At 42.0% G+C, this 121896-nt stretch overlaps 1 protein-coding gene, 1 long non-coding RNA gene and 1 pseudogene across 8 annotated transcripts; 2 read left to right on the forward strand and 1 right to left on the reverse strand.

Annotated features, from left to right (window-relative positions):
- Positions 1-1966: 1966 nt before the first annotated feature.
- On the reverse strand, positions 1967-49940 carry DENND3 (DENN domain containing 3). 2 transcript variants are annotated; one of them, XM_075141083.1, is made up of 24 exons: positions 49785-49940; positions 44464-44737; positions 43603-43718; positions 42977-43104; positions 36749-36860; positions 35016-35135; positions 33329-33547; positions 31774-31895; positions 31144-31299; positions 28296-28392; positions 23456-23559; positions 22972-23153; positions 22166-22325; positions 21804-22048; positions 20239-20501; positions 19527-19697; positions 18446-18575; positions 17886-17993; positions 16500-16639; positions 15115-15275; positions 13344-13477; positions 12185-12300; positions 11918-12055; positions 1967-3510 (listed from the first exon to the last, which is right to left on the reverse strand). In XM_075141083.1, the coding sequence occupies exons 1-24, from the start codon at positions 49866-49868 to the stop codon at positions 3310-3312; spliced, it is 3681 nt and encodes a 1226-aa protein (XP_074997184.1). In that variant the 5' UTR covers positions 49869-49940; the 3' UTR covers positions 1967-3309. The 2 variants fall into 2 exon arrangements, with proteins under 2 accessions (XP_074997184.1, XP_074997183.1); XM_075141082.1 differs by having other exon boundaries at positions 21804-22325.
- Positions 10319-11336, forward strand: LOC142079756 (uncharacterized; annotated as a pseudogene).
- Positions 49941-50172: 232 nt separating the features above from the next.
- LOC142078497 (uncharacterized) lies at positions 50173-109530 on the forward strand. Of its 6 annotated transcripts, none has more exons than XR_012672242.1 (5): positions 50173-50430; positions 66941-67758; positions 68594-68714; positions 68811-68898; positions 109411-109530. It is a non-coding gene; the product is annotated as an uncharacterized LOC142078497 (long non-coding RNA). The 6 variants fall into 6 exon arrangements; XR_012672241.1 differs by lacking the exon at positions 109411-109530 and adding an exon at positions 79122-79348; XR_012672243.1 differs by lacking the exon at positions 109411-109530 and adding an exon at positions 75532-75591.
- The last annotated feature ends 12366 nt before the right edge of the window (positions 109531-121896 follow it).

A 121896-nucleotide genomic window follows, 5' to 3' on the forward strand; every position in this document is an offset into this window, starting at 1 on the left:
GATCGTGCCGGCACTGCAGCCGCTCGCCTCGGCGACTGAGGACTAATTTCGGTTACACCGCGTTTAAATTTCCCGCCGTTGCTCCTGGCCCCGCCCAGGTCTCCTGAGCCGCTGTGGCGCGAGCTGCGGGCTCCTGGCGAGTCTGTCCGCTCCTTTCAGGTTCCCCCGGTTCAGGAAACCGGGGAAAAATCAATGGCAAAAAGGAGTTAAAGAAACATTAGCCTTGAACTTCAGCTGGCTTCCAAGAAATGGGCAACACTTCACCGAGGCAGAGGAGAAGGGGATGGTGGCACAGCCGGACTGGCCAGAGGCTCAGTGGAGGCTGAGTAACCCCAACAGCAGCTCAGCGTTAGGGCAAGAGAGGGATTGAGTGTGCTCAAACCGGTCACTTAACTGCGTCTCTTCTGCAGTGGGTGTCTTACTTAGAGGGACTTCGTCCCTTCTCTGGGAGGCAATTACTTGGAGACAGGCAGAGAGGAGCCAAAATCTCTCTGAGCAAGGGAAAAGAGAACAGACTGGCAGGATGCAGGGGCTCTGTCTGGTCAATCAATAAATTTAGAAATATTTATAAAACTTCTGTCTTCTATTCACGTAGCAACCTCTAAACACTGTTTGAGCTTGAGACAATTTCAAGTAGAGCATAAAGCTTTCCCACTGTTTGTCAGCCTGTTTTCAGCCCTGACAATCTGCTTTTTAACTGAAAGGCTCAACAAATGGTTTACAAAATCCAAGCCATCAAGCACTAGTATTTATAGTGTCAAGATTTGCAGGAGTCCTTGCTATGGGCCAACACAGCGTCATGCTAAGCGTTACATGAGCACAACCAGAAGAATGGTCTCTGCCTCAAACAGCTTACCCCAGCATGAAACAACAGCCGGACAGAGAGACCAATACACAGAAGCCACGAGCCAGTATCAGTTAGCAGGATCAGTGCGGGCTGCACACTGGCAACTAGACCTGGCAAGCTCTTAGAAGGTATTGTGGCAAAGAGGAGCTCTGAGGACCACGAGGGATCTGAGGATCACTGCCCCTGTGCCTTCCCACCACCAAGGGGCCCATGGGAAGTAACTGAAAATCCACTGAAAACTGAACAAAACCCCACAGCACTGCTCCTGCAGGTTTGTTTCCACAGCTGTAATGCTAGAGCAAAGCTGAAATGGTAAGAGAATACATACCTGAGCTTTCTCGTCACATTCTCGTCACACCAGGTGAGACAAATCAACATGCCATTGTTGGCTCCTCAAGTCAGTTGAATTGGTATTGCTGGTCCTCCTGCTCTTGGGGATGGGTTATTTTTCTTGAAGGATCTTTGTATCTCGTGGTTTTGTCTGTTGTGGTTAAACTCTTCTCCTATATACTGGTGTTCAACAGCTGGTAATAAAGCAAGCAATGTTTTTGAAAAAGAGACATCTACTCAATAAATTGTGTTCCTATTCAATAAATTACTTTAGAGTCTTTTATCAATAAATGAATTTACAAGTATGAAAATGGACATTTGCTAGTTTTGTCATCTGACATTTTCACAAGCTGGGCACGAACTAGTTGAGAAGGCAAAACCAGGTTTAAAAAGTCTGGCAGGAATGAAAATCAATGAATGCAGTGACAGGCAGATGGCAGTGTGGTGTAGCCGGGTTCATCTCTGCAGCAAATGAAATTTCTTTAGTAGCACTTGTGTGTCTCTGTACAGAGAAATCTTTTAATTCAGTAAGTAATTCATTTCACTTACCACCACCAGCCAGACAGCTGCCAGGGAAGGAAATAAGCAACATGAAAGTTACAGATGAGGGGCTCAAAGGAGGACCCATTACCAGCAGAAGCTGGTTTTAGAAAGGAGAATATAAAGAGAGAAAAACCCAGGCAATTACTCTCTGTAGAACACAGGTAAGATGGGAGTCACTGCTAAAACCCATCATTCTTATATAGTGTATTGAGTTAGACAGGAAAAAGAACAAGATACAAAGAGACACCAGAGTATCAATATAGTGTTTAATATTCTTAAATTGAAAACAAAAACCCAAAAAACTAAAAAGGTAAAATTTCAGTTACCATCATATGATAAAACCTTTCATCAGCACATTGAAAGAATTAGAAATATTACATTGAGTGTATTTCCAGTAGTTTACACTTCTATTAGGCCTACGCTGTTTCATATTTATTAACAAAAGTAGCAGCCCATTTTTTCCTTCTATTTACAATATTTTAAATACTGTATTCTACTTTACTCAGCACTGATACAGATAAAACTATTCTGCATAAATGTGTTGTTTTACTTGTAGATAATGGTCATCAATGGAAAAAACAATGTACATCAGGAAATGATTAGGGAACGCCGCTCAAAAGAACCCTCTAGACTGCAATCTGATGATGCTCTCTTCAGTAATTAAGGAGCAGCTTGATGATTCTGCAGTAAAAAATTAAGCAGGCTCTACACAAAATAACAGCAGTTCCTCTGATTACAGAAACGATAACTGAAGGGAGGAATGGCAGAGGTTTGTTTGCACAGTAACTGAAAGGTTGCTTCCAAAAGCAAGTACAATATATATGGAAATTAAATAAATTACATGCTTCAGAAGAAAAAAATAATCAGTTTCACAAACTGTTACAAATGCCAAGTGCTGGCATTGCTTTTAAAGGAAAAACAAGTTTAAAAAGTAAAACAGTCATTAAGAATATCCAAGTATCTTGTTTCATCAGCAGGGAGCTTTCAGTGCTATCAGGGAGAGTCCGTCTGTGTCTACATTTTAAATAATACAGCACCATAAATATACATACAGGGGTAATGGACAGTCTTCCCAGCTAATCTAGCTGCTAGTTCAGAAAGATACTCAGTATTTAAAGTAACTCCATAAATCCAACAAATGTACTTAATTTTTTCTTTTCGTTGACCATTTCCAGCTGTAATAGGCTGTAAAGACAGTATCGAATCCCATTTTTCAGGCAACTCATGCACTGCCCAAAAAGAGCTCCCGTGGAATTATTGAGCTGGCTTCGGCTCTCTCAATGCAATCTGCACCAGAGAGTCTGGCCTATAATCCTAGCCCTTCACAACACCACATGTGAAGTTTAAAGCCAGTGACCTCTCTATTCACATTTCTGTTTCTTTATCAAATGTGCAGGAGCAGTACAAGGTGCAAGGAGAGATTCACTTCTATTTCGATTTTCTACAACAATGTAGGGACTAATATAACTAAATAAATACAAAATAGTAACACTGACAGGTGGTTGAAATATATTCAAAATGCTGGAGTAAACACAGCCTGAGGTCTTCACTTTTTTCCAGCACAGGTACACAGATTTTGAATAGCTTAACTATTCAGCTTTCCAAATGGCAATCTTCCCTTCTTCCTTTCCAGAGCCGCTGAGGACATATCTGTCCTCTGCTGAGCACAGCGCCTTTACTGTATCAGCATGACCAACCAACTCTTTCTCCACAGTCTTCTTCTCAGCACTGACCACATAGATCTTCCCTTTACTTTTGCCTTGCGATCTTCCGCTGCTGCCAACCCAAATCTGGAGGAAAGACAAAACAAAACCAAACCACAATAATTTTCACTACTTTACATTTCAGTCTAGGACACAGTCGAGGAGTTTTACATGCCACATTTATACAGTGAGGGTTCTCTCTTGCTAGGCTGGGAAAGGGAAACACTGAAAATTTCCTATATATATGTATCTGTTGGAGTTCATGTCTCTCTCTCTCTCGCTCTCCCTGATACTCCTCAACCTACTCACCTCCTCCCAGAGTTTTGTCACTAAGCAGAGGAGTTCGGCTACCAGGGCCACCTCCCTCAGGTGTGCTCACTGCTGCCAGCCGGTACTAGCATAAGAGCAGGGCACAACCTGCAGCCTGGCACCTGGGTGGCTGCGTGTTCCCGCCGGAGCTCTGTCTGGGAAGCTGCGTCAGTCGTGGTGGGTGCAGAGCTTAGAGAGGACATGGCCTTCTGCCGGGTGGATACCGTTGATACCTGGTCGAGCTGCAGAGCTACAGCGCCCTTCCTGTGCGCCCTGCCGCACGAACTGCCGCGCCGCGCTCCGCCCCGCCTTGTTTGCCCGCCCTGGCCGCTAGCGCTCTTTTTACGGGAGGCTTGGGCGCCTTTGCCCCTGGTCCCGCCCCGGTCTCCTCAGCCGCTGTGACGCGAGCTGCGGGCTCCTGGCGGGTGTCTCTGCTCCCCCGAGCTTTCCCCGGTTCAGGAACGCCCCCTATGCACCATGCTAGAGCGCTCTACTGCCGATTGTGCCGGCACTGCCATGGCGACTCGACTTGCCTTTGGTTCCACAGACCCAATGCAAAGAATAAGACAGAAGGTGTCACTTTACCACTGCATAAACCACAGCATGCCCTTATCTTGAGTGCTGTGTGCAGTTCTGCAGTTCTACTCTCTGCACTGCAAGAGCAGAGAAAATCCAGGGAAGAGTAACTAAAACTATCAAGAGAAAGGAACAGCTGTCCTATGACCGAAGATGGAAAAAGCCAGGACTCCTTAGGCTGGAGAGAAGGCAGCTAAGGAGCGATCACATTAAGGTTTACAAAATCACAAAAGTGCAGATAAGCAGAATGTAGAACCATTGCTCAACATATCCCGCAATTAGAGAAGTAAGGGACATGTGGAAACCAGTAAGGGTTCAGTTTCACTTAGAAGAAAGTACTTCTCTGTACATGGCTGGCAGTGAACTTCTGGAACCTGCTGCTATAGGAAACTGTGGCACCAGAAAGTTCAAAATGAAGTCAGATCCACAGAGATTGGGTCCAAAAACAGATAATAAAAGACTGAGACAGAGGTGTACACTTTAGTACCCCTAAACAAGAACCATGGACAGTGAGGGAGCTCAAGGGGAATGGACTGCAGATACAGGCAGTATGTTCTCCCTACACAGCATTGCTATTGCCACCGTTAGAGGCAGAATAGGGGGTCAGCTGCACCTGGTCCAGCCCAGCAGAAAACAGCTGTGGTCTTCTTGTGCATAGTTTTGTACCAGGTAAGTACTCACCGTTGTGTATTAGTAATGCTTACCAGCCAGAAAGCATCCAATTTCAGATAGACACATTATGCAATTGGTTTTGTCTCAGGTTTCTTAAAGACAAACAATGGCTTGTTTTTAATTAAAGCGCCTAAAAGCAAGCCTGTGGCAGACAACCCTACCAATGTTGTTGTTAGCCTTTACCAGGCTGCAAGTTTATTCTCAGTAATTGTCATGCTGTGTAGAAGAGTATGGGTGCTCCAGCTACTACAACAGACTCCAGACTCCCCCTTGGACAACCGAGGCTGCCAAGCTGTTGGCAGGCTGAAAGATGGCACATTGAACACTCAGGTTCAGGAGATGGATCACACAGGGATATTTTCCAGTTGTTCCTTCTGTATCAATGAGTTGGACTACAATGTTAGTTACGGTGGAGCTGAGTGAGAAGTAAGTGGAAGAGAAAAGGAGCAAAGTTCTTAAGTAGAATAAAAGAGAGCTTAATGCCTTGGCGTTTTTAAACAATCCTCTAACTCCCTTAAAACAGGGGTTAAATATATCCATGTCCATTTGGGGGAAGGATATCTCAAAAGGTTTTTCCATTTCAGTTCACAAATCTAACCAAGGGCTGAATACACAGAAAGCTTCCCTATTTTATGAGGCACTTCATGAAAAAGTGGGGGTTGTGATGGCTGCATCCAGCTTATGCTGGACTTTGGGGACGGATGGCAACACAGTAGCCAAGGGCTGTCTGGAGCAGTGATCCAAACGTCTTGCTGGTATGCAAATATGACTATAAGTCAATCATCTCACTCTATAAATAGTGGACAGCCCAGGGCTTGTTGAGCTGTTCTGCACGGCAGGGGCACAGCAGGGTCTCCCCTTGAGTAGGAACACCTCTCAGGGTTACTCCTCAAGGTTGAGAGGTTCCTTGCCGCAACAGATCCTCAGTAAGCGACTAATAGCATGCTAAACTTTGAAATCTTAGCTAAGTGATACAAAGGATTGATTGCGCATATATAATCCTTTAGACATAAACTGTTGACCAAGTCTGGGACTAGGATTGGATCCAGCTGCACCTAGACTCCTCTCTGAGAAGGAGTTTAGAAAGCAAGGGGGTCCTTTCTGAACCTCATGACTCAACGGGAGGGTCTCCCTCACAGTTTTGTTCTGACCCTGTCCTCTATGCAGTAAATAATCAAGTGTACCTTGCCATCGAATCTTGTTAAACCACGGTCACATTTACCATTGAACTTTGTTAATTCACTGTTTTATATCAAGTGTATTTTTGCTTCTCTCTTACAAGTGAAGTGCACTCTCACTCCATCCACGACAAACTGGTATAGTCAGCAAGATGGCAAGTAGTATCACTGATTATTTACTGAGGCATGGAGTGAATCCAAGTCCCAAATTCTCAGAAGAATGGGCTCGTGACAATTGGCATAATTGGGAAGCCGCTGAAGAGCACTAAAAGTAACTAGGGGCCGCACAAAGGATGAAAAGGGGAAAGGAGTTATCTGCAAGATGCTAGGTTCCTGTTTAGAAGCTGCATATCGAGAAACGGAGAATAGAAATAGGAAGGAGCAGGACCTACAGAAAGAAATAGAAGGTGGGAAGGCAACTGAGTTGTTACTGTCTTTAAAAATTGAACATCTGCAGAAACAGTTACAGGAAGAAAAGAAAAAAAGACAAAAGTTGGGACAAAAGATGGTGCTTATGCACGCTCCCCGCCCCCTTGGCATCATACAGATTAGAAAACTGATAGTATCCGCTGAAGATGGGGATGGCGATACCTGGGGTGATCCCAATGATAGCTAGCCAGAAGATGACGATCCTTTGTTCCCCACAAATCGTCCTGAATATGAAGCCAGACCCATTGTTAAAACAAAGAACTGTGGGACCTCGGGGTGGTCATCCATGACATACTACGCAAACCATCCCCTGGGATCTGTTGCAATTGACAAATTTGCAAGAGAGAGCAGAAAACCAGGTGAAACTGAAACTGAATACTTGTGGCAAGTATGCCCAAGTGGTGGCGGCCGAATAATGTTGAGTGAGGACAAAGCAAATGGCTGTTGGGGTCTGGGAATTTTCTTAAATTTAGGACCCGACCTGGCAAATACACCCTATTCTATCACCAGCCAAGTAGCTTATTGGACTGGAGGAATAGACACCATGGAGCGACTTGAACCCTCCATAATCCCCATTAAGTCTCTAAGTGGGCTCTCTACCACCCTCACAAAAGCCGCTTGCATACAAGCCATGGGCAAAAAAGGACCCCATGATGTTCCACTATCTGCTACAGTCGATTTTGCAATGCTAAAACCACTGATTAGGGGAGCCCCGGCAATTCTTAAATCCCATCTAGTTGCAAAACGAGATAAGATCAAGAAAGACACAGAACACAATGAAGGACTAGGTGATAACACTCAAAATGCCCGCAAGCAACTCCCTACATGGGCAGAATTAATGTACGGCTTTGTTAACTACAGCCGTGAAATGGGCTGGGACCATGCACCAGCTGAAAAACAAAACCTGAAGCCCCGGGGAGGAGATCACAAAGTAAGACCCGTGAAACAGGGAAGAGAAACTAGATCACACGGACAAGTGAAGAAGTAAAATTTTTAAGTACTTGGTGGATAGCAGGCAGTGCAGTGATTCCTCCAGATACCTTAAGAAAAATTGAAGAGCTGCAAATGCCCCAATCAAGGAAGGAGTTACAACAATTAGTGGGAACTTTAGGATATTGGAGGATCATTTCCCATCCATTGTACTCTTATGGAAAGGTAAACCCTGGGAGTAGAAATTAGAACATAAAGAGGCAGTCAAAACTCTAACTGAAGAATTAAAAACATATCAGTCACTGGGACCAGTACACCCCCGCGACCAATGGGGTTTCGTCAAACACGCTACAGTGTAACCTGTTCCAAACTGGCCCCGATGGGCCAAAAAGACCTTTATTGTTTAGCTCAACTGCATTTAAAGAAACAGAACAACAATATTCTGAATGGGAAAGAGACTTTTGTCTTCAGTCCGAGCAGTTAAACAAGTTGAGAAAATACATCAGGGACAACCTGTGCAAACTAGAGGACCACTTAATTTACTAGAAACAATCCTAAATGGGTCTGCTTCTCCAGAAGGAGTTGCACAAAATCCCACTATCAGAAAATGGTATGCCTACCTCACAGGAGTTGCAGAAAATATGCAATTAACTGAAGGACACAGTAAGGTTTTCAAATTGCAGATGCCCATAAACACAGACCCTTTAGCGTTACAACAACCTTTTAAACCTTCACCCATTCTGGATGCACTGCCCCTCACTGAGGGTACACCAACAAAAAACATTTGGCTTACGGATGCTTCAGCAAAAAGTGTAAAATAGTAAATGGCAATATACATCCGTCGCATTAGATGCTACCACCAGCAAACGAGTAATAGAGGAAGGTGAAGGCAGTGCACAAGTAGGAGAAATAAGAGCAGTTGTTTTGGCAGCACAGAATGGAGCAAAAATCATATATATATGATATATACATATCTCTTATGCTCTGTGGGCTGGTGCCACACAGTGGCTCTGTCAATGGGAAACCTTGACTTGGGAAGTAAACAGATCCCCAGTTTGGAGAAACACAGATTGGCAATTATTACTAGATATAGCCAGGAAAACACCTTTCAAGATGGGATGGGTAAAAGCTCATGCTAAGGATAATCAACAAGCCACAAAGTGGAATCAAAAGGTAGATGAGCTAACTAAAATTAGGAAAATCACCTTAAATCCTGAGTGATTTTGATTGGGAGAATGGTTACATCAAAACCTAGGCCACACAGGTAAAGAAGCACTTTACTTTGCTGTACAGAGTAAAGGCTGGCCTATAAACAGAAAAACTTGTGGAACTATTCTTACAGAATGTCCCCAGTGTAGACTGAAATTACAAGCAGATCATCCTGCTAAAGCACCACCTCTATGTATCAATGAAGGGAAAAATTTATGGTCTACATGGCAAATTGATTATATTGGACCATTCATATCCTCAGCAGGATATCGATACATCTTCACAGGAGCGGCAGTAGCCTCCAGCTTGCTTTTGGCAACTAAATGTCGGAAAACCGATGGGCAAAATATAGTGCGAGGGCTATCGTTCTGGTTCTCAAATCTGCCTACTCCTGATGTTATCCAAAGTGGATAAATATCCAAAATGGCTCACATTTTTTGTGTAGGGAAGTACAAGATTGGGCAAAACAAGAGGGAATTAAATGGGTATTCCACACCCCATACTACCCTCAATCAAATGGGATGGTAGAAGGAGCTAATGGCTTATTGAAAAGGAATCTCAAACCACTTGAGGCTCAATTGGATATGAGACTTTCCAAAGTACTCCATCAATTAAATAAATCGCTATGGGCCTACTGGAAGTCTTGTAAGCCAAGCATTCTTTGAAAAAAACGAGTTTAGCACTCCACCTACTGGGAAAAGAGAGTATCCAACAACATTACAGCTAGGACGGCCTGTGATGGTTAATCTACCATCTATCAGTATTGTGCCTATGACTTTAGCTAAACCTCGTGGCCCACTTGCCTGGGAAGCTACTGATAGCAGTGGTGCAAAACATGGAATTAGTGCATGATAGATTTTTTCTTCTTTTTAACGGGGTAACCTGTTTGGACTCTCCCCACAGAACAAGTCCCTATTTTTCTCTTACTGCACCCCACATGATGGCAAATGGAAATACTGTGTTCATGCTACTATTCCAAACCCTAACAATGCTGCTTCTCCTAACCTGTGGTCAAAGAACCCTAGAGTGGCCATGGTCTCAAGCTCGTGTTAAGTATACTGGGAGTATGGGAATACACTCTAGTAAGGGAGATTTACATCTTTCCACCGTGGTCATGCACGGAACTGAACTATACTTAGAAAACGAACAGAGCTGGGATAAAGATGAAGCCGACGATAAAGTCCCCCGACTTTGGGGAATGGCAGGAAAAGAAGTTAAAATAGGATGCCGGATGATCAATGGGTGTATCCATGAGAAGGCATCTCAGATTTCTGTGTACAACATTACCTCAAACCCAATAGCTAAAGATACGAAACTTTGTGCCTCAAAGATTGGACTGTTGGTACGATTCTACCTTACTACAACCTGTTTTTGTAGTCTGCTTCCGGGCTCACCATAGCATGGAACTATCAGAATTTAAATTTAAAATAGACATTACTGAGCCTAGTACAACAACATCCACCCCTATTGTAAAGGATAAGAAAACTCTATCCCCACAAATTTCTGAAATTGAACTGTATGTGATCAAAAATACAGGCCAACAAGAAGTGTTATTTAATCTATCATGATCTCTTAAATGAGTAGAACTATTGATGCAAATTAATATCTCTACAATCAAATCGACCTGTTCACCATTCCTGAGTTTGTCCTATGCAGGATGGTTAGCATGGTTACATGGGCGAACCCTTACCTCTCCAAGACGAACAAGGAGAGATGTGACTGGTATAGAGACAGGACTGGGAGTCTTAAATAGTATAAATGCTGAAGTACTTGTAAATAAACTGAGCGCAACAACAAGTGATTTAAACTAATTAAAACACCCATTACAGTCTTCTCTATTAGCATTGGGAACTAACCAATGGCTCTCATCTGATACACTGCCTCAGTGGGAAAGAATTAATGAAAGGGACCACCAATTGATTGTGGATGCATTTGGTGCAGCCCAAAACAATGTTTCTCTAGCTCTTAGTTGTATCCAGGCTCAACTGTGGATCCAATCTATGGTAGCAGTAATTATAAGAGAAGGTGAAGAGGGCACCTTACCCACTGAAATTCGAAAGGTGATTTGGGATAACGCAACTAAATTTGAGAAAGAATTCCAATCCTGGTGGTATTTAGTCAATTTCACTTATGACCCCATCAACAATAAGGCCACAGCTTTTGTCTTAACCATATGCAATGCTTGGGTATACACCATGTCACAAATCATTGCGTTAGGATTAAATTACAATGGAGCTATACTCTATCCATTAGAATATAAAGTGTGGGCTCAACGAAATGGAAACAAATGGCAACTATTGATGTTAACGCATCCATTGTATGGGAACAACAAGGATTTATTTGTGAGAGTAGCACCATGAAAGCCCAAGACGTGTCATTTTGAAATACATCCCAATGAAGCCCCTGAAACTGTACTTGTATATATTGAAAAAGGATTTACCATTGAACTTTGTTAACTCACTGTTTTATATCAATAAAGTATATTTTTGCTTCTATCTTCCGAGTGAAGTGCACTCTTACTCCAGCCGTGATAGGAACAAAGGAAAATTTGAGAAAAATTCAGAATGTCGCTTTCCCAATAGCTATATATTAGCTATTTATTTGCAAATTAACTCCAAACCTGTCCATGTGGTATCACAACTACAGTCATTTGCACAGCTACTGATACTATGCAGAAAGAGCAGGTATACAGCGCGAGGCCAATAATGACAGGGACACAAGACTTCTAAGGTAGGAAGCCGTGGGCTCCTTTGGTTTCTGTTGAGTTAGGAATGTGGTAACTAAACAAGAAAAAGGTCATCTACAAAAATAGGCCAGCTAATTGGCATTTATTGTTTGTCTATTAACCTTTTCCAAGGCTTAGTCTTAGGAGCCCTGAGATTAAATATCAAGGGACCTAAACTTTCAGTTTCTGTGGTTGCCTGAAAATGTCAATGGCTAATAAAAGTCATCACACATTTAATTACTGATGAGGCTTTTGGCTTAACATGCATTTTGGGGTATACCTTTAACAGCCAGTTGTGTTGGGCAGTCATTAGCTTCTCTGATTTCAAAGAGGAATCAACGTTTCAAACTAGTACATATGCAAACACCCAGTAAGAAAGCTAACCAGTGACAGCCCACGAGAGCTGCAAACAAACAAAAATTCAGTAAAGAATTCCACAAGTAAAAACAGTCCAAATGTTTCTCACCTGATTTTTAACTCTTATCATACAAGTAATCTCAGAGCAATCTTGAAGATGAATCTTTTGAGGGGTACTTGGTAAGTCTTTGGTGTTCCAAATATACAGGTCACTACTCCCTGAATAAGACGCCCACACTTCGTCTCTCTAAAGCACAGAAAGATATGTTTAACATGAGCACTGCTGACAGGAAGTACATTGTGATAAGTAACTATGGCTTGTAATGCCTCATAGTCATGCTTCATTTAAACTCTATTAACAGTTTAAATATACTACCTCAGGAAAGAGCTGGAAGGAGAGAAAATAGGAACACACATCCTTCAGGTGATGCTCAATTTTCATCCGTAGTCGAAATTCGTATGTAGACATTACAAGTATACAACTTCCAGTACCTTCAATATTAAAGATGAAGGGTTAGTAACAGAAGTGCCTACTTCCTCCATTTCTATAAACCATGGAGAAAAAAGGCAAAATAAAATGGATGCATCTAACAACTGTCTTGTTTCTCAATCAGTAGTGAAATCTTTGAGGCATTTCTTTCTGTTTTTCACAGTATCTATTTTTAGATCTGTTCTTTCTCCAAAGGCTAGTCGCATTCTGCAGTGCATACACCTGTTAGTTTAGAGTCCAAAAATGATGAGAGGAGAGGAAACAAACTCCTTAAAATTAGGAGATCTCATACTTAGGTTCTCAAGTACGCCATTATTTTCATCTACAGAACTGAGACCAAGTGGCTGTGCTACAAAGCTGTCAGGGCTGAATCCTTATCCACCACGGCAATGGCAGCATTGCTACTGCCCACAGCAAGACCAGGAATTTTGCAAGGCTTTTTTTTCCGCAAGCTGCTGTTCTGTGGAGATAGGTTTGGATCTAGGCTCTTGTGTATGGCAGTACTGAGAATCAGTGCAAAATTCTTGAATCGGTCACCATTTCTGAAACAACTTCAAGATGATCCTTTACCTTAGCACAAAGCTTTACTTTATTCATCTAAACTCCTACAGAGGGGATGACAAATTTCTAGAAGTGGCCAAAATGCAGATCTGGGGATTACCAAGTCAGACCAATACCATAAAGTCTAGCTGAAATACCAAACACAATTTGCAACCACTATTGCCACTCTAGACTTTAAAAGGACTTTCTCAAAGTTTTCCATTCCAATTTACAGGCATCACCAGGGGAGATCAGACAAATACAGTGTAGCCAGAAGTCACATCCTGCAGCAGGGGCAATACCTCCAGGAGCAATCCAAGCTAGCCATCTATAAAGTGTTTTGGAGGTCTTACCTGCAGAAGGCTGCTTAAACAGACTAAGTGGAGAATGAGGGAAGAACATCATGTACACATAAATCTGAGTTTGAGATTAATATATTGTTAAAACAGCGTATTATGTGAAGATGTAATTTTTTTTTTTTTAATTATTTGAGGAATGAACTTACAGCACCACAGCTGGTCATTATGAAGCTTTATAGAAGTGAGATTTTGGCAGGGCAGCTGAAAGACACGGTTAACTTTCAGAGTGCTGATGTTCCAAACAATCACTGTTCCATCTAAACTGCTTGAGTATGCTTCACTGTTGGCACAGATTAAAAAAATCGTAACAATAGAATAGAGTACATTCATGTTCAGAACAGAGTGCATACACAGAAGAGACTTAATTGCAAAATAACCAATTTTACAGTAAGCCAAATTAATGTTCTTCATTTCAGAAACTGGAAGAGTAAAGCACAGTAACTATTTCCAACAGAGAATGGACTGAAGTCCAAAAGCCTTCAAGGCCAGATACTATAATTATTTTAATAGCAAACAATTAGACTGGTTCAATTCTTTTAAACAAGGTGACTAGAGTCTTGAGTGGAGAGGAACATGTCCATCCTGTGCCCACCAACATGCCTAGGGAAGGATCTAAACCTTTTTTCTTCCCTCACTATATTCTGGGTAGCTGGCTCTAGACAGCTGAAAGTGCATTTAAGCAACCAACAGCTCTGGGTTACAGCCAGGCATCCACCTTTCAAGCTGCTTATGTCTCCTATTGGAACAAAAGTTTTCTAGTATAGATATTTTTTTCTTCTTCTTAAGATTATACTTTACAAACTCTGTATCACTGAAAACACTGCAGGCTAATTCAGAGCTCTAAATGAACGAGAGCACACATTACATCGTGAGGAGTTAAGTACAACAAAAACTTTCCTTATAATTCTCCTGAACATTCTTGCCTGTTGGATTTTGCCTCTTTTTTTCTCTCTCAAGTTAGGACAAAAATACCTCAAAACTGTTTTTCTTTGCTACTGCACCTGAGAAAACAAGTTCTACTATCCCTTTGTTTTTTTTTTTACCTTTAACATCTGTTGTCTTCAGATGAGAAAATCTTTTTCTCATTCCAACAATACCTAAGCAAATTCTCCCTGAAATCCAGTTACGCCTGCTGCACCACTGGCAGAGCTATGGCTGATGTCTGGTCTGGCCTGGGAGTTGCCGCCCCCATGGGAAGACAGCAGGTTAAGGCCTCCAGCCAACAGTCTTCCCAGTGCTACCAAAAGATCAAAAGCATTTTGCCTGAACAAAACAATAAATGTATTATTTCTTTTACAAACAGGCAGAAAAAAATCCAGAAGCATGCTGTAAACATCTAGTTGATGATGTGCTCAAAGTAATAATGAAGTGGTCTTTAAACTGCATCTGTATTGATTCATCGCTGGATGCTGCCAATTCCTGGCTGCTCTCATCCTCGTCCAAAAAAGCATTCCTTTATCCTCTTTTTTACAAAGTACATTATGCTCTTTCTTTAAAAAGGAAATTCTTAGTTTACCATATACAATATGGGAGTGACAAAAATGGGCTAAATGAAGGCTTATGTTAGCAGGATAAGCCCCCTCCATTTAAAACAATCAATTCTTTCCAACATCTAGGAAAATCAGTCACTGGTTTCCTGTATGGGCTCCTTTTCCTTGAGCACAAGTTAACTTTTTGCCTTTGTTTCAGTCAAATAATTAAAGCACAATACTATATCATTTGGATCTTTAACTAGTCCTCTAGTCACTGTGGGCCAAATTCTCTAGGCTAGTGAATACTGCTCTAGCTACATAAAATAGCTTTCTATTTAACCACAGAAAGATTCTCCGCATGTCCATGACTCTTCCAGTGTACAGACGTCCTTCATATTTGCTTGTATATGTATTTTTAAGAAGAAAACATTGTAATTAAATATACCTGGGTATTCCATTCTTATTCTCCACAATGATGTCTGTAACATCAGAACGATGATCATTTAGTTGCTTATTACAAGACATACTGTGGGTGTTGATTATATAAATAATGGAGTCTTGAGATCCAATCCACACTTGACTCTGTTCTACCATGATCATACAAGTCTGGGGAGAAAAAGCAGGATTAAATAAAATCTAGAAGAAGAATCACTCTTTAATGTAACATGGAAAAAGGCTATACTAAGATGCTACAGTTTTCTGGTGATTACAATAAGAGATCAAGACTTGGCGCTCCAGTATTCTATCCTTTGCTCTGCTCTATAAATAATGAGAGAGGATAGATCTCTTTGCTGAGTTTATCCTTCAGTAAATAGGATTAATGATGTATCTTGGTAACTGACTCAAAGCTGTGTTTCCTGGCCCAAACAAAGTAAAAGTTACAAAGGACATCAGGGGAAACCACAGAAGTTAGTGTATTTCTCTCTTCCGGATTGGAAGCCATCCTAACCATCTGATATAAACATACTTCCTACTTCAGTTAGAAGTGGTGTCTAAGAAAATACTGTCTGCTCCTCTGCTGTCTCTGGAACGTCCTTCCCCCATTCAGAAGCTCTTCATTTCTCTCCCTCCCGAGTCCCATCAGTTCCAATCTCTCGTCCTCTTTTCTTTCTCTTCTTTAGAATAGGTCGGTATCCGACTCTTCTCCTGGATTTCCATCTTCCCTCCACCCAGCCCTTCACTATCAGCTTTACTTCTCCTTTTTTGACTCTCTCCTACACTCATCCACAGTGATGTTTCTCAGCTTTTACACAAGTGACCTATGCAATCCCTTTTCCTGCGTGTTCTCAGTCTGCAGCTCTGGTTCAGCTTCCCCTTTCATTGAGAGAGTTATTCTTTTCAGGTGGTCTTTCACAAGCAACTCTCTTTAACCTGCTGGTTAGTCATGTTCTTTCAGAGTGCCGTCTCTCTTTCAATATAATCCACCTGGTTTCCTTACATCTTTCCCCAATTTCCAGTTCTTCAGCACAAGTGACTTTTCATCCATTCTTAGGGCTCGTCTCATCTTCTCTTTATATTGATTGTCTCCCTTATTCTTTCTCCTCAACTGTTTCAAACCCACCTTCCTGCCCCAAGAAGCCATGCAGTCAGGCCAGCAGGCCCTTCTGACATCCAATCCATCACTTCCCATCAGTTGACTTGTTTCTTTGTGAATCCATTTTCTCTCCTTTCTATTTTTCTCAAAAATCTCCATTTCTCCAAGTTAACTGAAGTCCAGACAACTCAACTGTCTTTCACTTCTAAGGAACGGCAGTGATTCAGGGTCATACAGGCTACAACAACAAAAACACCAAGCTAAAACAGCAGTTGTGGTACGTGTGTCAGTCTTACCAGTTTAGAGCGGCCCATTTTGAAACAGTGTTGTTGAATAGACCAGGTAGATGCATCAAAGACCACCACTTTCCCCTCATTTAAAGCACACCATAGTTTTGGATGAGCATTGCCAGGTCTTTCTGAAGGGTCAAGATGCCCTAGAAATGAAGCAGAGAAGATGAGAGAAGTAAAAGAAAAGAAACCACTTTTGGAGACGTGTGAGAAAACCATTATTAGGCAGAGCAGCTTTCTAACAAAACGCATCTGTGTTCTGGAACTTGCATCACCAGTTAACAGATGACAGTTTTCACAATGAATTTGTGCTTGTCTCATCTATTTGTTGAGCTCACCTTATGGTTTAATCTTACACTTCAAAGTTATTCAGAGCAGAGATAATCTTTTTCGTTGATGACTAAGTATTTAGCTAACTGGGATTGCAGGAAGGCTTTTAAGCCCTATGAAATACAACTAATAAATCCACTCATTCTATCTGCTCCATTAGAGCTCCACTTAGAAGCCTCATACTACAAAGAAAGAAAAGCACCACTGAACCCACCACCACCCACCCACCCACCCACATACAATGGCTCCTGCCCACTCTTAACTTCGGAATTCCACTAACTTTCCCCTTTCGTCTCAAATTGCCCAAATGCTAGGAATTACATACAAACTTACATCAGAAGACTAGTAAGGTTATGAAGTTAAGAGTTAGGAATTTCCAGAATTAACGTATCTGCTACCTAAATTAATACCCATCGCATACAGTCCTTAACTTTTCCTTTTTTTTTTCTTTTTTTTTTTCCCTCTCCAGTGCTTTTTGAATTAGTCAGATATAAATGTGCCAAGTACCACACAAAAGCTCACAAGGAAATTGATAATGCTTTCTTCAGGGATGGACTTAAATTACATGCAGTGAATAGTACATTAGATCACATTCTATCCAGTGAGAGTTACAAGCGTATAGGTCTGGCTGGGATTTCAAGAGGTGGCACACTATTCTCTGCACTGTGGTTCAACGAAACACCCCCATATGACTCTACTGAAAAATAAAAAAATAACAATGAATCTTGATCAATGGTGGAGCATCATTCATCCACCTTGCTCAATAAATGAAGCAGAAATCTTAAAGGGAAATGGGCACATTAAACATAATTGAAGTCTATTATAAGGCATATACACACAGGAAGACAAATTAAGACTGTGAAAGCTATGCCTTGGAGTATCTTAATATGCAATATTGCTGTTCTTTTTTAATGACTTTCTGTTTTAGTATTCAACACACAACCAAAGCATGTCAGAATGTGAACAAAATCAGGCAGACACAATACCAGGTGTTATGAGATAACATGCTTTATAAGCTAATTAAAGCTGGGCTAACATAAAGAAAGCAATACATCATCTTACCTGGCGTATAAAGCAAGACATCTATTGCCTGTGGAAATGTCTCACCAGCTGAGGGGTTGATCTTGTGCTTTAATGTCTCTGAAGTTGTTTTGGGGACCATCATAGGCACTAAAATAGATTTTTAAAAGGTCATGAAGTGCACACTTAAGCCTGAAATAGATCTATAATTCTTATGAAATAATAATTCTACACCATTTATTCACATTTCTCACTCTTCTTTCCCTCTGGCCTTAGCTGACTAGGAGAGCCCGAAAACCATTTGTCTGAATTCTGGTAGCAGAAGCATGCATACAACACCCAAGCAATCTAAACAATCAAAACAAAAACGCAGCAGCCAACACCGAGACAGACATGCCAACTAAGGTTCTGATGCACAGAAGCAGAAAAAAAAACACCAACCTCTAAGCTTTCTATTAATACTACGTCTGTGAAAGTGCAATTAGACAAGTATCTTTTTATACTTCTACAGATAATGACTTTGAAAACTGGAATATAAACAGAAAGAGCTGAGACAGAGGATGCAACAACAGCAGGCTTTGTGGCATTGCCATGTGACTGACCTTCATTTTTCATCCTGTCAAAATAAGACAGTTTAGAGGCTGCATATATGGTTTTGGAGGACTGCAGGGCACCAACCACAGCATCCATCAGGAGAACATTTGTCAGTGCTTGCTGAATATACTGAGGATCCTAAAGACAAAGGTCTTACTGTAGATTATCTATTGCTCGTTATTCTTACAAGTCTCCATGTTTAACAATCACAACGCATGTCGTGCTTAGCGCAAGCACTAGCCAGTTGCTGCCCTGCAGCATAATTCATACTTCTTGCAGTCAAACCCCTCTCCCACATCACATGTTCCACTCCCAGCAAGGTCATGGAGCAGGGAACCAGGAGCCTGCATTAATTCATTACATTGAAAGAAGTATTTCAGATCTGGCACAATCTTGATACAGGATGTGCAAATGAAACCACATGAATGGCACTGATGGAAAACAAACAGCGGACACAGGATGGATACCCATTTTCAGGCTGGATCTTTCCTCACGGGAGGGAAGTACACATTATGCTTCATCTTGGCTAAAATGATTCAAATCCTTCCTGAAGAACCACCAAGCTACATTTTACATTTTCACTATTAAATTCAGCAGTCATGAAGAATTATGTGGTTTAAATGGAAACCCTGCTTGTATGATCTTTTTTCTCAAGGTTTCTATGCAGAAGAATACATCTTGCTCTATTCATTGAAAGGATCTATAGCCACCAGGGTTCCAGCATGGCAAAACTCTTTCTACGCATTATATTTTGAAGCAAGGTAGAGAAAATTTTCTGTTAGTTAGGAACACTATTCTCATACATTGTGAAATTAAGAAAGTATTTCACAGAACTAGTGAATAAATTAAAAGTTCCATGCCAACGGATGAGAAAAAATATCCTATATTTTTAAATGTAATCACTATTTTTTTCTTTTTTCGTATTATTCCATAAGTATTATATTTAGAAGTAACAACAAAAAAAAGTTTATTACTTACCTATTGTTTGCTGAAACCTAAAAATTCTAAGATTGATGCATGAATTATTTAGAACAGAGTCAGAAAGCACATACTTCGTACTTATTTGATTAGAAATTCCCATATTTATACCTTGTGATCATCTGCCATTTTCTTTCCAGCCCACATTTCTTTCACTATCAGGTACCAGAGATCACACTCAGTTTTAAGGTTAGCTTCAAAGACTTCTTTTTTAGATAATGTTTTAATCCTCAGAGTTGGTATTCTCAAAAGAAGGAAAGCTACAGTCGTGCTCTTAACATCCTAGAAATAGGGAAACAAAGGAAGCAAAGAAGATACACCATGCAATCACAGATAAGGTGCAGTACTCATCCTATAGGGCAACTTTCTCTATTAATAACTACAGATAATGATTTTAATTGTCCATACACACTGTTAAGCAGAAATGGTTTTATGAAAATGTAAATTTCAAACAACATCATACAGACTTCACTACACAGTGGGTACAAGCTGGCTCGCTGACACCACAGTCAAATAAGCACACTTAATGCTCATGTTATTAACCTTCTCTAGCTCTATATCCCATCTTTGCACCTTTCTGTACATCTAGAGTTTATGACCTCTAGATTTTTATTCTATGTCATCTAGCATCTAGCAAACCATACTACATCAGCCCTGAAATTCTTGGTCCAAAGACCCTGAATTTTATCTATCACTCATAAGCTACTGACTTCAGAGGTGTTTCCTACATTCCTTACGGAAACTTTAAGTTGAGAGACAGATCTCTGCAGAATAGCCTATATCCTTAGGCATGCAAGAGAACAAGAACTTACTTGATGCTCACCTCTATATCCCTGAAAGCAGCAATCTGGATATAGCCAGGACGTCCTCCTTCAGTCAAAAGGAACAAGCGCTTTTGGGTCAGAGCTATTTTTCCTACACCATAGTTAGTTTTAACTGAGCAAGATAACTTGTAGACACATTCATTTTTATCTAGATGCTCTATTACTGTTGGTGGCAGATTCACCTCTTGAGCTTCTGCTTCAGTTTCTTTCCAGTAGTTGTAGAAATCTCTGAATGTTTCAGGATCGATTTGTTTCTGATGTCCTACAAATATTTTAAAACTTGTTTACTGTGAGAAACAGTTATACAGATTTGCACAGAAAGACAGCTTTAAAAGATACCAACTTTCAAATTGTGTCCCTAACAGCATAATGGGTAAGCGAGGTGCAAAAACTACAAAAAAATAGGCCTGGAAAACAGTTAAGAGACAAAATTCTTCTCTTGAGGTAGAAAGATTCCTCTGTAGTTAGCTTAGGCCATAGGTCCCATGCATCTGGCATCCTCCCTTCCACCCTACTGTAGGGAGGGAGGAAGCAAACACTGTGCCAGATTGCTTTTTTAAATTCATGCCAAAAATCCAGTCAGACAATGGGAAAGGATTTATACTTCCCTACTGAACGGAATATTTTTCATTATGACTTTCCAGTTCTTCATCCTATTGAATGCTACTATATCACATACTTACCAACCTGGGATAAAAGCTAAACTTGTAACAGTTAAAGACTTCAGCAATAGGTATTCCAAGTAATTAATTAATCTAAAAATTCAAGTGTTTGGACAGCAGAATCTGTCACAAATTCTTGTGAGATTTATGCTACCTCTGGCTTCAGAAAGTCTTGCTATAGTCTTGCTATTTTGACCAATGTTTAATCCTTTGTGGCCACAAAATATAACAGTTACCAGAGAACCAGGCACAGAAAGAGAACTGAATAGTATTTTATAAAAGCACTCTCAAATTATGTTTTTAGAAATCAATCACAAGATTCAGATCTCATTCAGGAGAGAAGAAAGTTCTCTCAAATATAAACATAACCTCTCCTTTTGTTATGATGACCTGACCATCCAAGGGGAATGTAACTGTAGCTACTTGACTTCTGGATTTTGTTAGTTTATTTTTAACAGACTGCCACCTTGCTTTGTTACTTAGCGGTTTTACAACACACAGGTATTTTCCATGAGCAACTACGACAGTCTTGTACTTGTACTTTACTCATAATCTAAGCCAAAGCAGAACTGCACATCATCAGATCACGAAACTACCTCACCTACACAACCTGAAAAATTGTAAATTGTGTGCCCAAATATAAGTAGATTCCTCGTCTATATTTGCATCCACAATAAAGACATTCTTGTATACATTAAATCTATTCTCCATAATTATCCTAATTAAATAAAATTGTCCATAAAGCTCACATACTGTGAGTTTTTAGAGGCCCAGAAAATGCTGAATAATAATTAAAAAGAAAAACAACTGGAAACAAAAATTTCATTTTTGGCATAAAAAAACAGTTTGAAATTGTCACTGCACCAATGTAGATGGTCATTAAAAATGTATCTTATACTCACCTACTGTTAGGGCATCAAATAACCGATGTATAGTGTCTATATCTTTGATAATCCCAGATTCTTGGATTCGCTTGACAAAATCATCCAGTTGCATGTGTGTTTTTGGCAATTCAAAATTTTTTACATGGTCATCTATTTTCATAACTTCTCTTTGTTTTTCCATCACTCGACTTATCAGCTTCTTCAGCTCAGGTTTGCGGTCTGCTTGAGAACGCTCAGAAGGAGACAAGGTTTCCACTATTTTTCTTACAAGATCAGTAGGGAAAATTCTTAAGTCTGTTTTATCTAGGTTCTGAAAGTCAGAAAGTGCATTTAGTAGTTTCCCTTGCATCAAGCTAATAAGCCCCCGGAGGTAGAAGTACCTTGCCAGCAATGCTGAGTTATCAGGTGGTAAGGTATTTATAGCTTTGCTGAGATGGTTGAAGAAGTCTGTATAGTAGGAATGAACACACTGGAACATCAGAGGAAAGTGAATTTCTGGGATTTTGAACATACTAACTGATTTGGAGGGCATTTTTACAGCTAAAACCAAAACAAAACAAAAGTACATTGATTAGTGTAAGTAGTGAATAAAAGTGCAAGTATCTTCACAACCAGCCATACTACAAACAACAAAAAGAATCCCCATCACAGCAACAAGCAATTACATTACATGAAATTCAAGTAAGATTACAGTTGTGCTAGGGACACAAATATATTTCTATGTCCATCATCCTTATTATCAGAATATTCCCTAATCTGATAATATCAATTCTGGGAAAGAAAAAAAAAAAAAAAACAAAAAGAAAAAAGGGAAAAAACCCAAACCCATGCAATTTCTATAGGACTTGCTTTGTTAAACGGTGATAAGCCTAAGCCTACATTTAAAGGTAGTGGAGAACTGGACATAAGGTGGGTGACGACTGAACGTGGTTACTGACCCAGGAAGCAATTCTACAGTATCAATCCTATTGTGACCAATCACTTTTCTGTGGTACAGCAAAACTTACAGCAGGCTACAGACTGATTTAACACACAAGGAGAAGCACAGACAGGCCTTAGCTCAAAATGACGCAGCTCACCATTTCTTTCCAGCATCTGACGCTGTTTCTGTGGAAATTATTCAGCGATGTCACCCATAAAGACAACAGAAAAGACACTGTATTTGTTCAACACATTCTTCCCTTACCAATGCCTGTTTCTATTCTTCGAAGTGAAGAATTCCTAGTAGGGCCCTCTGGCAGCTTGATATCTTGCAGATTAGGCATACTGATTACCATACGCCTACTAATCATGTACTGTGGATTAAATCGTTTAGAAGCCATTTTCTCCATAGTCAGTCTTCTCGGGGTATGAAACATCAAGTTTAATCTGAAAAACATATGTAACTAGTTTTAAAATTCAGTATACATACACATTAAATTACTATTTGATTTTATTTTTTTCTGTATAATAGCATTAAATTACAATTATAGTACGAATTTACAATTTCAACAGCCATGATTGGACATGCTCATATCACCCTTTTACAGTAATCTTAATAAAGTGGCCTATCAATTAGTCATAATCTTATTCATAGATGACCTGATCTCATACCAATAGAATCAAATGGACTTTTATCACTGATATCAACAGAAGATTCAAAACCAGAATAAGGAATGAGAAAACCTTACCTATCCTCTTCAGGCTGGGTACTCAACTCAAGTCGAGCAAAAGCATCCATCTTTCTGTTCAGACGAGCTTTAAGAAAAGAGTGAAACATGTAGGTCTCTAAAACCTGTGAGACACAAACTGGTTAACTGTGGATCATTTACAAATTACATTTTTATTAGCATGTTTTGCTCATTTTTATTAACATTACATATGCAAAGCTGAGAATATCCAATTTAGCAATCACAAAACCAAAAATATTTGAAAGCTTCAACAACAGAAAATTAACTCAGTTTCCATTCACCTTCTGTACTTTCACAATATTTGCTTAGTGGCAAACAGTAATCTCAGACCACCCTCCAAAAGATGAAACCAAACAAAAAAGAGAAATAATGAGCAAAACGGAGAGTTCTAGCTACTGAAGTTTAACAGTATATTTTCTGCCTATAACTAAGTGCTGATAATATTGTCTATGGTTTGGGATAAGAATTTTGTGGCATAAATTAACATTATGTCATCAAACTGAGAAGACAAGTGAGTCATCTTTTCTCCTGGTAACACCAAAATTGTTCCCTGCTCAGGTAATTATTGTGGTGTCATCCAGAAATAATTTCTAAGAGGTCAAATTGCTACTTTTAGGATAAAGGACACTATAAAAAATGCCAAGCGGGAATTAAAAAGAATGGAAAGCTACCATCTCCCACCATTGCAAATCAAAACAAGATGAAAGCTAGGATTTGAGGCAATACAATATGTGTACTATATTAATGTTAGTTCTAGCACAGGGCTCAAATAAACAATTCAGAAAACTAATGCATTCAGAAAATCAAATGCAAACTTCGTCAGGAGACAATATTGTTATAAACAGGAATCCTGTCTTTATGTTTACACAACCTCCACCCTTTACAAACTTACTAACAGAAAGACAGTTGTATCTTTGAGTGTAATTATGAAAAATTACTTTGATTAATGATATATCCCAAAGGCTTGCCTAAAGTACCCTTGTTAGTCCTGGACTTTATCACAGGTCAAAAAAAAAAAAACCCCACACCCAAAAAACCCACTGATCAGACATCAGTATGTTTCTATGATGTTTTTAAAAAGCAAAGGAGAAAGATTCATAAGTAATCTAGGTACTCTGAAATTAATGGAAACATTTCACCAATAAATAGGTCATTCTTATTCAAGATGCCTCTTATCAATCCATTTGCAACGTATCCTGTAAAATGGTATCTACAAAAGCATTAAGACTTCTGCTTTTATGTATTTCTCCAGTAGATGGCATATTTTGTTGGCAATTGTATGTACAGGATTTGACAAGCTGCAGGAACTGAAAGGTTCTTTCTAATGGTTTTCGGAGTTCTCTTAATATAATTCTAGATACCACTAGTAATTACTCCGTATTGTGTTCTCTTCTAAGATTTACTGGAAAGCAAACCTGCCACTATATTATTTAGTGTTTAAGTGAGTCAACTGCTCAAAGTTCTTGAATGTACACTTCTGAATTTTAAATGAATTTTAAATTTCAATTCATAAAATTGCCACTATTTCACTTATAGCATTAGAAACTGCTGCTGAAAATATTTTCATTCTTTCTATTCATTTGAAATCCTGGTCAAAACATTTCCGATTAATATCTCTCCTGATGACGTATTAACAGCTTCTTTTTAATTTTTCCTTTTTGTTTGTTTGTTTTTAAGAATGTTTGCTAGTGTTGCAAGCTTTCTCCAACAAACATTATTTCCTATTTAGGATTCATCAGTTTGTTATCTTTGAATTGCCAGATATTCTGCCAAGTTTGGCAACTACCGCTTAGGTAAAATGAGATACTTTTCTGATCATTTCCTTCACACACTGACATCTCTTTTAAACGGATGTTCAGAAACTTTTCTTATCATATGTCTGAAGTAGGAAACAAACAGGAAGCAAAAAAAGTTATCAACCATGGCCTGTTGATGTTAACGAAGAGATTTTTTTGCCAGGTAAACAGTAAACAGTTACTCCAGAGAGTCAACTGCCAAATTCTAGCAGCAAAGGAAACCTCTGTAACTTTCATATGCACCCATGGAACATAATTAAAAGCAAATGTAAAATTTCTTACATTCCTTGTTAAACCTTTGCTTTGACCCACAGGTTTGTTAAACAAGCTATAGTATCACCAAAAAAAGTGAAGACGCAACTCAATAGTATTTCACTTTTGAGAAGCTTAAATAACAGCAGATGTCTTACAGTAGGTTAGAATAACAAGCTACTTAATAACGTATCTGTTAAAAACTACTATGTAAATTGCATCAAAGGGCGCAAGAAGCTGAGAAAGAGGTCTTGCATCCCTTCAGAAATCAGGTATTGACCATAGAATCATTAAGGTTGGAAAAATCTTAAGATCATCGAGTCCAGTTGTTAACCTAACACTGCCAAGTCCACAACTAAACCATGTACCATGGTGCTTAGGGACATGGTTTAGTGGGCATGGTGGTGTTGGCTTGACAGTTGGACTCAATGATCTTACAGGTCTTTTCCAACCATAATGATTCTATGATTCTAAGCGCCACATCTACACATCTTTTAAATACCTCCAGGGATGGTGACTCCACCACTTCCCTGGGCAGCCTGTTCCAAGGCTTTACAACACTTTCAGTGACGAAATTTTTCCTATTATCCAATCTAAACCTCCGCTGGCACAACTTGAGGCCATTTCATCTCGTCCTATCACTTGTTACTTGGCAGAAAAGACCAACACCCACCTCACTACAACCTCCGTCCAGGTAGTTGTAGAGCGCAATAAGGTCTCCCATGAGCCTCATTTTCTCCAGACTAAACAACCCCAGTTCCCTCAGCCGCTCCTCACAAGACTTGTGCTCCAGGCCCTTCACCAGATTCGTTGCCCTTCTCTGGACACGCTCCAGCACCTCAATGTCCTTCTTGTAGTGAGGGGCCCAAAACTGAACACAGGATTCGAGGTGCGGCCTCACCAGTGCCGAGTACAGGGGCACAATCACCTCCCTGCTCCTGCTGGCCACACTATTTCTAATACAGGCCAGGATGCTGTTGGCCTTCTTGGCCACCCGGGCAGACTGCCGGCTCATATTCAGCCGGCTGTCGACCAACACCCCCAAGTCCTTCTCTGACAGGCAGCTTTCCAGCCACTCTTCCCCAAGCCTGTAGCGTTGCATGGGGTTGTTGTGACCCAGGTGCAGGACCCAGCACTTAGCCTTGTTGAACCTCATACAATTGGCCTCAGCCCATTGAGCCAGCTGTCCAGATTCCTCCCAGTTCAAGGTAACAGTCTTCCAAACAATTATTTTTTCATTTAACTAAGGTAAACTTTTTATTTGGTTAATAATCATGACACTTAAAAAAAATCACAAGAGTTTATAACTTTGGATTTTGGCTTGCTGTGTCAAGACTGAATTCTCCTAGAACACTGTAGTGGCTAGACACAAACCCTTAAAACATTCTGTTTTTCACATACACAACAGTTTAGCTTAATTATTTGAAGGCAAATATTAATTTAATCAGGTGCAAGGAGTTTAATGTAAAATAACAGTCTCAACTGCAAGAATGAAACTCTCAACCTTCCCACTTCTGGGCAAAGTACCCTAACATTGCAAGATACTCTCCCAGGAACCTGCCTACTCTTAGTCTCTCTTTCTCTCCCTGCTCCTTTCATTCTGTTCCCCCTTCCTTTCTCTTTCCTTCTCACCCAAAGGATCTCCAACCTTTAATGGTCAGTGACAGTCCTACACCAAGGGCATGGAGAACTGCTCCAAATCCTACAGCCTGGTGACCAAGACACTCTCCTTTTACTGAGGAAATTAAACCCACCCCATTTCCTTAGGATATACAAAGCCACTAGATAAAAGGCAGACTCATGCGCCAGTACTGTCTACACTCCAGAGGAACACAGACCTGCATCCTTCATAAAAACCTGGTTCACTGTATACACTGGCTGAAAATTGAGTCATTTTGGAGCTTCAGCAGATCAAGCTCATGCTAACAGAAGGATCAAGCTGATCAGAGCAGGTGCAAAAGGGACTCAGGGCTTGTACAGAAAAACTCCACACCCCTATAGGGTTTCAAACTCAGATAAGTATCTAATAAGCTGAGTTAGCAGAAGGGCTAAGAAAAACTAAGTGGGGATTTCAGATTCTCCTTTAGCCTTCGACACTATTGGGCCTGGCCCGAGGCTGTGCACTGTTTGAATATTACTTCATAGGCTTCACCAGCACATAAAAGTAAGCTACAGTTATACTACCTGGTAAAGCACTTAGCTAAATCAACCTATATCCCGTATGCCCTGTCCCACTGCAGACCCTAGGGACACCAGTACCACCCATGTGCTCAGAGTCAGCAGCATGCGTTCGCTGTGACGCATTGAGGGAAACAGGCACATGGCCTGGAGCCAAGCAGGTATCGTCAACTCCATGCCCTGTTGCTCAGGCTGCAGATAAAGCAGGTACTTCAATTTGTGTCATTTGAGCTCCCGTCTGCTGTGCTCACAGGCTTGCTGAAAACTCATGTCTACATATGGGCTTCGGTCCAAACAAACAGTTTGGACAGGTGCCTATGCTTAAAATACAGTTTAGAAGTAGCTTTACTGACCATCTGCCATAGGTTAATCTCACCCCCGAGGAATTACATTTAATTTGCTCTGGAACTACATAGTACCTTGCTCTCCAAAATGCTGTCTACTATTTTATCTGTTTATAGTAAATAAAATAAATTTGGTAAAGCATTCTGTTTAAGTTGGTGGTTCAACAACACCACACAGACCAAACTGTGACTGTTCTATTAATTTTTGGCATTAATCCTAAAATACAGATTAATAACAGAGAATCACAACATATTTAACACTGAATTTACCTTTTTGTAAAATGGCTGGTCTCCGATCGCCCTTGTTTTCAGAAATTCTTCGCTGTTAAACACTCTATGTTCATAATTTAGATGGTCTTTTACCTCCCTGGAAACAAAAATAAATAAATATATAAATATGCTTGGAGATTTGTAACCAAGCTGCACTTTTGCATTAGCAGCAGCCCACTGGTACTACCAGAAATACGCTGCAGCATCAGAACGCAAAATAGAAATATGCTGCAGTATCAAAAGGCAAACTAAGTTTTAATGAACAAGTCTGAGTTACTGAATCATAGAAAAAGAACGCAAACTCTTATAAGTAAGACAGGCTACCTGCCACCACTGCCATTTCAAATCAGCAAATTCATTTAGAGTCTGTGGGATCAATTTTAGTAACCCACAGAGGACAATCTATATATTTAAGTCATGACTTAGGTTCCAATCCTGGAATTACATTTACATACACAGTTCCTGAATCACATACAACCCATCTGGAGCACTAAAAAGACAAGTGTACGTATCCACATAGGCAATTTGAAAGATGTGATCTGACCTCACACTGTCCCGTTACATTGCATCTGTAATATGCACGTGAAATATTATAGATTACATAGTTTTTTGCTGCACTCTCAAACTCTGCTTATAAGCCAGCAATAACTGGAAACTGTGTTAAACTAAAGAGACAGAACTATTGAAATAAAAGCAAATAAAGAGATAAAGAACCAATGCATATTTTAGTATATGCATTGTGACAGCAGGCAGCAGAGGCCCTATACTACCCCTGGAAAACCAGACATCAATAGTAACTTCTGTGCCCTAAAGGTGAGCCAGAACAAGTTGTTTCAGGAGCAGAAAGTGGGATTTTTTAAGAAAAAGGCTGTTCTCTGAACTGAAGTCTGTGAGTAAGAAAGGATAGTTATTTAAGCTAGATATGTGCAAGTGGCTAAAATCAGGGCTCCTTTTATTATTACATCTTATTTCATCTACTTATGCTGGGTATTGAGGAATAAGAAATTCCCATTAAAACATGTGAATGAAGAAAATAATTTGGTGAGCTAAAATTTGAATGTAAGCACAAAAGGGGACTCTCATACCCATGCATAGACCTGACAGAAGGCCTATACATCGCTTGTCTTTCATAAATCAGTGATAAAAGCCCATTACCAGTTTATCAAGCCATATGGGTTCAGAAAAAAGATGGTTAGTAAAAGTATATAGTTCTATATAATTCTACATAATTTAGCATTGTTTGCTTTAAACATGGAACCTCCACACACACAAAAATACTACAGTGCTTCACTGAAGACAGTAGCAACTGGCAGCTCAGTGGCATCAGAGATTTACTTTCCTTCACTCCCGGATGCTGGCAGAGATAGCATTAGAAGATAGAAGAAACAAGGCTGAAAAAAAGAACAAAGAAAGAAAGTTTGAAGGAAAGGAGAAAGCAAGCAAGAAAAGAATCAACCCCTTTGCAAAACATATTATCTCTTAGAGAGCAAAGCATCTGTTCATTTTTTGTAGCCAAGCATTTAGCACGTTAAAGAGTTCAAGCTGTCAGCAGCAAAATGCATTTCTCCTCATCTTTATCTGGAACATATTGTTGTCAAACACTGAAATTCACCAAATCCCACATTGGTAGCACGTCAGGTTGTAAATGCATTTCATTTTCCTTATCCAGCTGTGCTAGCCATAAAGTCTGTTCTATCTTCTGCACCCAGCAGCTAGTCCCCCTGGAGGGCCCAGCCACTTGTATGAACGCTCCCCCCAAGCTGATCCAACAAAAGTGAGCAGGTTAACAGAGACCTGGTATTTGGACTACATAAATTAACCCAGCACCTTCTGACTGAAAGTGTTACGGAGCATTCACGTGAGCAATTCAGTAGCTTATCCAAAAGGGGAGCACCATCTGCAGCAAGAGGCAGCAAGAAATAGCTGGGGATGGTTATCTGCACAGCTATTTGCAGACGTCTGTCCATATAATCAGATTCTTTAGAAATACCAGGTAGGTAATTTCATTTTCATGGTCAAGTATGTAAGTATCTATGTAAAAAGAAATGAAGTGTACAAATCACCTATCACACTTCCATTCCCTCCCCTTATACAAGGAAATAATAGCAGAATTTACAACCAGTACTCAGATAAAGCAACTGTGGGTATCAACACATTAGATTAGGTTAAGAAACAAGGAAAATAAGCACAGCTGGGACCTTCTTCTAGAGGGGGGAAAAAAAACCCCACACACAAACCTACTCTGCATCATTATTAAAATGTTACTCCCAAAACACACCAAACACCCAGAAGTTCTTGTGCCAACCCTCTCCTTGAGCTGAAACAGCTCCTCTCGGTCCTTCATTCTCTTGTGGTTGCAATCTCCAGATATCTCATCCCTTCTCAGAATTTGTACAATTAGCCAAAACACACCCAAGTGTTTTGAACTCCTGATCCTGCTTTCAGCTCTTCTACCCTGCCCCAGTTCAAATTCATTTTTCTCTAGCAGGACTGACTAAAACTGTTTCCAGTTACAAATTAATATCCCTACTGGGCCTTAAGCTTTTCCTAATTATGAAATGTGAGGACTGCACCTTCTCTTCCTGTAATCTTCATACAAGAGACATACAGGTTCAAAATTGGAACAGTTTTATTTAAAATGTCCTAGCAATGTGTATGTACCCAAATACATTAATTATTGATATTCCAGCAGGCTAGCAGGACCTCCTTCTCACATTCCCTCACAAAACTTAAGAGATTTACAAAATGTCTAGAAAGTAAGACAAAATAAAGAATATTTTCAGTGACAGTGGAAGTGTCTTAACCAGTACCATATGCTCTTATAATAAAAAATACCATATCCACTCACCTGAAGATATTAACAATTAACTGCAAAGTTGTTTGCTGAACTTCCGTATTCAGTTTCTGTTGCCAAGCCCTTCTATGCATTTGGAGTTCACCAAGATCTGTGCTGGCTCGGAGATGGCAGAGCTCTAGATCATAATGCAGCTGAAGACTCTCCACTCTACACGGAGAACAAAATTATCAAGTTACATCCTAACACCAATGATTTTTTTCATACCTTTTAAAGAAAAAGTCATTTAGGTCTCATGCATCTTACAGATAGAGAAAGTGCAAGATTGATTTACAAGTGTTGACAAGCTAACAGGATTCCTGAAAGTCCTACTCATACATGTAAATCACAGTGCACTCATTCGTCTGTGTAAAGAACTGTAAAGTTCAGAGAATAATCAGTATCAGTAATAAAAAAGAAACTAGCATTCCAAGTATTGCAAAACAATATGGTTATGATTACGACTGCTTAAAGTTACTTGCGTATTAATTAATTGAAATTTTCAATTTGCCCTTATCAAATACAGTGGTTTCATATGAATGAAATAATATAAGATAATAATTAATAATACAAAATTAAAAACTTAGAAAGAGGGTCAAGCATGATTTATGCACTAAGATAAACACAACTTCAACATCTTTTCACCTTTTTATGAAAGTTTCCGCTGCTTGTGCTGGAACATCTGGAATTTCAGGTTCCTCTTCAGCCATTTTTGAATGTGTAATAGCTCCATTATCTATATTAATTAGAATTAAGTCTTCAGTTTCCTTTTAACAAAAGAAAATAGAATGACTGTAAATATACTTATATTGTAAAAAAATTTACTTCTCCTTTATGTACTCCTCAGACAATGAATTATTTCAGCAAGAAGGTAAACCAGAAAAGGATTGACTTTTTTCCCCAACTAGAAGATCATATGGATAACTAAACAATTAGTTTCAAGAAAAAAAAGAGTCATTAAATTAATAGATATTAATCCTCAATACATAAACATTTGGTAACCTAATATGCACTTCATGTAGTATTAAATTAATATTGGATCTCTAAGCCCATCCTTAAAAAGGTATACATTATATGGTTTTGTACATATCTTCATATGTACACAAAGAAGCTGCCAGAAAGTTTTCTCCATTCAGCATTTACTCCTGTACCTACCCTGTGGGATGACAGGAGAGGAAGGGTTTATGTATTAGTCTCAAACACAGAAACACATGCTAATGCATAAAAAGTCACATGGAGGTAAAGCCAATGCTGATCTCTCAGTTTGCAATTTTAATAACCTTAAAGATCAGACTGCAACACGGTGTATATATAAGCAAACATATCATCTTTCAAATTATGTCAAAGAAAGGTATGTTCTCTAATCTGTACTTATTTCTGATAGCAACATCATCTTACCACTAAATAAAATAAATATTTATCTGCTTCATTTTAACTTAATTCTTTGTTCATTTTGGACTTGCCTAGATGGACCAGTTTCACTTTGGCTTATAATTAGATGGATTCATCTAACATAAATTTACACAATTTTTCTGTATTCGGTTTTGAACACTCACAGAAGCCCTATGTGACACCCTCAAAAAAGTATACTCACATTAGCCCTCCACTATGAAGCTGAGTTTTTCTTAAATCTTTTTGGGTAACCAAGATTAATGTTACCCACTGAAAGAGGCTTAATTAAATAAGATTCTGAAAAAAGAAGACAAAAAAAACCTAAGAAAAATGGTGAGATTATATTCTTTACATTGCTTTTTCTCTCTTATTTTATTAAATACTTAACTCCACTATGGGGAACAGCAACGTCATTAGAGTATTTCAGGTGCATGCTCAATTCTTAACCCCGATGCCTGGAAAAGGCACCTAATTCGTCCCACACAACTCTGAGCAAAAAATAATCTCACCAATCTGAAGGGAAACTATTTATACTATACAAACGACACGTAAGTAGAATTTTTCCCCAAATGAAACTTGAACTCACAAAAATCCTGATATTATCCTGCAAAGAAAAAAAGGTAAGGGATACAACAATAAGTTTTTTCCAATTAGCCAGTGGTCACATCAGTATGGTTCCATTACTTTTAATTTCTTCACTTCTCACACACGTAAAAAACAAAAGCAAGTTTCTAGATGCATCTGAAAGAACTAAGGGGACAAATGCACTGAAAGTGAATAGCAAGAATAGTAATTGTCCAAAACATACCGTGCTAACTTCTTCAAAATTATCAATATGACATCCCATAAGAAAAGATGTTGGGGCCATTACAAAATCCAGCATTTGACGAGACAGAATAGGCACAAAAGTGTGTTGCCACTGAAGAGGATGAAGGTACAACATAAAGCATTCAGCAACGAGTGTCAACAGAGCCCAATCAGAAGAGAAGAAAACTATTCTCTGCTCAGTCAAAATACAGGTCATAATCTGGAAAAAAACAAAATGCTAAATGTTTACAAAGAATTATATCTAGAACATACTAGATATGCACAAATATTTCATCTGCTTGCGAAACTCAGCCTCACAAGTTCTGTTTTCCAATAGCTACCTTACATATTTATAAACTGAAATAACGTCCACTTAAGGATTCTTACAAAATTAAGAGAGGAAAACAGAAAAGGAGAGAAAATTTAATTGACACTGAAAGTCAATGAGAGTTTTGCCCCCAATGTCAAGAAGGCTAGGATTTAGCTGGAATTACTGAGAAGACCTGCTGCCTTTTCCTCCCAGTATTAGACTGTAAAATGCCTGTAAAAAGTACCCAGATGAAGAATATAAGCAAACCTGTCTTTGATGATGAATGCAAAGACTATCTAGGTTTTAGACATCTCAGACAAACATCTATCCAAGACTCTGGCCAGTCACATTCCTTATAGTGCGACTGGAGAGCAGTGCTTTCACGGAGCAATTCAGGAAGCTATCTGGAGATGTCCACCCTTTTTCACTGATAGAAAGGGGTCCAATGGCATCTAAGCACCAAACCCAGATGCCTCAAGTTAGGTGGGATGAATTCAAGCCAAGAAGACTAATGGCACACATGGGACATCTCGCAGAGGTGCTAATACATAAAATTCCATGCTCAAGATGCATCAGTTGCAGAGGGCCATTTAGGATTTAGAATAGAATAGACTATTTCAGTTGGAAGTTTTATTCGTAACATGCACATGCGGGCAGAAGCCCACATGGGTGAAAGAATGGGCATATCCAAAAAAATAAGCCAGCATTGCCTACTTTCAGGACTGAGGAGGTTTACAAGCATCTCTGGAAAGAGGCCTCCAATCTTCTCTTTTTAGAGGAAGTGTCACCAATATTACCAAGCAACCTAATTTAACTTCACAAGAGGCCTTTGAGCAGCGAGTTGCATCAGAAAGCCTACAAAGGATGCTCCAAATCAAAATTATTGTATGATTCTATGAAGCACTGAAAAAATTATTTGCAAATAGCTTTTTGTATTTTCTTGTCTTTCTACACCATTTGCACTTTATTTATATGAGAGTGCCAACTGTTACCATTCCATCCTACAGGTCCCTTTCTTACACATGACAAAGGTTCTTACGAATCTTGTAGAAATGCATGTAATGAGAATTCAAAATAAAATCTGTCAGTCAGCTTGGGTATTTATATTTTAAAATATACTCTTGAGAAATTTAGCACCTATTGCTAACCACAGGAGAAAGAAATCCAATATGACTTAATCTAATCTGGTCTATAAGGAACAAAATATCTTAGTAAGAAGTATATTTTATTGTGCCATATCTCTAATGCAGAACTAACACTATTCTGTATTCCTGGCTTTATAATGTTTTTTGGGTAACTAAACATCTTGATTTTTTTAAACCACAAATTACCAGTACTATCAATCTCTAATACATTTTAAAGTATCAGTTAGTATTACCTGTAGCACCTGTTCTGGCTTGAAACACAGCAACGGAAGATGAAGATCCAAGTCAATAATTGGACTGTCCGGATCCTCTTGTGAAGGAATTATTATTTGAAGTGGTTTCATATTAAATACCTGTAATAACAGATGTTTTCCATTTACTTCTTAATGAAAATGTTCCCAAAACACATTTAATTCGGGATGCTAGTTCCAACTACAAAATACTAACATTAATTGAGAGCAAGACGACAAATATTTGCATACTGCAGAAAACTGAAATAGAAAGAGAGGGAAATACTAAAAGACATAATAACTAGCTTGAAAGATTAACATGGACTTTGTCTCTTTCCATTCTCATAGGTTGTTTAGCCAATAAAACTTTAAATATATATATTCTTTTAACAGAATTAAACTTGTTATAAGCGTAACAAAATAATGGAATTTATATTTGTAGATACAACTGGCGAATCAAAAGTATTGATAAAATTCATACAGGAAATAGAAAAAATATGAACAAAAGAACTGAGCATAGGTGCTCACATTAAGAAGATAGAACATGCCAAAACGAATGAGTTCTTTCAGTGTTTCAAATACCCCAGCTCAAATCTCTGGGGGCCAGATCCTGCACATGCTCCATATTTCAGCACTTAGCAGCTGGTTCAGCCAATCATTCAGACAATTTTCCAGCTATGCTATTTTTTCCTCTGCTCCTAACCCCTCACCCCAGGGTCAAGGAAAGCAGCTAAGGAGAAGTCCATGGCTGAAGCGCTGCTTCCCTAGAAGCCATTTCAGTAGACAAAAGAGAGAGTGTGCTGAAATCACTGACTCAGTGAACATGTAGCTTGACTTCGAAAGGGTTATAAAGAAGAAAATACAGCCCACACATCTCAGCTTCTACACTAAATACAAATGTTTATGTGAGTTTCTCTTGTGAGCTAGGTCTTACCCAGACAGAAGCCAATCCAGAATATTTAATCCACTCACCAGAACATTTAATCCACTAGACACTGTTCTGCTTCCCCAAAGCCATTCAGACACAAGAAAAGAACAAGTGCAGAGCTGTATGTGTTGTTCCAGCAACTTATTTCTCTGGCCTCTTTTCTCTCACAGGGACTGCACTACTTCTCAGTCACACCACTGCACATCCACCCATCACACAATCAAGGTGACAGCCATGAGCATCCGCATCAGACAGCATGTCTTGATATCAGACACAAGATAGGGAACTCCCACACTTCGGTTGAGTGATAGTTACGTGATTTACTGGAGTTTATATATGTGTATTCAATGAGATGGCAAACTGTTCAGGTGAAAGGTACGCTTCCATTCTCATACTGCAGTTACAGACTGGAGCTTCCAGCTTCCAGCTGCTTCTAGTAGAGATTATGCGGGCTGCCCCTCTAGAAACCAAAAGCTAGATTATGCCATCCCCAACCTACCCAGGCATCATCTCAGACAGCAAATAGTTTGCGTGAGCCAAATCCTTCCCAGAAGAGTATTAAAAATTAAACAGCCTGACCAACTGGTATGCCAGTGCTCAAGCCTGCACCCTGGTCACACCATTATTTCATGTACTAATAATGCATAGCCTTATTTTCAAAGTACAGGTATTGACATCAGTTTTATATCAGCAAGTAAAATCTCTGACCTGACAGTGAAGAATTTCCCCCAATTTATAGAAAACAACATGTTAGTGCTTTATAAAACATAATGTTAAAGTAATTATGAAATTCAGCATCAGTAATTACCAAGTGGAGTGGTCCTGGTGGCGGGCTGGGTATTAAAAATAGTTTTGCTGCAAATTCTTTTATGTGTTCCTCAACATCTAAATCCTTGAAAGGTCGCAGTTGCACTAGTAAGCTGAAATTAAATTACAGAAAATTACTTATAAATAGTAACACGCGAACGGGGAGGGGGGGGAAAAGGCTTTTGGCTGATAACCTAGAGCTAAAAAGAATATATATATATATATTAGGAGTAATGAAGCTATTATTCCAGCTAATTAATTTCTAATTTATTACATACTTTAGTGGTTCCATTTAATTTTAATGATGCTGCTGTGTCAGAAGCAGGGTTTTTTATTTCCATGCGTAATATACTACTGCATCATATTTATCAGAGGATGCAGATGGCACACTGAGTCTCATGATGGCCAAGAAAACCTAGAGATGCAGCTAAAGGAAGCGTCTTATAGAGATTGCTTGAGCAACAAAACACCCACAACTGCAACATAGTGGTATGGCGTTTCTTCCATCCCAAGCATCAGACATCAGCTCTGGGATGGAAAACAACATCAAAGAGAAATTGTAGACATGGACTTAACTGTAGAGGAATGTGAAGCAAGAGCCATATTTAGCATAAGGCCTAGGCCTGCACGAACACTGCTCTTTGCTATTGTTCCTACCCATACAAAGAACAAATACAGGTGTGCAAACCTATCAAATGTTTCTATTTTAGAACTGCATTAACCTAGCTGTGTCAAAGCCACAAAGGTCATGCGGTTTATATTATATGCCAGATCAATTCATGAACATTTAAACATACATGATATTAAGACTGCAAACCGCTAAGTCCAACAGCATTTCTGAAATGTAACAATTAAGAAGTTAGATATTTTTAGTCATAAAGGGCATTTTGTTCAATATAAGATTCACATGCAAGTTTATAGCAAAAAAAAAAAAAAGACCCCAAACCTTTACAAAATCGGAAATTTAAGCCTGCAAATCTATATATACAGAAACTAGGAACTTAATATGGTTATATTCTCCCTTGAGGTTTTATTTCAGTTTGCAGTTTTACTGGTTTCCTACAGAAGAATACTTGCTCTTCAGGAAGAAAGTGGTCTAGAAAGCAACTGAATAAGTCAAGAGATATATTAGAATCCAGGACATCTTATTTGTGTACAGTATTTAGATTCCTGAATAAAAATATTCTGTCACATATTACTGAGCTTTTAATTGGATTAATGAGACATTTAAGTTTACTAAATTCACATTTGGAAACTGCCCTGGGCTGAGTACTAGGCTGTTAAACATACTCCCAAAAAGCCCATCAGCTATTTAGGGGCGCAGAGGAGGCAGAGGGAGTGGAATCTAAGAATTATCAAAGAAAACCAGACAGTAGAGTGCTGTCACACTTAGCAACGCATTAGATGTGGCCTAAATGCCTTTTTTTTGTTTGTTGGGGGTTTTTTGAGACAAAAAGCACATCCAGTAAATGTTACAACAGAAACAACATGACCCTGATGCTGAAAAAGCAGCAGATGCACAGAAAGGACGGTAAGAGCTCCCTAATCAGAGTACACTGTGCCCATTAATGCAACGTAATAGCAGCTGACAGCTCTGCACTGCAAACGTCTGCTGAAATAAATGAAGTAATCTCTGAAACATTAAAGTGGAGAGCTAAGGAGTTTATGAACCTTCCACTACCTCTATTAACTGTCCACAGACAGATGTTTCAGGAAGCAAGAACATCTAAGAATAGGTTCTTTGTACTGCCTCAATGCTGTGAGCTATTTGGACACTTCCACCTTTTCTCAAGGCAGCTGAAAGGACTAATACACAGGTTGGAAGATTTACAGTTTGAATGGAGCCTATTCATCCATCCAAGATGGGAGTTCATCCAGAAGGAGATTACTGCCAGGAATATTTCGCTTTTCATGTAGTGTAACAGATTGAGGTGAAACTACCTGTGCGAAGTGCCAAAACCTCTCAATTTAAAACTGAACCTTTTCAAAAATGATGTAGAATAATCCAACAGCCGTAGTGTTGTAAAAAAGTCTAGATGCACATCTGCTTGCTTTGGAGAGAGGCAGACACGCTCCATTCAAATTGTTCTGGATTTGGAAGCTCTGTACGCTAGTAATATGTGAATTAGTTATGAAATTAATTACACAGAATATGAAGACCTTCGTTACTATGATAAAAGTTTGCAAGTTCCCCTTGCGGTTCAAAGCACCTACATGGGTTTATAGTTTGACATTGCCTTTGTATCTCAGTTTGGTCTCAGTTTTCAGTTGTGATTTCTACTATACGCTGCCATTTGAAAAACTTTAGGAAGCCAGGTTTTATCTGGGAATGCTTATGATGATAAAATACCTTTGAGGACTCTTCTGAATGACAAGAAGTACCACGCCACCTATAAGCAATCCTGTGCACTGCAGGTGCTGGAGAAAATAAGCTATGCACAGCAGAATTTTGGAGGAAAATGAAATCTGTTGCTGCAAAAAGGTCCTGAATGGAAGCAGAACCCCTTTAGATGCTACTTCAATATCAGGCCCTCATTAGCAATAACAAAGAGTATTTTTCCACTAGTACTCATGAGGAAAGGGCTACACACTAGAAATACGTGGTTTGAGGTCCACCAGCAAGTGTTTTCAAATCCCCAGACTTGCAGAATGATTAATCAGTTGAAGCATCCTGCAAAACACCACTGAAGCATACCAAGGATACAAGTGCGCTGTTGAACGTGTTATTATTTGTTAAGTATACGAGGCACTACTACTTGAGTACACTCGGTCAACGAAAACATTTAATTAGATTTTTAACCCATTGGCCACCTGATCACAGCTAAGGCATCCGAAATGAAAATAACTCCCTTTATGGTTTACAGGAAAACAGTGTCAATGTTTTGTAATGTTACCAAAAGCTGAAGCACCCACAGCTGTACAGGGCACTGTACGCTCAAATATATCATTGAGGTCTTTACTGTAATAGCTTATATTCCATTCAGAACAGCCACACATCCCAGCAGCTGTTTCATGCCACATGGAAAAATTTCAGTAACACAACCAAAACAAGGAAAAACAGTACCTTTCCACCCCTTCCTTTTCTCCCACTAAAGTATATTCTGGCACTTTTCTAAAAAAAAAAAAAAAAAAAAAAACCACAAACCAAACAAAAAAAACCCACACAACCAGAAGGGCAGACATTCTGAACTTACATATCAAGCAGCATCAAGGAAAATTATGTGGTGATCATGAGATTTTAAAAAAAAAAAAAATCCAGAAGAAAATATAATGGAAATTTTATCAGTTGAGTTTCCAGTACAGTGGGAAACGCCAGCACAAATGCAGCTTTGCCCCTTGCATTTTCCCCCTCCTGCCAGTTACACACATTTGCACCTTACCTCCAGGTGCAGCAGCAAAAAGGAGAGAGAAGAGCTGTGCAACTGTATGACATATTCCCCTGTTAAATGACCAGAACAACACACAGTACTAATGTGGAAGGCTATTGTCCTGTTGACAACTCCCCTATAGTTATTCACATATTTACAAATCACTTAAAGCTTAGATGGTAGGTTACTGATAAATCTGAACTCCCTTTAGAAACCAGTACAGACTCAGCTTAAAGGGAAAAGCCATCCATAATAGTTAGCTTGGATGTTAATGCTTTAAATAGGTGCAAAAACCTACTATCTATTGTCGAGGCAGAGATGTTTAATTATAATGTTTAAAATACCTCCCTCAAAAGCAGAAGTTTGCATCTCTAGAGAGTTAACTCCACCTGGTTCCTGTCTTCTTTGGACAGGAACAAATAAGAGACCCAGAAGCATTTTTGTAATCTCTAGAATTTTCCGTGGTTTTCCTGAACATTTTCCCACTTCTCCCTTAGTGGGCTATTTAAAAATCAGTTCGCAAATTGACTGCTTCTCCCAGCTAAGCGATGTCTCACTTCAGAGAAGAGATTACTTATTTATGAATATACTATATAAACCACTGATGAACACCATAACTGTAAAGCTGAATCTATACTATTTCCCACCCAGTGGAAAGCTCGTGTGTAGTGAGCCCTCATACAGGCTGAGTTCACAGTATAAAAGAAGCATGAATCCTACTATAAAGACTGGATATATACAGTAAAGCACCACAGCTCGGGTATATAGCTGTTAAGAGTTGCACACGTAGATTAGCGTTTACTTGACATTTGAGACTATAAAAAGGCAGCAATGAACCAGCTCCAGCAATACCAACAGCTGATGTAATTGACTTCTACATAAGGAGTGGAAAGAGTGATCTGGGCAGGAAAGGAGAAAGGGAAACAAACATTTCCTTTTTATTATACTGATTATCGCCAATTTCGCACTAACCTGTTGTCATGGTTTAACCTGACAGGCAGCCAATACCATGCAGCCGCTCACTCACTCCCCCCCAGTGGGATGGGGAGAGAATCGGAAGGGTAAGAGTGAGAAAAACTCGTGGGTTGAGATAAAGACAGTTTAATAGAACAGAAAAGGGGGAAAAAAAAAAAAAAAAAAAAAATAATAATAATAATAGAATATACAAAAATGAGTGATGCACAATGCAATTGCTCACCACCCGCACTGACCGATAACCAAGTAGCGATTGGTACTTCCTGGATCACGCCTATCATTCATATACTGAGCATGATGTCACATGGTATGGAATACCCCATTAGCCAGCTGGGCTGGCTGTCCTGATTATGTTCCCTCCCATCTTGTGTACCTAGCTCAGTCAGTAGGCACGGGAGCTGTCCTTGGACTAGGAGGGCACTTAGCAACAACTGAAAACATCAGTGTGTTATCAACATTCTCCTCATACTAAATCCAAAACACAGCACTAGGAAGAAATTTAACCCTATCCCAGCCGAAACCAGGACACCTGTGAATACCTAGTTTCCATCATTTTGAAGTCCCTTGTCCACATTAAATCCCTTTACTAATAATGCTTTGAAAATGACAGAGCAGAGGTAGCATGAACAGCGTCAGTGGTGTGTTTGCTCATATTTAAGGGCTGCCAGAGTGACTAATTTTTGATATCACAGCTTTTTTGAAGGCAACATCTGAACTGCCCAAGAGGAAGGCACTCCTTTGTTCCTCCAGGGCTCTCTTCATCTAAACCAGGGAAAGCCAGTCAGTGCTCCAACCAGATCCAAGCCCACAGCATTGGGAAGAAGAGGTGCATGGGGTGGGGAAATCAGTGCTCAGATCTCATCCTGGTATGGAGTCAGGTTAGGGGCTAGTGATGCACCTCAGCTAGCACCCAGGAAGCACACCCTTGCTTGCTCATCTGCGCAGCATACCAACTGCCAGCAGAACGAACTGGCAGATTCAAGCTCCAGCCGAAAATCCTAACATCTTTCAACTTACGTATAAGAAGCAAATACCCGCAAAAGAAAAACACCTGGCTTTAAATGTGACTCTAGAAAGCTTAACTGGAATTTAGTGAAAAACACTCTTCTACCTTTGGACTACAGATCTGCAAGTAAAGATTACCCAGTAATGTCCAATGTACAGAGACAGGCTCCCTGATGCAAGAGGTTTTTAATCCACTTCAGAATAGAAGCACATAGATTTTAACAATTTAACGATAAAGCAACACACAACCTCAAAATAAGTTAAACTACTAAATAATAAGACAGACCCATATTCACTTACCTTTTAACTCCTCTACATTGTGGAGTATTTGAGTGTTTCTAACCATTGAAGTACTCTGTATCCTAAGATTTTCTCTCCTAGTTCTATGACAGCCAAGTAACCACTGTACTCCATCAAGTGACTTGGATTATTTAGTTAAAGAATAAAGTGTCATTAAGTGCTTATTAATACATATATTCACGTTCTTATGACATTTATTTGGTGCATTATAAAAAGATTTTTGTGCTTTCAAAGTGATTTTTACCAGCGTGGCAAAATTACAGTTAACCGTCTTCCAAAAAAACCAAAATCTTTGAGAAATCTGTTCCCTGCAAGTTAGTATTTTCTAGACTTACCAAAAACCTCAAAGAAAATGAAGACAACATCATAACTAATTTCCTTGATATTTAGAACTTGTGCTTACTGTCTGGGTAACATTCACATTACATTTCTTCTTTTCCTCTCCCACACATCTCACACTACCTTAAAACTTTAACACCAGTTTTAGCATTATGCAGCTATCCTGACCACATCATGCAAATTCATGTATTAAAACCTACACAGTTATTTCCAGGAGAAACACACAGGATAGCAAGTCTTACCAAGAGAGACAATCCTTGAGGGCATTAAAATATGGATATCTGGATATAACACAAATAGCAAATGGTACAAAACAGACAGGCGTCTTCCCAGTCTGCGCAGATTCCCCATTCGAGGGAATAAAGCCATCCTGCAAGAAAACTACAGATTAATGTGTTTATGTTAATCATGAATTTATGGCTGATATTTTCTTGAGAACCCTAGAGATACGATACCCAATTCCCTCTAAATTTCAAGGGGATTTGGATGCCTATCTCCCTTAAGCTCTTCAGAAAAATGTCAGCCTACAAGACTTAGACATATGTATTAAAAGAGTTTCAGTGCAAAAGATATTTAAAGAACACAGGATACAATCTTCACCAAAAAAATGTCCAAGGGACAAAGTCTATTACTGAATATTCAAAACTCCTAATTGAAATCCGTAACAGTTTTTCCTAATGCAATGCTGTTCCAATGTACTTAATTTACAATGGCGATATAAACTATGATTTGTTCTGTATTCCTACTAAAATAAAAACGTATCTGTTAACTAATTTCATAAATTAAACCCGACATTATTCTCAAAGTATTTTGTTTTATTTTATATCTTTTAATATGTTTTAATAAAAGCATGAGTTAAATAACATACTGGCATAGGCTGGTAGTACTGTGCAACAACACTGTATGTTCTGTTACCACAGACATCTGTGAAGACCAGGAAATGAATGTGGTCGTCTTTTGATTCAGAAGTTACATGAAGTCCTCCTGCAATGAAGGCAGAAACCTTTTTTTTAACTACATATTTAACTACAGCTGCTTGAAAAGTGATTCATGACAAATACTGCACATTTCCACTTAATTTCAAGAGAAATCTCTCATTTTAAGGGATTAAAATGCACATATGCAATCCATTTGATCTAAGGGTTGTTATAAAGGCTGTAAACTGCACATTATTGAAGAAGCAAAAATATTATATAATTAGTCTGCATTTTAAGTGGCAAAATACAATAGATGGGGTTTGTTTACTTTTTTTTTCTTTCATTATATTTATAAGGTCTGCAATAGTGACATGCATATTAAAATTTCTGCAATTAAACTTGGAGGAAACAATCACTACTTCAGGTATATCTTAATACCAAATGAAAAGTGAAAGAGCACTCTGTCATTTGAGGGGGGTCAAAGGGGGGCGGAAATTAAAAGTGTGTGCATGTGTGCACTCAAACGAAGATTTACCAATAAGGGCTAAAGTGACTTTCAGCTTCCCGCTCTTGCAGGTGTTGCAGCTACTATTGCTAATAGATCTGTTTCACACAACATAGCCATACAGAGTAAGGGCACCCCATTCAGGTAATAGCTGCTTTCATCACTGACCTGCTCACAAGCAGACATATTTTTTTATACTGTGAAATACAAAGAGGTAGAGAAGATGATCATAAAAAAAAAAAATGGCTTTACTATGGGTCAACAAATATATATTAAAACAGTTCTCATTAAAAAATGTGAACTCTACCTGGGAAGCATAGCTGTGGCAAACCAATAAGATCAATGTCCTTTGGAACTGTAATATCTTCAGTGTCAGGTGCTTTCTGCTCCCCATTGAGACTCTTGACATTTTCAATCTTTGGTTTCTCTTTTTTCTTTCGGAAAGACCGGCGTTTACTTTTATTCAAGTTATTACCAGCATTAATCACCTGAATATCATCTTTACTGATAAACGGAGGCACAAATACAGAAAGAACTTCTGGATCAAGGGGAGGAAGACTTCTGGGTTTTCTTTGAGTACCCTGTAAAAAAAAAAACCAACAAAACAAAAAATACAACCAACCACTAAGTTGAGACTGATCCTGATAGTTTTTTTAAACCATTTTTAGCCCTGTTTTCTCTCTACACCTGAAACTGTGGGTTTAAAATACATTTTTTCTTCCTAAAGAATTAATTTTTCCTTCTAATTTTTTGCTTTACATATGTTAAGGCAAGGGGAATACTCCAGGCATTTTCAGTAGGCAAAGAATCATTCTTCATCGTTCAAAATGCAGCATATCAATATTATGCCTTTGGCATAAGAAAACTAACAAATACCAAATATGATATTTCCTCCTTTGAAGTGTTAGGATATACTTAAGCTATACTTAAAATAAACACTGGTAGTAAGAGAAACCAGGCAACAAATAAATGAAAACAAAGGAAAAAAGCTGAATGCCCTAGATAAGTCTTTATTCAACTTTAGGAAAAGCTACATTTTAACTCACAATAACCTCTACATAGAAGAAAAAAAAAAAAAAGAAACACACAAGCTTTCACAAGACAACTTTTAACTTTATAAGGCAATTAAGAAAGTACGATTAATAATGACAATCGCTGTTACAATAAACACAATTTTAAGACACTGTACAACATGAAGCCATGAAAATTTCTCCATATAGCGATGATTAAGTGGAACAGGAATCCCAACAGCATGTATGAAATTATAACATTTTTTAGTAGGCAGCTTTGTAAAGTACTATTGCACTGAAAGCCCTTGCTACCTTGCTATGAAAAACCTGTGGAGGAAGTGTTCAAAGAGGAGATTTCCTTGTACTTGGGAGCACTTTTTGTATTCTTGACCATATAGTAGAGACAAGTAGCTGCATTTTCAATTACTTCGTTGCAATTTTAGTCCTTCCTGCAAGGTCCAAACAGCAAGTAAAAGCATTGTTTAGTCAACGGATATTTGGAAACAGGAAAAGCGAGCCTCACTGTGGCTGAAAAGCTGTTTCATTTTCAACTTTTTGCTAACTGATTCAAAGATAGATGAAGCATAAATGCTGCTTTTACCTTCAGACAGGATGCATCGGTATTACTTGCATTTAAGATATTCCTTGAGAACCAATGCTTGCATCTCTCATCATTTCCCTACCTTTTAAAATAGCTACAACATACAAAGCTGTATTGCTTCACCGGAGCCAATCTTCCACCATCCAAATTTTGGAACAGAAAGTCTCAGCTTATTTGTCCTAGTAGATGAATCCACCAGCAGTCTTCTTGACATTTGAGCATCATAGGAAAAATGAGAAAGAATACTTACCTTCATGATATATTAGTTACTGTATCTTAAGCTCCACAATATTCTATAATAGGATACTTGAAAGAAAGTACTTCAATAAAAATAAGAAATGAAAAAACACTCTTTCAATGAACACACACAGTCTGAACTAGAAAGAAATTAGAGTGGAAAAGATAAAAGTTCAGGTAAGTATCCACTGGGATATTCAAAAGATAGCAATGACTTTAAAAAGCATGTTACAAATTGGTGTACTGAGTGCAATATCCTGCCACGCTAAAAACTGCAAGTTCATTTTCCTTAGCTGGCAGCTGACATCCATTTCAAGTGAAGAAACTGGAAACACAGATAAATCCAACACGATCACTCTCAAAATAACATGCAGCTAAACATTTCAGAAGAAAATTAAGAATTAAGGCTCAGCCCTGAGGCTGTTATGCAAGAAAAACACAGACCTACTCAAACAGTAGCAATCTTAACTTGGCAGATTTGCCCTGCAGAGGTTTTCATACAAAGTTGCTTTGACAAGGCAATCCCTGACTTACATTGACGGCATCTCTGTGCTACAAAGTGCTGGATGACAGCCAGCGATTTGATAGCCTCACAGTGTAACAGCTTCTAAAATCGCAGGTCCTTGATGCCTTGAACTACAACAGAGGCATTAAACATCCTGTTTTTTTCCCACAGAACAGCTCTGTCAGCATTGTTGCTGACCCATTGACTCAGTCGTCAGCATTCAAGTCAGCTCATATTAACGTCTACGGCCAAAGTCACATTTTCTTAACCTTTCAGTTCAAGGATAGTGAATAGGCAGCAACAGAACAATATTCACTTGTTTCTACTATTCTTTGAACATTTTATATTCTCTGCTTCCACTGTTACTTCTTCATTTTGAAATGCTTCTCTTCTGTCACTCATTACTATCAAAGCATCATACATAGCTTCTTATAAACACTAATGCCTTTTCTTTCCTGCAATTCTGCAAGATTCCAGAAGTCAGGGATTTTATTCCATGCCTATTTACTGATTATGTTCCTGTAACAATGGTGCTGTATAGGACACGGATACGAGACAGAGTTTTTACAATGACCGCAGTATTTTAGACACAAACAAGTAGTAGTGTGTTGAAACCACAGATCAGAGTGTGATCTCAGCTATTTGGTGTTTCCTTGATTTCATTCTCCTCTTCCCATCACTGAAGAAGTTAATTTCATTTTGAATGTCATGGAAGAACTGGCTTCTTTAAGGAATAATTGGGCAGGGAAAAGTATGAAGCCTTAGAAAAATTAGGCTGGAAAGGACTTCTGGACGTTCTAGTGCAACCCTTTCCTCAAAGCAATGATAACTTTGAAGTTAGATCAGGTTGTTCTGGGTCTCATCCAGTTAAGTTTCAGAAATCCCTTAGGAAGAAGATTCTTCCCCACTTGTGCTCCAGCCCTCATATAGCTTAGCTTCTTCTGGTCTCGCTCCCATTTGCCAGCAGTTCTCCAGTATCAAGGTACCCAAATCTGGGACAGTATTCCAGATGTGACCTCAAGAGTGTTGAGTAATAACAATAATAGTGATAAACCCTTCCCTTCACCTGTGAGCTACGGTCCTGAAGATGCAAGCCAGTACACAGCTACTTTTCACTGCCACAAGCGCAGACTGCTGATTAATGCTCAACTTGATCACATCTCATTTCTTTCACACAACTTGACACCCAGGGGGGCATTACAAAAGAAGGAAAAAATTGGTTTGGTTGTTATTAGCAGGGCCAGAAAGCATAATGCAGGCATTGTAAGAGACAAGATCTGTATCACTGGCTGTGGTAGGTAGATACAGAACCCAACGATGTAGCCGACAGGAAGATCTGAGACATCTCAGATAGCTTGCACGTCACGCTTGCCATATCAAAACCCAGCTTTATAGCTGAAAATAACTTGGGGGAAAGAAGTCTTATCAAAGATCTTCACTATTGTACATCTCATTCCTACAAAATACGTACTTCCAACACTAAAAGAAGTCATCTCTAGCTGAAAATAGTGGCCTTTGATCTCTTCAAATGGAAATCTTAGAGTTATAATTATCTTGGCAATAAGGACAATTGATGGATGACAGCCCAGGAACTTCAGTGTCATGAGCTTCAGTGAAAAACTGTATCTTTGTTCCTGGAATCCCCATCAACAACAGGTCAGTCATGTAAGACTTTTCTTACTTTGGCAGTGGGTTACATCATGTTCCCACTAACTTCATTGACTTTATTATTCTGTACTGCAATAAAGTTAAGAATGCACAAACACACTTTCAAGACCAAAATTTGAAGCATTTGTCAAGATTTTTACATCTGTAAATATCATCAGAGGTCCACTACTTTCCATTGAAATGTTCTTATTTTCTGTCAATAAGGTCTCTTTTTTCTACACTCACTGAAATTAGACACAAAGCATATTCCATCATTTCCTCATGTAGATAGTGCTACAGAAGGAAAATTAAGTGGAGTAGATCTATAAACTTGCCCTAAGACAGTGATTGAAATCCTTGTGGTGTAACAGCTTGCAGGGACATTACTATAGTTAATATTGACAAGCGTAGGGACTACTTTCCTTTCTGACACTCCATTTTATACCTTGAGCAAAGAAACAATTCAAAACCTGTAGTGTGATCGGAATATCGGAATGGCTTCTACTTTCGGTAGCCAATTTCTTATTTGTTGTTCTACAGGTTTTTTGGAAGCAATAAGATCAAACTGAGCAGACTGGAATGAAAAAGAAATTCCCCTTGTTTTGGGTTTATTTCTCAGGCAGATGCCAGAACAACACATACACACCGATTTCAAAAGTCTGGTGGTGACATTTATGGCACAAGTATTTCCCCAATTTCCATGTATACATGAATGAGATCCTGGAGTGTGAACTTCTGCTTAGCCGTTATCACTTAAGAAACTGACATCAGCAAAAGCCGTCTCCTGAGCGAGCGAACAGCAACAACTTTAACAAAGACTTCTTTATCTAATGCTATTAGAGCATGCAATCAGATTCAAGTTCAAGCAAGACAACCGAGATCCCTGGGAGCAGCTTGGCTTTTCAGCACGTGCTGGCACCACAGCTATTCCCACAGCGGGGCGGCTCGTAGGTATCTAACAAAACCATCAGCTCATTTTAACAAAGCAAAATCAGGAAGAGGACTTTAATTGTTAACTCACCTGTGAAGTGCCTATAGTCATAAACAAATTATAAACCACATATTTAAAGCAGAAACCAACCTATCAACTTGTGCCAAATTCAGAGCACTAAGCTCACAGGGATTTAGACCTCGTGTTGTCCTAAGGATACAAGTTACCAGGCTTTATTCCCCTATATTTAGCTTTTCTCTCCAACGGAAGACGGGAATGGGATATCATCCAGTAAGGGATATGCGTTGTTCAAGCATTTTGCTGTTCCTGCTTATATAAAGCTACATCGCATTCTTCATCTAAACTCAGACCTTTGAAAAAGTGTAATTACTTAACACCAGTACCAAACTGTCCCTACTTTGTTTATGATCGCCTGTCAAAACAAACTTTCTTTAAAGTATTTCAGCTCTATCCAATGATAACAGCAACAAGGCAACCGAATAGTTTTACTCAAGTCCGTACGGGGGAGAGAGGCCCGGCCAGGGAGGAGCTGACCCGGCTCGGACTCCGGTTAGACCTCTGAGCAGAGAACGGCGCTGACAGAAGCTGCCCCACAGACCTGCCGGGGCACCCGGCCGGCGGGCACCGCCGAGCTGGCAAGCCCCGCGCTCCCTCGCTGCACCGAACCCCCTCTCACCTGGAGGAGCGCCCTCACCCGCTCCCTGGGCACGCCGACCAGCAGGCAGATCTCCAGCAGGCCCGAGGGCAGCACGTCCTCCATGGCACAGCGGGACGGGGGCGGCCGGGACAGCGGGCTACGGCGACTCCTTCCCGCAGGGCCGCTCGGCCCCTCCCCGCGGGCCGGACCGGGCTTGGGCAGAGATGAGGGAGAGCGCCCGCTCCCTCGCACAGGCAGGCGCGCGCACAGCAGCCCTCACCTCCCCTCACGGTAACTCACGCTTTGATTGGCTCTCTTTCCCGTCGCTCTGAGGACCTATGACCAATCAGAACGGCAGCACGTGTCCGCGGTGGCCTCGCGGGCTGGGCGGGGGCGGGGCGTCGTTCCTCACCGCCCGTTGGAGGGCGGGGCGCGGGGCGCGTGAGCTGAGGGCCGAGGTACCGCCCGCCCCACCGTTGCGCGGGGGCCGTTGGGGGCCGTTAGTCCCCGTCTCCTCACCTCGTCGCTCTGCCCCGCCGGGAGAGCCCCCGGGGAAGACGCTTCCCGAGCCAAGGGGGAGGTCAGTCTTTTCTCCCGGCCAGCCACGGGCTGATTTCCCGATGGGGCCGTTGGCCCAGAGGGGCTGAGGGGCCTCAGGGCTGCCCGTCGCCGGCGCTTCAGAGAGGTGGGTGAAATCATGGCCTGGTGCTTTGGTAAGTGGTGCCATTCCCTGCTGTTTGCTCCAGGTGACTCAGCAGGGGTATGTGACTGCCACTAAATAAGTGTCTTGTATTTATCATGGGTCATAGTTTCAATGAACTGTAAGCACAGAGCTCATTGCAGACTGCGTGGTGCTTTCACCTCCGGAGCAGCAGCGTTCTCAGTAGAGCTGCCTGCGCAGCAGGGAAACAACCTAGGGGACTCCGGGATTTCTTCTTGAGCTGTTTAATCTAAATAGACAATGAGTCATTCTGTATGTATTGGCTGTGTGTAGATCTTCACTAAGAGAAAATGTGTTTCTTCTGGGACCAGCGCATAAAGTACCTGAAACTGTAGAGAGCAGTTTCTCTGAAACTGAAGGTATGAGACATAGTTTCATCACAGCCACAAACTTTTTTTGTGGACTAGTGTTCACGTATTTTAAATGCAAAAAATCCCAATATAAATGTCTCCAGGCTATCATGAGTTTGTTAGCAGTCCAGTGTTCAGAAGAGACTTCTTCAAAAAGTACACAGAATGTCAGAAACACAAGGTGTGGTCTTCATGGGGATTTTATTATCTGAAGTTTTGTGGTGTTAAAGCTCAGGATTATATGGCCTCTGGTGTTCTCAAATAACTTATTTAGAGGAAGTCACAAATGCGGAATATAGGAAACTATGTTTATATAGCACTGACTAAAAGAAGGAAATTCTTGAAAACCTGGAAGTTCAGAGATCGCTTCTTCAAAGAGATAGAAGAAGATCATAGGCTCAAAGATAATGAACTTCAAGGTCATAAGAGATTGTTAAAATCATCTTGTTTAGCTTGTGTAGCCCAGGCCGCAGAATCAGAGTGATTCTTGTATTAAATTTGTAACTTCTGGCTGACACCATGGGTTCCTGCAGTAGAGGTTACTAACAATCACTGTTAAAAGTTGGGCATCTCATTTTTAGTTTCACTGTTTAGCTTAGCTTTTTGCCACTCAGTCATGTTACAGTTTGCTTGCTGTTTGAACAGATTCTTTGCTACAAAAAGATTTTTCCTTGCAGAGGTCAAGATTATTAATCTGAATTTATTTTTAAAAGATTATACAACTCATACTTTTAAAATTTTTTCCTAATCACTTGTGTGCATCTTTTCTCAACTTTTTCAAATTTTTCCAATATGCTTTTTGAATTATGAACACCAAAAATAAGCTTTACTATTGCTGACTATACAGTGGTAAATCACATTGCTATTTCTAACTGATATCCCCACCTAATTAAAACAGAGAAAGACTAATATATGAATCATTCAAAAAGGGTGTAACGTTTAATTGGTCCACTGGAACCCTGTATGGTTTTCTTAGGGTTATTACCTCCAACATGACAGTCCTACATTTTACATTCATTGGCCTGTGACTATGACCTAGCATTTGACCACATTAAAAGAAAATTACAAATGAACCAAGGCTATTAAGCAATCCAGGTCACCCTGTAGTTAATTAATCTGTATCATGATTAGTTTCTGATTTCTCTGCTATCTGCAATGATAAATACTGGATTATTCTTGTTCATAATTAATGTAGCCCTCAAAGCAAGGAAACGGTGAATTTATTATCAAAACAGAAGTACAAGATGAAAGGTAGTAATGTGAATCTGATAAAATCTCAAGAACTCTGGAAGCAGGAAACCTGCAATATGGGGTCACTGTTAAGAGACAAAATAATTCACACAGAGAAGAATCTCTCTGTGCTACAAAAAGATTCATGTAGTCAAATCATTTTGTTCCTAAGAAAAATTGTCAACTGAGGAAGAAATGCCAGCTTTTATTATGTGTTTTCTTTTTGTAAGATCACAAATACAGTAAATGTTTGTTCGTTAACTGTCTGATGTGGTACTCGGATGCTTAGAGCTATATGCAGAAAAAACTGCTGATCTTGATATATCCTCAACATGGGTAAGGCTTTATCAGACCTGAGGGCCATATCTGAATAATTAAAGATTCCCTTGACATAGAAATCTAATTCAGCTTCCAAATACAGTATTTATGTTTTAGCTAGACTGCCTCTGTTAAGAGGAGAAAATAATTTTACAAGTCATGTGTTTCTTTGATGCGATCTTGCTTATAAAATATAACCTACCCAATCAGATGAGAAGCCTTGAGCTGGCTCTAGCTTTAACAAGGCCACCCTCAAAATCCTATACTCATAGGTGATATAATACAGCCTTCCATGTTCAGCCTTACATTTGAAGTACCTTCCAAAATTATCTCCAAACTTCTACCCTCACCTCTTTCAAATTACTGCTGTAAATTGGGAACTATGAATGGGATTTGTCTGGCAATCATGCTGTAGACTGCATGGAAATGGTTGAGTTGCTGTCCATCAACCATGAAGGGAGCTCAGAGGGACTTGTTGAGTTGTAGATGCCTATACAGGGAACACCTCAATCTTGAGGGATATGGGCCAGGTGAGAGTAGAGTCAGGATCCTGAATTTTAGGAGAGCAAACTTTCATTTGTTTAAGGAATTAGTGAATGGGACCCCCTGGGAAACTGCTCTCAGGGACAAAGGAACTGAAAAAAGCTGGCAGCTCTTTAAGGACATTATTCTTAGAGTGCAAGAGCTCTCAATTCGCATGTGTAAGAAATCAAGCAAGAAAGGGAGGAGATGGACATGGGTCAGTAAGGACCTCCTGGTCCAACTAAAGTGTAAGAAGGAAATGCACAACCAGTGGAATAAAGGACATGTACCCTGGGAAGAATATAGGAACACTGCCCAGATGTGTAGGGATGGGATCAGAAAAGCTAAAGGCACAGTTAGAGCTGAATTTGTCAAGGGATGCAAAGAATAATAAGAAGGGCTTCTGCAGGTATGTTGCCAAAAACAGAATATTAAAAGAAAGAGTACACACATACCACCAGATAAATAAGACAGGAGAACTGGTGAAAACCAATATGGAGAAGGCTGAGGTACTCAACAATTTTTTGCCTCAGTTTTCAATGGTAATCTCTCTTCCTACATCTCTCAAGCCCCTGAACCTCAAGGCAGGGACTGGGGGAATGAAGTTCTTCCCATCATAAGTGAAGATTGGGTTCAAGACCACCTGAGGAATCTGAACATACATAAGTCCATGGGACCTGATGAGATGCATCCCAGGGTCTTGAGGGAATGCGCTGATGTAGTTGCCAAGCCACTCTCCATCATATTTGAAAAGTCATGGCAGTTAGGTGAAGTCCCCTGTCACTGGAAAAAGGGAAACATCATGCCCAATTTTAAAAGGGAGGACCCTGACAACTACCGACCAGTCAGCCTCATCTCTGTGCCTGATAAGATGGAAGACATGTCGAAACATATGGAAGACAGGGAGGTGATTCGAAACAGTCACCATGGCTTCACCAAGGGCAAATTGTGCCTAACTAATCTGGTGACCTTCTACGACGGAGTGGCTGCATCAGTGGACAAGGGAAAAGCTACAGATGTCATCTACCTGGACTTCTGTAAGGCCTTTGATATGATCCCATACAGCGTTCTTGCCTCTAAATTGGAGAAATTTGGGTTTGATGGATGGACTGTTAGGTGGATGAAGAATTGGTTGGATGGTGGCATCCAAAGAGTTACAGTCAATAGCTTAAAGTCCAAATGGAAATCAGTAACAAGCAGTGTCCCCCAGGAGTCCATACTGGGACCAGTACTATTTAATATCTACATCAATGACATAGACATAGTGGGATCATAGACAGTGGGATCGAGTGCACCCTCAGCAAGTTTGCAAATGACAGACACCAAGCTGGGTGGTGCAGATGATTAGCTTGAGGGAAGGGATACCAACCAGAGGGACCTGGACAGGCTTGAGGAATGGGCCCATGCAAACCTCATGAAGTTCAACAAGGCCAAGTGCAAGGTTCTGCACCTGAGTTGAGGCAATCCCCAGTATCAGTACAGGCTGGGGGATGAAGGGATTGAGAGCAGCCCTGCCGAGAAGGACTTGGAGGTACTGGTGGGTGAAAGACTGGACATGAGCCGGCAATGTGCGCTCGCAGCCCAGAAAGCCAATTGTATCCTTGGCTGCATCAAAACCAATGTGGCCAGCAGGTCGAGGGAGGTGGTTCTCCCCTTCTACTCCACTCTCATGAGGCCCCACCTGGAGTACTGTGTCCAGCTCTGGGAATCCTAGCACACGAAAGACATGGACCTGTTGGAGCGGGTCCAGAGGAGGGCCACGGCAATGGTCAGAGGGCTGGAACACCTCTGCTGTGAAGAAAGGTTGAGAGAGTTGGGGTTGTTCAGCCTGGAGAAGAGAAGGCTTCAGGGAGAACTTATTGCAGCCTTTCAATACTTAAAGGGGGCTTATAAGAAAGACAGAGTCTTTTTACCAAAGCCTGTAGTCACAGGATAAGGGGCAACAGTTTTCAACTGAAAGAGGGTAGGTTTAGATTGGACATAAGGAAGAATTTTTTTACAATGAGGGTGGTGAGGCAGTGGAACAGGTTGTCCAGAGAAGTTGTGGATGCCCTGTCATTGGAAGTGTTCAAGGTCAGGCTGGTCGGAGCTTTGAGCAACCTGATCTGGTGAAAGATGTCCCTGCCCACGGCAGGGGGGTTAGACTAGATGACCTTTAAAGTTCCCTTCCAACCCAAACCATTCTATGGTTCTATTTCATGAAATGAATCCTAGCCTGTGTAATAGTAAAGCCATTCAATGTATTTTGAATGTATCTTCATCATAGCATCTTCTCTCACATGGATGTATTCTTTCATCTTTGGTACCCATAATATAGGACTGAGTCCTCAACCCTTAGGTGTTCCCTCCCAATGGATATGATAAAACCACCTGATAACAACAGCTGTGTGGTAAAGCTGAGAAAGGAATTTGCCCTCCAGAAGCTCCAGGACTGTAAGCCGTAAAATGTCTAAGTGACTTAAGGAGTTTCAAAATATTGTGGTTATTGGGCATGTTCTTTTAGTGCTGATTTTTATTCATAGAATCATGGAATCATAGACTCATTAAGGTTGGAAAAGACCTCTAAGATCATCTTGTCCAAGCATCAACCCAACACCACCATGCCCACTACACCATGCCCCTAAGGGCCCAGCTACATGTCTTTCAAATACTTCCAGGGATGGTGACTCAACCACTTCCCTGGGCAGCCTGTTCCAAGGCCTGATCACTCTTTCAGTAAAGAAATTTCTCCTAATGTCCAATCTAAACCTCCTCGGCACAACTTGAGGCCATTTCCTCTCATCCTATCACTTGCTACTTGGGAGAAGAGACACCCGCCTCACTGCAACCTCCTTTCAGGTAGTTGTAGAGTGCGGTAAAGGTCTCCCCTGAGCCTCCTTTTCTCCAGACTGAACAGTCCCAGTTCCCTCAGCCGCTCCTCATAAGACTTGTTCTCTAGACCCTTCACCAGATTCGTTGACCTTCTCTGGACATGCTCCAGCACCTCAATGTCCTTCTTGTAGTGAGGGGCCCAAAACTGAACACAGGATTCGAGGTGCGGCCTCACCAGGGCCGAGTACAGGGGCACGATCACCTCCCTGCTCCTGCTGGCCACACTATTTCTGATACAGGCCAGGATGCCGTTGGCCTTCTTGGCTACCTGGGCACACTGCCGGCTCATGTTCAGCCGGCTGTCAACCAGCACCCCCAAGTCCTTCTCTGACAGGCAGCTTTCCAGCCGCTCTTCCCCAAGCCTGTAGCGTTGCATGGGGTTGTTGTGGCTGAAGTGCAGGACCCGGCACTTAGCCTTGTTGAACCTCATACAGTTGGCCTCAGCCCATCGATCCAGCCTGTTCAGGTCCCTCTGCAGAGCCTTCCTACCCTCGAGCAGATCAACACTCCCGCCCAACTTGGTGTCGTCTGCAAACTGACTGAGGGAGCACTCAATCCCCTCATCCAGATAGTTGATATAAAGATATTGAACAAGACTGACCCCAAAACTGAGCCCTGGGGAACACCACTCGTGACCGGCCGCCAACTGGATTTAACTCTGTTCACCACAACTCTCTGGGCTCGGCCGTCCAGCCAGTTTTTTACCCAGCGAAGAGTGTACCTGTCTAAGCCATGAGCCACCAGCTTCTCTAGGAGAATGCTGTGGGAGACAGTGTCAAAGGCTTTACTGAAGTCCAGGTAGACCACATCCACAGCCTTTCCCTCATCCACTAGGTGGGTCACCTGGTCATAGAAGGAGATCGGGTTGGTCAAGCAGGACCTGCCTTCCATGAACCCGTGCTGGCTGGGCCTGATCCCCTGGTTGTCCCACACATGACTTGTGAGTGCCCTCAAGACGAACCGCTCCATAATCTTCCCCAACACCGAGGTCAGGCTGACCGGCCTGTAGTTCCCCAGATCCTCCTTCCGGCCCTTCTTGTAGATGGGCGTCACATTGGCAAGCCTCCAGTCGTCTGGGACCTCCCCTGTTAACCAGGACTGCTGATAAATGATGGAGAGTGGCTTGGCAAGCTCCTCTGCCAGCTCCCTCAGTACCCTCAGGTGGATCCCATCTGGACCCATAGACTTGTGAGCGTCCAGGTGGTGTAGCAGGTCGTTAACTGCTTCCTCTTGGATTATGGGAGGTTTATCCTGCTCGCTGTCCCTGTGAGATTTCTGCCAGCCTCTTGTAGAATACTTCATCTGCCTCCTCATCCTGGTTAGGTGCTCTATAACAGACTCCCAGCAGGATATCTGCCTTGTTGGCCTTCCCCCTCATCCTTACCCACAAGCACTCGACCTTATCATCACTATCATTGAGCTCTAGACAATCAAAGCACTCCCTAATATACAGGGCTACCCCACCACCTCTCCTTCCTCACCTGTCCCTTCTGAAAAGCTTATAGCCATTTATTGCAGCACTCCAATCGTGAGACTCATCCCACCATGTTTCTGTGATGGCGACTAAGTCATAGCTATCCCGCTGCACAATGGCTTCCAGCTCCTCCTGTTTGCCACCCATGCTGCGTGCATCGGTGTAGATGCACTTGAGCTGGGCTACCAATTTCACCCCCAACATTGGCATGCCGCCCCTAGGCTCTTCTCTAGTGAGCCTGGTTTTATCCCCTTCCCCCTTCGAACCTAGATTAAAGCCCTCTCGATGAGCTCCGCCAACTCATAAGTGAGAAATCCTTTTCCCCCTGTGAGACAGCTGAACTCCATCTGTCGCCAGCAGGCCTGGTGCTGTGTAAACCTCCCCGTGGTCAAAGAAGCCAAAATTTCATCACTGGCACCAGCCCCTAAGCCACGTGTTGATCAGGTGTGTTTTCCTGTTTCTTTCGGTATTCTTCCCTGCCACTGAAGGGATTGAGGAAAACACTACCCGTGCTCTTGATCCTTCCACCAATTGCCCCAGTGCCCTGAAGTCCCTTTTGATTGCTTCTGCATGCCTGTGCATCTTTTCAAATAGTGCTGAGAACTACACGTAGGCTAACTCAGGACTTCGTACATGAACTCTTGCAGAGTCTCACCATGATGTGTATAAGGACTACAGGAATTTCCTTTTCAAACTGAATATAGACATCATTTGTATTTTGCACGTTTATTGATACATTGCTCAGTTCAATACCCTCTCTTTGGCTTATGACTAAGATTGTTGCATAGCAGTATCTTTAGGTGAGAACTCAGACCACTGCTTCCTTCCACTACCTGGCACACAGGAATATACATTGCCCAGAGAGGTGGTAGATGCCCCATTCCTGGAAACATTCAAGGTCAGGTTGGACGGGGCTCTGAGCAACCTGATCTTGTTGAAGATGTGCCTGCTCATTGCAGGGTGGGTTGGACTAGGTGACCTTTAAAGGTCCCTCCCAACTCAAACTATTCTATGATTCTATGATTTCTGTGTCTATGCTAAGCAGGATTGCATAGATAAGTAGTCTTTATTCTGTCTGGTAAGAACTGTGTGCTCTAGCCAAAGAGAAGACAGGAAGTACAGCATGAAGTATGCTGCTCTAATATGTATCAGACAACTCTTTGCAGTCTAGAAGTCCATGAAAAAACACTGCATCTCAGGATTTTAAACCCTTTGTCAAGATTTTAAACGCTTTGTCAGGATTTTAAACCCTTTGTCTCTAAAATCAGTTCTTATTAACAAGGTCATTCATGGGGGAAAGGATTTGATTTGAACAAAACTCAGGGAGTCAGCTTGACGTATTCTCTCCAACTTCAGCATTTCTCATTTTATATTCCTTCTTCCAGAATAATGAAGCAGGAGAATTCTATGAATCTGTAGAGAAAGATCTTTATTGGCAGATAGAATATTTCTTTCATTGCAGGACAATACACTTTCTAAATTTACATTTATATTAGCAACCCAGCAACCACTTGGTAACTGACTATGCAAATTGAATCATCATTTTCAAACTAGGGCCCTGCACAGTCTTAAAATTCTCCTCTCAGTGTCTCAGACATTTATTCCCATTCTTAATAATGCTACAAAAACCTACTATGAGAATTCTTTATTGTCCCGGGAATTGTCCAACTGAGTGCAATGACTTTGATCCCAATATCATTCTGTAAAAGGTCACCAGGTTCAGCATAAATGTATCAGAGGGAAAGGAGGACAGCTCAGACATCTCTGCGTCTATTAACAGTTCCATTTGCATCTTCTTTCTTTTTTTACCTGACTTGTCTGGTTTGTGTTACCACTGTTTATGGTATAACAGAATACAATTTTTTTGCAACATTAACTGTCAGTTAGCATGCATCTCTTTAATAATACATAGATACGTTTCACTGACCTTACAGAAAAATGCTAGCACGAGACCAGTTTTTACAACGTATCACCAGATGGGATTTGTATTCTCCACAGATTGTAACTGCCCACGTACTGGAGAAGTCAGCTACTATCTGCTATTTCCTCAGTTCTCAAGTTATGGAAAGTTACCCCCAATTCAAACTTTTGTAGGGAAAAACACCCCTTAAAGCTCAGATCCTTGTGATTTGTCTACATATGCTGAAGGACTTTGTCATGTTTCTCTGCACCTCTGAATAAGGAAGTGCAAGTACTAAAAGCAGGTAGCAGTGAAGTCTGCCATTTCACCCTGGGAATGATCTTGAAGTACCTGAGCTGGTACCTCTACCCTGCACTACAGAGTGCAGTATAGACATATCCTAGAACCGTCAATAGCAGTCTTTTTAACCTGCAAAAATATCAAATTTATTTAATATGCTGTATGCAGAATACTCTTTGGTTTATATTGTGGCTGTAATTAATTACCTTAATGTCTGCCATGTCCTTTTAAACATAAACATAGATCAAGCCACACTGTGAATGAGGGTAGGATATGGGAGGGAGAGAAGGGTGCTGTAACCACACGTGCACCTATGTCGTGTGACCTGGTGTTTGTGCCCCACCAGGGAGGGAGAGAGTGCTAATGAGGAGAATAAACTCTCCTTAGCCCCACTGTCATCCCATAACCCAATAAAAGCTTCTGCAAAGGACTGTAGGATAACCATATGCAAGACTGGGATAAAGACATTGATAAATCAGAACAAATTCAGCGGAGACTGCCAAGATGGTCAGGGCTGAAGTATTTGCCCTGTGAGGAGAGCCTGAGGCAACAGGGCTGGAGAAGAGATGGCTTCAGGGGAACTAATAGCAGCCCTGGTACCTACAGGGAGGTCATCAAGAAGACAGAGCCAGGCTCTTTATCAAGGTGCCGAGCCAAGAGGTGGAGAAACAACAGTCATAAACTGAAACAGAGGAAGTACTGACTGCATCCAAGGAAAAATAGTTTTCATTCTGAGAGTGGTTGAGCACTGGAGCAGAGGCCTAGAGATGTGCTGTCTCCATCTTCAGAGATTTTCAAAAAGAGACTGAGTAAAGCCGTGAGCAAACTGGTCTGATCTGACAGCTGACCCTACTTTGAGCAGGAGGTTGGACTAGAGATCTCCTGAGGTCCCTTCCAACCTGCATGTTTCTGTCATTCTCAGGGACTGCGTACAAATACAGCCAGAGGGTTAAAAATTTGTATATGAAGGAAACAAAATGTTAGAATTCCAGTCAACCAAGTAGGGAAAATCCTCAGCCAGTTTACAGTCAATGAGCTTTCAATTTAACACAAATAATTTTTTTGTGACGGGATAACTGAGGCCCAAGGAAATAGCTTTGGGTGTCAATGCAACACTTACTCCTCATCGTCTCAGTATTTCTGGTAAGGAGGCTGGCTGTAGTTTTGTTTTTCTGAGAAAAATCTGTTGAAAGTCCTGGAAAGGGGAAAAAAATAAAAAAGCTGAGCTTTATCACAGCTCCTGCATCTAGAGAAATGTAGCAACACTAAGCTGTCAGGTCTTGGCAAAGAACCAGACTAATGTGAGTGCTCTGAATATTAGAAACACTTTGCATTGTAGATATTGTGAGATACTCCTGAGGCTACAGAAGAGCTTATTCCTGAATCTAATCACTCTAGGGTCAGTTTTAGAAGTGGGATTTATGTGGGATGCATAAATGTCCCTCAAATCTGACTTGCTTAACATGACATTTGTTATACTTCTAGTTCTTTACCATCTGGCACAATCTCAGGCAGTCAAAAGAGATTTTGATAGTTTTGCAGCTGCTTTTATAGTAGCATTAAGACTCCGTAACATTTGTCTAATAGCTTCTTGTACACATCAATGTAAGAAATCTTAAAATACATGAACACAGATATCATAATTCACAACTATGAACTCCTTTTTTTTTAACAAATTAAACTTGGTTTTGTCCCTGGAATCTGAAGAATCTCCTGGGATATTCCACTGTGTTCAGAAAAGATCTCTCAGCAGTTCATAGCTCAACAAAAGCACAATATAATAAACTTCACCAGTAATTAATGTTAGCTTAGTGAAACACATATTAAAAGCCAAACACTTTCCCTCTTGATCTTTTTGTAGCTGCCCCTACATCACTCTCTCTATGAAAAAACAGCATATATAAATAAAATTAACTTTGTTATATAAAAACCAATCTTCCCTAAGCTTGGGAACTGTTTAAATATGATAATGTTGTTCAGTTTTAAATATTCACATTACAAGGTTGTTGAAGAAAATTAATCCAGGTGTGGATCCAACCAGAATACCAAACAGTTGTATTTTCTGTATAAAATAACTAGCTTCCAAGTGACCTCAGTTTATCCCCAGATAAAAAATGCATCAAGAAGAACCGCAATAAGGCAGCATATAGCAAGTATTCTGTATAGCAGTCTAATGTAAACACAAAAAGAAGAGAATCCATGGGCATTAGCCAGTATGGTTACATATAGCATAAGACCATTCTAACTGGACAGCATTTCATGCTGATGCTCCTCGTTCTCTAGCAAGCAGTGCACAACATTGTGGAGCAAGACCTCATGAAAGCCATTTCTAAGCACAGAAGGGACAGAAAGTGCTTAGAAGTGGTGAGCATGGGTTTACCAAGGACAATCATGCCTTACCAACCTGTGTACTTTTCCTTGATGACTGACTCTGTAGAGGAGAGGGGAGAAATGGATGTCATTTACCTTCTCACAAGGCTTTGACACAGTCTCCCATAGCTTCCTTGTAGCCAAGCTGGGAAGAAATGGTCTAGATAGGTGGACCACAAGGTGGCTGAAAACTGTCTGGACCATCAGGTTCAAAGAGTTGTGGTGAACAGTTTGAAATCTGACAGCTGCTTATGAGTAGCATTCCTCAACGTTTGATACCAGGGCTAATAATACTTAGCATCTTCATCATGAACGTGGACCATAGGATGAAGGGCATCCTCAGCAAACTTGTGGATGCCACTATGGGAGCAGAGGTTGGTATGCTGAAGGGCAGAGCTGCCAGAAGAGAAGGCTAAGGAGGGATCTAATTGCAGTCTATCTGAAGAGGGATTATAAAGAAGAGCAACACAGATTCTTCTCAGAGGTGCACAGTGGGAGGAGAAGGGGCAACAGTCGAAAGTTGCAGCAAGGGATATTCTGATTGAGTATAAGGAAAAAGGTTTTCACCATGAGAATGACTAAGCACGTGAGCAGGTTCCCCAGGGAAGCAGTGCAATCTCCTTCTTTAGAGATTTTTGAAACTTGGCTGGATGAGGAGCAGGGCAACCGGATCTAACTTTGAAGTTATTGCTGCTTTGAGCAAAGAGTTGGACTAGAGACCTCCAAAGGTCCCTTCTAAACATTTATCTTTGATTTTATAATTAATTAAGCCCATATTGTTTTATTTGCATCCAAGGGTCCTTAGAGATTTAAAAGTGCAGCAGACAGAGAACAAAGTTCAACCATTTGCATAGCTAAACATATCATATACTTTTAGGCGTACTTCTATATCACTATAAAAGAAGTATATTTAAATATTGCCTGACACGTCAAATATAGCAATTAGGCACGTGTTGCTGTATCGTGTATGACTGAAACTGGACAGAACGTAACTTCTCGTAAATAATTAACTCCTGTTTACTGCTTCAAAAAATCCTTCATTTGCATGAGGACATCATGGGGCAATTTCTACCAGAGAGCAGGCATGCTGTGCTGCCGTAAGGCCAAGGAGGATTCTGCATAGCTGACTATGTAAAGAAAAATTGCAGTAGTACAAACACCATCCAATAGTCTGTGCTTGTTTTCCATGTTGCACTTCTCCTAATAGTAAAAAAAAGAATTGCCAAATTTGGGGTTGGAAAACTTAATTGTTAGTGTATCTCCACTGTCTTGTTTTCTATGGTTCTTTATTCCTCCATAATAGCTATTTCACTTTTCTGTGGGGTATCCAGTTAGTTGAAGAGCAGAGAGAATATCTCATCTACAAAGGTGAATTATTCATCAAAGGTATTTTAAGAAATCATTTTTAGAGCAATTTAGGCTTTCTTTTCTGGCACAGCTGAATCTAATGCTGTCTTTCCTTACTTCAATTTATCTTTCTTTGGTGTTTGGAGAATTTTTCAGAGTTGATTTACCTCAAATCTTCAAATCTTTTAGTAGGAGAAAACCACCAAAATAGAACATTTCAACTTGGTGAAGTAATGTAACCTGACTTAAATGGAAATTACTAAAAATTGTAAAAGTAGGTTCATATTCCACAAAGAGTAACCTTATGTCCCATTTTCAAGTCAGAAAGAGCAAACCTTCTAAAGGGTAGCTATTAGTCTTCTGTGTTTGCAGAGCACACACAATGTCAGGACCCCAGTTTGGTCAGCTGCCAAGTACTTTTGTAATATGTTACAGGAGTGCTCATAGTGATTGTCAAAAAAGAGAGTTTTTTATTTTATCAAGAGTTGTTGTGAATGCAAAGGCAATTATTGAATTCTAGAGTGGAAAAAGAGTTTGTCATGTGATTTGGGAAAGCTTCCTCTTAAGAGAAGCGGTGACTCAGAAAATACTGCTAATAGCTTCTATAATATTGTCACCAAAGCTATTCACCTACTGAGGGTAAATTATGTAATACAAAAATATATAGAATTTCCAGAGCTTGTATTAAGTACATTTGTATGAAAAACTAAAAATATATATAGCCCAAGCTAGAGTTGGAAACAAATTTATTAGTACTCCCACAGAGGACAGTATTTTTAAGTCGTGGCTAAAAGAGACAGACTTCTTTTGAGTTCTCAGGTTATGCAGACTGAAGGCTTAAACAACTATGTTTTCTTATTAGTTTTGTTCTCATCCATGTGTTATGTATTGGCAAGTTCACTTCCTGCATCTTTTCTAAAATTAAGCCTTCAGCCCTCAGTTTATTCTTCAGGATCAAGCCCACACAACTCATTATTGCATTGCAACCTTAGACTGTAAATGCCTCAGGGTGGGAGGCGTTTCTCTAAGTGTAGTACAATTATCCTACAGAGTAGGGCACTCATCCAAGGCATGCGGATAACAGCACGAAAACAATAACTAATTGCTTTCTGGTATTTCTTTGTTAAAGTTCTGCCATTATTTTAAAAGGAAGCTGGTTTAAATCTTTCAGCAGGTTGCATTTTGGCCCTTCACAAACATGGCTGAAAGTGACATTAATATAAATTGTGAAATACATCATTCTGCAGTATCCCATATTGCACCAAAAGAGATGTAATTTTTAAAGCATGCTAGGAATGTGTAGTTTGGCACAACCATGTGAGGCATTCCCTTTCAGGCCTTTCTTCAGGCAGTGCAAGTTGCTCGTAGGTCAAAAAGTTGATCATACACTGATAAAATCCATGTGTCTTTAATGACCAGAGCACACGCTCCTAATAAAAGCTGATTCAGCAAAATTTGTTTTGCCTTTTCTGTCTTTCTTTGGCTACAGTTACAAGAAAGCGGCATTGTTTAATTAAGAAAGCACATTAGTGGAGTTCATAAATGAATCTATGAACAGATTTTCCTGCGAAGTCTATAATTCATATTTCCCTGGGTTTTCTCCCGGATTTAACAAGATTTTTCACGGAAGCTTTCTTACAGCGATTTGCTGCCAATATATTGCAGCACCAGTAGAGAGCTAACTGACTTGAACAAGATACAATCACCTCTTCATAATGACATGCATGATTACCCCTGCAAATCATGTAATTATGATAAAGATTTCAAAGGAAAGAAGGTAATTTATTTGCGTACTGTCCAGAAACAATCAGTCTCTTCATGTGGAGCAAAACCTGAATCTCAATATGGAAGTCTTTAGAGTTACTGTAACAAGACCAATCTGAGTTAATGAGGAAGGAATCAAAGAGGCTATTAATAAAGCAGTGCCAAGAAAAGTGCTACAGGGCACTGTGCTGCAGTATATATTTACAATATGTTATAAAGGCTGCATTTCTTTCAAAATTAACATCTTTTAAAAAGCAGCAGATTTTGTTTGGCAGAAAGCAACCCTCAAATTGAGTTTCCGAGTGATCTGGACCTATCTAAATCTTGTGAAATAACAACAGCCAAGCCTTCTGTTCTTCAGCTCAGCCAAAAAGCAAACCTTAAACATAAACAGCACAAAAGCTTTGGCACTAACCAGAATCTGTAATTCAGCACTGAGCCAGCTATTGAATCCCCATACAATATTTTTGTACTCTGATTTATTTTTCCTAACACCTAGATACCCCAGGGGGGGCTTGAAACACCATTGATGGTTAGTGCCCTATGGACCTATGGCATAGTCTTTTCTCCGAAGAGCTTACAGAACCAACAGCCAAGCAACATGGGCTTGTTTTGTCTTTATTCTCTGAGTACAGATGGTGTTCAGTTCTGCTAAATTAAAATAAATATCAGAACTTAAATATACAGTTTATATCCTCCAGACAAGTGATTGCATAAATATGCAGAATTTGCAGCCTTGCTTTTGTATTAATTCTAACTGCATCTCACTTACATCATCAGGCAATGTTTTGCCCTTATTATCGTTCACTACCAGTCTCATTTCAGACAGCAAAGCCAGCTCCAAACACATGCTAACTCTATGATAACAAAACATCCATAGCTACCTCTGTAGTCTATGACAGAGCTCTGAAAAGCTGTGCTTACTCCTCTAGCTGCCAGCAAGGAAAAGGGAGAAGGTGTGTGAGATGAAGGTTCAGAGGTTGCCAGCGCATAAGCAACAGCTACTGACTTCTACTTTCCTATTCTGTTCAAGGCAGAAAGAGCAAGCACAGCTCTTCATGGTTTTCCCATGAGTTTTCTAGCCCAGGTCTTCTCCTTCACCTATTCATCCTGTTTCCCATGCCAGGAAGCCCTTAGTCTCAGCCAGGCATCTGTCCTCACTCCTTTGGATGACAGTATTCAGATTGCCTGCAATGACGGTAACCCTGAACTATCTGTACCTGAAAAACAGGGAGTTTATAGGTATCCTCTAGTTTCAGTGCTTAGCATTTGTTAATGTTGCTTTCACCCTGTAGCTATAGCACCACTCAAAAGCATCATGGAAATACGTAATGAATCATTTTTTCCTTTTGTCATGTTAGAAGATATTTTCTGATTTGCAGCAGGGGAGTATGCAATGTTTCTATGAAAGAAAAGGGTCGGGAAGGAGGCTGAGATCATCAGTTTTTTCAGTTACACATAGTTTTCTCTACAGACTGCATGACCCTTACTTTTGGCAATGGAGCTCAAAATGGTTCCTACAGAAGTCATTAGTACTTGTACTGCAGTGGTACCTAAAGCCATCAGGATCCAGACTCTACTAAATGCAGTATAAATGCAGTAGTCTTTGCCCTAGGGAACATTCACTCTTCACCTTTCTTCACCCTCATTGCATATTCTGCCCCCAAAGCAGAATGGAAGCAGTTAACGGTAGCTGTAATGATGACTGTTATGTGAACACTTTCCACTGCAAACTGTGTGGATGCCAATGCTGATTTCTCTTCAAACACAGTACTAATTTCATGCCATTCAACTGCCCTCAGTAACGGCTAAGTCTGAATTGCAAACTAGGCTCTAGTCTTCACTCTTGCAATTTACCCATCCAGTTTTTCTTCCTTTAATTGACAGAGAGGTGGTGAAATTCCCATTCCTGGGCAACCTAATCTAATTTCCATGTTAGTCCTGCTTTGAGCAGGGGATTGGGCTAGAGAGCTCCAGAGATCCCTTCCAACTTGAATTTTTCTCTGATTGTACATTTTATAAAAGCAGGTGATTGGATGTCCATGTCCAGAGGTGTTCTCAGTGAGAAGAGGCCAGAGGCTGCCCCTGCATCAGACAGAGCCAGCTCCAGCCAGCTCCAAAATGGACCCACCACAGGACACAGCTGAGCCTGTCAGCAACACTGGCGGCACCTCTGAGAAAACATAGTTAAGAAAGGACAAAAAAGCTGTGCAGCAGCTGAGAGGAGTGAGAAAAATGTAAGAGAAACAATGCTGTAGACACCAAGGTCAGTGAAGAAGGAGGGGGAGGAGGTGCTCCAGGCACCAGAGCAGAGATTCCCCTGCAGCCCATGGAGAAGACCACGGTGAGGCAGGTTGTCCCCCTGCAGCCTATGGAGGACCCTGCTGGAGCAGATATCTGCACCGCAGCCTGTGGAGGACGCCATGCCAGAGCAGGAGGGTGTGCCCTGAAAGAAGCTACAGCCTGTGGAAAGCCCACACCAGAGCAGGCTCCTGGCAGGAGCTGTGTTCCATGGAGAGGAGCACATGCAGGAGCAGGTTTTCTGGCAGGACTTGTGGCCCATGGGGGACCTATGTTGGAACAATCTGTTCCTGAAGGACTGTACCCCATGAAAAGGACCCATGCTGGAGCAGTTCTTGAAGAAGTACAGCCCATGGGAAGGACCTACGCTGGAGAAGTTCGTGGAGGACTGTATCCTGTGGGAGGGACGCCACGCTGGAGCAGGGGAAGAGCATGAGGAGGAAGGAGCAGCAGAGACGAAGTGTTATGGACTGACCACAACCCCTATTCCCCATCCCCCTGCACTGAGTGGAGAGGGGGGAGGTGGAGTAGTTGGGAATGAAGAGGTAAAGTTGAGCCTGGGAAATAGGGAAAGTTGTTTTAGTTTTCTTTGTTTCTCACCATCCTGCTCTATTTTTAATTGGCAATAAATTAAATTAATTTTCCACAAGTTGAGTCTGTTTTGCCTGTGATGGTAATTGGTAAGCGATTGCCCTGTCTTTATCTTGACCTGTGAGCTTTTTCATCTTATTTCCGCCCCCCATCCTGTTGAGGAGGGGGAGTGAGAGAGTGGCTGGGTGAGGTCTGGCAGTCAGACAAGGTCAAACCCACTGCAGCAGGTGTTGAATTTTACAAGCAATTACAGCCATGCCCTTATCACTTTAAGCACATGAACAACACTGTGGAATTCATAGAGGGATGTATTCAAGTGCATAAAGGTATCAGGATATGCCCTTTAATGGTTGTTCTAGATCTCCACCACTACCAAATCCCTTGAGCCTGTGCACAGCAGAGTTCAAAAAGTGTTGCACTCTGCCACGCACAGTATAAAATGCTGACACATAAAAATACATGTGTCTCATATGGTATAACTGTAAACCTATACTTCTTTATGAAACCATTGAAATGATGCTAGCAGATTTCAATGCTAACATTTTTTGTATACAATGTTGAGGAAAATACGAGTGAAAGACAATCTTGCAGCAAGGCTTTTCTATTTACAGTTAGACAGGCTACTTAAATCATTTAATATCACTCAAACCATTTAATCATTTCCTGATTTAATTAGGAAACAATAAAACTTTCAATTATCAATTTAAGTTCTTTGCTTTCATTGCTGATCTTTTGGGTGAATAAATACAAGCATGATACATAAATGTAACACAGACTATTTCTCAACAGGGTTGAAAGAAAAACAAGAAAGAAGAACAAGAAGGAGAAAAACAAGAAAACCCAGTAGTAAGGCAATACTAAATGATGGCAAACCTGCAAACTGAAGGACTGATTGGTTCCACACACAAAGGTGAGCAGGAGTCATTGTTATCTCCCTTCCTCCACTGCAGGTATTTTCTTTGTAAGTTTTAATCCTCTGCTCTCACTAATGTCCACTTTTTTCCAGAAGAAGGAAAAAAAATACTTCTGGTAACACCAAGGATGGAAGGAATAAGGAAAGTACAAGCTTGGGAAAAGGCTGCACACATTTACTAGTGAGTACTGTGTAGCATTTATCCTGCATGTGTTGATAAAACTTGCTTTGAATGTTTCAAAACTGGGCACTTGCAGATCAAACAAAAGCAAAGCTCCAAAAACTTAGCAGCTGTAGAGCAGAGTTACGGGCCCAGATGACAGCTAAGGAATTAGCAATGCCAAATGAAGTATGTCACATTAGATTCACAACATCAAATCTAGCCACCTCTGCTTGCAACATATACCAGCACTAGCTGCACATAAAGAATAGGAAAAAACAGGAGGTGAGTTGGTAAAAAAAGCTTGGATGGAAACATCACTTTTCCTGGGGAGGAGAGGGGAAATGCTATGTTATTACTGATGTATTTAATATGACAGATACGACAGCTGTTTGTGACACACTGTGGACATGCAAGGTCCTACTGGAAGGAACCTGTCTTTGTAAGTGTGTGCAAACATCCTGGATGCAGACCATGAAACTGTAAACAAAGGTGGAAAGGTCTGCTTTTGACTAGTAGTGGTGTGGGCATTGTACCTTTGTAACCAGAAGTTCCCCGTCTCCCAAGACTACACACAAGTAACCAACTCTGCAAAAGCCGGTGACAGTTAAGGATGTTCCACAAACGTTTGGATTTCTGAGCATCACTGCCACTAATTTTATATGTTAGCAGACCAGTGCAAGTCTTTTCCCTCCAGCCTGTCGTGCTTTAGGCTTGTAGATACTGCTTATACACAGCAGTATATAAAGATGATCAGTTGGTTTTGAAAGTGTACCTCTTGCTCATAACAACTGTGGAGCAACTTAGACCAGGATTCAAACTGACAGTGGAATGAAGACACCACTGAGAACAGAAGGAGTTTACAGTGGATTTCAGCTTACTTCAGTTGGTACCTAAAGACCGATGTGATAAACCTCAGCTTAATTGTTCTAATAGGAGTACAGAGACACAAGAATAACTAATAAATACATATAAGAAGTTGCAAAATTCTAGTTACAACTGAGAAGAAAAAAATCCCACGCTTGATGTCATTTGCGCATTCACTGCTTAGACTCTCGTTGGAATGATTAAGAAGATGCTAGATTATATAGGGTTTTTTCACCTATTTTTGACTGCTAACAACAAATTACTAAGACTAGCAAATTACTTTGTCTGAAAAATTAGTCCAAAGTTTATAGTTCAGATGAACAAAAAATAACAAGCTGGATTTCCCTTCCCTGCCAGCCCATTCATGTTGAATAGTACTGGCAGCATTTTCCATATGATGCATAGTAATGCTGTTATTTGGTTCCTCTAGTTTATAAATAAAATACTTGTATCTGCACCTCTCTTTGCCATGACTCACCTCTGTAAGATCACATGGGAAAAATCAGTGCACTGCTTTCTTCTCTACCAGGCAAACAGTGTTGGCTGCCGTCATGCCTTGATATTCAGGACCTGAGCTGTCTGCTTCTTTGTTTCACTTTCTGTGCAGAAAAAGCAGGTACAATGGCTCCACAGGATTTATTTTTAACCGGCTTATTTACCTTGCTCCATCTGTTCAAAGCAAACAAACATTGTGAACAGGACAGGTAAGAGGCTGGGCTAGATGTACGGAGGTGGTTACCTCTGTTCTATTTCATGCAACTCCTGCTCTTCAAATTTAATAAACAAGGACTTCTTTCAAGCTCTGTGCAAGCATTAACTCATAAACATACCCGTAAAGGACCAGGTAAGAAGCAACCATTTCACAAATAAGACAACTCAAAATATTTGACAGCCGGCTGAACATGAGCCGGCAGTGTGCCCAGGTGGCCAAGAAGGCCAACAGCATCCTGGCCTGTATTAGGAATAGTGTGGCCAGCAGGAGTAGGGAGGTGATCGTGCCCCTGTACTCGGCCCTGGTGAGGCCGCACCTCAAATCCTGTGTTCAGTTTTGGGCCCCTCACTACAAGAAGGACATGGAGGTGCTGGAGCGTGTCCAGAGGAGGGCAACAAAGCTGGTGAAGGGCCTGGAGCACAAGCCTTATGAGGAGCGGCTGAGGGAACTGGGACTGTTTAGTCTGGAGAAGAGGAGGCTGAGGGGAGACCTCATCGCGCTCTACAACTACCTGGACGGAGGTTGTAGTGAGGTGGGTGTTGGTCTCTTCTCCCAAGTAACTAGCGATAGGACAAGAGGAAATGGCCTCAAGTTGCGCCAAGGGAGGTTTAGATTGGATATTAGGAGAAATTTCTTTACTGAAAGAGTGATCAGGCCTTGGAACAGGCTGCCCAGGGAAGTGGTGGAGTCACCATCCCTGGAAGTATTTAAAAGACGTGTAGATGAGGCCCTTAGGGACATGGTTTAGTGGGCATGGTGTGTTGGGTTGACGGTTGGACATGATGATCTTAGAGGTCTTTTCCAACCTTAATGATTCTATGATTCTATGATTCTATGTCAGTTCTGGGGGGGGAAAAGTGTATTCTCAACTTGGGCTGGACAATTTGAGCCAAAACTGCCATGAGTATGGCACTGAGGTTTTTAACCTGGGTTAGTAGTAAATGAATACCTAAAAGGGAAACTTGAGGATAAAATCAATCCCCTTCCCTCTATTAAAACCCCAGCTGACTTATCTTTATCTTAACACAAATGAAGAGCGTACTTTCTTCTTTCATTCTTTCTTTGGAATGTAAGCACATTCCTAAATGGAGGCAAGGAATTTCAGAAGTAGGTACTGATTTTGACTATGTTTTTTATGTTGAGTTTGAAGTAGCTTAAGAGAAATCTTTAGAAATGCTGTCTCTCTGACTGCAGTTGTATTCAATAGAAACTGGAGGTGTACGGCCATCACGGCTTCTTGGCAACTGAAGACATCTCTGAGGAAGCTTGGGGGAAAATTACTTACCCTTTCTCTGAAAAACAGAAGTCAGATAAAATGCTGGTGAACTGTGGACTTCCCTTCCCTAGCACTGCTGATAACAGGAGAAAAAGCTGTAAGTATTTGTTCCTTGCCAGCATGTGTACAGTCTGAAATCGAAGTCCTGTCTTCTCCAAAGAGCCTACTTGGAGTGAACTGTTTCCTACAACTGAGATCAGGGTTTCCCCCACCACAAAGTACTCCTTTTATCTTCCTTTTTATGTGCAGTATGTTCCAGCTGAGAAAACCCCAGCTCCTTTTGTCCACCGCCACTTAACTCTTGGTAGGCCTAGTCCCAGATTCTTTGGAAAAACTGGCTGTTTGATTTTCACTGAGACTCAACAACCCTGTTTTAGGTTTCACAGAGACTTAAAAAATTTGTACTTGATAAAATACTCCGACACATGTGTCCACAGCCACAGAATGAGCTCATGTCTGAGCTAGCCTGAAACTAGAGCTTGGGACTTGTTAAATTAATTCCCTATGATGTCTACACAGATCGTCTAACCCACCACCTCTCTTCAAGAACAAGGAGATACTTCCCATGTCATAAACTTCCTTTTTGGTATAGGGCGATCAGACTTATAATTGTCTGAAAGAGGAAGAATGCTGTTCTTCTGTGGGACTCCAGCTCTGAAGGTCATGAGAAGAAGGCAGGAGTTACTTCAATTGGTAATGACAGAAGATACTCATTTGAATACATTCAGCATGTCGAGTGGCATTTTAAAAATCCTTTAAGGGCAATATGGACACAGCTGCAGGTGACTGCTTTTGTCTAGGCAGTAACAGGGCACAGAGGGGTCACATTTCCTCAGGCCAGAATCATCTTGCACAAATCACACTAGAAAGATCTTTTTAAAGGCTTCTTGAAAAAGATCAGATTTGACAAGCTCAAATTCAACTCTTAAAACTAGGACAGAGAAAATCTCGTAACTTTAAAAAATAATAATAAACCTTTGCAGTCATTTAAAAGGATACAGAACCAGAGGATCTGTTTTTCAGGAAATACATTTTAACTGCTGTTGCATGTCACAAATAACTAACTTCATACGAAGTCTTTTTCACAGTTGTCTTCACTGCAGACAGCAGACAAAGAGTATTCAGAGTCAGTGGGCTGTGTCAGGAATCGACTCAGAGGAGCTTTGTGAGATTAAAAGTTGGAGTCCTTTAAAAGCTATTTTCTATTCTAAATAATAATTTCAAAATCAAATTTTATGTGGCACTGACACATGCTTAAGAGCAATGTTGGTTTTAGATATGATGCTTCCTCATTATAGTTACCTCACTTATGCCGAGATGGGCAAACTGCTTTGATGGTAACGTACTGGCTGTAAGACTGTGTATTTTAGTTCTTTTATGCCAACACACAGGTAAGTAGTTCTCTCGCCCCAAGAAATGTCTTTTACTTCCTGAAATCAACACACACACTAGTACTGAAGTCAGAGCAGCCACAACCGGTATTTTAGCCACTGCAAATGAAAATAAAACCCAGTCTGATATGGCAGACTCTGTACTTGCGAAAAAATCCCTTTGGCAATTTTCATCTTAATGACCTCCTCTGTTCATATTAGAAGGTTATGGCCTGGCGGCTTCCAATTTCTTCGCTCATCGCCTGTCTAAAATCATGCTGCCTTTCTTTAAAATGATTCTGAGACTTTTCCCTGGCATGATTAATTTAACAATACTCTACTCTTCCATAGCATTTCAACACACTTAGACATGCTCATGAATTAACCTTCATAACCTCCATTACGAATTCATGGGTATCATACTTACTACACAAATTAGTTACTGTTAGATGTTCAAACAATCAATTTCATGCTTTCTATCATGCTTTGGGCTTACAAAAATATTTACAGAGCGCTCTCATTAGCTTTTCTCAAATCGGTCATTAAAATTTTTTTGCCACAATACAGAAGCCTTGGCAACAGTTTATACCCTGTGCTGGCTGCCTATCACACTGATCAGTATTGCTTCACTGTTGCCTTAAATTCCCCTCTATGAGTGTATCCATCTGTTGTTTCTTGTCTTACACCTCAAAAGCAATTTGGGGCAGGATTACCTTTTCATTTCAGATTTTTATTGCTTCAGTCACAATGGGATCATTTTCTGTGACTGAAACTCCAACATGCGACATGCACAGTAGTGAACAAATGGGGAGACAGATAGGAAAAGGCAAAATGACTTGCCTAAAATATCCTGTGATGGCTAGGAGTCAGGGCACTATCCATCTTTCTGTGTTTGCATCCTTCTTCTCACAGTTGTCATCCTTCTCATTACAGAGGAAATCCAAGCATTCTAGCAAGGATGAAAAATCAAATTTTAAAAAGGAAGGAAGATTACAATGGGTAATTCTAGGGAAAGGGAAGAGTTAGTTACGCAATTTTCCAAGAGCTTCAAAACTCTAGCAAAGCTCATGTAAAACATGTCATGGGTGCTTTTAACCACTAGGAGCCGTATTCAGACCATCTCCCGCCTATAATGGACCTGGCAAATTTTAGCATTCAGGTCAAGGGAATAGTTAAGATCTTCTGTCATCCAGGGCTGCCAGATGCGGTGATCCTGCACCTCATCCATCCTTGTGTTTGGGATTGCTAGGCTCCCAAGATGCCTGGGAATGCCCAACATGTCCCAGCCTGAGCTGAGACATAAGCTTTGTTATAACACCAACCATAAAGAGGTACCTACCTCCAGTCTCGATTTCCTCACTGTCCAAGTGTAATCCCATCACACCCAGCACAGACAGCCAGTATTGACAAAGCTGGAGGGAGGGGAAGTGGTTCTACTGAATCTTACACAAAAACTTTTGGCAAAATTTGCAAAGAGAGGGTTGTAGGCCTTTCTGATTCTGGAGGGGTTTGTAGCTATAACTCCTACTTCTCAGGAAGTCACTTCAGCTAAAGGGCCTGTTCTCATTAATGACTCATCCTGTTTTCACAAAGCTCTGGACTCCACAAAGGTCTGGAAAGGGGGCAGACATAGCTTGGCTAGGATTGGTAATTGGTATGGGTTAATACACTTTTTTGCCTTCAGTTTGCCTGAAAAGCTGATGACGTTGGGCATTTGATTGTTTTCAATATTCATTCTTGCAAAGCTTGAAATGTCTCTTTTGGGGAATTTTGCACTCCTGTGATATTCACCATTTCAAAGCTCAGATATCACAAATGCCTTTAGAAAAGTATGCTAGGTCAGCTCCAGAAAGGCTGGAGTGTCTCTATCCACTGCCTGTTTTGCCAAACAGGCGTCAAAATATGAGGAGCTTAATGCAAAAAATCCAGATCTTTGCTGCTTTTCTCAATCAAATTCTGTCCAGTCTAACCAGTTCGCACACACAAGTTTACAGGACAAATTCACAAGCTTGTACTGAATTCAAAAACTCAGAAAATTATTTAGAAAGCAAACCTTTTGATAACTTTTTCATTATCCAAGGAAGGAAATAATAAACAAATCTGCATTTAAAAATGCATTTTTAGATATTATGGCTGTGATTTATTATAGCAACTTCCACAGCCTCACTACATTGGCCACCTCTCTGGAAGCTGAAACACATCATCTCATATTTCCCAGCCTACTACAGATGTGAGCGAGGAGGATTAATTAGTTGACGCTTTGAGAGGTATTTAACTTCTGTGTGATGCAATAGGATTGCAGTGCTGTGCGGTTCTCATATTAAAAAAGCGCACTTAATAAACACCTAAATAATATACAGATGAAATTTGGTCCCATGAGGTTTAGAGTTCAACAGGTGCAAACCAAACACCGCTTGCTACAATTGCAGGTATGAGAAGAAGCAGCACTGAAGGCATCCTTAATGAAGTGTGTGGCATCAGAGTGACCAGTGTGTTACAGATTGGACATACATAGGTTTGAATCTTGCTTGGCAAAAAAGGTGAAAGTCAGCTGGCTCAGCTGTCAACTGTATCCATTTATATCTGATCATACAGGCTAAAGACTCATAGTTGGCTGGATACGCTCCTAGCTACATCTCTCTCTTTTGTGCTAGTGGCTACTCAAATTGCCATGCCTTAACCCTGCTGCCTTTGGCATACCACAAGCCTTCATGTATTTTACTGAAGTGTAACAGCTACATAGAACAAGCTGGTTCCACGTGACTTGACAGTTCTCTGTTCTTCATCTGCAAAGACTACAGAGCCAGAGCTTGAAAACTGTAGTGCTCGGCAACCAAACCACAAGAACCAAATAGGTGGGACCAGGCCACGGTGTGTGGCAGCAATGCGATGGATGCACACTAGCCAAACAACTCTGTGTCTTCTGCACATTCCTCATGCGTCTTCAGGGCTGGACCCCCTTTCCCAGCCTGTCGTGTAACCCTAAGCAAACCATTCTACCTGCCTACCACACATTTCTCCTCTGTAAAAAGAGAATGAGAAGGCTTCCCTCATCCATGGGGATCACTTCCTAGCATATGCAAAGTGCTTTGAGAACCTCTGATTAAAGGGGTAAATTTGGATGTTTTATTAAGTAGTACATGCATTATTTCAAAGATCAGACTGCATTTGTAGCATATGATGCTGACACACTGACAGCCTTTTCTAAAAGGAAGCAGTGTCATGGCTGTGGACTAGGATTTTTTTAAACTAGCTACACAGAGAAGTCTTCCTAGCAACCTGCAAAAACTTGCACAAGTAATTTTTGAGCACCAGCACCAGTGAATCCTGGTTTCCTGGAGTTTTGTGTCCTGACTGGCTGACTTACATATCTAAAGAAGCAAAATCACCAAGTGAAGCTTTTCCCACAATAGCAGGACCTACAAGGTGTCCCTCCCACTTGAATTCTCTAATGATGCATGGGTTTCCAGCCTTTACTTCGGTAAGTATGCCTACGGGTGTTTTATTTTCTACCCATCTCCCTGTTTTCACAAAGGTGGCATGAACTTGTGTTCAACATTTTGCCCTTCTGTCACATTTGACTGAAAACAGATTTAAACATTATTAGCAAGAGAAAGAAAGATGAGGGGAAATCCATCAGGTGCCATGGTTCTGCAAGTCTCCATACGAAACCAATCAGAAAATAAGGAATTAAACTCCAACCAGTATCAGAGAAAGACAGGAAGACACAGCTCTCATCAGACAGAACGAAAATGCTCCGACAGTAAAAAATAACTCTCTGTGTTTCACTCTCTGTGAAGGTCTCTTTCCAGGCAGCACAGAACATCCAAACACAACCTTTTCCTCTGGAATCCAGCACTGACTGGATTTTTTGCTCAGCTTGCATATGTTGCTGTACGCAGGAAGCACCTAGGTCTTTATCTGATCTCCATGACAAAAAGCAAGAATAGATAGCTAGATTTGCAAAATCTGCTTTTTATTTTCCTGCTTAGAGAAAATAAATTCTGTAGAGGGGGCACAGAAAGAAGTGCTGACAGCTTTCTGGAGACAGCAAGAAAACCTCCTTTGGCTAAGTTCCCAGTAGAAAAACATGCATTGTTGTGATGCTAATTGTGTCACACACATCTGTACCTTTTTGTGCTTTTCAAGGAGTTAATAGTTGCTGCCACAGATCCAGCTTTCGTGGAATTAGCCTCCCTACTCTACAGGGTTAATGTTTGCAAACAAATGCACAATCATTTGTTTATGCTCAGCTGCATGGACAATACAGACACAGTTATGTGCAAACAACACCTCGCCTTGTAGGCAGCCAGTCACATGCCTAACATTAAGCGTAAGTCATGTGCAAACTCATCTCTGGCCCTTGTCCAAATCCCTGCTTACCCTCCCACATAAGAATGTACAACATTAGGTGGCAATGAATACCTAAATCGAAATTCTCCTTAGCTTTATTGAAGTAACAGACTGCAGCTCCTTTTGGCTTTTGCCAGCACACAGGTGGGAACAGCCATCTTGGCCCCAAATTACATGCAGAAGGCAGCACACTTAAGCATCTTATTACATTACTACAGCATCTTAAATGACTTCTAACAACAGTTCAGAGACCTCCTACCGAGGCTTGGCAGAGCCTGGCCCCCATGGCCTAGTAGTCGTGGGTAGCAGGTGGCCTGAATTGCTCTCATGAACTCAGTATGCCGTGTTATTCCATCTGTCATAGGCACCATAAGGTATATCCACCCTATATATTAAGCCTGCCATGCAGAGTGAGCTGCCCAGCTGAGGCTGTGCCTGCTTATGAGTTCCTCCAGCCCTCTCATTTCTCTGTCTGCTGGATCATTGAGCAGAGCTGAGCTCAGGGATCAGCTGAACCAGAGGAAGTAGCAGCTGAACAGCAATTAGGAGTAGCTCAGTGCCATCCCAGACCACTCCACCAAGTTCTGACTCTGGGGTCTCTTAAAGACTTTCACCCTTGGCTAAAGTGCACTGTGGCCTGGGGATAGAGGTTTTACAGTGTGATCAGCCGGCCCAAGTTTAATACATGATGTGAACATAGCCATAGTAAGCAGATGGGTGAAGTCTTTAAAGTTATGTATTATAATAAAATTATAATTAAATATATGTAATTATATATATTTAGATCTGTTTTAGGATATAGCCTAAAAAAAAAGGTAGGTGTCATTCAGTGTGTTTTCCATACTGTACATACAATTACCAGCACTCTGGGCTTCAGGGAGGGGAAGGCCACTGCATGCCCCCCTGATAAAACTGCTTTCTGAGATCTGGCTTTGACATGTTTTGTGCTTGATAGTCAAAGTGCTGTTTGTGCACAGCCCAAATAGTGCAAGGGACCAGCACAGCAAATAGCACTTGACCCAGGAAGAATTGCCTCCAGGCTCCCATGGGAGCAGAGATTGCTTGTACCCATCGCTCAGCAGAGTGGGGGGGTATCTGAGTGCCATCCCCTCACTTGACAGGCTTTCAGATTTGGTTTCAGTGGGTACTCACTAATTTAAATACTCTGGCTAGAGGTTGTATCACTTCAGATATGCTTTTTAACTTCAAAAAAGGCACACCTGACAGCGCAAATTAGTCACAGCTAAGGAAAACCTAAGAAATGCATTAAAATTAGAGCAAAGACTTGGCTCCCAGGAGAGACTAGTGTTTTCATTAGCTGCAAACTACAGATAAGATTTTTTTTTTTACTGTTTCCTATTTACATTTTGAGAGCCAGAGTTGCTGGATATTCCTTTCAACCAGGAGCTCTTGAGTGCTTCACACCCCAGTTGTTTTCCATGATTTCTAATCACTAATCACTTCTCTTCTGGAAAATTCAATTCAAGCCCATGTCTACCTCTAATGGAGGGAAGCTTCAAGAATCTGAGGCATATTCTTTTTGCATCAGTCTATTTTTGTATCACTACAAACGTTTTCCTGCTGTGTGGGTCTGCAGTAAAGTCCTTGCTATGAAACTCACCTTCTGAGGTACAACAGAAACCGAAAGGAAATGTCGCTTTTGCAGGTTGTGGGGAGACCTTGTGAGCCAAGGCACAGCCAAGCCAAAATGCAGATGAGGTCGAAAGGATGCACACAAGCGCCAGACGTGTCCACCTCTCACCGCTCGTGCCACACGCTGCAGCTGGAGCAGGATATTTTGCCAGGAAGGAAGTCACCTCCTCACCCCCGGTGGGATTTCCCCTAGTATGCAGATGGCTCTGGTGTGATGCGAAAGTCCCGCTGCTTCCTAAGCAATTCCTCATCCCCCTCCTGTACCATCAGCAGCTGCTACTTCACTGCTGAGGCTGCTCTCACGTTTTACAGGGAGGTAGTCACAGCAGAGGGTGCTGGGTGACTGCATCAGCCTTGCCCAGGCAGCAGCATCCGTGAGATGAGCAAGGATCTGGCTACAATAAGGAGATTGTTAGGGCCTTTGGTTTACAGTCCAGCTCTAGTACTCTGCCAAAGAAGGATTTTGCCAGGTTATGTTCAGGACCAGTAATTAGACTCTGTTTCCAGATGTTGCCCAGAGAGGGACTCTGAAAGAGGAAAGGAGGTGGTGGATTTTTTTTTTTATAAAAGGTAGAAGTTTGTTTTCTGACAGCTGGACAACATTTAAACAGCATGGCAAAACCTTACATCAGTTTTAAAGACACGCTTTACTGGAAAGTGATTTCTGCTACAAAAAAGCCACTGGGGAAGTAGAATGGTTTTTATAAAAACATTTCAAACGATCATTCTAGCAGAGGAAGCGAGAGAAAAGGCAAGCTCGAAGTTTCACATTGTCTTCCCCATGGAGAATAATCCATTACTATCACACGCGGTGCAGGTGGATGGGAAGGGAAGAGGTGAGCTCCTGCTGGACCAGGACACGGGAGTTCAGACTCAGAAGGAAGATGGCATGTTCTTTGGTATTGTGGTATACAGAGGCAATGCTTAGCCAGCAGTAATGTTGCAACAGCATGAAATACCACAAGATTTTCATAATAAAGACAGAGCTGATTAGCCATGAAGAAACAATTAGTTTAAAGAACAGATAAATGAAAGTTTGGCCATTTACCTGAAGCCTCATATCAACACATTAATCAGGAGGAGAGCAAGGGACTGATCCGAGAGTGAAGGAAACGGACAGTGCCAAAACCGGTTCTGTGAAGATAAATCACCACAGAGGAAGAGCATGAATATTAATTTAGTAATGAATATTAATTTTTGTGTGTGTGCTCTTTAGGGGCTTGAGATAAATCCCGTTTGGGGTGCATCTACCAGAGTCCTGAGCAGTGCTGGGGAATTTCCTCCTGAAATTCAGGGCTGAAATCAGAAACTCTGTGGTCATACATATGAGAACGTACAGCTATATGTACATAAAGTTTTACACTTTGGAGAGGTGGCAAAGCAATGTCTATAATAGCTTTAGGTTTCTTAAACTTTATAGTGAAGTAGACTGAAAATATGAGGTGAGGGAAATGGGCTGGACAAGGATGAATGACTCTTGACCAAAGGGACTGAGTAAGATGACTGAAAGTAAGGATTTGAGCTAGAGGTCCTGAAAAGACACTGGAACAGGACAAGGCCTGGGAGATTACCTTCCTCCAGATATGACTTGAACATGACTATCCTTTCCACTGCAGCTGAGATGGCAGTCTCCGACCTGAGCTGTTGCTGTAAGCATGGTGGCTCATTCGTATTTTGTAAATGTGTTTCTTTCCACCTACCATGAAAAATTCCCTGTTGTCAGCACCCTGCATCACCTCTGACATGGCTTTCAGCCAGGCCCTTGAAGACGCAGCACTTGATGCTTCTGGTTGTGAACTGACCCACGATGTGCTGAAGCACCCTGTATGGGCTGTGCTGAGCTACCCGCCAGACCACCTGCCCCCACCTGCCATCCTTCTCCAGGCAGCACCGGACCTCTTGCCTTTTTTTCTGGTGGCCTTTTGGTACGTGGCCTCTCCCCACTTCCCGAACTGTGGCGGGGGTGATTTTTTCCTCTCCTCAGGTCCCTTCCCTTCCTCCCTCTGCATGGGCGTCACTGCCCGTTCACCGCAGCAGTACTGGATGCAAGCACTGTGAGTAAAAGCTGGGAGACTACCAGCAGAGGAAATGCTTTGAAAATGAGATCTCCTACTTCTGTGCAGAGGAACAGGCTATTTTAGGACCAGACTGTGTTGGAGATATGGGCTGGGACGGGATTACTGCAGCTGCTAAAGGAAATGCTGTTGTATCTAAAGCTTCCCAATAAGCAAGGGGATAGACATCACGTAAAAAAACCCTCTAGGCTCATCGGTTCCTCTCCTCCCTCTTTGGCATGGCCTCTGGACTCAGAAGCAGTAGGCAGGAGTTTCCCCAGCCACAGAGACCACTGCTGGTTTACAGCAATGTAAGGGAGCAACCCTGCCATTCACACCTTCCTTGAATAATAACAGTTTCCACACAGGCTCCTAATTACAGCAGAAAGGAAGGGTTGTCCTGCTGTCAGTCTGAGGGCAGCACAAAGGAGCGTGGTAACAGACAAAATTCCAGCAGTCCTGGGCATGTTTAGCAACATTGCTAAGAAAAATTCAGTCCTGAGCAGCTCCCAAGGAAATCACACCTCCTTCTCTGCCTGAGATTCACTAATTCTCCCTCCAGCTGCAGCACCCCAGCCATTTAAATGAAGTCAGATAATTAAACATACTATGAAAGCAGCTACAGTGTGCTTTCTCTGTCAAAGTTCTGCTGGGTTTCACCAGAGATGCTTCAGCTGAAACCTTCAGTTCTTAAATTTGCTCGTAAGCAGTCTGTTGGGACTGGCAGGCCACATATATTTGTCATCACCTTTATCTTCAGTACATAGGTCCCATCTGCCGAGGCAGCAGTCTCTAGCACGCGGTACCCAAAAGCAGTCCCAGTAGCCTGACTTGCTGTATACTTCTCCAAGCTACATCTCTGTGCTACAAGCAGGAGAAGCTGCAAGTCACGCTGTAGAGCCCTGCAGACCTTTGTCCGTCATCGTGCTGAACGGTCGCTCTGAGAATTACCTGCAGATTTATTACCCTTCAATGTAACTTGAGAAGAACGTTGCTGTCTCTATTCTTACAGAGATTTACAGCACATTCTGCCTAGAAATGGGGCTTTTTTCTCTTTTAATAGAGTGATCTGTCTTTGGGGGAAATATTTTATTTTGTGCTGTATGTTTCAAGGTCTTTGACCGTGTCACTTCCATTTTATTTAGCTACCCTGTCATACCAGCCTGTGTGCTCCCTGTTCCACTATCCATGGCAACCTTCATGGCTCATACATTTATTTTTCCTTTTATGCATCTCCATGATTCTTCCCAAACTGACTCTTTGAGACTGGAATGTGGCCCTAAATTAGGACTTATCTACATGGGAGACTTTTCCAGAGATTCTCTGTGGAAAGACTTGCTGCAGCATACATGTGCACAGCTGGGAGTTATACCAGTGAGCTGTCATAATTCACTGTGCCTTTGTGCCACGATAAATTAGTACAAGCACTAACTCAGAAAAAGTCCGTAGCTATTACTGGAGAAAGGTCAGTTAAGAACTGTGTTCACTGTGTGGCCACATCCAAAAAGCAAACATATATGAGGCTATATAAAGGATGGCATGAAGGGTTATATAATTCAGTTACACAATGTATGTGATTGCTGTCATCGGAAGACTGTCTTCAGTGCTTGTTACTCTGTTTCAAAAATAAATAATAGGACTGGGGAGTTCAGGGACAAGCGGCGTTCTTACAGCGATGAACAAAAAAAACTAAAAGAAGGATTGGAGCCATTTATCTGGGAAGGATAAGATGTGATAAATAAAATAATGAACAGTCTAGGACATGTGGATTAAGAATACCTGTTTTCCCTTTCATATAATAAAAGAGCAAAGTCATTCAAAGAAATGAGAAATAGCGAATTAGAATTTTACAGCAGCAGCACTTGCTTGACATAGTTACAAACCACGGAGCTCTGGAATTTACTTAAAACCCAAAAGTGAGAAATCTTGATGTGGTAACAGGAACATATACAGCTGCAACATTGAAAGCTAAAAAAACAGAAAGGAGATAAATGCTTCAGTATCTATTATATAGGGGATTGATTTACATCATCAGGGAAAAAAAGATACCAGCGCTTGTTTCCACCTTCTACTGATGTCTCCATTACTAAACCCTCTCAGAAACAAGCTATCCCACCAAATGGCCATGCATCCAACAGGACAGTGATGTCTGTGTTCCTAAGGAACAATAACAGCACTGAAGGCAAAGGAGCTGCCTCTTATTTCCAGAAATGTGTAACGTCTGCCTATTGTGCCCTTGCTGATACTTAGCATGGCTGCACACACTAGAGCCACTGTTCAGAAACAACTTTCAAAGATGCCAGTTCAGCCAGTGAAAAATATTATGTCTGAAAGAGCTTGGATTTGGTGAACTTTCATCAGATCTGAATTCCAGCTCTGGTTGCCCTGGAAACACTGGGATACTGAAGACACCTCATCTTGGGGCAGCTTTCTCTGGGGGGTTTGCTCGTTGCCAGGAGCCTCAGCCACCACAGCACTTGCCGAGATACTGAAGAGAGCATCAATTTCACTCAGCAACTGCAGGGCAGGTCAAACTGCTCCTTCCTGAGATTAATATTGGTTCACATCCAGCCCAGACCTTTTGAGCTGAGTTTTCTTAGTTCAAATGCACATCTGTGCCATATGGCAGCTGCTCCTGGCTTTCAGTTACTAATTCCCCCAGGTGAGTGCAGACACCGTATCTCTTATTTGCCCTGACAAAGCGGCAGAGGGAGCTCAGGCAGTTCAAACATATCCTAGGAGAAAGTGAACAGTGAATAGACTTCTGGCCACTGTATCAGAGTTTGCTACCAAACACACAGCTGTTCTCCAGTTGCATTGCGAGATGGAGCCAGACCGACTATTCTTCTCATCTCCGTTACCAGTTTTCCACTGATCTTCTTGGCTGCCTGGCCTCCATGCTACATGAAGCTGAGAAACTGCAGCGTTTATAGATTCCATTAGGAGCTATGCATGCTCAGTGCCTCTCGGACCAGGACCCTATTTCATTCTACTCTAAAGGCTGATATTTTGTGGCCAAGTTTCTTTCTCAATCCCAAGGTTTTACAAAACTCTAAGAAAAAAGTTATGCATCCAGGATCTAAATCCCCAGATTACGGGGCATTCTAGGAGTTAATCATAGAATCACTTAGGTTGGAAAAGACCCTTAAGATCATCGAGTCCAACCATAAACCTAACACTGCCAAGTCCGCCACTAAACCATGTCCCTAAGCACCACATCTCCACGTCTTTTAAATACCTCCAGGAATGGTGACTCAACCACTTCCCTGGGCAGCCTGTTTGAATGCTTGACAACCCACTGACTGGAAAAGGGGAAACGTAACTCCCATTTTTAAAAAGGGAAAAAAGGAAGACCTCGGGAACTACAGGTCAGTCAGTCTCACCTCTGTGCCTGGGAAGATCATGGAGCAGATCCTCCTGGAAGCTATGCTAAGGCATATGGAGGGCAGGGAGGCAATTCGAGACAGCCAGCATGGCTTCACCAAGGGCAAGTCCTGCCTGACCAACCTAGTGGCCTTCTATGATGGACTGACTGTATCAGTGGACATGGGAAGGGCTACAGATGTCATCTCTCTGACCCTCTGTAAGGCCTTTGACATGGTCCCCCACAACATCCTTCTCTCTAAACTGGAGAGGTATGGATTTGATGGGTGGACTGTCCCGTGGGTGAGGAATTGATTGGATGGATGCATCCAGAGGGTAGTAGCCAATGGCTCAATGTCCAGATGGAGATCGGTGACGAGTGGTGTCCCACAGGGCTCCGTATTGGGACTGGTACTGTTTAATAACTTCATCAATGACATGGACAGTGGGATCAAGTGCACCTCAGCAAGTTTGCAGATGACACCAAGCTGAGTGGTGTGGTCAACACACCTGAGGGACAGGCTGCCATCCAGAGGGACCTGGACAAGCTCAAGAAGTGGGCCCGTGTGAACCTCATGAGGTTCAACAAGGCCAAGTGCAAGGTTCTGCACATGGGTCGAGGCAATCCCCGGTATCAGTACAGGCTGGGGGATGAAGGGATTGAGAGCAGCCCTGCCGAGAAGGACTTGGAGGTACTGGTGATGAAAAGCTGGGCACGAGCTGGCAATGTGCGCTCGCAGCCCAGAAGGCCAACCGTATCCTGGGCTGCATCAGAAGAGGCGTGACCAGCAGGTCGAGGGAGGTGATTCTCCCCCTCTACTCCACTCCCACGAGGCCCCACCTGGAGTACTGCGTCCAGCTCTGGAGCCCTCAGCACAAGAAAGACATGGACCTGTTGGAGTGGGTCCAGAGGAGGGCCACGAAATGATCAGGGGATTGGAACACCTCTCCTATGAAGAAAGGCTGAGAGAGTTGGGGTTATTCAGCCTGGAGAAGAGAAGGCTTCAAGGAGACCTTATTGCAGCCTTTCAGTACTTCACGGGGGCTTATAAGAAAGATGGGGACAAACTTTTTAGCAGGGCCTGTTGCGACAGGACAAGGGGGAATGGTTTTAAACTAAAAGAGGGTAGATTCAGACTAGATATAAGGAAGAAATTTTTTACGCTGAGGGTGGTGAAACACTGGCACAGGTTGCCCAGAGAGGTGGTAGATGCCCCATCCCTGGAAACATTCAAGGTCAGGTTGGACGGGGCTCTGAGCAAACTGATCTAGTTGAAGATGGCCCTGCCCACGGCAGGGGGGTTGGACTAGATGACCTTTAAAGGTCCCTTCCAACCCAAGCTATTCTATGATTCTATGATTGCTTTGGCCGGTTTGGGTCAGCTGTCTTGGCTGTGCCCCCTCCCAGCTTCTCACTGGCAGGGCATGAGAAGCTGAAAAGTCCTTGACTAGCGTAAGCACTACCAAGCAACAACTAAAACATCAGTGTGTTATCAACATTCTTTTCATACTAAATCCAAAACACATCACTATACCAGCTACTAGGAAGAAAATTAACTCTATCCCAGCTGAAACCAGGACAGTATCCACCCCTTATTCTATACCATCCTACATCATGTCCAAGTCCCACACTTTCCAGTACGTTCCAATTAATCACGACCACTTTTCCTGTCCTTTGATATATACACAGAGATATCATTCCCTTAGTCTATGGGCCATCCCTCTAAAATGTCCAGAGTTCATTTAGTCCATGACTTTGGGCTCCATCTGTCATAACAGTCCTTCAAGGCAGGAGAGTTGGTGTGCAGTGTTGGATTGTTGCATGCTGGAGCCAGTTCTCGTTCCATTATTGCTGCGCTTGTCCGGTTCTATCATCGTTGCACTTTGCTCAGTGTCACCAACGTTCATTCTTCATTAATGTAAGTGATTCTTGCTGTAATACTGTTGATATGACATATAGCCACCATAGAAGTGATGATACACAGTATTATATAGCAATTAACATCATATAATTTAATTCATTGGCTATTCTTACCCAAAATCAAATCCCCTTGAGGTACACACCAGACTTCCCCATCCTTCCACATCACCCACCAAGTGCACCCAGGTCCTTGAGCAAAAGCAATCCCACGGATGGGTTTTCCCTTGCCTGAGACAGGAGTAACCCAGACTGTCTTCCCCAGCATATTTTTTATGTATACTACAGGGACTTTATCCCTACAGTAAATAAATGTTTTGACTGGGCAAGGCCAGCTCGATTGGCAGATCCCCTAGTGTTGACTAGCCAGGTGGCTTTTGCTAAATGTGTATCCCAATGCTTGAATGTCCCATCACCCATTGCTCTCAGTGTTGTCTTTAGCAGTCCAGAGGCTGGTGCATGATAGGGGATGTGATATACCCACTCAATGCCGTGCTCTTTGGCCCAGGTGTCTATGAGGGTGTTTCGGAAATGAGTCCCATTGTCTGACTCAATTCTTTCTGGGGTGCCATGTCGCCATAAGACTTGCTTTTCAAGGCCCAGGGTAGTGTTGCGGGTGGTGGCATGGGGCACAGGATAAGTTTCCAGTCATCCGGTGGTTGCTTCCACCATGGTGAGCACATACCACTTGCCTTGGCAGGTTTGTGGGAGTGTGATATAATCAATCTGCCAGGCCTCCCCATATTTATATTTCAACCGTCATCCTCCATACCAGAGAGGCTTTATTCGCTTGGCTTGCTTGATTGCAGCGCATATTTCACATTCATGGATAACCTCTGCAATAGCGTCCATGGTCAAGTCCACCCCTCGATCACAAGCCCATTTATATGTTGCATCACTTCCTTGATGGCCTGAGGTGTCATGGGCCCACCAAGCTATAAATAATTCACCCTTATGTTGCCAGTCCAGATCCACCTGAGCCACTTCAATCTTAGCAGCCTGGTCCACCTGCTGGTTGTTTTGATGTTCTTCAGTGGCCCGACTCTTGGGTACATGAGCATCTACATGATGTGCTTTTACAACCAGGTTCTCTACCTGGGCAGCAATATCTTGCCACAGTGCGGCAGCCCAGATGGGTTTACCTCTGCGCTGCCTGTTGTTCTGTTTCCACTGCTGCAACCACCCCCACAGGGCATTTGCCACCATCCATGAGTCAGTATAAAGTACTGGCCATTTTTCTCGTTCAGCAATGTCCAAGGCCAGCTGGATGGCTTTCACCTCTGCAAACTGGCTCGACTCACCTTCTCCTTCAGCAGTTTCTGCAACTTGTCATATAGGACTGCATACAGCAGCTTTCCACCTCCGATGCTTTCCCACAAGGCGACAGGACCCATCAGTGAACAGGGCATATTGCTTCTCGTTTTCTGGTACTTTATTATACAGTGGGGGCTCTTCAGCACGCATCACCTCCTCCTCTGGAGATATTCCAAAATCTTTGCCTTCTGGCCAGTTCGTGATCACTTCCAAGATTCCTGGGCGACTGAGGTTTCCTGTTCAAGCCCATTGTGTGATCAGTGCAACCCACTTACTCCATGTAGCATTGGTTGCGTGATGTGTAGAGGGGACCCTCTCTCTGAACATCCAGCCCAGCGCTGGCAGTCGGGGTTCCAGGAGGAGCTGTACTTCAGTACCAATCACTTCCGAAGCAGCTTGAACCCCTTCATATGCTGCCAATATCTCTTTCTCAGTTGGAGTGTAGCAGGCCTCAGATCCTCTGTATCCCCAACTCCAAAACCTCAGGGGTCAACCTCGAGTCTTCCCTGGTGCTTTCTGCCAGAGGCTCCAGGTAGGGCCATTCTCCCCGGCTGCGGTGTAGAGCACATTCTTCACATCTTGTCCTGCCCGGACTGGCCCAAGGGCTACTGCATGAACTATCATCTCCCATTTAATTTGTTCAAAGGCTTCTTGTTGCTCAGGGCCCCATTTGAAATTGTTCTTCTTCCGGGTGACGTGATAGAAAGGGCTTACAATCAGGCTGTAATCTGGAATATGAATTCTCCAAAAGCCCACAACACATAAGAAAGCTTGTGTTTCTTTTTGCTAGCTGGTGGAGACATGGCTGTTATTTTGTTGATCACATCCATTGGGATCTGACGACGTCCATCTTGCCATTTTATTCCTAAAAACTGGATCTCCTGTTCAGGTCCCTTGACCTTACTTTGTTTTATGGCAAAACCGGCCTTAAGAAGGATTTGGACTATTCTCTCCCCTTTCTTGAAAACTTCCTCTGCTGTGTTGCCCCACACGATGATGTCATTAATGTGTTGTAGGTGTTCCGGAGCCTCACCCTGTTCCAGTGCAATGTGGGTCAGTCCATGGCAAATGGTAGGGCTGTGCTTCCACCCCTGGGGCAGTCGGTTCCAGGTGTACTGGACGCCCCTCCAAGTGAAAGCAAACTGTGGCCTGCACTCTGCTGCCAAAGGGATTGAGAAAAACGCATTAGCAATATCAATTGTGGTGTACCACTTGGCTGCCTTTGACTCCAGTTCGTATTGGAGTTCTAGCATGTCTGGCGCAACAGCACTCAACAGCAGCATGACTTCATTCAGGCCACGATAGTCTACTGTTAGTCTCCACTCTCCATTAGACTTTCGCACTGGCCATGTGGGACTGTTAAAGGGTGAGCGAGTCTTGCTGATCACTCCTTGGCTCTCGGTCGACGAATCAGCTTATGGATGGGAATCAGGCAGTCTCGGTTGGTGCGGTATTGCCGCTGGTGCACTGTTGTGGTAGCGATTGGTACCTGCTGTTCTTCAACCTTCAGCAACCTCACAACAGAAGGGTCCTCCGAGAGACCAGGCAAGGTGGACAGCTGTTTAATTTCCTTCGTCTCCAGGGCAGCTATACCAAAACCCCATCAGTATCCTTTTGGGTCCTTGAAATACCCTCTCCTGAGGTAGTCTATGCCAAGGATGCATGGAGCCTCTGGGCCAGTCACAATGGGGTGCTTCTGCCACTCATTCCCAGTTAGGCTCACTTCGGCCTCCAACAGAGTTAGCTCTTGGGATCCCCCTGTCACTCCAGAAATACAGATGGGTTCTGCCCCTTTGTAGCTTGATGGCATCAGGGTACACTGTGCACCAGTGTCTACGAGAGCCTTATACTCCTGTGGATCTGATGTGCCAGGCCATCGAATCCACACAGTCCAGTAAACCCAGTTGTCCCTTTCCTCCACCTGACTGGAGGCAGGGCCCCTCTAGTCCTGATCATAGTATTCATTACTCACTTCTTGTAAATGCGAATCAGAAGTCCCTTTATTAAGATCAGAAGTAAAATCAGTCCTTCTACTCCATCTGGGGAACTGCTCACTGGAAATTAAAGCAGCAGTTTTCCTGGAAGAACCCCCTTTTGTGATTGTTTTTCCTTGCAACTCACATACCTGTGCCTCTAGGGTCGAGGTAGATTTTCCATCCCACTTCCTCATGTCCTCTCCATGGTCAGACATGTAAAACCACAGGGTGGCCCAGGGTGTGTATCCACTATATCCTCTCTCTTGAGCAGAAGGACGCTTACTCCTAATGGCTGAGATACTGGTACATACGGGTGGGGAGTAGGACATATGGTCTTTGAGTTGCTGGAACTCCCGGGACAGTTTTTCGGACAGTTTTTCCACAGCCAAGACGCAGGCCTGTAGGGAGGAAGAGAGACTTTCTTCATATTGCCAGAGTTGGCCAGCCAATTCATCCACCGTTTGTTCCTTTCCGTCTTTCCAGGTCATTACTGCCAATGAGTTTGCATATGACGACGGTGCACACCATACAAACTTCCGCCACATGGGTCAGGTGCACCTGACTTCATCTGGATCTTTGGATAACTGCTCGTTGTTCAGGTCATCATAAATCACCTCCAGCACAGCTAATTCCCTCAGATACTGGATACCTCTCTCCATGGTGGTCCACTTGCCTGGGTGACATATAACATCTTCCTTGAAGGGATATCTTTCCTTCATGCCTGACAGCAGTCGCCTCCAGAGGCTGAGGACTTGTGCCCCTTGTCCAATCGCTTTGTCAATGCCCCCTTCCCTAGAAAGGGATCCCAGCTGCTTGGCTTCCCTACCCTCTAATTCCAGGCTACTGGCCCTGTTACCCTAGCATCGGAGCAGCCGGGTGACAATGTGCTCGTGTGGATGACGACTGAAATCTTTTTGCATATCTCACAGTTCACTCAGGGATAGGGATCGGGTGGTTACCATCTCATTTATGGCTTCTTCCTCTTCCTCTTACTGTTCTTGTGATGGCCCTGGTTCATCTTTATCCGTTACTAAACAAGCTGATTTTCTTGTGTATTTCTTCTTGTGTATAGGGGCGACTGATACTGGCATGGTTTAGTTCTCTGGTTCAGCCGCAGTGCCTGTCACCAGGGTTTGAGTAGCTGCAGTGCCTGTCACGGGGGTTGGAGTAGCTGCGGTGCCTGTCGCCAGGGCTGGAGTAGCTGCAGTACCTGTCAATGGGGGGTTGAGTAGCCGCACTGCCTGTTGCAGGGGTAGATATCTGGATGGTATACTTAAATAGTTGTTTAACCCTAAACAAGACCTGAACCACATTCAGGAGACATAGCAATAGGAACATGCTGGTTTGAACATCCCAAGGGTATTAAAAATTCTCAAGAATTTTTGTAAATAGCCTGAAGGAGAAAGGGAAGGTGAAGGAGTGGGGAAAAGTGTCTCCCGCTGTCTCCCCCATAGATTGGTTCTCCGAGGAGAAAAGGTAAAGTTTCTGAGAGGTGGCTCCCGAGGTACAGAGATGATGGCAATGCTGAGTACAAATACCAGATTAGTCTCATGACTAATAATTTTATCATATCATAAACCAGTGTTAAACAGTGTAGCAAAATGATAACCTTGATCCAGTTCCCAGCGGTGATAAACAGCACAACAGGGAACATATACTGCAAGTAAGGTATTACATAATTACAACTTTGAGAGCAAGCATGACAACTTTGAGAGCAAATAAATCAATATTGTGACCAGCAACTATTAAACCAATATAATGAATGCTTGTAACAAATTTGCCTTAACATGCTCTGTTCAGATCTGTCATTATCTCAACTCTTAGTGCCCCACATTGGGTGCCAAAAGGACTGTTGTGGTTTAACCCAGCAGGCAGCTAAACACCACACAGCCCCTCACTCCCCCAACACCCCTCCCAAGTGGGATGGGGAAGAGAATCAAAAAAAAAAGTAAAATTTGTGGGCTGAGATAAAGACAGTTTAATAGGATAGAAAAGGAGGGGAAAAAAAAAATAATAATAATAAAAAAAGAATATGCAAAATAAGTGATGCACAATGCAATTGCTCACCACCCACTGACCGATGCCCAGCCAGTTCCTGAGCACTGGTCACCGCCCCCTGGCCAACTCCCCCTCAGTTTATATACTGAGCATGATGTCATATGGTATGGAATATCCCTTTGGCCAGTTTGGGTCAGCTGTCTTGGCTGTGCCCCCTTCCAGCTTCTCACTGGCAGGGCATGAGAAGCTGAAAAGTCCTTGACTACGTAAGCACTACTAAGCAACACCTAAAACATCAGTGTGCTATCAACATTATTCTCATACTAAATCCAAAACACATCACTATACCAGCTACTAGGCTGTCCTGTTTTTGGTATCCCTGAAAAGTCTGGGCCTAAAAAATAGTGTGCCCAATTCCCATCTAGATTAACAAATTTATTGAGAAACAAGTGGGGAGGATGTGGAGAAAGAAACAAAGGAAAGAAATTGAAATAAGAAGAGTAATGGAGGGAAGCTGGACAGTTACAGATAAGCAGTAGCATGGATATGTGAGGGGAGAAGAGTATCAAATGAAGCAACTGTTCAAAAGAGGAAGGAGTAGAAAGAGGAAGTGGGATGGGGTTAAAGGCAGCAGGTAAAGAAAAAAAGTTCAATGTTTTTCTTTCTGATACAAGATGGGAGTACCAGCAGGGAGTACCCTGTAAGAGAAAAACTGCCAGATGAAGAGGACAAGACTCTGAGAAGGTGGAGGGAGAAAAATACCAGAAATAGAACCAGATGTGACCATTGGTTTTGACATCCTGTATAGCACAGCCCTTAAATTTCACTGCTGCTCTCTCCCTTTTTGACAAATGACAGATTTCCCTGAAGTGATGCAGTCTTAAAGACTCAAAGAGTTGGAAAATTATCTTGGATAGCTGTGATCTTGTCGATAATAAAGGAACGATTCCAGGGACAGCATGACCAAAAGAGAAGGAAGGAGGAAGATGGTTGCAAGCAGTGAGAGTACACAGAGGTTATGGGAGGGGAGGGTGAGAAAAGAGAGGAAGTTAAAGATGAGGAAGAAAAACAGAGTGTAAATAAAGCTTTATGCTGGTGAGAGGAGGGGAGGAATGGGGTAGAGAAGGAGAGAAAGAAGAGATGACTGTTCTAATGTGGATTAGGATGACATCAGAAAAACTGTCTGTGCATTGATGCTGACACAGCAACCAGTTTGCCCAGGCTAGAAATAGATAATTGATACCATCCTTTGGGAGCTGCTGTTCATCAAAGCCCTTTGGTATAACCCTAGAAACCACCAGTCTCTCCTTGCCCTTAATTTGTTTTAATGGAACACTTTTCCTGCCTCTTCCTGTATTTTTTAGCAAGTCCTTGCAACCTTTCTCTATCCTCAGCACTTTAAGCAAGTGATAAGCTGCTGGTAACCTTGTTTGCAATTTGCAGTTCATTAGAAGTTCAGTCGGAGGCAAGGGCAGCGCTTGTGTGCAGGGTGAATTGTTGAGCAGATGTGTTTGGTCTGAGCCTTGTCTCTGCCAGCCACTTATAGGCACCACCTAATCCTGATCAGTCAGCGCTCACTGGGGTTTCTTGGTCTGCAACTCTGGTGTCAGTGATGATAACCATCAAAATGGGGAAAAAAAACAAGTATTAGCTGCACAAAAAGCACAAAGTGAGCATCACTGAGAAAAGCAAGGGGCAGGATAAGATGAGGCAGGAACAAGACAAGTGAGCACTGAGAATGTACTTACCGCATCCATCAGTTGCCACCGAGTTGCAGGTTGCCAGACTGAGTCCCAACTCCCTTGTTTCACACTCACCAAAATGCCACTCAATGAAGGTGATGATTTTCGGTGTTCCATTTCTTCTCTCTGACCTGCAAACTCTTCAATGCCAGGACGCCTGCAGACCTAGGACTATGCCCCTCTTCCCTAGAGCGTGGACCACACACCCAATCCTGCAATTGAGCTGGGAAAGAAAAACGGAGGTGGATGAGCAATAAGGTTAAGAGATCTGTATTTGAAAACACAGGGAAGCCCATGTCCACTGGGTACGGTGCCCTGATCATATATACAGTGCCCTAATAGTATATACAATGCAATGCGACTCCAGGCAGAAACCTAAAACCCTTCTCAGCCTTTCTGGTTTCCACTGTTGGTCTCCAAGCAGCACCTTTAAGCACTGCAAGAAGGCTCAAAAGGGTGCCAGAAGGAACAAGGGCAGCTCCCACATACTCTGAAAGAGGGGCGGAATTTGAACCTGTCATATGGGAAATGTCCTCAACCCAGAATTTCTAAAAAAGCTGTGGCTCAGCAGTACAACTTCTTATCCATAACCTCTGCTCTCACCTGGCAAAGGAGAAAATTGACTCCCCAGTCCATATGGTCAGAGCCCTTCTGCATTTTATTTGCCTGTGTCTTCTTCCCCTGTTACAGTATTTCAGGGATCTCCAAGGTTCTTGCCCAGATCTTAGCCAGGATCTCTTCTGATGAAGTTTCACAATGCAATTTCTATTTTACAGTCCAAGACTAGTCCCTTAAGGTGGCACTTTCTGAGTGTTTGTGCTCTTGTTCATCTTTGTGCAGGTCCAGAGCTTTATGCTGACACAGGGGCTTCCCGTGCTTATACAGAGATCAGTGGTGGGGACTGCATCTTTGTACATTGAAACGATAAGGTCTGAAATAAAGTTAATAATCTGGGAAATGACTCCTTTTCTCCCACTGCTGCTCAGTATGTTGCAACAGACGTACCAAACAAACCTAAACATCTCCTATATTGTCAGCTGTTGCGTGCTTTATAGTCTTGTACCTCCACAATTTGCTTTTCTTTATTCTTTAATCTGCTGGATGCAGGTAATGAAGATTTAAGTACTAGGTGTAAACCCATCTGTCCTGGCAGAGTGGCTGGAGTTGCACAGAGCCACAGAGCTGACGATCATTGTAATCAGCTCGATGGGTGGTTCTGCCTGTGGCCAAATGGATTCCATATGTGAGATCGTCTGTCATGCAGAAGGCACAGTCATTAGCTCCCTTTCTAAGAAGTCCTTCTGGTCTCCTAGATGAAATACACTGTCACCTACCCCAACATGTTGCCTTGCCATGATGGTGTCAGTATGGAGCGAGCCCTTCTTTGGTAACTTTCAAAATTACAATGCCGCTGTTCATTTTTTTGGACTGCAAACAGATAATGTTGCTATTTCATTAATTTTATTCTTGATGCAATTTTGAGCCTCTGCATGAAGATGATTCCAGTGTCCACATACCTTTGAGAAACATCATCTTGGGTGAGCAGAGTAGTCTGGATTGAAGATATGCCATACCTGTGCTTTTAATTTTAGGCTTACACCATTAACCAAAGAGCAACAAGCTGTCACTCTGCATATCTGTGTAACATGCTGGACAATCAACCTATTGCAGCCAACATCTTCATCCTCATTTCTCTTTTTATAAGGAAAGCAGGTTCTCGTGCCCGGAGTTCCTCAGAGAATCTTATGTGACAGGGGACAAGGTAGCTGCGGAAAGGGAGAATGTGAACTGCTCTCCATGTCCCATGGGGGTGGGTCTGGTGTAATGAGTTTAAACTGAAACAGAAGAGTTAAGTTAGAGATGACAGAAGCCTGTTTGATAGAGGGGAGGACAGTGGATAGATGCCTAGGAAGACTGTGAAACCTCTAGGACTGGCAGTCTGTCCAATCTGTTTCTCATCTCTCAGGAATTAGTTGGGGGCTAGCTCATCTGGATTCTTTACCAGCCAGTTTTTCAGCTCTGCTTTCTGCTGTTATGTAGCAGCAGATGTTCAGATTCTGAATATTATTCTAAGCTACCCAATTATTATTAGGTATAATTAACACCAGAATCCTTAATCCATAAGCCTGCTCTAGGTTGGCCCAGTCCTATTCTGTGTTTACAAAATAAAACCTCAATGTGAAGATCACCTCTTTGAAAAGCAAGAAGCAATCCTAGCTCCCAGTCTCTCCCTGTGAGGTAGAGAAATACTTGTAGAATATAGAAAGCAAGGAATATTACTAGAAGATGTAGCTGTTTGCCATAACAGTAGCATAACTTAACACTTACAAACTCTCCAAATTTATTAGTGCTGAATTAATTACCTAATCATATATCTAAATTCAAATGTTCAGGAAAATGATTAATATTACTCAGAACTACCAGTTTATGGATCATTGTCTGTAATCAGGTTGTGGTAGTTCAACGAGATCCACATTTCCTGTGGTTGACAATGGATTATTCACATAGGATGTGCGGCATAATTCAGTTAGGGTTATGGAAACAAACATACCTTCTGGAATTTACCCAATCTGAGTCACATAGTTTAGTACAGATAAAGTTGCATAATTCAGGGGTATTTTTATGCACTTGCACTAAACAAACACTATGGTCATGCATTCTTAAGAACAACATCAATGTGATAGGAACAGTCTTGGTTCATACTAGGATCTGGTTAAATACATTAGAAGTACAGTGCAGTAGTTTGGGAGGTTTCAGTTATTTCAAGAAACCCATGAGGATTTCACTAAACTCTGCAGCTGCAATGTGTGCAGGCAAACAGGATGCTGTTCTATCACCAAAGGAATAACAAACAATTCCAAAAGAGGGGGTAATTTAGTTAAATATAGCACTTGAAATAATATACTAAGAAATCACATCTTTTGTGGTCGTTCTACCTTTTTTATGCAGCAGATAGTAGCAAAATCCTCAAACTGCTAATGACTGCATGGTGTTCCTGTAAGAGAAGAAACAAAAATTTGGAGATAACAGGCCGAAGGACAGCGAGGCAAGCACAGGCTCTAGGAAATAAGATAAAAAGAAAAAAGCACCCGAATGTCTGAGATCATTGCTTTGTTGGCTTCCTAGGCCAGATCCTTGAGGTCTTAAATGCACAGCAACATGGAGAAAAATGTGCAATATTCTAACCACTGTGAAGGTGTTGATGGTCAGTGCGTGAGCTTATTCCCTGGTTTAGTGCAGCCTGAGGACCAATCTCTGTTATCTCTAAGAATCCTTCTCTGACATCAGCCAAAATAGATGCTTCAGGAAGAGGGTAAGAATTGGACAAAGCAGACTCCCTGTTTGCAATCATTTGAATTTCAGAGACTTCTTGAAAAGGTGGGCTCGGTATATTAATAACACTCAATCTCTCTCTCTTCCTTGAAGAGGCTGCTTGAAGGGATGCTTCTGAAGCCACATCAGCTTTTAGCTCCCACAACACACTGTGGCAGGAAGTTCCAAAGTTTAACTACAAGCATAAAGAGTCACTTCCTTCCATTTTCTTTGAGCTTGTCCTCTCTTACTTAAAATTGCTGCTTCCTTATTCTTTTATTGGAAAATCCAATGAAAAATCAATCTCTTCACCTTCTCCATGATGTTCATGATGTTATAGATTTATCCTGGTCATCTCTTAGATTGGAGAGGCGAACCTATTTAGTTCTTCCTTATATCAAGTAGTTCCATACTCCTATCATACTTGTTAACTTCATCTGAATCTTTCTAGCTCTATTGTTTCCTTTTTAAGTGAGAGGACCAGAGCTGCACACAGGGTTCAAGCTAGAAGAGCCATAGATTTATACAGTTGCATAACAACGTTCTCTATTTTGTTCTCTGTCCCTTTCCTGGCGATTCCTAACATTTGATTTGCTTTACTGACTGCTACTAAATGCTGAGCTGACGTTTTCATGGAACTATCTATTATAGCCCCAAGTTTTCACTCCTGGCCGGTAATGCCCAGTTCAGGGCCACATGTGAGCTGAGGGCTGCTTTCCCCCTTGTGCATCATTTCTCTGTCCAGTCACTGAGATTCTGCAATTCTTCACAGTCTATCCTCATCTTTAATACCCAGAATAGTTTTGTATCATGACTAAACCTTGTCACTTCACTGTTTACGCCTTTCCAGCTCATGTACGAGTTTGCTGAGCAAACAGGACATATCTTCAGGGGACACCACTGCTCATAAACCTCTACCACAAGACCTGACCATGAGCTCCCACTCTCTGTTTCCTAGGGTTTTTTTTCATTCCTTTTTTATTCATCCAGGGACCTTTCCATTTATGCCTTGACTTTCCTTAAAAGCCTTTGGTGAGAGATGCTGTCTGCAGCTTTCAGGAAATAAAAGCTGGTTATATCAACAGGATATCCTTTATCCAAAGGCTTGTTGACACCTTCAGAGAAATCCAGTGGGACCATATGGCAGGACTTCCCTTTATAAAAGCCATGCTGACTCTTCCACGGCACTTCACATTTACCCATGTGTCCACTAATTCAATTTTTTTTGCTAGTTTCTACGAAGCAACAGTACAATACCAATCTGCACTTAGCTTCTTATGCTGCTGGAAGAGCTGAGACCTCACAGTAATCTGAAAGCTGGGACAAAGGCGCTCCCACTGGATCTGTATTTTCCAGACTGCAACCTTCAGGTGCCGGAAGAGCAGGAGTTGGGATATTTTTTCCAGAATTTCCTCCTAGTGTTTATTGTTGTTTTCGGTCAGATATACAAGTGAGTGCATGACACTCGGAGAGCAGCATTGTTTCCCCATGTCAGGATTCCTCTACCTACCCCAAAATATTACAAGCAAAATTCCCTGCTGCGGTCAGTCCTCTCTGCGTTGTCAGAACTGCAAGATGACCACTCGTCTCCCTTCAGTTACATCTCCAAGGGGCAGGAAATGCCTCTTTCTCACTGTGTCCCCTAAAAGCCTGGGGGTGGGAGTCCTGCCAAACAAGGGAAGCACCAGACAAGTTAGTTGCTGTCAGCCGCCAGCTGCAGTCAGTCGCCAAGGGAAAGCGGTTATTTAGCGTGTGCTGAAATGATTCTGTGCGGTGAATCAGGAACACGTTTATAGTTCCCAGACAGCCAAATCTTCCCCTCCCTTTTAGGAGGGAAGTTCAGGCAGGCGACAATCTGGCTTCATCGAATAAGCCAATGTGAATTATTTCCTGATCATTTATTTCAATGATGATTTTTGGTTTTGTGGGTGCAGGTTCATCAATCAATTTATCTGCACTGATTGCCTGGGAGAGCAGAGGACTGGCTAAGTCCTCTAACCAGTCTCATACCGCTCTTCTTCTTGAGATGGTGGGATTATGACTTCTTCTTTAAATTTTAGAAAGTATTGAAAGCAAAATAAATGATGGAAAAAGAGCAGCTGCTAAACAGCTCCAGAAGGGCCTTGTGGTCATTTCCTCAAAAATAAACCACCAAAAGGTAAACAAGCATGCTTCCCTCTCATGAGGAGTACATTTCATCCCTTCCTAGGTTTTAACAACTTTTGAATGAAGTGAAACACCAGCACTTTTGAGACTTGCATTGACTGCAGAGATCTTTCTGGAGCTACCGCAAGGAATGTATTGCTTTGACTCTTTTCACAAAACCCATTCCCATATATTGCAGTGGGCTCACAGCACAAAGCTGACCTCTCTGGGAAGCTTGAAGAGGTGTAAAGGTTTTAGCAGACACCGGCAGGAACCAGCTGTCACACTGCAGAGTGACTCATGTTACAGAGTGCTGCTGGCAGGAATACAGATGTGCAAGAAGCAAACCTTCGTCAGACTGAGTAATTCAGGTGAGCACAAGCATGACACCGGAAGGCACGTACATGCTGGGTGTGATGCGCAAGGTTGTGTAACCTGGAGTGTCCTTATATAGATGACCTCAGGGGTCTATATTATGGCTTCGAAAGTGAACCACACTGTCCCCTGTCATGGAGAAGAGCTTCCACTTGCCTGCACCATGGGAAGCATGGCATGCTTGCCTGCCATACTTCCTGCCTCTCTCCCAGCAGCCCCGGGATGCTCTCAGATTACCAAGTCTGGTTTTGTTCAGAAGGTTCCTGAGATCACCCGCTGTGAGGGAAGATGGGATCTGTAGGCTGGCAGACTTCAGGATTCACTTTACTCTCTTGCTTATCTCATTCCCTTAGGAAGAGCAGAGGTTGTCTAAATCCCATTTGATTTACCAGGACTTTGGACACCTCGTTCCTATTAACTTCAGTAAGGAGTATCCATATCCTGTAGGAAGTTTTGAACACAAGGCTCTGGCATGTTTTGATTCAACCCCTTCCCAATACATCAAGTAAAAAAAGTGACCATGAAGGGAAAATAAAGGACTGACTTAGGAAAATCTTAAAAAAACCCCACGCCTTATGAATTCAGAAGACCAAAATCCACCTACAACTTGACTGTAGGTGAATGATGATGAGAATAAAATAAGTCATTTCCATGCATTTTTTTGAATAAATGGAAAAGCCATTAAATTAACATGGACCACAGTCTAAAATACCAGTACAGGCACAGAATAGCTGCCATGAAAAAATGCCGCCACAAGAAATGGTCATGGAATCTGAAATGTGAGTTGTCAGCAAAATTGCACTTTCAATTGCATTGAAAACAATGATACAAAATCTCCTTTTGCAAATTTATTTGCACTCTACCTCCAGAGAAACAGGAGCAATGCAAAGTCTTTAGTCTCTTCCAGGCACTCAAGCAATTGTCCCAAAGTTAGTATAAAGGTACCAGTTATAAAGTGACACCTAAGAGAAATTGGTGCCTTGCCCATTTGCAGATGACAGATGCAAGAAGAAGATGCCCATGCAGGACAACTTCCTCCAAAATGTCCTAGAAGAACTTCCCAGTAGGTAAAAACCTAGGTAGTTTTGTTAAGGAGCTTGATAAATGAATGAACTGCCTTGTAAATCATGACTGCCCTACTTAGGAGAATATTGGATTAATTTGGTTTGCAATTTTAGACTTTTCTACTCCTGTGTTACTCAGTTTATGCTGGACCTGTACAAAGCATACATTGTATGCACCGGCATATTGACAGCAAAAGAGAAAGGAAGATTTGAAATATAGCTGCTGCGATGATCTCCTGTGCCCAGCCTGCTCTGTTCTTGCAGATACCTATTGAGATAAATTCCAACATGCAGAACAGTCTCTCCTCTTTGCAGTGCAAAGAGCTGTCCTTGTCCACTCATGCATGGAAATCTACCCTGAAAGCCAGAGGCAGCAAAGGAAGTTCTCCTATGGAAAACTCACAGTGTTGTCTTAAGATCCCATCTTCTGTCCAGCTGCAGGGATGGTTGCACATCTATGGGAGCAATGCAGAGATGACAACAAGCGGCTAGATGAAAACAAGCAGCAATAGCAGGGGATGGATGGAAAATCCTGGAGCTGCCACTTATATCCCTGTATCATCAAGCTGTGATTCATCTCAGTTACACAGGGTTTGCTGTAGGAAAATCTGAAATATACCGAGCTCCACTGACTCTCCTCGCAAACCTTGTACAGCTGTACGCAATGAAGAGTACCTGAACTGCAATCACTTGGTCTCTGCTTCCAGCTCATGTTTGCTACTTTTTGCCTTTTGCTCAGTTCACAGTGAGGAATGTTCATATAAACAGATTTGAAGGAAATGCCTAGGGAGTAGCTGCCTGCTATGGAAATGCATGTGGCGGTCATTTGTAAATATCCGCCATGGAGAGCTCGTTCTGGATTAACTTCTCCAGCCAGAGAAGGTAAACTTGACTTATGATTCATGTCAAAACTGACAGCACAGTTCAGTTTAACCCATCTGCCATGAGCTGCTAATGGATAATTGATAAGCCATGACTTACTGAAAAAAAAATAGGTAAGAAACATGAAATAAATGTGATAATAATAATAACCTGCTCTGTTAGCTCCTGAAGAAGAAAAGAGATTGCATTTGTTGAACAAATTTCAATACGTCACTTCTCACACTGGTACTGAAGGACAGCCGTTACAGGATACACGGCTCCGTAGGGGTCTGGGTAACTGTGATTTTATTATACAGTGGAGCCAACCTACCTTTAACCACTGCCAAGAAGGATGTCCGGCTCCGTGATGCTGTCCCTGACCCCGGCATGCATCCTGCAACTTCCATTTCACCACACCGCTATGTCCCTGACCTACACTGTGCCAGTGCAGGGAGCTAAACCAGCACGGAGCCCTCCAGTTTTTATGCCACAGAAGGTTTTTTGCTGGTGTAGTTGCCAGCACCAGCATGAAGCAAGATCAGCGCAACGGACGTAGTGGAAATGTGTAGCCTGGTGAGCCTGACCATGCTTTCCAACAACAGCTATCCATTAATTAGGATCAAAAATATGATAAAATCTCATTCTCAGCCTCCTAATACCACCATGCCATGCAGAGAACAACAGTGGATGCCAGGGAAGAAGCAAAGGGCTGTAAGGGGAAGAAGAATGCAGTCATGAATGACCGTGAGAATTAATTTCTGCCATAAAATACGGCTTATAGTACGAAATGTCTAAGAACCATCTTGAAACCTTGTCCTCTAGCAGTTAATTTTAAAAGTATTAGTTATGGCTTAACGTAACCTGAAAGTACGCGAATGCCTTGCAGCACAGACTGACAGGCAGGGCTGCAGACCTGGGGAACTTGCAATCTAGTTAACACTTGACAGCGCAAGGGCCACCGTCTATAAAAGAGAAATGGAAGGCCACCAAGTGAAGCCCCTGATTGCAACAAGTACTAGCATGTAGCTTAGTCATGGGCACAATGTAGTGGTTTGCTAGACAGGGAGACGGGAGAGCCTCCAATGTCTGGCAGTGAAGGGACCAGGAGAATATCTGGCCGATGCTGTTTTGAAGTTTTCTGGAAGTTTTTCCTATTGATTCACCCCATGGAGATATGTGGGGAAAGGGCAGTTGTTAGGGAGGAATCTGAAGGAAAAGGGGCTGCAGCACTCTCCCTGCTCTCAGCATGGCCTTGCACTGCTGTAGGCGTTGATGCAGAAAGCAAGCGTACTGAATTAGTGTGCAGAAGTGGGGGGTGACAGGGACACATCTGTTGCCTGAAAAACTGCCCTGGAGGGACAGGGAGGGATGTGAGCAGCTGGATATGTGAGCATGTATCATATCGATTAGTGAACGGGCTCCTATAACTGTCAGAGTTACATGCAGTGTCAATACAAGTTACGGAGAGGCACTTCAATTAAGAGAAAAACCAGTAACAAAAAGACCTTTCTGTTCTTTAGAAACACTGGCTGAAGAGGCTTATTTCTAAATCGCTGCCCACACTGAGTCATATTGTTCACATAAATTAACTTGGCCTGAAACAGAAAGTTCAGGAGCTGCCAACAGCAAAGCCAGCCACGGGTATGAGCTCATGAGAGGATGCCAGTCCCGCGGAGTTAGGCTGGTCCCATCATGGATGGGAAAGGTCTAAAGAAAAGCCAGGGTGTGGGAAGAAGGTGCGTTGGGTGACCTGCTTCCATCGGACACGGAGCTGAGCGAGGGGCTTTGCGTGGTGATAAAGAACATCTCTGGGGGAGCAATGCGGCCTAATCATATATATAACAGACATTGTGCATCTCCCTCCACAGTCTGATGGATCGATGGTGTTATTCTGCTCCAAGCAGTACAGCAGGAGACCACTCGATGCAGATACACTTTTACATTCAAGTCATCCCACAAAATAGGAGGCTTGCTGTCATTTCCAGAGATGACACTGAGATTCCATTAAACCCCCTAACCCATGCTCAAAGAGAAACTATTCAGGTTTCTCCTCTCTACTGTTAGGGATTAGTGTTAGGAATAATCATTGCTTCACAGTTGCATCTCTCCGCTCATACAGCGTTGCCAAGGTATATGTGTTTTTCATAGTCACCCAGTCTATGTTCATCCATTTTGGCTCTTCAATAAGCTGTTATATACTGACATCCTTTAAACTGAACCCAGAAGTGTTTACTGGACTGAAAAAGACATCACCAGATGGCTCCAGTATCAGTCTAGAAGGATTTCTATTCTTCAACAGGCACTAAATGTGGCTGAAAAATCAGCAGGCTGTAGAGTGTCTGCATAGTCAAATCACCTCTAAGAGGCTTTGTAATTGCATTCAGTTCTGCTGTGCTGGAAAATGAGGATAATAAGCTCAATGTATTACACTTAAACTGGGGCTAGACTCCATATATAGTAGTAATAAGAAACGCAGGCTGAGGTTTTAAAGACAGCTCGTGGGGCTCAGCGCTTTGCTTAGTGGAAAAGGAGATGCCAAGCTACCTTAGTTCACTTGAGAGTCACGGCCATGAACTCCTAAGTTTCCAAAAGTCCCCACTGATGGGGCATCACCTATTTCAGATGGTGTGAGAGGGCTCGGTTCTGAGAAGTCAAGTCTTATGCTCTCTTTAAAAATCAGGCTCACATAGTGATCTTAGGGTGAGAATCTAAAAAACTGCACATACAAAATCTGTAGACATTTTTTGGACATTCAGATAACAAATTGTTATTTTATTAGTCACTAGCTTTAAGGCTACAATATTCTTTCTGATACTGAAGCTTTACTAATCATTAAGATACTTAGTTTTGCCTTGTTTTGCCTCACTTTCATTTCTAGCTTTCATTTTCTGGCTCTGTGCACATGAATTACGCTGAGGAGTTTCCTAACAGTTGGCCATATTATCTACCAAAAAGTCTTGAACACATTTCCATGAACATCTTCTCTGTGTATCAAGTTCTTTTCAACCAAACCTGAAAAAGACCTGGCCTTCTACTATCTTTTGTCTTTTTTTACTGCACTGGGGATGGTGCACTGGGTGGATAAGTCAGTAGTAGGTAAGTCAGTAGTAAAGTCAGTGAGTAGCTAAGTCACTCCACTGGGTTTCACTTTAAAGGAGTACTTTCCCTTTATGCTGTAGGCTGGCAAACACTTTTTCGAACTGAATGCCAGTTCGAGCAATCCCAACATCTCCTCGTGCTGCCCACTCAGTTGTGCCAGTACAACCTTCCATGGGCTGCCCAATAAATCCTGCAGTGATCGATCTGGGATAATAATAACTTGACCAAACATGACTCCCTTTTTTTCTTAAAGCCCTTTTAACCCTTCTTGAGTCTACTTAGCTCAGCGCTACCGCTGAAAAATTGCACACCAGACTGCACCAAAAGCAAAAGGGAATAAATTTGACAGTTGGTTTCAAATTACTTTCGTGAGTCAACCAGCCGCATCGCTGTATGGAAATTCAGTGCAAAGTCTAATGTACTCATTTATCATCAAGCTCAGATCAGAGAATGTGCAGCCCCACAAACTCTCACTCTGCAGTTGTAGCTATGTTCCAGGCACTAAACAACTTATTTTTATGTATCAGAGCAAAGACTCACAAAACCTTCAGCAAAATTGGTCCCACCATGGATTTGAAAGCCCAATGAGGGATGCTGAAGTCCTTCTGCAGTCCCTGGAGAGAGCGAGGCATTTGGTACAGACAGCATGACACCACAAACACCAACCAGGGGGCTGAATGGAATGAAGCAACAAGAAACACAAAGTGCATGGCTGCACCAGAACACCTCCCCTCTGTGCAGCCCACGGGCTGCAGAATGAGCCCCTTCTGTCAGCCTGGCTTTCAAAGCCTTCTGGGGCTCAGCACTCTGGGGAGGAGTGGGGTATTCGCTAAACCCATCTTTAGCTGTTTTGTCACTCTAAGTGCCCTCTCTGGTCTTCAGTTAGGGGCGTTCAGAGGAATTTTGAAGAAGATTTTCAGATCAGACAATGACACTTAGGATATGATTCATCTCACCTCACTTTAGTAGTCCACAAAATGCAGGGTTGGGATTCAATTGCCTATCTAAGTACTAGATACCTAGTGCAATATGGGATATTCTGTGTCACCCAAGACCTCTATACAGGGCTAGCAGATGTGACATTGAACATACAGGAGACCTGCACATTCTGCAATGGCAGCTAGCATCGCTCTTGTCACCTTTGTTAAGGCAACTAAATGTCACCCAAGAATTCTACATCTGAACTAATGGTCTGGCTACTCATCATGGTTAGAAGAGGTCTAATCATCGGCATTAAGTGTAGGGTGTAATTCACCCAAACAAATGCAGGTGTCTTCTTCAGGAGATTAATTACACCCTGTGTTCAACTGACTGGTGCCTACTGATTACAAAGGTGACCTGAGTGAGTTCTCAGGAGCCACGCTGTAGATCCACATATAGTCAAATGAGTCCCATGCCCAGGAGTTTTCAGGGTGTGGTAGCTGCTTAGGCAGGATTGGCTGGACTGCAACTTTCTGCAATCATTTCTTTAACCAAGAAGAATTTGTTGTCTCAATCCTTTGGACCTTTCAGGTCACAGACTATCACCAGCTGTGAAGGCAATAAAAATGGATGTTTCTTGTAATGGTCTTCAAAGCACTTGACAAAGATCACTAAAAAGACAGTGCCTTGTTCTAAAATAGTTGATTGAACTGGTTTGCAAGTAACTGGGCCCAGTATAGGACACTCTGAGGCCTTTGCTCCTTGGATGTCAGTGGAGAGGGTCATCTTAGCCCTTTATGACTGTTGGTGGCTGTTGCCTGACTGCTGCCAGCCCAGTCCCCCCCAAAAAACCTATGATGTGGGCCACAGGAGGTCAGGGTTCCTTCTCACAACCTTGTCTGTGGGCTTCAACAAAGCCTGCAGAGAAAGACAGCTTGTGGTGCAGGAGTGACTTCTGACTCATGTCAGTCAAACTTTGGCAGTGGTGCTCTCTGTGGTTTTCACATTTTCACATCTCCTTATATATACTCATTTTCTGATCTGTACCATGTAAAACACTACGGGATCTCCCAACAATTACCTGGAGTTGCACTCCAACAACTAGCTCTTAACTGAACGATTTCCAGCCACTCAGCTTTCTGTGCCCAACACTTCCTTCAAGCTAGTTGGACATTTCTGTATAAACCAGATTGTAAGTCCCTGCCCAGAACAAGTTGACTATTATTACACAGCCTCCATCATTTGTTTGCTTGGCTTATTCAAGACAAATCAAATAACTGGGTACTGCCTCATGCTGCCTGCAACTTAAATTAGAAAGAATAGACCACAAGAACAACTGCAGTGGTAGGAGAAGTGACTATAAATAAGGAAAGGAAAGTGTTTCTCTTAGAAAGCTTTGTTCCACAGAGGGAAATTGTAAAAGTAGTACAGGATATTTTTGTTGCTGCTTTTTAATTTGAAATTTCATCTCTGGAAGCATTTACAGACATAGAGTGTTGTGCAATGTTTTTGCTGCAGTATGGTGATTGCTAAGATTAGCACAGTAACAGATCTTTTCAGGGTAAATTGCATATAATTAATAGGAAGCAGGAGGAAAAAGGAATAATTGTACTTTAATCTAAATGCAAGTTCAGTTCTCCCAGAAGGTGGAACCAGCACTAAGGCCATACTAAAGAGGAGCGCTTTCCGTTCCTTTCAGCTGGATAATGAACAATAATTATGTGCCTGTATTGCAAATTCTCATTTTCAATTTGAGATGAGTTTTACCAAAGTGCAGGGATGTTCAGAGCTGGAATTTGTTTCAGATCCTTCCTAGCAACATTGGAGATTATTGCTTTCTGCTTCTGGCTTGTCTCCCATCCAATGTCAAAACACATTACAGACATTAAAACAATGTTTCCTTGTGAAGGAGCTATGTAAAACCTATGCAACACAACTTACATTTTGGCCTCTAAGGCAGGACTTCATTGGTAATCTAAACATGGCTTCAGTTCGCCATTTCTGAAGTGAGGCTTCAATGTGCTGCAGAAGAAAAGAGCAATTCCTCTCCCGGTGGAGGAGCACCAGAGATTAAGCACCAGAACAAAATCTCGTACACTCCAGACACGGTTTCTATGTGTTACAAACCCTGTGACACCTCACAAGAGGTGATCCCATGTCTCATTCCAACATGAGTAATTGCCCCTTCTCCCCAAACCCTTTTGGAGCTCATGGTCAATAGGGGACTTGTGCTGAAGCCACATGGTACATGGCGTAATGAGCTCCCGTCTTCCATCCCACTGAAGCAATCAAATTTCCCAGTGGGTCATTGTGTGCAGTAATAAGGAGGGACAAATCCACACACCTGCTTCAGTCAAAGCTTTTCTCAGCTCTTCACTTCCTCACACAGACATTCCTCCCTGAAGACACTACAGCATCACAATATTGCCAGATGCACAGCTCAATGAAAGTACTGAAATAAATCATTGCAGCCAAGGTTTCACTTAGCTGCTGTTATTAATCATTACCAATAGCTATTGCTAATTAATGTCATTACACATCATGACTATTAATCATAATCTGCTGATGCAAGACATATTGTCTCTCGTAGATAAGAAAGAGGAAAAAAGCAAGCAAGCAATAACCAAACTTGAAAATTATGATGGGCAGCGTCTGCAAATTCACATTGCAAACTTCATGCTAAAAGTAAGACAACATCCATGCCTCGGTGGCTGTATCTCAACTGTGTTTAAGCAGTGCCACTTGTCACAAAACCACACACCACCAAACTGGGCATACAGCTTTAAAATAGTACTTAGTGATGACATCTGTTGATGATACAAGCTCTTAACCATGTGGGAATGAGATTTCAATTAAACTAATTGTCTCTTCCATAGTGCTACACCGCTCTCCCCCACCAAGAACACCTCCATGCTGCTATCTTTATATCAAGGTCTTTCAAAAAGAGTTAAACTGCTCAGTTCAGATAGAAGCTGTTAGGCTGCATGCAAAAATCACTGAGAAAATGCCTATGACCTTTGTTAGGTAGAAGGTGCAATTAGCTGACCCTAAAGATCCTTTGGTCCATGAAGTCTACAAAATGCTACGGTGCAGCAAATTATTTGACATCAGAAGTCTGGGTCATTAGGATTTATTTGTCATTAGGATTTAAACCCTCATTAATCACTTTTTTTTTCCCTTATACGGAAGGAAAGGGAGATTTCCTTCATTTTATATTTTAGTCTCAAGTGGAAATTTAAATGCAGGTGTCTGAAGGTGAGATGCAAGAGTGGAATCAATTCTGTAGCTCATAAAATTTATTTGCCCCAGACCTGAATTTGTAATACATCCCTTAAGTCTGGAGCTGCAAGCAGTCCAGCACACCTGCTTTTCCTGCAGCACAGGAGAGAGCTCACATACAGCCTTCGGCTACCTGCCTTCATATTGATGAACGTGGACGTTGCCTGCTCAGAAATGAAATCTCTAAGCAGGAAGTTACTGGCAGTGGTTTAAACAGAAATTCACTGCAATAGCAATCTCACAAAGGCACGGTGCAAAGAACAGGACGTATCTGCTGGCTTTGGGTCCGCAGACTCAGGGGTAATGCGGTGCCAAGGACGGTCATACGGAGGAGAAGGTGTCAGTCCTCTGAAACAAAAGTATTTCTGCCGCACGTTCTGATGGCCGCATCTCCATCTGCTATGGGAGAAAGGGCTGTTGGTCACAGTGGTGAGCTCATTAAAATGAGATCAATAGAGATTTAATCTAATGCTGAGGATTATTCGAAGTGGAACGCTCAATTAAGTGTGGAGAAAAAAGATGTAACACATCAAATGAATTGCCAGCTGATTCCCCTGCTTGATTTGGAATTTAGCCCAATATCAAGGAGGGCTGATAAGCTAAGGCAGAACTGTGAAAAACAGCTGATGCTGGGGGGTAGTGGTCAGCAAACACAAGTTAAATGTGCCACATCGTTACTCAAAAATTTTGCAGCAAGCTCCACAGGTACATAGTGTTTGGCTACATACCTGCCAATTTCCACTTCTATTCACACCAGTGGCTCTAAGAATATTCAAAAGCTGCTAAAGTGAGGATTTGCATAAATAGGATTTACCATGGCTCTTGGAAAATTGGAAGAGTTAAGTGCGATAAGTGCTACAAAACTTGCCTTTTCTTTGCAGTTCTTCTGTAATCCTGGCCATTTCTCCCTCCCGCCTCCTCCACCCCCAAAATGGAAACCGTTGCTGCCTCCCCAGCTCCCTCACCTCTCCAAGCAGCGGCCACACACAGGGACAAAGAGGATTCTGTTTTGAATGAAACATTTTATTCTCGAGGCATGAAAACGCAGTACCAGCCAGTAAGCCAAGAAGAAAGAAAAAAGAAACATATTCATTAATTAAAACAAGCATTGCTTGCTTTGAACTAATAAAATCATGTTAAAAAAATTGGAGCGATGAGTTCTCTGCCTCTTGAAGAGAAGAACATGCTCCAGCCCAACCAGAGGCAGCGGCACAGCAAGCGCCTGCATTGCTGCAGGAAAGGAGAGGCAGCACGAGATGCATTCCCCAAACTTGCTAATTGGCAGGCGCAGGGCCCTGTGCCACTTACAGAGAGAAGAATTAATCTTAACATGAACAGCTATGTGGCCTGTTGGCACAATATCACAGCTTTTTTTTTCCCAGCAAGTAGCATTTAATCTTTGCCCAGACGTTTCAAGGCAGAGCTGTCTTATTTCTCCCATTATGGCAGAACACCTTCCCACGCCATTCCCTAAAGTCAAAATTTCTGGGAGCCCAGCAGGATGAGGTCCAGCCAAACACGACCTCCCTCATGCGTCTTCTTCTTCTCTTCCTCCAAGAGCCTCACCATCCCTAAGGTTTACGATTGCCTCTGAGAAGTTCAGCAATTTACCATCCTGAATATTTCACCCAAGCTCCCACACTCTGCCCCCCTCTTCATGACCAGAGTGGTTAAAAACATCCTGAGGCTGCACATTGTTAATGGCGTATGAAGCAATGCTGCCTCTGAGGCTCTCCACGTTGCTCTGCGTCCTGGACTGAGAAAGGCCAAGCACAGTTATCTTCTGCTGCCTGTTATGACCTACCCATAGCCCTGTTTCTTTGCTATTTATCACTATTGTTATTGCTATTTATCACTATTATTATCATCTCTGTGGTTCAGAGTATGCAGCAGGAGTCTTCCTCCTGCTCCCTCTGTGCTGTTCAACACACTAAAGAGGGGATATGTTATATACATATATGTTATATACGTATCAAGATGGGATGTGGAGGGTGGGAAACCATTAGCCAAGGGAGTTAAAAGACCGAGTGGCACCTATGGCTATAGATTTCTCAAAACAACTGACTTTGGTATGTTTTGTTGCAATTACCCACCAAGTGGGAACAGTGGTTTTGCAGGGCCCCCAGCAGCAATCTCTCTGCTGTCTGTTCTGCTTCTGCAAACTTTTTCCAGGGCTTTTTGCAAAGCTTTTTGAACTCAGAGGGACAAGAGCCGCACTGGCATTCAGGGTTGCATTATCCCATCTGGCCCCAAACGGGGGCAAATGCCTGTAGTATTTATAGCCTCTCCTGTCATTGCCCTCAGGAGCCTCCCAACTCACAAACAATCTCACAGACAACAAACTCTATTGTCCTGTGCTTATAATGCAGAAGACTGCTCTGACGGTCACTCCACATCCATGCCTCTGTAGCAAACTGGCAGAACAGCACAAAAAAAGAGCTGCTCTAGGACGAAACAGAGAGATTTGATGGAAATTTCCTCCAAAGTCTTCTCATATGTTTATACGGAGGAAGAGAATCCTGCAGGACATACTGTGGGATGTGGGGTACAGCATCCTGGCTTGTCCCAGCACTGATTATGTCTGTGGGACCTACTGAGCCTTGAAGGGAGCCAGCAGGGACCATGCATCTACCAGAAGAGCCTCCTGGCTCCCCAACAGAGGCAAAACATCTCCCCGCCAATGCTTCTGGTGTCAGTACATTATCAATTGCTTGTGAAGTCTGGGCTAAAAGCTCCAAATAAGAGTGGCATTTGAAATGCAAAAAACTCCTACATCGTGGAGTCTAAGCTCCTTGACCCCACCACGAACACACTCCGGATGCCAGCAGGTGTGGTACTTTCTGTGGCATGAATAGACACGCAAAGGGAGTTTGGCAGGAGCTACCATGGGGTACAAAGCAGAAACATTTGAGGGACTCGCTATTTTAGTGATGGTGAGTACAAAACCAAGAAGTGCTTTAACTTTGTACAAATACAGCAGTTAAATACAAAGCAAACAGCACTCACTGGAGAAAAGGGTACATGATGAGAAAAAAAAAAAAACAAAAACGTGATTTATATATAGCATAGATCTGTATCCTTGGTGTTTTACAGTCATAAATTCTACAAGACTTTCTATAACGTTCTGGCAATGTTTTGTCTCAGGGTTATTTTGAGGCTATTAGAAGAGACGGTGCATGCCCAACTTCAGTGAAATTTGAAGCGGAAGATGTAGAGTTGCTGGTGCAATTCCACCCCGACTACGCCGTCACCTTGCAGTGGCCAAAGGAAAACGGCACCAGCCCCAATGCCAGCGTGCAGTCTGTCAAGTGCCAGGATCGATATCTTCATAAAGAAATACCATTGTGACTGAACACTCCTGTCAAGCAACCGAGCTGCAGCTAATGCTTCCTCTCGCTGTGTCCTTGCTATAGCCAGCATCAGGAGAAGCTTTAGAAGATGAAGATAAATGCCCAGGCCAGACGTTTTCAAGGAGAAGAGTAAGAAGCAGAATTCAATCCAGAATTGGTGCAAAGTCTGGCATGTCTGTGCAGCCCTGAGCACCCTGCGTTGTCCCTAGTCATGCAATTCTTTAAAAACAAGCAACTTTTTGCAATTATTTGCTGGCACTCCATGAAAAGCAATGCCCCCTTCAATTCTTTCTTTCTGGACTTTTTATTGAAACCAGGCAGTCAAAAAAATGTGGTTCTATTGGAAACAGAACATGAGGACAGTTTTCACTTGTGTGGCAATTTTCTCCTTGCGATCTGCTCCCAGCAACAGCCTATTCTTCTCCAGGACTTGGAACAATAAAGGTCTCAAACAAAGGCAGATCACACAGCTGGAGAAAGCATGCTCAAGGTCAGGGCTCCTTCCTTAACCTTCGGTAAGGTCAGTAAGACAAGTTGTGCCGGTCCTGCTTTCCTGGGTGAGGCTCACCACAGCCTGTGGGAGCTGCTTCACCAAGCCCAGGAGGTGAAGGAAATACAAGGTCTCATGCAAGATGGGGTTCACAGTGCTTTTAGACCTTTGGGGTTCGGCCCCTTGTGCTGCAGAGAGGCTGTCTCCACCAAGGTCCATGCCAATCCTGGACTGAGGGGCTCCCTCCATCACTCTAATCTGACTCTTCTACTTAAAAGGGTAATTTTGTCAGCTGCAGTCATTTTTAAGCCACAATTTTAGTCTTCCTGGCTGTGTTTTTTTTTAACAACATTTTCTAAGCCCACTCTATCCACTTAGGAAAACACACACATACAGAAATACACAAATATATATTTTGCGTGCAGCATTGTACCATTTAATAACATTTTTCCCCCCCACCTTTGGACTCCATGTCTTTCTGTAACACGGAAAACCCATTTGTCTACCTCGCTGGATACTGAGTGGATAAATACATTAAATACTTTGAAGCACATTGGCCTGTTTTTTTCCTAGTCAGGGCATCAACATATCTGCACCACAGTTAGACTCAGGAAAACCAGTGAACCATATAAACCGCAACACTGTGGGGAGATTGAACCGAGATAATGCTCATACAAAACACGTGGTTATTCAAAACTCAGGATGGAAAAGAAATATTAACATATTTTTACTCTGATGACAGAAAGGAGTTAGCTATTGCCGTTACATCAAAAAAGCAAGTCAGCACCTGGTGGTTTTGTCCCACGTTAGTACATACTGGTAACTTGACTCTGTGAAGAGTAGAAGAGAAATACTGAGTCATTGAGCAAAAAAATCATCCTTGCCTGCAAGGATGGCTTTCCCAATGCCTCTTTTTGCTTGCGACAGCCCCAAAGCAGGTGGCAGCTGAGAGGGCAAGCACAGGGCTTCATTTCTTTTTACAAAACAGAATGTAAAATGTAGTCACTTGCGCTGGTTGGGGGCCGTGTGGTACTGTTAAATTTTTTAATAACCTTCTCGGCTGGAGCCAGCTTCCTCTTTGATGTGGTGCTGGTTTCATTAGTACTTGTTCAAGGTGAATACCTGATTAGCTATGGAGAGCTGAAGGGTTTTTTCTTTCCCTTTTTCTTTTGACTTTCGTAATACTTACTACAGACAAAGAGCACCCGTGCCCTTCCCATGTTAGAAATATAACAAGCAATGTTAGGCCAGAATAAGTGAGTTTGGGTATGTTTGGCAGTTCAAATGAACTAATTCACTCAGCCACAGCCAAGCTTTTTGTGCAAGCTATTTCCATGCTGCACTTCGTGGTGTTTTCAGTCTTTTGGGGCTCTTCTCTCTCTCAAATCCAGGGCAGATGCAGAATGGCTTGTAACTAATATTTCACCACCCCTCACTGCAGTGGCTCTTCTGCGCGATGACCGTGAGGGATTTGTGAGCGCACGAGATCTTACTGTGTAAGATCTTACACCTGTAGAAATAGAGCTATGCAGGATGAGTTTCAGCAAGATCAAGGCTCTTTCTTCCAGTTTTCTATTGAAATAGACCTATCAACCCGCTTGGAAATGGTCCTCTGAAATGCTAGATAGATCCTAAATGTCTTTTTATCCCTTCCTTCCCCGGGAAAGCATTGTAATAAGAGACAGATTATCCAGTATTATACGTGAGATCAAGAAAAGGGCTGCAGTTTTGGGGAAAAAAGAAAACTTTGGTTACCTGAGAACTCCTAAGAAATAAATTCATCTGACCACTTGCAAAAACTTCACAGATTTCTCTCTTTGATTTCCTTCATGATTTTGAAGACGGATGCTTCTGTGCTCTCCAGGCAGAGCAGGAATGCAAGGACCACACAACTGCCAGGGCCAGTCAAACAGCAATCAGGAAACAACAGGAACCAAAGCAATGCTCTCTCTGCCCGACATCCTCATTACATCTTTTCTCTTTCCCTAGTAACATGACAGGACTCCAGGACCCAAAATTCCCATCTATTGGCTCCAACCTAGGTTTTGATAGATCATGAGGCTCAATAGAAAAGCAGAGAGCCTTTGAATAATGTTCCCCAAGCGTATCTTGCTGGAACCAGTCTTGCCCAGCACGCTACTGAGTCTGCCGCCTGTGAAAGACAATGCTGCGTCATTCCAGAAAGCTTCATGGAACACTGAATAGACTTTGTATAATAAAATATCACCAGTGTCCTTACCAGCTTCTCGCACATTCACAGTTTTTTTAAAGGCAGGAAGAACCACCAGCTCATTTCCCAAGAGCACACAACACAGTCTCCTCCTCTAGCCCTGTTTTCAGCCTAGGAATCTACTCTTTAAGTCACCACACTGTGCAGAATGGTGCTGCATGTTAATCCAAAGCTATCAAGAGATCGAGAGTCCATCACTGGCCAGTTATCATGTTCCCGTGTTTAATGAAACTCTCATTTCTTATTTCAATTTGTCCAGCTTTAACCTCCCAGCACTGGCTGCTGTCATGCCTTTCTGCCCAAGATTAAAGAGCCTCCAGTTATCTGGTGCTTCTCCCACAAAGTACATAGGCAAGATACCAAGTCATCCCTTGGTCTTCTTTTGGATAAACTAAACAGGCTCCTAAACTAACAGAGCTCCTAAATCTGGCTATGAACATTTTTGGTGGGCCTTAGGCTGTCTCTAGCTTCTCCCTCCCACCAACACCAGCTCAGCTCAGTCTTCAAAATTTTCTAAATCTCCACATGCAAACTGGATGTGGTGTTTCAGGCACCAAAGGCAAAAGCTCGCCCCCACACTGCCCTCTAGTATGCCCTGGCAGCGTGGCTGCTGTCATGTCTAACTTTGCATCTGCTTTAAGGTAGATTTTATTTGTCCCAATCAGCTTATTAAGTCATTTATCTCATAATGTGTGACATTCTCCCTTTTTAGCGGGATGGGATTTTAATCAAAATTGCCTTCTCACATCACTGTGAAATCGAGGTGGTTGGTCAGCTGGTAAAATCCTCTTATAGAAAGCCCAACTTTCATTCTTTCATATTCTGCTTCAGTACTGGGAAATTATCCCTTTTGAACTACCCAATATATTCATTACCACGTCGGTCCGTCCTCTGCCTCTTTTGAAACAGAGTCCCAGCCATATGTTCCTAAGATACCGGTCAGCTTCCAACGCACAGACCAATCTGTCAGAATGAAATCTGAAATACTGTTATCTCGTGTTGGGTGTAATATCTTCTGGGCTAGAAAATGATCACACATCATTTGAGAAACTTCAAAGAGATTTATTTCTGGTTATATGAGACTTCCAGCATACATCTTTATGATTGAAATCTCCTATTACCCGGTATTTCTTTCCATTTATTACAGATAAAAGCTCCAGGAGCAACTCGCCTCTTAATGTGAACCCATGGTCTGTAATCCCCTTCACAGGCACAGGCACACTCACTCCTCACTACATCCCCTAACTTCGTTAGTAAGAGCTTTAATATCTCTGTATTTAACAGCTAAATGGGTCACGGTCTGCTTCCCACTCAGCCATTTCTCTTGGGCACATGCTACAGTTCATACATAGGTTGTAGTCAGCAGTTTTAACGCTCCAGTCATATAAGTCAGCCTCCTCTCACTCCATTTTGGCAATTATATCAAATTTCTTTTAATTACAAGCATTTGCAATTCCTGTCATTGCCCACATTCCTCAGAAACATGAAGAATGAAGGAGGAAAGTGTTCATACAGCCACCAAATTTCAAGCCCTGATAGCCGAAATTAGACAATTTGCTTGGGCACGTGATCTGCCTCGATGGATAAAACAAATCTGCCAATCACTTTTTGGTAGGTGCTTTTAGGCAAATAACTGCCAGGCAGCATACGCCAGGCAGCATGATTGAGGAATGCTATTAAGCATTGTCAGTCAGTCATCTGGGGAATAATAAATAAAGTTCATAGAAGAAATAGGGTAAAGGTAGAGAGCTGCAGGGGACACTATAGCATCTGCAGAAGACGTTCAAAGTCAACCTTACAGCATCCTGCTTGGAGGAAGGCCCTTTGCCTTTGTTTGGACCTTAGCAGGAAAGGATGTTTATAGGTTGTGTCTTTTAAAGTACACCGTGACTGAGTCAGAGGGTGTGTTTACATTTGGTTGTTGGGTGTTTTTAATATCAGCACAAAGTCCAAAGAATAAATTACTGTAACGGGAAAATAAGGTAATGTCACTTTTCACTGATGCAACAAATTTTAGTGCTGCAAAGCTAATGGGTAACAGGGCAAGTCTGTCTCTGTTGATATACCTGATGCAGTGCATCTGCAGTGGTATTTGCTCATGAAGCTGAGCACTTCAGCTGAGCTGAGCATGGACCAGGCAGGTCCATGAGATGGAAAGACACACATGGTGGTACAAAACACCACCTTACCGATGGCAGCTTTCTGGTCCAGGCATATGTAAACGGGCCAGAGAGGAAGTGTAGCAGTACTTATGCCAGTAGTAGGAGGCAACCATTCCTGAAATAATCAAAACTTCCTCAAAGTCTCCGAAAACACTCTTCATACCCAGAGCAAGAAGAAAATGGGACCAATTCAAACCAGCACTGCACCATGTACTGGGATTCCTCTCCCTGGTGGGGAGTGGTTCCCCCTTGGCAGAGCAAAACATCTTAGAGATCCTCAACCAGCCCAGGGAGGGTTAAAATCTCACTGCAATTATTTAGCCCAGGCCTAAAGAAAATAAATTCTTTCATATCAAGCCGTGAAACTTGGCACAATCAGATGCTGACAGGGACACAGAACACTCTCCAACCATCACAACGCGCTGTTATTCTAGGATAGGTGGTTCCAGGACATTTTGGACTGTGGAGACTGACTAACTCCACAAAGCGAACTTCAATGCAAGCAGGAAGAGTATCTCAATTTTTCCCAATCAGCTGCTAAAAGCCTGGGCCCAGCTCAAAACAAATTGGTCTCAACTTAGCGAAGAGGCTTGCACATGTGTGAAACCCAAATGAATAGGCAGCAGAAACAGGTGAGAGGATTGGAGGTGAGATCTTTAAACAAGCTGTCCCAGTGTTTTCATTGGGAGGGGCTTGTGTTCTGTTCAAAATTATTTCCTTCTGTTACGTTTGTTTTATTCTGTATTTTTATACACTGCTGATATGGTGGAGTTCTGCCAAAATTGGATGTTAAAATGCCAAAAGGAGGAGAGGCTCTGCCGGAGCCTTTCTGAGTCAATAGGAGCCAGGAAGCAAGGAAGCCACAGGCACTTCTGTTCATTCACAAGTTCCAGCCCCAAACTGCTGGCTCCGGAAGCTGGATTTTAGCTAATCATCTGAATTAAACCCATAATGGTCCGTCATGGCTTGTAAGCAGGTGCACTTTTACCAAGAATACTAATTGCCCTGGAAATAACGCTGAGAGCGCTGCAGCCCAAAAGCCCAAGAGAGTCCAAACCCCTATGCGAGGCACTAACACTCAGTATTAATTTCACACAGAAGACCTTTTCACCAGAATACTCTCCTTGGCATCCTATAAGACATGCTACATTCCTGTGGGGATAAATGGAGGTTTGTTGCAGCTTTGACTAGTCTCTTGTCAGACACACAACATCTAATTCACGATGGTATTTCTACTTGTCCCACTCTGGTTGGACATACGTGCTCCCACCATTACACTACTACTCTTAGCTGGGATGGTTCATATCTTCTTTGATTGCTTTATCTCCTGTAAAGCAAAGCAAAAAGGGATGGTCTTGGAGGTCAGTGTGTGGCTCAGCCCCAAGGTCGAGGCAACATATCTCGAGGGACCTTTCCATTTCTACAGAATGATATAGTGGGGTTTGCTGACAAGTAGCACCCAGTCTCTCTCCCTGCGTGCTCCTCTCATCCCAACCTGCAATGGCCAAACTCAACTCACCTGTAAGTGTCTACATCTGGATTCATTTTATGATTTGCTCTTTTAATCAGTGGAGAGAAGCAGGTTCACGAAGGATGCAGTTCATCTCATCTTAAATTCGGGTGAACTGCCCCCGGGATGACTTTTTGCCCTCATCAGTGAAAAGGGGAGTCCAGATGCTCAGATAGGGCTGTTCTCATTGTAGGGGCCCGCTTTTAGGTTAGGTCCGAGAAAAAATGTAGAGACCTTCTGCCCTCCAATCATCCTTGCTGAGCTGGGAAAGAAAGAATCTCAGACACAGATATAAAACATTTCCCTTCCCACAGCCTTTTCCTCTCTTGTCATTGAGAAGATGACATTTATATTCGCATAGCATTTAGCACAAGGGACCCCCACTCTCATTTCATCCTTGGGCGCCGCTGTAGTAAAAATAATAAACAGTTGAATGTGGCGGTGGTGTTTGGGAATGAAGCCAGCTAACATTTAAAGGATAGGCCTGGTTATTTCTTGATGAATAACAGCATTTACAGAAGGCCTTTCACCCCGAGGTGCTTCACAAATTATAAACATACATCACCACATCACAGAACAGACAAAACAGCCAACTTCAAAGTTTCGGCTGGGAAAATCCCACACACAGCCCACTGCAGGGAGCGATTCACCTGCCAGATACCAAAAGGCAAGGCAGTCCTACGCACAAGGGAGGGGTTGCTGCAAGACACAAGGCATGTCCAAGCTCCAAAGCAGACCATAGGATCATCTTTCTCCTCTCTGGAAATCATTTGGATAGTCTTTGAGTGTCTGTGTTTAAACAACGTTACTCCCTCACTGCCAAAGTTGAAACCATCTATGTTTTATTGTGTTTCAACACGTTTGCAAGGTCCATGTGATTGTTCACCTTTATTTCTTCCCCAAACAAGTGTTCCTCTCTATTTCCTTCACACGCACTCGTGCCAGCCAGCCCTTCCTCACAAGCAGCAGTCCTGCAACCCCACACCAGTGCAAAGACCCAAAGGAGAAACTAAAAAGATGCATGTCTGTATCAAAATGACAGCTAAAGAAACCTTAAAAAAGATGATCCTGGAGTTTTAGCTGAGAGTGTGTCAGGAAAGTTCAGCTGCCAGGATTTGCTTTTACACCTTCTGAAAACCTTGGAGAGTGAAAGAGCCTGAAACTGAGCATGGAGGCGAGGAGCATGCCCTGAAGGTGGATCTGGAAGGACTTCCAGCCACCTGCCCTGAGTGTGGAGCCGCCTCTAACAGCAAAGGTGGGACCAAAACAGGACCATGCCATATGCAAGCTGCATCGCAGACATTTCCCATCATCACTGACCACCCCGGTGTTTTTCTATCTATCTTCAGGAGCCTAGATAGGGATCAGCAAATCAAACCTCATGCTCCAATTAAGTGACACTTTTACAGAAGAATCACAGGATACAAAGCATACAAAGCGTGTAAAAAGCCAACAGTCCAGAGAGAAACTTCAATGTTTAACTGGCATCCTTTAGTTTGCATTCACCAGTTTATACTGAGACTTCCTGCTTTCGACAATGCTCCCTGCCTGTCCCAGTGAAGATCAAGATGCTTCGGTGCTGGGGGTGAGTGCGGAGGCTTTACCAGGATTTTTCTCCTGTGATAGGTAGCTCAGTGCAGGTTCATTCATTCTCGGCTGTAGTAGACTGAATCAGCAGATAGATGGGACAGTAGAAGGACACCATTACAGTCAGAAGTGAGCAGAGAATAATAAATTGAAGCGTTCGGATGTAATTGTCCAAAGGAAAATGCAGATTGTGCAAAAAGAAAAGCTTCTCAACAGTGTAATTTATGAGACTACAAAATAATCACACAAGCGAAATATGGGAAACCCCAAATTAGAGACATCTGAGCATCCAGAAACCATCTGAATACTTTCTTCCTCTCCCTAATTTCCCCAGTGCTCTGATTGCACAGTTAGTTCTGCAAGGCCAGGTTTGTTTTCAGAGTGATTAACGATTAGCAGCAGCAACAATTTTTTTCAATCCCTTCTGCAGACCGAGGGAGGAAAAAAATGCAGCTCAGACAGAATTTCTGCCTCATGCTTCCTGTTCTCCGCAGGGCTGAACTCTCCGAACAGCAAAGGCAGGTACAGGTGGTTGCGGCAAGAGTATTACCAGGAGAGGATTTGCTCCACCTCATAACTGACCCACCCACTCATCCTTTCAGAGCTGATGTTCCTTTTCCTTTATTTATATTAATGAACTCCACCCCAAATAGTTTGCTGCGTGATAAGAACTCGGATAATCTATTAACCACCTCGCGTCGGGTGGCTGCCCCTGTTGAAATGAGATTTGCATGTCGTCGGGCACGCATTCCTGCAATTCAGAGCCTCCCCTAATTGCATTCTCGTGCATATTAGCATGAATTAAAGCCTGGTTGCAGAGGTCTTGCTTTCCTATTTTGTTCCTGTAATGGTTTTTGTTCTAGCTGTTGCTGCTGAATAATCCCCGCTTTGACAATCAAACTGAACCTGAAAGCGTTATTGGACTTCACAGCAAATGAGTCCATTTTAGGCAGCAGATAAAGTTTCCAGTGGAACAGCATTGCCCTTGATGAGTTAACCTCCCTCTGCTCCAGTGTTTCCTGTTTTCTCATTGTCCTTTAAGCTTTATATTTAAGTTATTTATAAGCATTAAGTCGGAATTTATGTACACTGAGAAACGTTGAAATTATAAATAATCTAATCCTAATAAATGTATAGAAATAAATATGTATGGAATACTGAAAAGGTATCATTAGTGTTTGTCCTTTGAAATAGACAGCTTAGAAGATATTATTATGCATTCTTATGCCAAGAAGTGAGACCATATCATGCCTAGACATTATCTCATTAACATCCTTTTCATTCCCAAATCTACATCCAGATTACAATTGTTTAATTTTGTGTGTGTATATATAATTTATGGGTTGTCTACCTTTTGGAGAAGTCAAGAGATCCGAGGCTACTGCAAATATGTGAATTTCCATTCCCACAGAAGACTAGCATATTCCACGGGTCCCTTCTCTGAGTTCAAAAGGTGTCTTTAAAAAGGACAACTCTTTGAATTACCCTCTTTGCATCCAAGGAAATGAATAAATTTGTACTGACCATACCACTTAAAGGTAACTAAAGATATGTACCATGACCTAAACCCTATTCCATTCATCTCTAGCAGGGCAAATACATTAGAACCACATCATGTAAGATGCTGCTATAGCTGGAAAAAAAGACAGTCTGATCAACCTCGTTCCCTGGTAAAAATCACACCAAATACTCTGGGAGAAGAGGATAAACATCCTCCCTCAAAGTTTCATTCCACGCATGTTGTCCTCCAAGTGCTTGAGAAACCGGAGAGGTGCTGCACTTTGTTGATAGCCGAACAGAAGGCTGAGGTTACCTCCAACAGACCAGAAATTTTTTTAAACACCTTACAAATCCTTTATGGAATTATAAACAAGAGAGTCTCTGGTTACAAAGGAGTGGCATTAGTCCTGGGAGAACAGACTCTCCTCCAGGACATCGCTCAGTGGATCGTATAACCAGCTTCCGAAGAGAAAGCCTGAAACACCAGCACCGTCTGCAGCAGCTTTTCACCTTGCCAAGAGCAAGACTGCAGGGGAGA

Source organism: Calonectris borealis, chromosome 2 (genome assembly GCF_964195595.1).
Source record: "Calonectris borealis chromosome 2, bCalBor7.hap1.2, whole genome shotgun sequence".
Classification (NCBI taxonomy): domain Eukaryota; kingdom Metazoa; phylum Chordata; class Aves; order Procellariiformes; family Procellariidae; genus Calonectris; species Calonectris borealis.

What these genes read in the sequence shown, in the direction of transcription:
- DENND3 (XM_075141082.1), bottom strand. Translation starts at nt 49,868, where the DNA reads ATGGAGGACGTGCTGCCCTCGGGCCTGCTGGAGATCTGCCTGCTGGTC. An exon ending in GCCACAGCTATGCTTCCCAG is followed by an intron (nt 43,719 to 44,463) that starts GTAGAGTTCACA and finishes CCTTCATTGCAG; the next exon opens with GAGGACTTCATGTAACTTCT. An exon ending in TAATGACCAGCTGTGGTGCT is followed by an intron (nt 12,301 to 13,343) that starts GTAAGTTCATTC and finishes TTAATATTGAAG; the next exon opens with GTACTGGAAGTTGTATACTT.